The sequence below is a fragment of the Malaclemys terrapin genome, chromosome 3, assembly GCF_027887155.1.
Source record: "Malaclemys terrapin pileata isolate rMalTer1 chromosome 3, rMalTer1.hap1, whole genome shotgun sequence".
Taxonomy (NCBI): domain Eukaryota; kingdom Metazoa; phylum Chordata; order Testudines; family Emydidae; genus Malaclemys; species Malaclemys terrapin.
Genome location: NC_071507.1, coordinates 38799405 through 38943583, shown reverse-complemented (window position 1 = coordinate 38943583; position 144179 = coordinate 38799405). Strand labels below are relative to the sequence as shown.

The 144179-nt window shown below is 46.9% G+C and overlaps 2 protein-coding genes and 1 non-coding gene across 5 annotated transcripts; 1 reads left to right on the top strand and 2 right to left on the bottom strand.

Annotated features, from left to right (window-relative positions):
• Window positions 1-38602: 38602 nt before the first annotated feature.
• On the bottom strand, window positions 38603-123418 carry HAAO (3-hydroxyanthranilate 3,4-dioxygenase). Of its 3 annotated transcripts, none has more exons than XM_054022545.1 (11): window positions 123315-123418; window positions 106259-106337; window positions 79819-79902; window positions 78770-78876; window positions 74608-74697; window positions 73634-73677; window positions 51922-51960; window positions 46527-46672; window positions 45493-45561; window positions 42360-42442; window positions 38603-40162 (listed from the first exon to the last, which is right to left on the bottom strand). In XM_054022545.1, exons 2-11 carry the CDS (start codon window positions 106313-106315, stop codon window positions 40084-40086), a joined length of 798 nt encoding a protein of 265 aa, XP_053878520.1. In that variant the 5' UTR covers window positions 106316-106337; window positions 123315-123418; the 3' UTR covers window positions 38603-40083. The 3 variants fall into 3 exon arrangements, with proteins under 3 accessions (XP_053878520.1, XP_053878518.1, XP_053878519.1); XM_054022543.1 differs by lacking the exon at window positions 123315-123418 and adding an exon at window positions 110134-110291; XM_054022544.1 differs by lacking the exons at window positions 51922-51960; window positions 123315-123418 and adding an exon at window positions 110134-110289.
• On the bottom strand, window positions 87890-92100 carry LOC128834074 (uncharacterized). Its single transcript, XM_054022541.1, has 2 exons — window positions 90920-92100; window positions 87890-90620 (listed from the first exon to the last, which is right to left on the bottom strand). The coding sequence occupies exon 2, from the start codon at window positions 90534-90536 to the stop codon at window positions 89427-89429; it is 1110 nt and encodes a 369-aa protein (XP_053878516.1). The 5' UTR covers window positions 90537-90620; window positions 90920-92100; the 3' UTR covers window positions 87890-89426.
• A 12618-nt stretch (window positions 123419-136036) lies between the features above and the next one.
• Window positions 136037-136130, top strand: TRNAI-UAU (transfer RNA isoleucine (anticodon UAU)). The gene is made up of 2 exons: window positions 136037-136074; window positions 136095-136130. It is a non-coding gene; the product is annotated as a tRNA-Ile (tRNA).
• The last annotated feature ends 8049 nt before the right edge of the window (window positions 136131-144179 follow it).

The following is a 144179-nucleotide window of genomic DNA, read 5'->3' as shown; positions in this document are numbered from 1 at the left end:
AGTTGCCACTTCGGGCTCAATTCTGTCATCTCTTGAACTGACACCATTAAGGGAGCTGTGGCTCAGGGCAACACCGCCTTGCAGCATGGAACACTGCTTTCATTCTGTTAGAACATAGGCAGAGTCCTCATGCTGCACTGTGGAGCGAGGTGTGCTGATAACTTGCATCTGCACCTCTCTTGTGCATTATTCCTTGTGACCCTTACTACCCAACCAGAAGCATAAATCAGTCACTATCTAACCTACACAAACCAGAATGGGAAAATGTATCTTAGTGAGGATGAACCACCGTATGGCCACCCAGCTGCACATGCACAAGCTGAAGTGGGTGTCATGAACTATAAGTCTCTGATGGTGGATTATTGTGCCATATGGAAGAAGAAGCATAACAACATGACAACTGCTCCTAATTATATAATATAAATGTCAAGCAGACAGTCGTGTTCAAAATTCAAGGATTGCACCCTGCCAGAAGGAAAGCTGCCTTAATCTTTTCTGCAAATACTTCTTTGGAAACAAGATTTGGAGGAAGGAGGGTTTGCAGCTGATGATCTCATCGGCCCATTTTTTAAACTGCAGGGAGATGGTGGGATAAAGGCAGTTCCAAAACCTCTCTGCTTGGTGAATAAAGCACAAGGGGGTTGTCACAGGGTGGCACTGGACCTTTAAAGGGAAGAGACCAGTGTACCTGTGACTGGTCAGCTGACTCCCAGTTGGGCTTAAGAGCAGGAGGGCTCTAGAAAAGAGGGAGCCTGGGTGAGCCAGCTCTGAGAGTTGGTCAGGAAAGGGACAGGGAGAATAGATGTGGGGCTCACTGCCTGCCCCTGGGAATGGGGAGACAGATCAGGAACAAGAGGCAGGCCCAGGGGAGCACTCCTGTGGCCACTGTCCTATACAAAGGGTGGGCAGCTGGCAAAAGCCCAGGAGGGAAGTGAGATTTTTATGAATCTCAAGGCTGCTTATAACCATCAATAAAACCTTCATGGTTAGATGTTATAAGCATGGTACAGACATGAGAGGTGTGAATGTGGTAGATGGTTATATGCACATCAGTAGAAGGTTTCATAGCTGGTTAGAAGCAGCCTATTGACCTGTTGGACTCAAATAATGTATTACTCATTTCTTTAAAAACATATATTAATCATTTATTTACTCTTTATAAAAGTATTTAGAAATGGAACCTTAATATAAATTGTGGCCACAAAGATTTTGTAGATTTTAGATTATTAACTTGTATTACAGTAACATCTAGAAACCCCAATGAAAATTGAGGCCTGATTGTGCTAGGGACTGTACATACATTTAGTAAGAGACAGTCCCTGCCCCAAAAACCTTACAATCTAAATGGAAAAAACACACAAAGGGTGGGAGAAAGGAACTACCATTATCCCTATGATACAGCTGGAGAATTGTGGTAAAGAGTTTGTGACTTGCCAAGATCACACTGGATGTCTGTGGCAGAGCCAAGAAGAACTTTATCCAGAACTCCCAGGTCTCAGTGTGTGAACTACAAACCATTTTTCTTACAGGGGTGTTGGAACCATTTTCATAGTGCGATGGACGATGGAAACCGTGTATTTTGTGTTTGTTATTACTAATTCAAGCCAAGGGTGTGGCAGCACCCTAAGTTCCAGCACCACTGTCTTCTTATGAAGTATTGTAATATAGAAAGTCAATTATAGTTCTTATTTCAATTTGAATTAATTCAACAGAGTTTGTTTTGTTTTATTTTTATTCATAAGCCAGTTAATAGTTTTCAAAGTGAGTCTTTCACATAATGTGCCAAGTCACTTCTCTGTGTTAAAAGGTTTGTTGTATTTCATGTAATGGCAGTTAGAATAATGCACATTCATTTGCTTTCATTTTAAAGATGATATTTATATATTAGAGCTGAAGTTCATAAAAGCTATGGAGAAAACCTGATAAAACTGATTTAAAATGGTTTAAATTAGCTTTCCTTAATTGAATTATACAGTTCATTTTAAAACCTATAAAAATATTTATAAATTCCTGATGTGACAAGGTAACCAGGCATTTGTGATGTATTTAGAATCAGCCAGAGCTCAGGTTAGGGAAGAGAGCTCTAATTTAGTTTGACCAAAATAATCAGAAGAGTAAGTGAAAAATTATTATTACCTGTTCAGGAAGAATAAAACTTTAATGCACTGTTTAAAGATTGATGTATGGCTGAGAAACTGATTTGTAAAAGTCAGTAATACCACAGGGCACAGGTTTATTAAAAGCATGATGGCAGAATAAAAAATGAGGTCACACTTTAATCAATTGGAATAGGAAATCAACAGCTCCACACTAGTAGGTTTCTTTCAATAGCATTTCATCTCCCCTCAAAAACCGCAAGATTAAACCATTTAAAAACAGTTCCTCCACAATCTATTTGAGTGGTTAAAAAACAATTAATGATGGCAGATGGAGATGGTTGGCACATCATATATTTGTAATTAGCAGAGAGAAAATGCAAATAATAGATGGATAAAAACTATATATGTGATTGATTCCTTCTCCACCGACACTTTGCTTGTCACTTGTCTTTCTAATACCCTTATCCATAACAAGCAGTACCTACCTTACTCCATAGACTGCTGGTGGAGTAAGGTGCTACTCAGTGTAAGCACAGCCATGGGAATGTTGGCCGTAGACTGTAAGCTGTTGGGGGAAGGGATTGTATGTGTCTGCACAGCACCCAGAAAAATGGATCCCAATCCTGCTTAGAGCTTCTGGCACTCCTGTAACATAAATATTGAATAATAACTTCATCTGCTCAGAAAGAAACCAAAAGTCCAACTGTTATAGTAAAAATTATTGGCTGAAAGTCAGTGACCATCTGATGGCAGTTCCACTCTCACAGAAATTGCCATCACACTCTTGATGCTAATTGGATTTAGCACCCTTGTTGAAAAGTTTGACCAGAGAGACCAAGGATCTGATGGGCATAAAATGTGACATGTCGATGAGCTGATTCATGTGGACTGGAAGGTACAGACAGGCTTGCACTGCCATTTCCCATGCTGCACATATTTTGTGCCGTATGGAGCCTTTCTTTCTAAAAGTGTGTGTGTGAATTCAGTACTCGGGAAGCTGCCAAACTCGACAGTCTTGGAGACTTCCCAGCACAGGCAAAGGCAGTGAAAGTTTCCTATACACTCTAACCAATGTGCCTATAGTGAACCCTTATTCAAAAGGTCCACAATTAGGCCTAAGAAGGATGTTCAGTCTCCATGCCCATTTATGGCACAACCTTGCAAGATGCTGAGCATTCCTGTGAGATGCTGAGAGCCCTCAACTCCAATGGGCCTCCATGGGAGCTGAGAGTGCTCAGCACTTCCCAAGAGTGCTTGGCATCTTTCAGGGTCAAACCCAAAGTCCTTGGCCTCTCATCTGAGTCTGCCAACAAGGGTGCCATGGGTGTGGTGTATTTATTATGTGAAACATCCCTGGATTGGAAACTCACACAATCTACATATTTAACGGAGGATGTCAAATATTTAACAGTTGGTAACAGCTTTTGGTCTAGGGCCCCCATCCTGCAAACATTTAGGCCTGGTCTACACTTAAAATTTAGGTCAATTTAGTTGAGTTGCTCAGGGGTATGAAGAATCCACACTCCTGACTGGAGCAGCTATGGTGACCTAACCCCCAGTGTAGATGCAGCAAAGTCAACAGAAGAATGCTGCTATTGATCTAACTATCCTCATTTAGGGATGTAGTGTTCCTACACTAATGGAAAAACTCCTGTCTGTCACTGTAGACAGCTACTGTCTGTCAGTGTAGATAGCTATGGTGACATAGCTATGCCAGTATAATCTCTGTATAGTAAGCATACCCATACACATCTGAGAAGTGTTCCCAACTCAATTTGACTATTCCCATCAGTAAAGTTACTCATGTGCCTAAATGTTTGTGGGGTCTTGGCCATAGTCTGGATTTGAGCTAGAAACCTTGAGGTAAAAGGTTCTATATTGCAATTATCAATCTCCTGAGGCATCCAGCCCCCAACTAGAAAACTTTTAAATCATTAAGTTCAAGTTAAGAAAGAGGAAACAACCCAAAGTATATTATTAAAGAAACTGAATTTGAACAAATGACTTTAGGGGACACATTCTGAGACCTTTAATTTGAATATTACCAGGCCTGCTCATAGAATAAGACGCTATTAAATGTGGAAAAGCATACTAAAATCTGACCTAAAGATTTGACTTGAATCATTTGTAGAACCATTTCTTTTAACAATTCCCCTCCCCTCCCCCACAAAAAAAAACTACTTGGAAAATTAAATTAGAAAATTCATGAACTAACTTATATTTTTTCTCAAGAAAGAAAAAAAGAGAAATGGCCAATCATTCTAATAATTCTGTACCGTTTCAGACCTCCAGGCCATTTACAACACGGGGGGCTTCTAGGTTTAACATTATGGAACAGTTTGGCTTTTAAAAAAAAAGTAATTATATTCTGTACTCTCCAGAGTTTTTTCCAATCTGTAGAGAGTACACTCCTTCTATCAAGAGCTAAGTGCTCAAAAATTTGCAGACATATGGTAAATTTGTTGTATGGCTTGAAATTAAGAACAATCCAACAATGTTTTAAATGTACTGGTCAGCCAGTGAAGGGGATAGGTTAGGGATTAGAGGCCATAGCACCTTTCAGGAATGGTATTGTATACAATATTTTGATGTTATGGGACTCTGATAGTTTTAAGACTATAATACAAACAAAGATCAAGAATAAGGTTAGCAGTTGCAAATATCTGCTTGTACCAACAACTGTGAGTCAGCTTTCTCTGTCTGTAATATTCCAAACCCTACTCTTGTACCAGAATGAAAGCTAGTTACAGTATGAGTGCAAAGCTTATCAAAGATAATTTCACACTGTTAATTTGGGTCAACACCACACATGTGGCATATCAATGTTTATGGAGCTCTTTAGTCTGTTTTGTTTTGTATTTAATTAAGGGCATCGTTTATGGGATACTGCCAATGCTATCTTACTTCCTAGATAAATCTACAAAGGTTTGTTTAGAAAACCTTGCTTACAAGTAGGAGAAATGTCTCAAAGATGCCACATTTTGAAGCTCTTTGCAAATGAGAACAATTTTGCAAAATGTGGAGCACTCTCAACTCCGATCAGCTAATCTTTCTTAATTAGGTATCAGAGTAGCAGCCGTGTTAGTCTGTATCCGCAAAAAGAACAGGAGTACTTGTGGCACCTTAGATTTGTTAGTCTCTAAGGTGCCACAAGTACTCCTGTTCTTAATTAGGTAGGCATGCTGATCTGCCACTTGCTCTTCCCTCCCTAGGGAGTTTAAATTGCCTTCTAAGACAATACAGCACACCTTCTGCAGGATGTCTTGTATTTGCACTATTACTTAATTGCAGGGCCATCTCACTGACTAAGATTTCTCAGTTCTGTTTCACTTGAGTAAGCATGGAAAGTGATTGCTTTCATCCCCTTTCTTAACACTTTCCAAGTAGCTGTGGTCTCAGAAATCTCATTGCCCAGTTATATTATTATTTATTTGTATTGTGATAGCACTAAGCGGCCCCAATCGGGGATCAGGAACCCATTGTGCGAGGCACTGTACAAACATAACCAAAAGATGGTCCCTGGCCCATAGATCTTACAGTCTTGACATGGCAATCCAGTAACATCTCACCAGTAGAACTGATAGAACTTTTATGATGGATTTTTGACGTGTTATGACCTGGTATTTTATTAGCAGCAATGGGTGGGATTTTCAAAGGAGACTGACTTTCAATGGGAAGGGAATGCTTAACTCTGTTACAGCTACTTTTGTTTTATATTGATTTCACTATATAAGCCACTGGTGAGGAAAAGATGCTGAGGAATGACCATACACACAAACACATTAACGGTGTTCCATAGATTTTTGTGCCTAATACTGACCTCCACTCTCCAGCACACTTACACACTGAAATGCAGGTTAACTTGCTCCAACCCTCCTCCCACCCACCCCCGGCTGAGTCACTCTTAGTTGTGACTCTATTTAATACATTAGAATCTGTCCTGTTTAGATACCCCACTCTACGGCTGTGACCGGGCTCCTAGTGGGGAGCCAGCTATGGTCACCCAATTAGGGTGATCTGCAAAGAATGGAACAGGACTACTTGTGGCACCTTAGAGACTAACAAATTTATTAGAGCATAAGCTTTCGTGGACTACAGCCCACTTCTTCGGATGCATATAGAGTGGAATATATATTGAGGAGATATATATACACACATACAGAGAGCATGAACAGGTGGGAGTTGTCTTACCAACTCTGAGAGGCCAATTAAGTAAGAGGAAAAAAAAAAAACTTTTGAAGTGATAATCAAGATAGCCCAGTACAGACAGTTTGATAAGAAGTGTGAGAATACTTACAAGGGGAGATAGATTCAATGTTTGTAATGGCTCAGCCATTCCACTCTATATGCATCCGAAGAAGTGGGCTGTAGTCCACAAAAGCTTATGCTCTAATAAATTTGTTAGTCTCTAAGGTGCCACAAGTACTCCTGTTCTTTTTGCGGATATAGACTAACACGGCTGCTACTCTGAAACCTGCAAAGAATGGGGCAGACAATCCCCATAAAGCTGGTGGATATTCCAATACCAAATCAGCATAAAACAGCTTCTTTATTACCTTCTGGTTACTCAGAACTCCAAACAACACAGTTCCCTTAAAGTGATCCAGCCCCAGGCCTCCATCCAGGTACCCAAGTCAAATATGATGAAAAATTCTGTAAATCTTTTTTCATCATATAAGAGAAAAGGTTCTACCACTCCCAAAGGATCGGACACATTAGGTTAATGAATGTTTCAGATCTTACCCAAATACACGCTACAGCCAATTCTTAACTAAACTAAAATTTATTAAAAAACAAGAGCGAGAGTATGGGTAAAAGAACAATGTACATACAGACATGAATTCAATTCATTTAGGTGCAGATTCATAAAAGCTAAATGGGACCTAAGGATCTTTTATACAATTTAATGTCTTTTGACAAGTTGGAGTTCCTCGGGAAACAAAAAGTATTTAGGATGACTTTGAAGGAAGTCCATCACTGGTACTTAGCTATACAAATTAACATAAGGCCATTTGCTTGTTCCTCCACCCTTCACAGTACATTTCAAAGAGAGATGAATACCAAGATATCCCGTGTTTACAATACATTTAAATGCTAGGATGTTTTTTTGACCTCTGAATTATCAGAATACAGCACAGACAGGGGCTGTTGATAACATTGGCGACCCTACTCGAACATATATAAATACACAAAACCTCAAACATTATCTCCTCACATGTCTTTTGAGGGTTATTTATTTTGCGGATGTTTAACCCTTTCTGGTCATGTGTCACAAGGGCACATCTGATACTAGTTAGTTTCCTGTCCCTCCAGCCGAGAAGGCACTCAGAAGATTTCACCACTTCTAATTGTTTTGATGTTGTAATTATTCTTTTAAATGTGCTAACAGGTGTTTTTATTACTTTCATCTAAGGCCTTGGCTACACTGGCGCTGTACAGCGCTGCAACTTGCTGCGCTCAGGGGTGTGAAAACGCCCCCCTGCGAGCGCAGCGAGTGCAGCGCTGTAAAGCCCCAGTGTAATCAGCGCCTGCAGCGCTGCACGCTCGCTCGCAGCACTGCAAGCTACTCTCCTCGGAGAGGTGGAGTCCTTACAGCGCTGTGAGAGAGCTCTCGCAGCACTGGCGGCACGACTACACTTGCGCTTCACAGCGCTGCCACGGCAGCGCTGTGAATTGCCAAGTGTAGCCAAGGCCTGAATACCCTGAGCAGTTCTAGAATATGTTTCAGGAACAATAACTAAATGATGACGGTACAGCTTAGGAGTGCATCAGGTACATATTATGAGCTACAGTATTTCTCATCAGTAATTATCAGGTTTCAAGATACAGTAACTCCTCACTAACGCCATCCCGGTTAACGTTGTTTCAATTAGAGAACATGCTTGTTTAAAGTTGCGCAATGCTCCCTCATAACATTGTTTGGCAGCCACCTGCTTTGTCCACTGCTTAATGGAAGAGCAGTCCCTTGCAGCTAGCTGGTGGGGGCTTGAAACCAGGGTGGATCGGCAGCCCCCCTATCAGCTCCCCTAAGTTCCCTGTGCAGCAGTCTCTCAGCAGGCTATCAATTGCCGGGCAGTTCAGGTGTCCCTCCCCCCACTGCCATGTGCTGCTCCTGCTCTCTGCCTTGAATCTGCTCCCGGAAGCCTCCTGCTTGCTGGGGGCGGGGGAGAGGCGGAAAAGAGGGGTGCTAATGTCAGGGTGTCCCCTTCCCCCTGCTCCTGCCTGCTGCTCCTTAACCTCATCTCCATAGAGCAGGGTGAGGGACACAACAGGCCTCAGGATGGAGGGAGCTTGCTGGCAGCAGCTGCTGTCTCAACTTGCTGATCTACTTAAAAAGGCAGTGTACTTAGAGTGGGGTCAGAGTACTTAAAGGGGCAAAGCGCATCTCTCTCTCTCTCACACATGGTGTGTGTCTCTCACACACATGGTGTGATGTCTCTCACTCACACACACACATGGTGTGTGTCTCTGTCTCTCTCTGCCATGCTGTGTCTCCTCCCTCCATTGGTGTAGCCTTGTTGAGTGAGGCTACATTAACAACAATGTGTTAACCCTTGAGGGCTAAGCCAAGTGCTAGTTCATCATTTAGCAGTAAGGCATTCCCGGGGAAATATCCCACCCCCTTCTACTCTCTGACTCCACCACCTCAACCAAGCTTCACAATCATCATTGCTGTGTACAGTATTAAAATGTTTGTTTAAAACTTGTGCGTGTGTATATCTGTAGTCTTTTGTCTGGCGAAAAATTTTTCCTTGAAACCTAAGTCCCCTATTTACATTAATTCTTATGGGGAAATTGTATTCACTTAACATCATTTAGCTTAAAGTAGCATTTTTCAGGGACATAACTACAACATTAAGCGAGAAGTTACTGAACTTTTGAATTGTCATTTTCCTATCACTTTTACAGACTCAGGCCTTGTCTACACTGGCAAGTTTCTGCACAATAAAGCAGCAACTGTTGAGGTGTAGTATGCAGAAACTGCACAGTTGCACAGCTGTAAAAAAATCCCATCCCAACGAGAGGCGTACAGCTTTGTGCACCGGGGCTGCAGTGCCAGTGTAGACACTGTGGTGATTACAGCACTGCATTTGGCGTCCGGGAAGTGTCCCACAATGCCTGTTCTCGCCTCTCTGGTCATCGGTTTGAACTCTACTGCCCTGCTCTCAGGTGACCAACCGTGACCCTCACCCCTTAAATTTCTTGGGAATTTTGAAATTCCCCTTCCTGTTTGCTCGGTGACATGGGCAGTGGTATCAGCGCATCTTTCTAGGTGGCCATGCCTGCTCCACACACCAGGCGATCCCCCGCTTGGAGCAATGCTGAGCTGCTGGACCTCATCAGGTCCAGGGATTGGTCCTGCTTTGAGCAGGGGGTTGGACTAGATGACCTCCTGAGGTCCCTTCCAACCCTGATATTCTATGATTCTATGATTAGCATTTGGGGAGAGGAGGCTGTGCAATCCCAGCTGCGCTCCAGCCGTAGGAATTATGATACCTATGGACAGAGTTCACGATGCATGACAGAAAGGGGCTGTGACCGGGACACATTGCAGTGCATGGTCAAAGTGAAGGAGCTGCGGAATGCCTACCACAAGGCGCGGGAGGCAAACCGCCGCTCTGGTGCTGCGCCCACCAGGTACCGGTTCTACAAAGAGCTGGATGCGATACTCAGTGGCAACCCCACCTCCACTGCGAAGGCCACTGTGGATACTTCATTGGCTCACATGCCAGTCGAGAGTGGACTGAGCCAGGAGGAGGAAATCTGGGATGAGGATGTAGATGGGGAGGGAGACCCAGAGGCAGAGGATGACTTGGAGGTCAGGGATGCATGCAGCCAGGAGCTCTTGTTTAACCCGGAGGAGGCTAGCCAGTTGCAGCTGTCAGATGTTGGCAAAGCACAAACAGGAAAGGAGGCTCCTGGTAAGTGGCTTTTGATTTGGAAATTGCTGATGCGAGTTGTTGTGGGCAGGAGGGTTGCAGAAAGCAAGCTTGTGTCTGTATGAAGCTCATACTGACACATACCTCGTCTGAGCGGCAAAACAGGCTGTTGATTGACTCTCTCACTTCATGGGAATCTGCCTCAGAGATCTCCAGGAAACTCTCAAGGAGATATTGGGCAATCCGCTGCCGCAGGTCCTTTGGCAGAGCCGCTTTATTTCTTGCCCCATTAACAGTAACTTTCCTGCGCAACTCTGCCATCACGAGATGGGAGGGGGGGACCATTGCTGCACACAGACGAGCTGCATAAGGGCCAGGGTGGAAGCTGCAGTCTTGGAGAAGATCCTCCCTTGATTCCCTGCTCACCCTCAGCAGCGAGATATCTTCCATAATGAACATGGCCTGTGGAAAATGTGGGGACAGGAATGATTATAAGGCCCCCCCCCATACAGTGCTGGCTCTCCCCAAGAGCCATGTACCCAGTGTACAGTACAGTCATGGAACACTGACTTCTCCTGCCCCTGCAGTTACTTACCATTTTGGGGGTCTTGTGGCTCATGTGTGCTTGCCTGGGGTCAGACAGTTAGTGACAGGTATGTGCATAGTGGCTGTGTTTGAAATCACTGAATCAGTGTTCTGTATGTTGCAAACAATACTGCTTCTATAAAATGTTGCATTTTGGCTTCACAGAGATGACCTTGGGAGCCCAGCCTCCCTCTTTGTTATCATCGGCTGAACGGTTGCACAGAATTAGAAAGCGGCCACGAAGAATTAAAAGGGACTTTCTGCGTGATGTCGTGATACACGCCATGGCCAAAAAACAAGAATTGAAGGAGTGGCTGGACAGCGAGAAGAGGAACGCTGCACACCAGAATGAAGCCACGGAGCAGCTCTTAAACGTTATAAAGCACCAAGCAGACATGCTCCAGGTGATATTAGCACTGAAAACTGAGCAGCTCTGTGTCCACCCTCCCCTGCAGCCGCTGTTGCAAAACTCTTTCCCAGATGCCCGCAGACACCACCAACACACTCTTATCAACCTCCTGGCTCCAATCTCTGCTACAGTATTCCACTCCTCCCTCCTCACAGTCCAGCCCTGCAGACTCGACTCCCAATACCCACTGCACTCAACACCTATCCCTGTGCAGTTTAGCCCTGCTGAAGTACAGTACCAACTACACTGTACTCCAAAGGAGAAAGTTGGATATGATACCTGGACATACACAAATCTTTAACCGTCCCAGGAACCCACCTCCTCCTGGGACCCTCCCTTCCCTCATCCCCCTCAGTGCTGATGTGTTTTTTTTTGTTTGTCTCTCTTTGGTTGTTGTTTTTTAATAAAATAAGTGTGTCAGTTTGAAATCAAACTTTATTCCTTTAATTGAAAGCAAAGAGAGCCCTGCAGAGCAATAGGCAATTATCTTAAATCTTCATAATGCATCGTCTGCACCAATCACAATCACCTCTTAGCATTACCAGCACTGCACTCCCAAGCATAGCAAGAAATGTTAGTGGCTTTCAGCTTCAAATCACTGTCTCAAGGCATCCCTGATCCTTATGGCCCAGTGCTGCGCCCCTCTAATAGCCCTGGTCTCTGGCTGTTCAAATTCAGCCTCCAGGCGCTGAGCCTCAGTGGTCTAATCCTGAGAGAAGCTTTTACCCTTGTCTTCACAAAGATTATGGAGTGTACAGCATGTGGCTATAAGCATAGGAATATTGTGATCGGCCAGGTCCAGCCTCCTATATAGGCAGAGTCTGTGGACTTTCAAACGGCTGAAAGCACATTCAACAGTCATTCTGCACTTGCTCAGCCTGTTGTTGAACCGCTGCTTGCTGCTGTCAAGGTACCCCATGTATGGCTTCATAAGCCATGGCATTAAGGAGTAGGCAGGCATTTTGACTTCCCCTATGGTGATCTTGTGGTCTGGGAAGAAAGTCCCTGCTTGCAGCTTCCTGAACAGGCCAGTGTTCCAAAAGATGTGTGTGTCACGCACCTTTCCGGACAAGCCTGCGTTAATGTCCGTGAAACACCCATGGTGATCCACAAGCACCTGGAGAACCATTGAGAAATACCCCTTCCGATTAATGTACTCGTGACTAGGTGGTCTGGTGCCAGAATTGGAATATGCGTGCCATCTATTGCCCTTCCGCAGTTAGGGAAGCCCATTTGTGCAAACCATCCACAATGTCATGCATGTTGCCCAGAGTCATGGTCTTTCGGAGCAGGATGCGATTAATGGCCCTACACACTTCTGTCAACATGAGTCCAACAGTCGACTTTTTCACGCTGAACTGATTAGCGACCAGTCTGGAGTAGCCAGCTTCCACAGTACAATTGCCACGCACTTCTCAAGTGGTTGGGCAGCTCTCATTCTTGTGTCCTTGTGCCTCAGGGCTGGGGCGAACTCATCACACAGTCCCATGAATGTGGCTTTCCTCATCTGAAAGATCTGCAGCCACTGCTCGTCATCCCAGAGTGCATGACAATGTGATCCCACTACTCAGTGCTTGTTTCCTGAGCCCAAAAGCAGCGTTCCACTTGTAGGAGCAGGATTTTATATTTGTACTATCAGAATTAATGTACAATTTGATCATCCTGCCAGCCACCCTTTCTGGGACATTGGTAGAAACGCATCTGACAGACTACCAGTGTCTGTACTGATGTTAAGGCAGGGACAGACCAGAACAATCCTTATGACTGATTATGATCACCCTTTTGTTTTAGGATAAGTTATAATGTCTATTATGGTTTCCTATATGTATTATAAATTAGGCACTCTAGTTAAATATACTTTTCTTTGTTTTAGGGTTTAGTAAGTAAGAGACAGGATCTTGTATTGTGTCTATGTTAGAGGAATGTTGAAGGCCCGGGCCTCAATGTGAACTGTTTTGATTACAAGATTCAGTAAAGTTTAATTTACAATGCCTTTCTTGCTCAACATAAAAACTGCTGTATACCTTTGAAGGTTTCTGTAAAAGACAGTTTGTGTGAATGAGGAATGCATGCATCAGGAAAAGATAAAGTGTGAAGGCCATTGTTATAGCCAGATGGTCAAGGAACAAGGAGTGAAGAGATTTAACGACACCAGAGAACCATCAAAGTGCATCCATAATTAAGAAAGGGCAGATTGAGGACCCGAGGTGGAGGCTGGCACCCCTAAAGACAAGACAATTGATTAAATCGAAACCAGGACAGGATGATGCTCTCGGAGGTGTTTTGGAATGTTTACATCAAAAGATAACATCAATTAAGGAGTAACCGGTCACAAACTGACACAGCAAAATCCATAGACTTCAACAGAGAAAAAAGACTATAAGAACAGGGTGCTTGGTCATGGGTTCATCTTGCCACAACTCCAGGAGCATCGGATCATGACTGACAGTGCAGGATCCATTCCTGCAGACCAATGAGGCAGAGCAGAGCGCACAGTACACAAACCATTGAAAGATGGCGCCAAATGCGGACGGAAGCACAGGGGTTGCTGGGATGTGGACAAATGCATCACGGGGCATTGGAATAGGATGCCCTGTGACCCCCTCCACCGTCCCATAACTCTTAGCAGCAGAAGAGGAAGAGATGCTCTGTGGGATAGCTGCCCAGAGTGCACTGCTCCAAATACTGCTACAAGTGTGAACACGCTATTGCACAGGCAGGTGACGGTGTGAACACACAACAGTGGTTTCCCTTCAGTGCTCTCTGAGCGGCACTGTAACTGTCGGCACTGTAACTCCGCCAGTGTAGACATACCCTCAGAAGATGATGGGCCAGACTCTGCTTTGAGCCTGTGTAACCCCACTGACTTTACAAAGAACAGCCTCTAAGACGAGGAAGAGTGAATCCAAATGAAAAATTAAATAAATATCTATCATACAAACCGGGAAATGATAAATCCAGCTGTAGCAACTGGACCCTCTTTACAGGTCAGATCCAGCACCACTGAAGTTAATGAGTTTGCCATTTAATTCACTGGGCTAAGGGTCAGGCCCTATGCCTCTGTTCAGTAGCATGTTCTCTCTTGCACTTGCTGCTGCAGAACCCTGCATAGGCTCTTATAGAAAGAGGTTCATATTATTGTGAATTACAGGCTGTATTTCAGCTGTATTGTGGTGCCATTTTGATGCATTTACAGACCATGCGGTTTGCATGAACCAAACTCTCGGTGAGAGGAAAATGGTCTTCAGTTCACCAGTGGGATACACTTTTCTCTGTAGCTGTTTCCATTAATTTAATTAATTGACTCAATGACTCTAATTCAGGAGCGGATTAGAGTACATTAGATAATAGCAGGGCAAAGCATATAGACTGACGTGTAATTTTGTCTAATGAATTGAAAGCTGCTTTGCTTGTCAGTGCATTTGTGTACATACTGCACACGGCCCCTTCAAATTGCTCTGTGGCTTCTCTGTGGAGGAAGCTGCTGTCCCCTCCCAATCACTGCAGGATTGGGAAAATTCTGTTCTTTGTAGCTCTAAGTGAACAACAAGAAGCAGTGATAAAGCAGCAATCTTTGTGGCTTCATAGCATGTACAGAGCCTTCTCAGCATCTCCATGGGACAAAAGGTAGTGGCTAGGGTTGGGCAGCTGCCTCTTCCCCCTTAGGATTCCAGCTGTACTCTGTGGGTGTGGTGTTGGTCAGGGGTTGTGGAGCTCCGGCTGGCTTGATTGTTCCCTCATCTGGTGTAATCATTCTCTTCCCAGTAACTTGTATGAACTGCGCAATTATACTAGTGATTATGGCAGCACCCTTCTGGTAATGGGCTTCTGTCATCATGGACCCTGGGTACTTCTCCTACAGTGCCAGGCTTTTGTCTCCTTATTTAAAATGAGTTTGAGCAACATGGAGTTGAGCTGCTTTGCGTCTTACTTTCTATAGCTTACTGTTTCCAACACCAACACATCCCAAACCATCTCCAGATCTCCATGCTTATCATCTGGTTTCCTGTAAGGACTTTCCCTCAGCCAGTATAATGTTCTTTCTCCTCAGCATTGTCATTTTCTTTACCTTCCTTACCCGAGCCTCTATTTCCTCTGTCTCTTCTAGCTGTTCATCTTTTGCTGCTTTCCTCTTTTCAGCATCACGAGCAACTCCAGTGAAGAGGCTTCATGTTAACTTTCACATATTAGACATGAGAGCTAGCCTGAAAGTGCTAAGCACTTTTTGGTATCTCTTGTTTTATCAAGACATGGAAACAGAAAGGTCTCTATGCTGAGTTAAGGGCTGCAGTCACATCAAGATGAGAAAAAATGTAAATAATCCTCCAGATGACCCAAACAAACTCCCCCTACCATCCCCCCAGTGAAACTGTTCTAAGAGGGACTGTGTGACTTACAGAAGTACTCCACCCAAACCCATGCTGATCTTTGATTTCAAATGTTTGTGAAGAAAGATGGTGTTATGGATAAGACCTAGGACTGGGGCTCTGTCTTCTATTCCTTAGCTGGCCACAGACTTCCTGCTGGACCCTATGCAAGTTGCTTAAACTCTTAAGGTATATTTACACTGCAAAAAAACGTGTGTTCTTAATTCGGCAACTTGGGTTAGCAGCTTGAGATAAAGCCTATATGGAGCCTAAGTTTGAACTCAAGCTGCTAACTTGAGTTAAAAACCAAGTAGCTGGGTGTTCAATGCTATTTCAACCCAAATTAGCTACCCTGAGTTAAGAACATACCTATTTTTGCAGTATAGACATCTCTTTAATGTCTCAATTTCCCATCTGTAGAATGCGATGATAATTTTTACCAAGATTGAACAATTACAGTGATGGGGAATTATATAAGGCTTACTTCGTTGTTAGCAAAGTGCTTTAAGATCTTCTCAGAGAGAGTGACAATTAATTAATATTATATTCTTTTCCTTAGAAGGCACTTGCAAAGGTTCAGCCACTTAAATTGCTTGACCTGCCAAATTTTCCAATAGAGAAGGCTGCTTGTATAGTCCCTGTAAAAGATGTTTCATTATCACCATTGTTATGGAGCTTCTAGGATTTAACCTTTAAAATTCTAAATGTGAAAACATCTGTAAATGCCTTATAACTCATTAATGTCCTTTCCCTAAACTCTCTCTTGCCATTAGAGAATTGTGGGTATTCTGATTTTGATCTGACCAAAGTGAACACATCATGCTATTCATAGTTACTTCTCTGATACATCACAGCCATACAAAAATGTTGGGCCCAGTCCCATGGGGTTGTGATGTGGTGTATTCCCCACATTGGCACCTGAGAGGAAAATTAGGCCAGGTGAGCCTAACTGACCAATTAAGCAGCCAGTAGGGGGAGAGATATGGGTCACAAGGAGGCAGAGCAACTGGGCAGGAACAGGACGGGCCCGTAAAAAGCCGAGAAGCCGCAAGTAGCGAAGAGCAGGGAGGGAGCTGAAGGAAAGACAGGCTGCAGTTACTCCCTAAGAGGAGGGAGTTGGGATGCTGGTGTACCCAGTGAAGGTGGGAGCCAGTGTTGTAAGAAGAATCCCAGGGAAACAGCAGCAAGGACTAAGACAACACAGGCCTTGGCTGCATGTTATAGGGTCCCTGGGCTGGAACTTAGTGTAGAGGGCAAGCCTGGGTTTCCCTACCAGCCTCTGAATAGTGGTACAGGGCATTGGAGACACCAGCCGGACAGCTGGTCCGGAAGGACTGTGATTTCCCTGGAAAGGGAGGAACTTAATGACCTGGATGGAGAGCCAAACCACAAGCTGGAAGCTGCAGACAGAGAAGAAGATGAGTAGAGAGACCGCTAAGGAGGGCAAAGCACCAGGCAGAGCTGATCCCCAGGACACCCAGGAGGAGGTGCCGCAATCGGTGAGGGAACCCCATCATAGGGGTGCTAGGCTTTCTGAACTTCTATAAAAAGCCATGGAAGTGGAGAGCATTTAGCATGGTGCTAAGGCGCTCTGGATAAACTATGAATGGAAATGTCTAGGTGCTACATGGAGATTTGGGGTGAAATCCTGGCACTACTGCGGTCAATTGAGGTTTCACCTTTGACTTCAATTGGTGAAGGATTTCACCTTTGGCTTGTTTTTTGTTTGTTTGTTTTTCTTTTTGGTGTGAATCTGGACTTCTTAAGAAAGAAAATCACAAAACATTAATTTTAGAGTGTGAAAGAACAACAACAGAAACCCTGTTCCTGGAGCTCAGGACAAGATGAAATATTTTAAACTAGATGTTTTATGTCCACTATACATTTTGGAATTGTGGCAGAGATTTTTGCTAGATGCTTCCTCACCAGGGCAGGCTCTAGGCACCAGCAAAACAAACAGGTGCTTGGGGCAGCACATTTCTAGGGGCGGCATTCTGGCACCGGCCATCATAGGCGCCGACTCCCTGACATGGGGAAAAAGTGCCCCCGCCACCCCAGCTCACCTCCGCTCCACCTCCGCCTGCTCCCCTGAGCATGCTGCCGCCGCTCTGCTTCTCCCCCCTCCCTCCCAGGCTTGCCATGCACAAAACAGCTGTTTCGCGCAGCAAGGCTGGGAGGGACGAGAAGCCGAGCGGCGGGGTGCTTGGAGGAGGCACCGGTGGTGGAGCGGAGGTGAGCTGGAGTAGGGAGCGGTTCCTCTACCCCCCCGTTACTTCCTGTGCCCCCCAACCCTAGCTCACCTCCGCTCTGCCTGCTGCCCTGAATGCGCCGCTGCTCCGCTTCTCCGCCCTCCCTTGTCTGAGAGGGAGGGGGGAGAAGTGGAGTGGAGGCACGCCCAGGGGAGCAGGCGGAGCGGAGGTGAGCTAGGGCAGGAGGTCGCGGGGGGGCCTGAAGGAAGCAATGGGGGGGAATGCAGCACGCCCGGGGAGGAGGCGGGGCTGGGGATTTGGGGAAGGGGTTCAGAAGGGGTGGAGTTGGGGCGGGGCCGGGGGTAGGGGGGTAACGAAAAAAAGGGGGGGCCGCCAAAATTTTTTTTGCTTGGGGTGTCAAAAATCCTAGAGCTGGCCCTGTTCCTCACACATTTGAATGATGGTCCATGGGACATCTCTGGTTTATATGGCAAGTACTTGGAACTCATTGGTTTGGAGTGTGCAGTCCCATGGTTCTGTGCTTTTACCAATAGCAGAGCAGGTGGTAATAAGAAATATTGTAGAGTTGTGATTTTTTCTGCATGAGAGGGGAAATCACCTACAAATGGCCTGCAGAAGTCCTATGGAGCCTTTGAGAGCTGCTTAAGCATAATTTGGAGGACTTAAATCAAGCATAGGCCCTCTATGAAGCGATGAACTTCACCCAAGAAGTATATAGTTCCGTCACCCAAGCTAACTGCTAATGAAGAAAACATGGGTAAAGCTTAATAATGACATTTTTTAAATAAATGTTTCTTTTTTTTTTTCTTGCACTTAACCCAAGGCATCATAGTTGGCAGAATTTCCAGAGAATGCCTTCTGCTAGGGTCTGATTTACTGTGACCTGGGAAATCCTCCTGCTTTTCCTATTAAAATACTATGTAGGGGCCCAATCCTGCTGGAATGGGTTTCCCATCCTACACTAGCTGGGTTGCAGGTAAGTGTGGTCTGAGAGAGGCTGGGAGAATGGAAAATGATGGTGCTGCCTCTTGCCACCTTTGGGGAACAGGCACTGCTGGTTAGAGCTCTGGCTGCATTTCAGTGGGACAGCACACATGGTACTCTGGTACTATAAGTAATGATTTGTAAGACTGGGCCCTGTACTTCCTAAATCAGGCTCTGACCACCATTTGCAATTATATAAATCCACACTAGCTCCATTGACTTCAATGGGGATTACTCCAAATGTATGGAGTTGGTGGGATTGTAATCTGATCTCAGAAGTATTACAAGCTGTCAGTATCATTCTTAGAACATCACTAATAGGAACACTTCCAAATCCATGCAGTGTTAATAGGAGCAGAACAGCAAGATTCTGAAAAGTCCTAGCTAGGGTTAACAGTTTGTGTTTTTTAAAAGAAGATCAAATTTGAAAGAAGATCAAATTGCCCTTTGAGGAATGAAATATTGATATATGGCCTCTGGAGCTTCAGTGCTATATTTGGAATTACTTTACTGATGTCTGATTTATTCATTATAATTCAGCATTAACATGAATTATCCTTTAGCTACTTTTAGCTCATATTCATTTGGGAGTTTTTGTCTTTGCTAAATATCTCTTTAGCTGTCTCCTTGTCTGTTACGCCCTCACTGGTGTCAGTATCAGGAGATGAGTAGGCTGAACTCCCCCCCCCACCCCCCAAAAGTAATTTCTCTATGGATTCCTGATATTCCTCCATTTGGAATTTTTTTTTAAGTATAGAAACATTAAATAAAGATGCAGCTAGCCAGCCCCAAACATTTAAAAATAAGGAGTCAGGCCCTAGCATCATGAGATTGGCCTAAAGATCACAAAATGTTAAAAAGAACCCTGAATTTAATATTTTTAACTTTTGCCTGCTGGTTTTTAAGCCTTTTCAGTTCATTTCCAAAATTGTCTCTGAATCCCAGAGGACTAAAAACTCTTTTTTCATGAAAGAAAAACTCTTTTTACATGAGATTCTCATGTAATCACAGGATTCAAGAAGCTGAGACTCTGGGGAAAACACCAAATGCCACGAGAGTTATCAACACTGAGGATGCTTTTGGTTTTATAGATGCCACATCTAACAGAGCTTTACACGGGTATTTGAGAGAGGTGCCTCTCCCAATGTATTCAAAGAAAATGCACATGCTGTGCAGTGCAGAGTCAAAGCTAAAGTTTGGCTTTGTCAAAGAAATTGACAGTGAGATAACAAGAAGGTTCAGCTCAAACCTTCCCTTCAGAATTGGCTGCTCCTAGGGTTCCTACTTCAGCGCACTGTGTAGACTCCCATCTCTAGAGAGCCACCTCCTTTATATATGGAGGGAATAAAGAGCTACCTGCCTCATGGCTGGCAGAACCCAGATAATTCCCTTCCAACAGGATCAACACTTACTAAGAGGCTGGTATGATTGAGTCCAACGCTTGCAGCCTGTTATAGCACCATAACATGTTTTTGTTTTGTAAAACACTGAAAATCAAAAAGGCTTTTCTATTCCTGGGTAAAGGCAAGCTTGCTAATATGTGTGACATTCACTGAGAAAAACTGAGATCTTCCAGAAACCAGAATGCTATAGCTTGTGGGAAATGTATAGGGATTAAAACAAGAGAAGAGATGGACAGACACAGACAAGTTGAAGGTGGTTATTAATGATTTTTTACATTGGGAAGGTCTTGCTTAACAATTCTAATGAACTTCGCTGAAGAGGCAATGAGAGGTGACAAGCTGAGTAGCAGGGCCGCCTAGAGGATTCAGGGGGCCTGGGGCAAAGCAGGGGAGTGGACATAAAAAAAGGTGCCACCCGCTGCAGCGCTTGTACTCACCGGGTGGCGCTCTGAGTCTGCGGTGGCAGTGGGTCCTTCACTCGCGCCGCGTCTATGGCAGCACTGAAGGACCCGCTGCCGAAATGCTGCCGAAGACCCGGAGTGACTGAAGGGCCCGCTGCCGAAGTGCAGCCAAAGACCCACACCGCCGCCGGGTGAGTAGCCAGGGAAGGGATTCTTGGTCAGGGCTCACGGGCAGGGCATGTGCTTGGGGCGGCGCCTGGAGGGGGGCGGCGCGGCGGGGCGCTCTGGCCCAAGAGCGGGGCTGCGACTGGGCTCGCCGCCCTCCCCGCGGCGCTCTGGCCGCTGGGGAGAGTGGAGAGCCCCGGCGCTCTGGCCACCGGGGACAGCGGAGAGCCCCAGCTGGGCTCTCCGCCCTCCTCCTGGCGCTCTGGCCGCCGGGGGCTCTCCGCCCTGCTCCCGGCGCTCTGGCCGCTGGGGAGAGCGGAGAGCCCCAGCTGGGCTCTCCGCCCTGCTCCCGGCACTCTGGCCGCCGGGGAGAGCGGAGCCCCGGCCGGGCTCGGCGCCCTCCCCTGCTGCACTGGGGGGGAGGGTGGGGGTGGCGGCGGGTGGCTTTTCTGCCTAGGGCGGCAAAAAAGCCAGAGCCTGCCCTGCTCACGGGGCCCCACTTGCCCCTCTCTCCCCCCAGGCGGCCCTGTTGAGCAGTAGGGACTGAATGCTCAAAAGAGGTTAGGCTCCTAACTTCTATTTAGAATCCTAACTTTCACTGAAACTAACGGAAGTTAAGACACTGTATAGAAGTTAAGAGTCTAACACCTTCTGTGTACTCAGGCTTAGGGTATTGTCTGGGTACTGCAAGGAGTCTTTTAGTACTTTGAGGTCAGATTATAGACTCTAAGGCCAGAAGGGACCATCATGATAATCTAATCTAACTTCTTCCACATTGCAGGCCACAGAACTTCACCTACCCACTCCTGTAACAGACCCAGAACCTCTGGCTGAGTTACTGGAGTCCTGACATTATAATGTAAAGACTTCAGAGATGCAGTGATATAGTTTTGGAGGATATAGTTTAGGGGAATAGCTGCTGCAGTAAGTGTTCAGAGCAAGGAATGTAGTGAACTTCAGAGATCGGTGTAAGGCTGTCGTCATTAGACAGGAAGAGTGACCTAATGATTAGAGCAGGGGACTGGTAGTCTGGTTATCTGAGTTCTGCTCACGACTCTGCCGGTGTAACCTTGGGCAACTCATTTAACACAGTTACCATATGTAACTGTAGTCGGGTGGTTACCCTGCTCCTGCCTGGAGGGGTTAAAAACAGCCTGATTGGGAAAGCAGCCTCAGCTGGGGCCACATCCCAATCAGGGCCCAGCTGGTCCTTATAAGAAGGCAGTGGGCCAGGAGTAGAGAATTTCTCTCTGCCTCTAGAGAGGGAAGGGCCTGGCTGCTTAAGAGCTCACAGGGTACCTAGGGTGGAGCAGGGCTGGGGGAAGGCCAGAGGAGCTGGGGTGCTCTGGCCTGGAAACCCCACAGGCTGCAGGCCTTGTTAAAGGCCTAGAAGGGTACTGGGGCTACAGAGGGGCAGCCCAGGGATAGGCCAAGGCAGTAGGCCCAAACCCCCCTTGCCAATGATGAGTGGCCTTTACAGACTACAGACTGCAGTCTGCCCCAGTGAACGGAGAAGGTTTGGAATAAACTACTGAGCCTGAATAAGGACTGGTTCTTAGGGATGTTTAAGGTAAATACAATTACAATATCAAGTATACTCAATGTATGGATCAGACAACCACAGTGACAGTTGTGAAAACTGTGTTTTTAAAAAAAGATAAGTGCTGAGAGAGGGAAAAAAGACATCAGAAACACTTATGATGTAGAGGGAAGGATTTATATGAACCCTATGGCACTGTTCCATCTCAGAATATCAGTAATCAGACACTAGATATCAGCTGACAAGATCTTGATGGGAGAGCAATGAATGTGGCAGGAATGTCTTTGTTGCTCATTTTTTGGTATACTGAAAACATTTTCCCAAGTCAGATACTCAATTTCACAGTATCTAAAACAGAGAATCAAATTTGTAATACAAGATGAGACTCTTTTTTAACTCAGGAGGGCAAATAGTCACTGATATTCAAAATAGGATAAATGTTCAGAATAGGTATTACACATCCAGAACTAACCCTCCCCCCAACATCATTATCACAGACAAGCCACGCCCTTCCTGAAAGGAAAAACAAACACAGATACGATCTTCAAAAATGCACAACTGACATGACTTTTGTCATGCTTCCCTTTTTCTGTCTTGTCTATTTAGGCTGTAAGCTTCAGGGTGGGGCCTGTCTCTTATGATTGTACAGAGACCAGCACAATGGGGCTTTGCACCACAGAGCTGTTGGTTTTTATTTATAATTCAAATGAAGCAGGATGCTTTTCCTGTAAAGCTCTTTTCTTAATACTTGAGCCCCAAAGCCTGAGCACAAGGAGAGGACTAACTTTATATTTCTACAAGAACACAGAATCCTGATGCAAGAACCCTATGGGCATGCAGATATGCTGATATATACCTAACCTGCATGCTCTGTATGGTATGGAGTACAGAAAAGGCTATTCTTCTATAAGATGTTTAGGGACGTGGTCCTGTAGTCCTTATGCAGGCAATGCCTTCATTGAAGACAATGGGAACTATGTGAAGAGTACTGGAATATGCCCCATGGACAAATCCTGCCTCCAGTGCAAAGCCTGACAGGCAGAGGTGTTCCCTGTGGAAGCTAGGGGGAAGGACTACACCCTGGCAGTGGAGTTGTTCTCCAACTAATGATCCTGCTTTCTCTGCTCGTGGTGGGCAATGGCCAATACGTAGGCACAGATGTGGCTGCACATTGTGCAGTGCACAAGTTCTGACTTTGCTCCTCCCTAGATCAGCCCAATCTTCCCTTTGCCTTCCATGATAATGCCAAGAGAGCTCCCGTGGCTGCATGGAGAAGGCTGACATCCCCTGAGCAAGCCCCTACATCTTGTCCCCTCTTCCAGTGCAGCAGAGGAAAAATAGAGAGTTCCCCTCACTAAAAACACACAGGGTCAGCTCCTCAGCTGATGTAATTTGATATAGTGCCATTGAACTCAATACTTATGCTGATTTACCCCAGATGTGGTAGTGTCAGTTGCAGATGTCACTCATTCCAAGTTGGCCCCTTAAATTTTTGTGACTAGTTCCATATCCTTTGCATTATTTGTGCATCGTGCTTTGCCATTGTTTGAGCAAATAAGAAGGTGAGGGGATGTATTGTGAGCCCCACAGAGAATACTTGTTTCCAGGAGCTTTTTACTTTAACTGTAAAAATCTGCCTTTCCCTCTGCAAAGCTAACTTTGTTTGAATAATAACCCTTAGGAGAAAAAGGACATCTGTTCAGGCCTTCCACAAAATGACAGTAATGTCAACTTAATGGAGAGAACTTCTGGTAGGAGACTAGTATGCTTTCCTGAATACATTAATGCTATGCAGTTTTAATGGAGGCCTGAAATAGATGTGCGAATTAAAGGGAATATTAAAACCAAGTTACTCTGTAGAGCTTTACTTATTGCTATAAAATTCCCTCTCTCAGCAGTCTGTGTAAAGGTAAACTGCTTTTTTTTATGTCTATAATGATCCCTATAGAGTGCAATGTAAGACAGAGTTGTTTAACTGTGACTTCCTGTTGATGAATAAAGATATTGCATCTACCTGATCTGGGGGCCTGTTCTGTCAGTCCTGGCCCATTGTAAATTACAGCAGCCCTAGGTTGAATCTATGTCTGGCTATGTTCCCCAAGGGGCCATCTGCCAGGTGGGGATTGTGGTATGTAGGACTGTGCCTTTGAGGGCTAAATTTCCCAGACAGAGCCAGGGCAAAGTGTAGTGAAGTTCTTGTTTTGCACAGCCCAGTTAGAACCAGAATGAACCAGGTCTGTTGCAAGCACTGAGGGCTTGTCTATGCAGTATGTCAATGCATACTCCAGGAGTGTGATTTCTAAAGCTCACTAACATGTTGTGCATTAGTTGGTCTGTGTAGATCCTGGCGTGTACTAAAGGTTCCCTACTATGCTTTAATGTACTTCAAGTGCCCTAGGGAGCCTTTAGTGCAGGAGTTCTCAACCTTTTTCTTTCTGAGCCCCTTCCCCCCCCCAACATGCTATAAAAACTTCATAGCCCGCCTGTGCCACAATAACATATAAAAGCCAGGGGCTGCATTAGGGGGTAGCAAGCAGGACAGTTGCCTGGGGGCCCCACACCACAGGGGGTCCCACAAAGCTAAATTGCTCAGGCTTCGGCTTCAGCCCTGGAGGGCAAGGCCTGGGGCGGCAGGGCTTCGACTTTCTGCCCTGGGCCTCAGTAAGTCTAATGCCAGCCCTACTTGGTAAACCCCCTGAGACCTGCTCGCGGCCCCCCAGAGGGCCTCGGGCCCCTGGTTGAGAACTGCTGCTTTAGTGAATGCCAGCAGGGTCAAAGTGGAATGATTAATATGCAACACATTAGTGTGCTTTAGAAATACCCCCCCCCACCACCCATAGTGTGAATTATGTCACTACGCAGATAAGACCTTAATGACCACTGGACAACACAAGAATTGCTGTAGCATGCCTACTTCCCGTGTCCCCTGGCCCCCAAATCCCCACTACAATGGAGGCTGTGGTGGGAGATGATGTAGGGGCTGGCTACACTGGCTCTACATCCACTGGGGCAGGTGGTGAGGCATGCTGGCTTCTAGCCCAATATTTATAACTAATTTAGCCCCCTTTTAGTTAGCAAATTATTTCTGAACTGCTCCAGTTCCTGCTAATGTATTGGTGAGTATTTATTTGCCAGATACTTTGGACAAATAACTGTTTGAACTTACATGCACCTTAGTGGCTCTCTTGCACCCAAATTGCAATGGACTTAGGCCATGTCTACACTACCATTTATGTCGGCAAAACTTATGTCGCTCAGGGGTGTGAAAAACCACCCCCCTGAGCAACATAAGTTTCTCTGGCATACGTGGTAGTGTGCAAAGCACTGTGTCGGTGAGAGAACTTCTCCTGCTGACATAGCTACTGCCACTCGGCAGAGGTGGTTTAATTATGTCAAGGGAGAGCTCTTTCCCATCGGCATAGAGCGGTTACATGAGAGATCTTACAGCTGCATCTGTTTCTAGTGTAGACACAGCCTTGGAAGAAATGCTCCATAGCATTTGGCTCTCTGTCTCTTTCATGAGCGTGGCTCATGGACTATAACTAGAGAAGGTAGACAGTTATTTTTGCTATATAATGTTATCTCTTGAGAAGCATGATACATTTCCTATAATAAAACAGGACCTGGTTCTCCGCTCAGCCACTATAGAGGAGAGACACAACAGTTTATCCAGCCCCAGGGAATATCCCCAGTACCGGAGTGGTGTTTGTGGAGTTAGTGCTGTACCTAATCATCTCCATGGACTTTTCATTTAAGAACTGCACACTTACGTGACTTTCAGTAGTTGCCATAGAAATCCACACAGCATGAACCTGCTTGACTAAGACCTCATGTCAGATAATTTCAAACCGGATAATTTCTATTCTTTTCCCAAACACAAGGTCAGACACCCAAGTGGGGGCAGGTAAGAAATGAGATATGTAGGTGGAAGAGCTACTTGCCCCTTTCCCAACATCTTTTTCTAAGGACTTTGACGTAGGGTAAATGAAAGTCAGATCCTAGGGACTATGTTTATTTGAAGGCAACTCCATAAGTGAATTAAGGAAGCTAGTTTTAACTCCTAATTCCCTGAAACATTATTTTCTTGAGTTGTACTTTTACATTTCTGTTGGACTTCTATAAAAATGAACACGGGTCACATTATTGGTATCAAATTCCTTCCTTTTATATTGCCTCTTCTCTAACAAATCTGATCCAACTCCTACTGAAATCTGTGGCAAAACTCTTATTGACTTCAGTGGTGCAAGATAAATCTTAAAGGTGGAAAGTCCTCAAATTATCCTAAGTACCTATTTCAGACACAGAGGAATTCAAGAGAGTTAACCAAAGTAATTCCTTTGGACTTAATCATTCAAGTTTTAATTACAAAGCACTCAAACAGATTCCAAAAGGACAAGAATTAGTTTCTTAATTGTATTTTCACTGCTGTGCTAACTTGTGCTCTAGAGGGTGGAGCTAGGGTTCTCAGTGGTGGCAGATGACAGAACAAGGAACAGTGTGGGCGGTCTAGGTTGGATATTAGGAAAAACTATTTCACTAGGAGGGTGGTGAAGCACTGGAATGGGTTATCTAGGGAGGTGGTGCAATCGCCATTCTTAGAGGTTTTTAAGGCCCGGATTGACAAAGCCCTGGCTGGGATGATTTAGTTGGGGTTGGTCCTGCTTTGAGCAGGGGGTTGGACTAGATGACCACCTGAGGTCTCTTCCAACCCTAATCTTCTATGATTCTGTGTCCAGCCAGTCAGTCTCCTTAAGGTCTTACCATCCTGGAAGCTGTCACTTTTCCATTGAGCAAGGTTAATAGCTTCTAGTAGTGCTGCAAAGACAAATGTAGCTGTAACCAGAGATTTCATAATAGAGTAATACTTAGGCTGCTTTAGTTTTGTCTTGTATTGGACTTGCAATTAGAGTAAAGCTACAACTCACAGGACATTAGAAACAGCACATTTAATTTGATGTACCCTGTGTTTGTTTAATCTAATTCGTCTCCATGTGCTGAGCTTTTTCAACGATTATGTTGTTGTTTAGCTGTGTGTGTGTGTTGGGGGAGGCGGGGGTAAGAAGAAAGGGTTCAAGCCAAATTCTGCTCTGTTACTGTAGGGTAACACCATTATGACGGAACAGAATTTGGTCCAATATAGATACAAAAGAAAATGTTTCACATGGAAAATAAATAGTTTAATGAAACACTACAATGATGTGCAAATACTTGTAGAAAATGAACCAAGAAGCCCAGTTTCTCAAAATATTTTATTCCATTTCTGTATGTGTGTGGTTTTTGTTTGTTTGTTGGTGTTTTAAACTGAGTGAATCTTGATGCCTGTGAAAAATACCAGTTCTAGTGAGCAAGGAGAGCTGAAGATGGCTGTTCCCTGACCCATGTGAAATATAATTTGTTTATATCAGTCCAGTTCCCGGAGACAGTTGTCCACATAATGTCCGCTAATAGAAACCTGGCACACTTGTTGACAGTCTCAGCTGAGAGATCCATGATCAAATGAGCATGGGGACAGTACTAATGGTGGGTCCCTCATGGTCAGATGGAGGCCCATTGGTAGGTGTGGGGAAGCTTTCACTGCCACTTAGGGTATGTCTACACAGGGATAAAAACCTACAGCTGGCTCGGGTCAGTTGACTCGGGCTTGTGGGGCTCAGGCTAAAAATTGCTGTGCTGTTCAGGCTTGCACTGGAGCCCAAGCTCTGGGACCCTCCTCCCTCCCAGATCTCGGGCTCCAGTCTGACCCTGAGCAGCACAGCAATTTTTAGCCCTACAGCCCAAGCCACTCGAGCCCAAATCAGTTGACCTGGACCAGCCGCAGGTTTTTTATCCTGTGTAGATGCATCCTTAGAAGTCCTCACTGCCTGTTCTGTAGATTAAAAAAAAGGACTTCCCTCTCCAAGGCTGTCAGTCTGGCATCTTTCACCAGCACTGTATTCACTTTTAAAACTGTGTGTGCATAGGCTCCCATGCCAGGCTTTCTGAGCCTGCATCTTGCTTCCCTCTGAAGGAGTGGAAGCTTGCAGGGAGAATTAATGCTGCTGTGGAATACATTTTTTTGTTTGCCTTGTTGTAGCTTTGTTGCTCCCAGGATGTGGGAGAGACAAGGTAAGTAAGTTAATCTTTCACTGTAAATTTCTTATAGGTTAAACCACCTCCTGCCCCTCCATGGCATATTTCTGAGGTTCAGAGGTCCTTTAGGTGGAGCACCCTGCAGTCACCTTGCCAGGCTGCTCAGCAATGTTCCCTGCTTTTGCTCTTGTCTGGCAATGTGGATGGAATGCATCCAGCCCCCAGAGAACACATAGGTAACTGCTCCATCAAAGCACTTCAAAATACATCCCATGTCTGCCATAAATAAATATGGCCTTTGCTATCAATTCTTTCTATCTCTTATTATTAAATTATAATGTACCAAATGTGATTTGAGGAAAGAGCTTAAAAACATGTGCTCTTGTATAAAACTTACTGGTTCTTAGAGAAACTAATTATTAGCTGAAGATACTCAGAATGCCATATATACTCTGTAACACAAAGTATGGCACACACTGTGGCACCCAAACAGGAAAGAGAGGTAAAGGATTGTCACAGATCCAGAGGATCAGAGCTATGGCCCTATCTTTGGAGCAGTCTCTAGGAGGAACCTTCTCAATGTACCAGACCCTCAAGGGGTCTCACACTTCCTCCAGGGTAAGCCACATGGCTTCACCGTCTCCTTAGACTGGATCTGTGGGTCACCAGGGCCCCTGCTTCATACCATGAGGTCTGTTCAGTGAGTCCATTTGAGACAGACCCCTGATGGAGACTTGTACACTCTTCAGGGATGAATGCACCTCGCTAAGCATTTGCAGTAACATTTAGTGTTAAAACAGTAGTGTTTATTATTAATAGGGTTTATTACTGTGGTTTATAAATCATCTGCCACCAGCAGCCAACACTTATCCCCCCATCTCACACCTCCCCAGTCCTTTGATCTCAAATTGATGGAATAAAGTAATGTGAAGTCCAGATCTGTAATTTTATAGTCTTGATATAACAGTAAAGCTGGTCCAGTAGTACTCAGCAAACAATATGTTGAATTTTGGTCAATTTTTGGTTGTCTCCTTTGAAAATCAATACAAATTTTACCAAATGTATTTAGTATTTGAAAATGTTTGCTGCAGAGTAAATAATGAACAATAGGAATCTTCATGGGTTTTCTGCAAAATGTCTAGGCTTGTTTTTATTTTGTCGTTTCAAATTTTTCACCAAATCATGTGTGTTTTTCTGGTCACTGAATAGATGACCTATGCCCTCTAAACTGGAAACATACCTGAAAGAGACTCAGTCTCATAAGCAAACTAGGGAAATGTGGTCTAGATGAAATTACTATAAGGTGGGTGCATAAACGGTCGAAAGAACATTCTCAGAGGGTGATCAATGTTCACTGACAAACTGGGAGGATATATCTAGTGGGTGCCAATGTTCTGTCCTGGGTCTGGTGCTGTTCAATGTTTTCAGGAATGACTTGGATAGTGGGGTGGAGAGTATGCTTATGAAACCTGTGCATCACACCAAGTTGGGAGGTTTGCTAGCACTTTGGAGGACAGGACTAGAATTCAAAACTACCTTGACAAACTGGAGAACTGGTCTGAAATCAACAAGAGGAATTTCATTAAAGACAAATGTAAAGTACTGCACTTACGAATCAAAAACCAAACGCACTAATACAAAATGGGAATAACTGGATAGGTGGTAGTACCGCTGAAAAAGATCTGGGGGAATATTGTGGATCATAAATTGAATGAGTCAGCAATGTAATGCAGTTATCTAAAGGGCTAATATAATTCTGGGGTTCATCAATAAGGGTATTCTATGTAAAGCGTGGGAGGTAATTGTCCCATTCTACTCTGCATTAGTGAGGCCTCAGTACTGTGTCCAGTTCTGGGTGCCACAGTTGAAGAAGGATGTGGAAAAATTGGAGAGAGTCCAGAGGAGAGCAACAAAAACAACAAAAGGTTTAGAAAACCCCTGACCTGTGAGGAAAGGGTTAAAAAAACTGGGCATGTTTAACCTTGAGAAAAGACACTAGGGGAGAAGGGGCGGGGGACTAGATAACAGTATTCAAATACATCCAGGGCTGTTATAAAGAAGAGTGATCAATTGTTCTCCATAGCCACTGAAGGAAGGCTAAGAAGTAATCAGCTTAATTTGCAGCAAGGAAGATATAAGATAGGTATTAACAAATTCTTTCTAACTATAAAGATAGTTAAGCTATGGAATAGGCTTCCAAGGAAAGTTGTGGAATCTTTATCATTGTCTAACCCATTCTTTAAAATCGCCAATCACCTGTCAGGGATGGTCGAGGTTTATTTGGTTCTGCCTCTGCGCAGGGCTGTGGAGAAGATGAACTCTTGCGGTTTTTTCCAGCCCTATATTTCTGTCTTTCTATGACTGTGGCTTTGATTCTCTGCAAAAGAGGAAAAAGGATCAGTTCTCTTATTTCCTCTTATTGGCCTGATGCAAAACAATGATGTCAATGGCAGTGGATTTTGGATCACGCCCTTTGCGAATAGCACGGTGTTTTAATTTATCTTCACCTCTAGCACAACTTGTATCTCCCTATGTCACACCTTCAGTTTCCTGTTGTAGGTCCATGCTGGTTCATGGCTGCAAGTGATAACTGAAATCTCTGCTCATTTTCTATTTCCTACAGTTCCCTGCCCAACTGCTAGCAAGCTCTCCTCCTTTCCAGCCCACAGATGCATTGTTGAAAGACAAGGTCAGTAGAGCCAGCAGCACTGAAATGAGCACACGGAGTGTTTAATCGAACAGGTGTATTCACACTTCAAAGCTATTTGTTTTGAATGAGGTAGTTCACCTTCATAGCTTTGGGAATAAGCCAACACCTAAGGGTTTGAATTGAATCCAAGCCCTGTTTATGAAGCTTTTATTTTAGATACATTCAATTTCATTTAAGACTCACCAAATCCTTCCCAGACTGAATTGTAAGAATGACCTGGGGGAGGGCGACTGAACTCTGAAAACTCAGTTCAGACACTCACGCTGATGTTAAAATAGTGTTCATCACCCAATAATTGCCCGCTGGGTTTTTCCTGTTTGGACTTTCTTCTTCAGTACAGGAAAGGTCCCCAACAAGTGTAGTCATCCTGTGGTCTGGCAGTAAGTTTCCCAAGAGGTAGACAATCAGTGGTCCTACAGTCTCATAATAAACTTACCAAAGCAGGACTGTGTTTTGATTATTTCCACTGTATATTGTGTGTCTTGGCACACATACAGATGGCACTATTATAATTGATGGAACCTTTGCATCTGATGAAATGTATCCATTCTATTGTTCCTTTTGTGTTTTTTAACTTTTTATTATGGCAAAGTTACATGTTACATTACTTGTTCAGAATCAAGTTAATGGTCAAAGAACATGCCTAAAAATTCCGGTTTGCTGGCTAATGAGCTATCCTCCTCTGAGTACTTTAGAAAGGGTGACCAAATTTCTGAATACCTGTGCTCTTTTTGGCATTTCTCTTGTGTACGTACTTGGCATGGAAGCTGTTCCCTTACAAGAACAGTTCGTATTTTATTCTATCACAGTTCCATAGGAGGAGTGGGTCCAATTTTTCCACCAATGTGCAATACATATCTTAGCTGCTAACACTAAGAAAGGAATTAATTTTGTCATTCTGTTTAAAATGCCGATCCTTGACTGGAGCATTAAGTAAGCAGGTTGGGCATCTCTAGGAAGCTGACATTTTGTTATCAGATGAATCTCTTTAATATTTTCTGCCCCAAACCATCTAATTCCTGGACCCAACTACCACGTGTGCAAGTATGTTCCCCTTTCCCCTCAGCACCTCCAATAGAGCACCTCCCTAGTAGCAAAACTATGATGGCCCTTAACTGGAGTCAAATGCCATCTGTAAAGGAATTTGGAGCTTTTATTGAGTCTGCATTTCCTGATCAAAACTTATTTGCTATATCACCAGTTCCATTTTTCAATGTATTGCCATCTTTGGAATTCTTAGTATAAATAGTGTCAAGTCTATTAACTGCAAATGGTTTCGATTGTTTTGTGTGTGTGTGTTGTTTTTTCCCCCCCTTTTAACCTCTTGAAATTATAAATTGAATCTTCAAGCTTTATATTAACATCTGCCAATTTTTAAATTAAGTCTGGCATTACTGGAAACTTCAGATCTGTCCCCAAACTATAAAACCTAAAGTACAAGTATTGTACAAGAGCTCTCATCTACTGGAAGTGAAAGGCACAGGCTTTCTGTTACAAGCTTTATATTTTACATGGTAGGCTTTCTGTCTTTTAAATAAACTATTGTTCAATCCAGCAATCAAACAAAGACCTCTTCTGAATGAATGCATTATTGCTCTTGATGAGAAGTATACAATTACAATCATTCGGTTTTACTCTGATATACTGAGAATATCCTCAAATTTTTCATTGCAACTGCAAACCAGGTACTAGCTGTTTCTGAGTAATGGTGGTAATACTTTACATTAATAAAGCATCTTTCTGTAAGCAGGGACAGGAACCTGGGGGAATGGTGCTCCCACACTTTTGACCTCATGTGCACTGTACATTTGGGGTCACACTGCATAGTGGACAGAATTTTATTCAGAAATGCACCGGGGGCCACTCCAGTATGGGTGGAGTACCTGCACTTACAAAATGAAGGCTACACCCCTCAGTTGGTCACAAAAGGCTACACCCCTCAGTTGGTCACAAAATTGGAACAGAACCAAGATCTCCTGAGTCCTGACTCTCAGCCTTTTGCTGTAACCAAAGTACAACACTGCTTCCCCAACCAGTAAAACCATACCAAAAATCCACCCCTGCTACTTTTTGCCCCACCCACGAGTCACCTCAATGGTCAGGTACATGCACTTTTGACTAATTGTTAGAAAACAAAGAGAACATCAAACCCTTCAAGTTAACACTTTTGAAATCAGGTTGTGTGATATGCTATTTGATGTAGCTTATTATTGAACATAGATTACGTGGCTTCTGGTTTTTTTCGTGTGTGTGTGTGTGTGTGAGATAGCTCAGTGGTTTGAGCATTGGCCTGCTAAACCCAGGGTTGTGAGTTAAATCCTTGAGGGGGCCACGTGGGGATCTAGGGCAAATCAGTACTTGGTCCTGCTAGTGAAGGCAGGGGGCTGGACTCCATGACCTTTCAAGGTCCCTTCCAGTTCTAGGAGATGGGATATCTCCATTAATTATTATTATTTATTTATTTTTATCCAAATTACTAAATTTAAATGCAGAAACTAAGACTATTAAAGGTCATGGGATTGTAGTTAATGTTGACCAATACCAAGTCAAAAAACAAACTCTCACAGGACCTCCTTCTAGAGGTCATAAACCCAGAACTAGGGAGCTCTGAGGAAGGATATGAGATCAACAGTGTATTGACTTACTTTGTAATTTCAGTGCTTGATCCTGCAAAGGTGCTGAACATTCCTGTGAAGTGCTACATGTCCTCAACTCACATGGATGACAATGGAAGTTGAGGGTGCTTAGCACCTAGCAGGCTCAAGCACAATATATTGAATCCTTTTCTAACTTGTTTCCTTTTTCTAACTTTGCTGAATCAGGCCTCCATCAAAAACTCAGGCTAGGTCTACGCTGGGGGGGGGGGGGGGGGTTGATTTAAAATACGCAAATGCGTTCGACGTATCCAATCTGATTTACCCCACTGTGAGGACGGCAGCAAATCGACCGCCGCAGCTCCCCTGTCAACGGCGCTTACTCCTACCTGGGCTGGTGGAGTACGCGTATCGATTTGGGGATCAATTGTCGCGTCCCAACAAGACTCGATAATTCGATCCCCAAGAGATCGATTTCTACCTGGTGAAGATATGCCCTCAATGAAATCAGTGGGAGCCCTGCTATTGACATCTGTGGGTTTTGGAGTGTGCCTTTAGACTTGCTGAATGTCTTTGATTGGCTAGCTCAGTTTGTACTTCCACTAGCTAGCTTGTTTGCACCGTCTTTGCAGCCCTGTCTTTTTTTTTTTTTCTGAGATATCGTGTGAAATTTAACTTGCCCTTTAGTTACTCCTTTTAAGTCAATTCAGCTTATGCATCAACTCTGTTTTACTTGGAGTCTGACCAGCTCTTATTTTGAAAGTTCTGCTGTTAAGGAATAGTTCCACCACTGTTTGTGTCTTCAGTTAGAAATAAACAATGATTGACAATCTTAACAACTGGAACTAATTTGAATTTGTTCCTTCAAATGCAGTTTAGGTTGGTAGCCACAAAAAACCCTGAAAAAAATCCATGTAGGAAGCATAAGCTCTTATGAACACTGCGATGGTTTGTAGGAACCTCTTAAAATGCATAGATAAATCAATTTCTCTCTTTATGCGAATGGGAAAGTTGTTTTCTTTGCATCTGTTCCATAAAGTGAGTGTGGGTGGGGAGCTGAAAGCACTGTTCAATGAGCATTTTTAACTCTATAAAATAGGAGGCTACTTCTTCCACTATACAACATTTAGGCCATGTCTTCTCTAGCACTTATGTCGGTATAACTTATGTCGCTCAGGAGTGTGAAAAAACCCTCTCACACTCCCAAGCGACATAATTTACACTGACATAAGCACCACTGTGGACAGTGCTATGTTGAGGGGAGAGCTTCTGCCCACAAATCTGCTGCCACTTGTTGGGGGTGGTTTAATTATGTCATCGGGAGACATATCTCTCCTGGTGGCATAGAGCGGCTACACGAGAGATCTTACAGCAGTGCAGCCGCATCAGTACAGCTGTGCTGCTATAAGCTCTCTAGTGTAGACATAGCCTAAGAGTAAGACCTATTTACCATGTGTGAGTAAACCTACCACTCTTCGTGTGTAGGAGGACAAAGGTTCTGCTACAGTGCAGATTTTCTGAACACTGAGCCGACTGGTCTGATATCCTACTTCTGGTAGGGCCTTCAATCTGACACTTCAGAACCCAGGGATAGTAAATTATTTTTTTGTCAAGATCCAAATTTCTTGGTCAAGGTATAGTCAAGGTCCAGACTCCAGAGGAGGAGAAGAAAATTAAAAAATGACAAAACAAATAAAAGGAAGTTTTTCTTCACACAGCGCACAGTCAACTTGTGGAAATCCTTGCCTGAGGAGATTGTGAAGGCTAGGACTATAACAGCATCTAAAAGAGAACTGGATAAATTCATGGAGGTTAAGTCCATTAATGGATATTAGCCAGGATGGGTAAGGAAGGGTGTCCCTAGCCTCTATTTGTCAGAGGGTGGATATGGATGGCAGGAGAGAGATCACTTGATCATTGCCTGTTGGGTTCACTCCCTCTGGGGCACTTGGCATTGGCCACTGTCGGTAGACAGGATATTGGGCTAGATGGACCTTTGGTCTGATCCATTACGGCCATTCTTATGTCCTTATGATGATGATAAGTAGTAAATAAAAAGGTTTTGAGGCCCGTTCAAAGGCATCTGGCAGTCCAAATTTGGCCAACGGTCTACCTATTGACTACCCCTGCTTCAGAGGAAGCAGTAAAACTCACCAATGCTTGTATTGTTGTTCAAGGAGGAAGACTTCTTTCCTGATCCTTTACAAGTGATCAGTTTATGCACTGAAACATGAGGTTTGGTTACTCTTAACCCAGTGTGACAGACCCAGACCAGTGGGATACAGGAGTCTGGTAGAAGGCAAATATACTGGTCACTGGATGAGTAGTTTTCTGTTCCCTGAGTGACAAGAGCAGGGGCTGCACTAGAGTAATCAGGAACCTGCTAGAATCAGTTAAGGCAGGCAGGCCAATTAGGACACTTGGAGCAAATTAAGAAGAAGCTGCTAGAATCAATTAAGGCAGGCTAATCAGGGTATCTGGGTTTTAAAAGGAGCTCACTTCAGTTTGTGGTGTGAGTGTGAGGAGCTGGGAGCAAGAGGCACAAGGAGCTGAGAGGGTGTGCTGCTGGAGGACTGAGGAGCACAAGCGTTATCAGACACCAGTAGGGTTACCATTCGTCCGGATTTACCCGGACATGTCCTCCTTTTTGTGCTAAAAATAGCGTCCGGGGGGAATTTGTAAATCACTCACAATGTCCGGGATTTCCCCCCTCCCCTGGCAGAGCAGACCGAGCGGCCGGGAGGGCTGCAGGAAAGTCCCGGGCTGGACTCCGGAGCAGCTGTAGAGGAGCCGGATCCGCCCTGCATTCTGAGCAAGTGTCTCAGCACAAAGTGCAGCCCTCCCCTTTTGCAACTGGGAGCGGTTTCTGCCATGCAGCGTAGCAAAATGGGAGTGAGAGCACTTTGTGCTGATACAAGGGCAGCTCTCCCCTGCAGCCGGGTCCGGCAGCACTGTGCAGGGCCAGGGACCGGGTTTTGTTGTGCAGGGCCAGGGACCGGGTTTTGTTGTGCTGGGGAGCGCAGCCATGTGTCCGGCTCGCACAGAGCTGTTCTGAGCAGCAGGGTAAGGGGGCCAGGGGGCAGGAGAAGGGGCAGGGAGGTTCTGGTGGGGGCAGTCAAGAAACGGGGGGGGGGGCTTTTTGGGGGGAGTGGAGAAAGTTTTGGGCAGTCAGGGTACAGGTAGGGGGTAGGGTCCTGGGGGGCAGTTGGGGGGGGTCTTAGGAGGGGGCAGTTAGGGGACAAGGAACAGGGAGTCTTAGGTAGGGGGTGGGGTTCTGGAGGGCAGTTAAGAACAGGGGTCCCAGGAGGGGGCAGTCAGGGGACAAGGAGCGGGGGGGGGGGCTGGGAGTTCTGGGGGGGAGCTGTCAGGGGGCAGGAGTGCGGAGAGGGATCGGAGCAGTCAGGGGACAGGGAGCAGAGGGGTTTAGATGGGTTGGGAGTTCTGGGGGGGGGGCTGTCAGGGGGTGGGGAGTGGTTGGATGGGGCGTGGGAGTCCCAGGGGTCTGTCTGGGGGTAGGGGTGTGGATAAGGGTTGGGGCAGTCAGGGGACAAGAGGCAGGGAAGCTTAGATAGGGAGTGGAGTCCTGGGGGGCAGTTAGGGGCAGGGGTCCCAAGAGGGGGCAGTCAGGGGACAAGGAACGGGGGGAGGGTTGGGGGTTCTGGGGGGGCGGGAAGTGGGAGGGGCAGGGGCGGGGCTAGGGCGGGGCTCCTCCCGTCCTCTTTTTTGCTTGCTGAAATATGGTAACCCTAGACACCAGGAGGAAGGTCCTGTGGTGAGAATAAGGAAGGTGTTTGGAGGAGGCCATGGGGAAGTAGCCCAGGGAGTTGTAGCTGTCATGCAGCTGTTACAGGAAGTACTATAGACAGCTGCAGTCCACAGGGCCCTGGGCTGGAACCCGGAGTAGAGGGCGGGCCCGGGTTCCCCCCAAACCTCCCAATTGACCTGGACTGTGGGTTCTTCCAGAGGGGAAGGTCTCTGGGCTGTTCCCCAACCCACATGGTGAATCTCTGAGGCAAGAAAATCCGCCAATAAGTGCAGGACCCACCAAGATAGAGGAGGAACTTTGTCACACCAGTCATAGCTCAAGTAAAAATGTTCTTAATGATAAAATTATCCAGTGCTTTTTAAAATCAGGCTCCACTATTAATCAGTGAATTCTACATGTTGCATAGAGAATGATTTCTTTTTATTGGTTCAAACTGTTCTTCACTTTAATTTCACTGGGCCAAATGTATGCTTCTCCCACTGAAGATTTTCTCGCTGTGCCTGTTCCAATAGACTGGAAAACATTGGTGAGTACTTGTGACTTGCTTATTGTGCCTGGGATTACTCCTTTTTATCACAGTGGTTGCTTAGTGGGACCAAGCTGTTTGTTATGATCAGATGCTGATGTACAGTAGAATCTTGCCAATCCACACTCTTTCTAATTGTCCCCACATTTTAACATGTTTACTTATATAATTAAAACTTAATTGGACAACTGGTATAACTGGCATAACTCCACAGACTTCAATAAAGTTATACTAATTTGCATCAGTGGAGGATCTGGCTCCATTGTTGATATAAGAGGACAGAAATAAACTTCCGTATATACTTTTAAACACTATAATGAAAATAATTTAAAACATTACAATATCTAAAAAGGTACGTACAGGGCTTGATCTTTCTCCCAGGCTTGAGCAGGCTCAAGCATATTGTATTGATTATCTTGCTTTACTTGTTTGATCACTCAAGTCCTGATCCTGCCAGGTGCTGAGCACCCTCTGCTCCTGCTGACTACAGTGCTTAACGCCTTGCAGGTAAAACCCAAATCCTAATCCTGTTTGAAGATGTGCCAAAACTCCCATTGACCTCAGTGGGAGCAGGAGTTGTCTCTTACTCACTGAGGAGATGGTTAAGCGTCCGCAGGACTATGTGAATAACTTTAGTCACATGAGTAATTCCCATGAATTTAATGGGACTATTCATGTGGTTAAAGTTACTCACATGTCCAAGCACAGCAGGACTTGACCCTAATTAGCCAAATTCAATTATTCACAATGGGTCTCCCAGTTGTGAGTGGGAATTAGTTAGGTTCTGCTGTACTCTAAAGGAAAAGCTTCTAGAGTGAGCCTTTCATAGAAGTTAAGGATTAAAGTCATTCTGTCTGACATCTTCTCCCCAAAGGAATGGATAATAGCATAAAAGAGAGGTGACAGCTCAGTTTAATAAGCCCTGTAGGTGGTAGGCAGAAATACTGAAAATCTATAGGCAGGAACAGTCTGTTTTTAATTTACATTATTAGTATAATTGCAAAAATTCAAACTACAGTAATTTTAGACTTTAACAAACATACAAATGTTAAGATTTGGTAACACTACCTTTCTAACTAACTTGTTTTTCAATGTTTCAATAGTAAAAGGATCCAATATGCAGGCCCATGTAAAATCTTTGAGACCGCAGAGGAAACCAGTGAAAACCACTTGTCATGCCTGATATTTCCAAAGTTAAAATCAAGTGGGGAGTAGCGGGGGGTAACCCTTTCAGGTTTTCAAAGGAATAGCTGGTCACCTTAAAATGAGATTTTGGCACTTGGAGAACTACAACCAGACCTATCTGTGCGCTTTAGAGTCATATTGCCACAATATCAGTTGATATACATACAATACTATATGTTGTATGATGTATTACTTGATATGCATGATATGTTCCCTACCAGATTTGCATAGGCTCAGGTCAAACTGTACTGTTATCTTTATGATCTTTTAATTTACTTGAAAACATGAACATCAAGGGTCAGCTACAACTGCAGTCTCTGAAGGGGTGTTAAGGGAGCACAAGGACCAGCCCCTTCTTATGCCACAGAATGGCAAGTGGGGACTGGGTGACAGCCCCATTTCCACCCCACTGCAGTTGTCTGTACAGGACTGTGTATGTGACAGCTGCATATCTCTGACGTGCACCAGTGAGTTCACAAAATGATTGTAACTTAAAGGTATGGTCTAGCTCTAAATCCTTTAATGTAGTCACATTGTGCCACACCTATGGCTCACAGTGGGGAACCGTTACTCACATGAAGTCCTTGAGCTACTAGAAGAGACTTGTATTTGGAAAAGTCTTTAATTTGCTGTAATTGGAATTCATAGGTTCCAGGGCCGGAAGGGACCACTGTGATCATCTAGTCTGAGCTCCTGTATAACACAGGCCATAGAACTTCCCCCAAATTCCTAGCACCAATCTGTTAGAAAAACATCCACTCTTGATTTAAAAATTGCCAGTGATGGAGAATCCATCACAACCCTGGGTACATGTTCCAATGGTTCATTACTCTCACTGTTAAAAATTTACACCTTATTTCCAGGATGAATTTGTCTAGCTTCAGCTTTCAAGATAGAGTATATAAATCTGTATATTTGGCTGCATTACTTAAATCAGCTTCACCTTTCTTTTGGAATAATGAGTGTTCTGAGTTTTAACCAAATAGCTCATAGTTGTCAGTTTATCATGCAGCATGTAGTATGCATGCTTTACATTTAATTGGATCTATTGCTTGAAACCACAATTTCATTGTAACCTTTTTATTAGACAAGTAATTCATTTTCTGAGCAGCCCTGTCAGCAACATCAAAAACTTTATCCCACATAGATAATTTTAAAGATCATCCATGTTTAGTTTACGTTCCCAGAAATTAGGCATAGGGTCTTTTGCGTATTGGGTCTTGAGTAACGTAAAGAGCAATGCATCCTTCCGCTCTCTTCCAGTGGTACCTTCAAAAATAGAGAGAGATCATATATTGTAAATTAATGTATTTGTAACGCAGGGGAAAATAATGGGGCCTAGTTCTGATCACACTTATACTGGTCTCATGCTGGTGTAATTCCATCGACTTCAGTGGAGTTATTCTTCACAGACACTGCTATAAGAGAGGTCCAAAGTCAGTTTAGGAAACAAGACACAAATTAAACCAGATGAAATATTCAAGTAGGTAAAGGACTACATTCTGCTCTGTTACATGGGGGTAGCAGCAGAGTAACTCCACTGCGCACTGAATTTAGTTCAAAAAGTCCAAATCTGAACCAGGATTTCAAACACCTAAAAGTTCAGGAATGTTTGCATCTGGGATTGTGGTTCAGGGCCATCTCTCTTACTTATATACCTACTTATTTAATGTCTATTATAGTATTGACCAGAGCCACAGTCAAGATCATGGCCCAGTGTGCTAAATGCAGTCCATATGTCCAGAATCTCTGCCCCAAAGAGACTACAATTAAAGGTCCCAATCCAATATGATTTGCCTGGGTGGACCTTTTCGTCCAGGCTTAATTCCACTGACTTCAATTGGATTCTAAATGGACCCACTCTCATTGATCAGATCGCAGGATTAGGGGCTAATTTAAAACAAGTGGGTTCAAAAACCATAGGAGGGTACAGTAGAGGGAGGAGTGAGTGAGTGTACGAATCACATGTTTATAGAGAATAGTTTGGAGACAGCACTGTATTGTCAGGACAAAATTAAAAATTGTCACTTTAGATTTTGCTCTGCTTTAGTAGACAAACAAAATGAGGCCAACAACAGTCATGGGAAAACAGCATGTTATAGGGTCAAAGCAAAATGATTTCAAAACTAGAACAATCCTGAGTTTGTAAAGAGATGAAATAGAGGCTCTAATAACATTTTTATGCCTCACATTTCTATAAATCTAAGACATTCTAGTTACTATTTAAAAAAAAACTGCATGGCACTAAAATATTTTGTAGGTTACAATATAAAGACAACAGAACAAGCTCATACACTACTAGGAAAATATTTAATCAAATAGATGGCATATGCTGTGTAGCACTTGTTATAAAACAAGGTATAGAGGGTATGGGGCCCTCTGGCAGAGTATTTAGTGAAATACTTCTTAGTGTTTTGGGTGGAAGTGGCCGGCATGTTAATAGAATTATAAATTTTTGGCTTAACAAACGACATTGAATGTGATTTGTGTGTGTATACTCTGCTGTTATCTATTACAATGACTGTATTAAATCCTATTTAAAACATATTAAAAAGATCACTAAGCTCACTAGATAAGTGGCCTGACTTTATAGTTCTGTGCACAATTAGATGGTTTCAAGGCTTCAGACAAGGTTTTTAGTGTTATAGAATGTTAATATAGTAGATCCAAAATCAGAAATATTTTTCTTGGGCTGGTGTTCCTCCATAGGAAAGAAAAGAAGTCAGCACTAGCATCTTCCTGTACCCAGCTGTACTTACCAATGTGCCTGCATTATCCTTTATTTTTTGAGGGGTGCTTTCTCTGCTGGGTCCCTGTGTCACTTTTAACAAGAGTTGGCAGGAAAATGACATTCTTCCAGCTAAAATATGTTCCATTTTCCCCTGGAAAACTTTTCACCAACTCTCCTTTGCAAATGTCTTGTCTGTCAGCAGCCTACTTAAGGATGGCCGTGCCATGAGCCCCTTTCCTCACCAGGATAATGCACATGGGAGAAAGCTGTGTTCCTGAACTGGAATCTAGATAGGAGGTGCTCATATACACCAGTTAGATCTGGTATCATGCTCAGGAAGTCACCTTCTGAGGGATATGGGCTCTGGCTCCCCACCACCTTACCTGTACACAGTCTTTTCTGTATCCTGGTTTTTCCAATGCTTTTAGTGAGCTATTTTCTCTCCCTGACTCCTCAAGAGGGGATCTAGACTGATCTGTCAGTGCCACCACATTTCCTCCTCAACATCTCTTTGTTTGAGTAATATTGCCTATGCTGATACTGTATTCATTGGGGCTATATTTTGATGTGCCAGTTGACACACACCCTAGCAGGTAGTGAATGAGTCTATTTGCCAGAAGTTTTGTGCAGCTGCCTTGCTCAAACAGGCATGCTCACAGGTCTCCTGTGTATCCCAGTATGGAATTGGGGCTTCTGTTGCCAAAACCATGCATCGAACCATTGTTCTCCACTCACCTAGACAGGGCAGGGATGAGCAGGCTGTCATCAGCAGCTAGACTCAGTATTTTACCATCCATAGTAACAACAGATGTGCCTTCCTGAAAGACAAGAAGAAGTAGTTGGCTTTTAATTCTTCATGTGCTGTCCCCGGCAGAAAGAAAAAGGAAGCACTCAGTAAGAGAGCCTACCAGGAAAATCTAACATTTCCACAGAAATAAAGCTTGAAAACGGCTCCGTCCTATGTGGCCTTTGTTTAAACTTTAGTAGATCTTCCCTGCCTGACAGTTAGCAACAATAAAAACAAGGCTTCACACTTCATAGTCCCTCCGGTTCCCCATAGCTGATTCATTGCAGTTAACCTAACAGCCTGCTGATCGATATGCCTCCCTGAAAATCACAGGGCTAGATTCCTGGAGTATTTTTCAAGCTTCTTTTTTGAGATTTGAAAAGCAGTTCACAAGTCAATGGAGAGCTAACAGAAATTACTGATAGGACCTCATTTATACTGAAATGGACTCATTACTATCCTGTCAGACAGCGATACTTTGAGATGCCAGATTCTTGCCAGCATTAACAGGGTCTTGCCTGCTGTATCTTCTACCAGCAGGACACACAAGTCCCTGTTGAGGTGTTTTTTTTTTTTTTGTTTGTTTAAAATAAGCATCTGATGGTCAATCCCTGCAAATTTTAACAGAATAGGAACTAGTGGGACTATCTGGCAGCCTGCCTGATTTATGTAAATGGGAACTTTTTCTTCTGTTCTCTTTTCTGCTGGGCTGCAAATCTTCTCTGCTTTGTTTTTTGGGATCCTTTAGGTTAGTTCCTGTCCAAGGATCCCTGCTCTAAATTAAGGACTGTTGAGTAGGGTGACCAGATGACAAAGGTGAAATAGCAGGACATGGGGATGGGGGGAGAAAAGCTGCCGGAGACGCGCCCGCCCCCGCACCAGCTTGCCTCGGGACCCCTTGGAAAACTGAGGCATAGTCTGTGGGCCCCCGGGGACAGCCCTATCTCCACCCGACTCTATGGTGGCCACAACAGCTGAGCGCACTCCGGCCCAGAGCTGCCAAGCCTAGGGTTACCATTCGTCCGGATTCCCCCGGACATGTCCGGCTTTTAGAGTTAAAAATAGCGTCCGGGGGGGAATTTGTAAATTTCCGGACCCCCCCCCCCATGCAGAGCGCGTGCGGCTAACAGGGCAGCCGGCCGGATGGTGCCATTTACATGGGGCTCCGATAGCCAGAGAGAGCCCCCTCCTCTCCCCTGCAGCTGAGAGCACTCCCTCCCTCCCTCCCTCCCTGCATTCGCAGATCACCAGCCGGCCGTTCACACCGGCAGTCTGGAGCTCCTCCCCCGCTCCTCCTCCCCTGCACGCTGGTCTGAGCGGCAGGGTAAGGGGGCCAGGGGGTCGGAGAAGGGGCAGGGAGGTTTTGGAGCGGGCAGTCAAGAGACAGGGAGTGGGGGGGCGGGGTTGGGAGTTCGGGGGAGGGCTTTCTGGGGGGGGATAAGGTTTTGGGCAGTCAGGGTACAGGTAGGGGGTAGGGTCCGGGGGGGCAGTTAGGGTGGGGGGGGTCTCAGGAGGGGGCAGTTAGGGGACAAGGAGCGAGGGGGGTGCTGGGAGTTGTGGGGGGGCTGTCAGGGGGCAGGAGTGGGGAGAGGGATCGGAGCAGTCAATGGGACAGGGAGCAGAGGGGTTTAGATGGGTCGGGAGTTCTGGGGGGTGCTGTCAGGGGGTGGGGAGTGGTTGGATGGGGCGTGGGAGTCCCGGGGGTCTGTCTGGAGGTGTGGATAAGGGTTGGGGCAGTCAAGGGACAGGTAGGGGGTAGGGTCCTAGGGGGCCAGTTAGGATGGGGGGAGGGTCTCAGGAGGGGGCAGTCAGGGGACAAGAGGCAGGGAGGCTTAGGTAGAGGGTGGAGTCCTGGGGGGCAGTTAGGGGCAGGGGTCCCAGGAGGGGTCAGTCAGGGAACAAGGAGTGGGGGGGAGGGTTGGGGGTTCTGAGGGGGGGTGGGAAGTGGGAGGGGCAGGGGTGGGGCTAGGGCAGGACGGGGGTGGGGCTAGGGCAGGGCTCCCCCTGTCCTCTTTTTTGCTTGCTGAAATATGGTAACCCTAGCCAAGCCCACGTGCTGCGCTAGATCCCTGGGGCAGCCTGGCTTGCTTCCCGGCTGCCCTCCCCACCTGGGCCGGGCATGGGCGCGGCGCAGGAGGCCCAGGCCTGCCTCAGCTTGTACCGGGGACTTGGGCGGAGGGAGCCGCTGTGGGATCTCTGCCGGGCCGTGCTGGCCTTCCTGGAGAAGCTGGAGCAGTTCGCAGGGTGAGTGCTGGGCGCCACCCCCCCCCTCCAGCACTTGCGCCACCATACAGCTGATCAGTGCAAGCCTGGGAGGGAGGAGGAATGCAGTGTGCTTGGGGAAGAGGTGGGGCCAGGGCGGGGATTTGGGGAGGGATCCAATGGGGGAAAGATGGGGTGGAGTCGGGGCGGGGAGCGGGGGGGGGGGGGAGAGGCGCGAGCCCCTCCGGGCTCTGCCTGTGCACTGGAGCAGAGGGCAAAATTGCTTGTTTGTCCAGTGTCCCGACCGAACATCGGTCGGGACACGGACAAAAAGCAAATATCGGGACAGTCCCGATAAAATTGGGATGTCTAGTCACCCGACTGCTGAGCCATACTGCTGCTACTATTTCACTTTCAAGTAGACAAGTTGTTACGCAATCACGCAAATCTACTTTAGAGCCCTACCTGATTTCTCCATGGGAAGGACAGCAGTCCATGTGTATAATTAGGTCAAGTGCTCTGTAGGGCCAGGGGAGGGACAGCAGAGGAGAGATTCCTGCAGCCCATGGTACATCCTCGTGGATCTGGGGGAGGGACGCTGGAAGGAATCTAACCCCTATCCAGGATGTGGTGAGGGATGCTAGTGACCCCCAACCACTCCACCATGGGAGAGGAGGAAGAAGAGTTACTTTTCAAGCACTGATGAGTGACTGGTGGTTTGAAATTGATTCACAGGTGGTTCCTGGGCTAAGGAGTCGTCTTAGAGAAGGAATCAAAAATATTTTTTTTTCTTGCCCATGGCTAGAAAGCTTTCTCACAGCGTGAACTGTTCCAGATCTAAATACAAACCCACACTTAGTCCGTAAGCATGTCACTTACCAGCTGCCATATCCAGATATCGGTATTCTTTTTGCTTCCTTCACTTACTCCTTGTCCATAAACTACAGCCTAAAACATAAAATGGAGGAATTTTATCCCAGGGACTGAAGTATATGTGAATCTTCCTACAGTATGTAAAACATTTTATTTTTAAGGGAAGTGTTTGTAAAATGCAAGATTTTATGTACACTGTTAGAATTCACATTACATTTGCTAATCTCTTAAAGATACCTACTGATAAAAGGAGAACTGATCACACCTGCCACTCCTTATGCTCCTCCATATCTTCACTTATCTGTTTCTTTTTCCTCCTCCCTCTCTCAGCTTTGCATCTTTATTCTTGCCACCTCCTACTCTTGGAACAAACACCCTCTCTTCCTGCCACATGGGGCCTGATCCAAAGCCTGTTGAAGTCAATAGGATTTTTCCCATTGACTTCAAAGGGCTGCAGATCAGGCCCTGTGTGTCCTCCTTTTCCTTCTTCAAAGCCCTATTATTCCTTCTGTCTGCATTGATCTCTCTGACAGCATTTCCATGCCTTCTGTCACTGGAACTGTCTCATATCTCTGAGTGAGATTCTAACTAATCCAGGGAAGACCTGTTACTTTCTACATGCTTTGTAGAGGACTGTGTATGTTCAACAGATACCAGATGCTAACGACTTTACTCTCAAGTGGGACTGCATTTGAACTGGTGATCGAGACATGAAAGGCTCTTCCACTGCTGATCCCCTGAATCAACCAGTCCCTTTTCTCTCTTTAATCATAAAATAGGAGAGGATATCACATGATTAACAAATCAAAGTTGGCCTTGGTGCCAAGAATGTTATCTGAAATGAAGGGGGTATAACTAACAATTTTTATAGCATTTTGCTACTTATTAATTTTACGTAGGAAAAAAGTGGGGGCGATTATCAAAACAGACATGGAAATGGTTGCCTAATTCCCGGTGATGTCCCATGGGAGGTGGGTACCTGACTGCCATTTGTGGCTTTGAACACTTTCCCATGTCTCTTAAACAATAAAAGCTTCTACCTCTGTCTCAAAATTGTCTCCAAACATGGTCAAGGATTTCTTCTGATTTATTTCTCCACGATGATCATTTAGCCAGATTTGGAAGGAAAATGGATCCATGACTCCAGTGGCATTTAGTGGGAAAGGGGTGTCTTTCAGAAGATCATCTACAACCAAAGCACAAGGTTAATAGTAGTGAAGCTCTCTTCTACTTGGTCCTTGCTGATCATTCTCGATGCCTAAGCCAGTTGTAAACACAGATGTCGGCTAATGAGGATGCCAATGACAAGTAATGTGTGCTGTTATAGAATCTTAATTTTGTATTTGACGTTATGGATAATATGCATGTTTCTGTGCACTGACGGAATGGCACTTTCCATAATATGGCTGGCGAATTACGTTTTCCATATGCTAATAAGACCTGGCGCATAGGTTTTATCCAAATCAGGGCTCGTAGCCGCCTTTCAATCTCTTTTCAAAAGTGGTTTGCATGAACACATGACACAGTTAGGGTATTACAATTATATTCAGAAATTATGCTATAGATATACAAAAGTGCACAGCTTGTTGCATATTTTCTGGTAGCAGGTTATTCATTCCCTTTCCACACTGGTCCCTAAAACGGGTAAAATCATGCTAATAGGCTGATTCTCATCTCTCTGACTTCAGTATGATCTCTGTGTAAATAAGGCCTGTTTTTCACATATTCAGCAATGGAATTCTCTTCATTTCCTCTCCACCATGTGTTCTGAGGCATTATGAAGGTTGAGTTGACAAGAGTGAAACAAATCAATTATCACAGTCTTAAATTTAATAAAGAATTTTTCTCATGATGTTCATGCAGTTGTAGTTGGAATTAATTTCCAGTAATTCTCCTTCATAAGTGGTCTATTTTAAAACAGCTAGAGGGCTGAATGCAGCTTCAGTTTTGCTAATGAGGTTCAAGGTTTGTCTTGTGTTGCTGTTATTTGAAATTAACTTCAATCATCTAAAATTATTGGAGGGCTGGAAAAAAAAACTGCTGTACAGCGAAACTTTAAAAGCTCAAACTGTTTATCTTATCAAAAAAAATATTGGACTTGATCATGATGTAGAAGTACCTTCATGGGGACACAGTAGCAGGTAATAAAAGGCTTTTTAATCTAGCAGAGAAAGGCATAACAAGAACCTATGATTGGAAGTTAAAGATGGACACATTCAAATTAGACATTAGGCACAAATTTTTAACAGAGAAGGTGAATATTCATTGGTACAAACTACCAAAGGAGTTGGTGGATTCTCCATTTCTTGATGTCTTCTGATCAAGATTGGCTGCCTTTCTAGAAGACGTGCTTTAGCCAAACACAAGTTACTGGGCTACATACAGGGGTAACTGGGTGAAATTTAATGGCCTATGTATTGCAGGATGTCAGACTAGATGATCTAATTGTTTCTTCTGCCCTTAAACACTATGAATCCATCAACCCCCAGTAAAGTGCAGAGATAATGCAGTTATCTCCGGCTATGCCTATACTGGCAATTGAATGACAACAGCGCTCTCCTGCTAACAAAGCTAACCCCGCTCATTGGGGGTGGAAGTTTTTGTTGGCAGTAGACGAACAGCGGGTACACTGTACGACTTTTAGGCTATGTCTACACTACACCGCTTTTAGCAACATGGCTGTGTCACTACAGCCATGCCTCTAAGGCTATGTCTACACTCTGGCAATTGAACAACAATTTTGTCTTTCAAAGGTGTTAATTTTCCCCCCCGCCCCACACACACCTGAAAGACAAAAGTTTTGCCGGGACAAGTGCCAGTGTGAACAGCACTTTGTCGGCAGGAGCTGCTAGGTAGAATGTTCTGAGGAGGAGTAGAAAATGTTTCTGGGGTGCTTTTTCAAGTAATAATCCCACACAAGTAGACGCAGGGAAAAAAGTCACTGACTCCCAAAGGCATCAAGGTAATCAGCACGCAACTGAATCTTAGGCTTTGTCTACACTACCAAGTTTTGTCACCTAAAACTGCCTTTTGGCGACAAAACAGTGAGTTTGTGATGATGCGATCCCACCATTCAGTGCTAGCCCAAAAGTGATGGTCTACGAAACATCTTCTTCTGTCATATAAATTAAAATCTCTACTATATCAATGCATGTTAAAGTAAACAGGTTAACAAAGCTCCATTTATAAGCAAACCATTTATTTTTGTAATGCTTCTCTCCATTATATAAAGTGTTAACACCAAAAGAAGGAATCTTTTGGTTAAGCCTCTCATTACTTAACGTTTATTATAGCAAAAGTCATCTTATTCTGTCTTATCCAGCTCAATTGCTGAACAATTTTGTTTTTGTAAAACAAAACAAAGCAGAAAAAAACCCTAGAAATGGAGTGACACCATGAGGAAAAAATATGGCAGTAAATCATTTACTTTAAGGTGGGACCGCAAACACTAATAAGAATAAATTCTATTTGTATGATTATTGCATGGTGTCACTACAGGGCAGAGTAAAGATTGTCTGGGTGCCTTAACTGTCCATTTTCATAGCTGAATATGTTTGGATTTCTTTTAGGTTTAACTTTAACTCTGAATTTCCTAGGTTCATAATGCTCGTTTTTGGGATAATTACCACATGCATATAATGTTCTTCATCCTTTAAATTATAGATATGGATTCTCAACTTCAGCTACATCCTAACATAATTTTTTTGCCTGGGAATGTATGTAAAATATTTGTATAAGTCATATCTACACATAACAGCAGAGAGAAATTGAAGACATTCCACCATGGTACTTAGTGCAATTTAGTGTTCTAATTGATTTTTAAATGCTTCGTTTGGTTAACAGTAATAGTCTGCTTTATTGAGCGCTATTTAGATAGCTGAGTTATTTCCAATGTCACAGAACATATGGCACTGTTTAACTGAAAAAAACTTTCTGGAGCCCAACAAGTGGCTTAGTCTTAGTGCTCCCTATCATGTGAGAGACCTGAACGTGGGGGCAGTGTTTCTCAATCCAGGCTGATATGGGAGGAGAACAGTGAGGTGTATCAGCAAGTTCAGCTCCTCTTGGGACATTACTTGGCAGTGAGACACTTGGTTTCCAGTTGTTAAGGTTCCCAGTGAGAGGCTTAAAAGGGAGAACAGTGGTCTTGGCCTGGCGGAATAGTAGTAATAGTTTGGGAATTTGAGGGTGAGCATAGAGATATTTAAGCAAGGGAAACTGGGGGTCTTTGTGGGTTCAAATGAGATGTGAAGAACCCCGCAAGGAGAAACCCCCTACCTTGTTTGCTTTTCTAAGCAAGAAGTGGAAAGTGATCAAAAATGGAAAGAGTCAGTCTAAGTATGGGCCCAGGAACCGATTATAACCCAGGATCTACTGCTCACTCATTGTGGGGCCCGTTTTGCCAGCCTTACTCATGCTAGTGTCTCACTGATGGACTCCAAGGTGGCGGCCAACAAGGTGTTGTAATTTATGGGTGGTATAGGCCTGCAGCAAAATCACTACCCCCCACCCTCTGCCAAGGCAATTGCAATGCAGGGAAGGGACTGTGGTTCTGAGGGGGTGTCTTAGGCCCAAAGAGGCTCAGTCTGGGCTGTTGCACCTTACATGCCCCTCCTGTCCCCCTTGCTTGCAGCTGTGCCAAAAGGCACACTGTAGCCCTTAACCAATGGTTTCAGTTAAATCCCATATGAGATGGAGGATAACGTTACTTTCAGGCAGGGAAGCTTATGTAAGCGGGGGAATGGTCCCGCTATTGTGGGGAACTTTCCTGGCTTCTGCACTACCCCGGTGAAGTGGGCTAGCGAAAGGATCTGAGTCCTTGCTCCCACTTCCTTTACCCAGAGGCCTCCCCGCCCTTGAGGACTCCCCTTCCACTCTCCTGTCTGGCAGAGTCCTCGTAAACCCCGACAAGGCTCGGCCCAGGATTCCTGGGGGGCTCGACCCCCAACCCTGCTGTGGTCACACAGGACAGGGGCTAGGGTGTCCCCACTCCGGGGTACTCTCTCTGCACTGGGCACCTCCCTGACCCACTGATCATTTCATACAATTTAAAGCAAATACAAGTTGTTTAATTAACAATTAATTTTAAAAAAGAATAAGGAAAAATGGGAAAGGTTAAAGGAAAACACATCACCCCGCTCTGTGGCAGGGAACATCACAAACAGTGTCTCTGGAACGTCAGGGCAGTTCACAGTCTGTTCCTTGTAGGTCCCAGGCTTCTTCTCAGGCCCTGGCTGTGCTGCAGAGATGCTGCGGGTTGGACACTTGCTCTGGTGGTGGCCACAGGCTCTCAGGCTCTAGGTGGCAGGACCGTTCTTCCTAGCGTCGCCCCCGCCCGGTCGGGGTTACGATCCCCCTCCAAGTCTGGCCTGCAGAGCCTCTTGGCTGAGGCGTCTCCCTGCGCTGGGCCCACTGCCCAGGGTCCCCCTCACTCTCCTGAGCTGCTCACCGCACCCAGCTCCGGACTGCTCTGGCTCCAGCTCCACTCTGCCTCAGCACTGCTGCTGCTGCTCTGCCTCCAGCTCCCTGGGCTGCTTCTCTGGCCCCTCTGGCTCTGGTGGCTACAGCTCTGCCCCCAGGACAGGTCGGCTCTGCAGGCTGCTTCTGTGACTCTGCTCCCAGCTCTGACCTGCTTCCTGGCTGCTTGTCTGGCCCCTCTGGCTCCGGTTGCTGCAGCTCTCCTCCCAGGGCAGCTCTGCTCTCTCTAGGCTGTGCTCTGGCTTTGGGGCTGCAGCTCTGCTTCCAGCAGCTCAGCTCGGGCCCCTGCTCTCTCCTTAGCTCGGCCCCATTCTGTCTGACTCAGGCCATTCCAGTTCACACGGAGGACGGGACCCCCCCGGCCTCCTGACTCTCTGATTAGCTGCCCGCCCTGTCAATCAGGCTGATCTGGAGCATTGATCTCTCCCCATTGTTCCTGGGGACTGTCAGTCTCAGGCTCCTGATTTGCCATCGACCCCTCCCCTTTTAGTGCTGGGAGCTAGCCAACCAAAACACCCCCACTGAGTGTTACTAAGGGGGCAACAGTCCCCTTACACTTAGATTCACAAAGTACTTAAGTGCCTAAGTCTGGGTCTAGGCTCCACTGTGATTCACAAAACTCCTGCTGAACTCTGTAGATACCTAAACTTATTTGGCACCTATGTTTTTGCAGTAAATAGTTCCTTAGGCACCTGGGCTTCTGTCTCTGGGCATGCACTCTAGGCATCGCTCTAGGCATTGGTCGCCTGTCCCCGCCTAAGCCCACAGTGATTCACAAACCAGGGGAAGATGGGCGTTCAGCCACCGAACTCACGGGATTGGATAGGCCTGCTCCGAGGCCGCCTTCTGGATCTGGCCCCTCAGGTGAGTTCAGACAAAACAGTGGAGGAAAGGGAGGGAAGTAGAGGAGGAGGATGACCTCTTTTGTAACTTTTAGCCAATGTCTAGGGTACTCACCTGGGATATGGAGACACCTGGTTAAAGTTCCCCCTATAGCTGATGAGGAGAAGAGAGTTGAACTGTGATCTACCTTTCCAGGGCATTCTGATGAGATATTCTGATGGGGGGGAGGACGGGGGCGGCTCCCTCAGTCTCTGTTGAAGCTGTTGAATTGTGGATAAATACTTAGGGGCATTTGGGCCAGAGAGAGAGTGCACAAACATGAGAATGACTCTATAGCATGGTGGCGAGAGCACTCATCCAGGATGTGGGAGACCCAGCCTCCAGTTCCCCTGCTCCAATGACTTTTAATTAGTTATCCACAGTGGAACAGCTTCAACAGGAGAGATTGAGAGAGCCCCACATTGCAGGCAAGGTAAACAGGCATTTCATTACAACCTAACAACCAACTGAGTGTCTCTCATCCCCGAATGGCTTTTGTTTTGATAGGACTGATTATGGATGGTTTGTTCTCTTGCTTTAACTCCTCTCTAAGCAAATGGGTCTCTTGATAGTTCCTTAACATTTGATGTGCTAATGGGACTATGAGACAAGTAGCAAACACAAATTAATTTATTGGGGGCAATGGAACACACAGGCAAAATGTAAAAAGACATTACTTTCAAACTAGACAGCCAAAAGCATTAGTATATTTATCCCCCAAATGCCATATCATTAAGTGGAACATCAACTCTAATATTTTCATAAATGTCCTAATATTGAAGAGCTTCGTTTAAAGAATTTAATAGTTAGGTCCATTTTTATAGTTCATTACTATTAAATATTCATACTGTGAAAATTCAGTGTGAAACCATTAGTGTTAAACTCGCTGTGCTTTTTACAGCTTTGGCTGATAGTGTGACGATATGCTAAATTGACAAAAACATCAGGTTTACTGAATGAATTTATAAAAGAAAATGACATTTTTTGGAGCAGGTCAGTTTCAGATAAACAATGAAGACTAGGTCTATGTGGCTCTGCAAAAGGGACTTAGTGGAAGGGAGGGGATTGGTTTCAAGAAACTTCCATAACTTCAAACCGTTGCATACGAGTAGTTCCAGTCTGTCCTTCCTTCCAGCTTGCACTTCAAAGGAGACAGGGCAGGGCAGCCTCTCTTTCTCCATTGAATGGTGCAATGTGTGTGCATGCTTCAAATTGTAAAAGGCTTCAGCAGGGATGACTGGCCTACAGTGTCCCAACACTCCGGCAGGCATTGAGTCTGTGGCCTGGTCTACACTACGCAGTTAGGTCGACATAAGGCAGCTTATGTCTATCTCATCATGTTAGTGTCTACACTTGTCCCACCGATGCAAGTGCCCTACTACACTGACATAATAATTCCACTTCCACAAAAGGCATAGGGCTTATGTTGGTGTAGTTAGGGTGATAGTGTTTGTGTAGATCAGGAGTCTCAAACATGCGGCCCGCAGGGTGATTTTCTGCGGCCCCCGAGCCCCTCGCAGCCCCCCTGCCCTCCCCCAGTGTTTACTAGAGCGGCGGCCGGACATGCACTGGGAGCAGGGCAGGCTCCCTGCCTGCCCTGCCCTGCGCCGCTCCGGGAAGAGGCTGGAACGTGGGGAAGGGGGGGTGGAGGGGCCGTGTCTTTCTGTTGCTTTAGGCAGTGCCCCCAGTAGCTCCCATTAGTCGGGAACGGGGAACCACGGCCAATGGGAGCTGCTGGAGGCAGTGCCTCAAGCAACAGAAACACACAGCCCCTCCGCCCCTCCTTCCCCATGTTCCAGCCTCTTGCGGGGGCAGGGCAGACAGGCATGCAGGCAGGGAGCCTGCCCTGCCCCCAGTACGCGCCGGGCCAGATCCTGCCCCCCGAACTCCTCCTATAGCCGAACCCCCTGCCCTGAGCCCCCTGTCGTACCCTGCACCCTGACCCCCTGCCCTGAGCCCCCTGCTGCACCCTGACCTCTTGCTGTACCCCTCACCCCTCCTGCACCCCACACCCCAACTCCCTGCCCTGAGCCCCCACCACACTCCACACCCCTCCTGCACCACCTGGGGGCAGGAAGGGGGCAGAGTTGGGGTGGGAATTTTGGGGAAGAGGTTGGAATGGGGGCAGGGAAGGGGCGGGGCCTCATGGAAGGGGTGGGGTGGGGGCGGGGCCGAGGGCAGCGGGGTGTGGGGGTGTCAGTAATGCGGCCCTCGGGCCAATGTACTAGTCCTCATGTGGCGCTCATGGTCATTTGAGTTTGAGACCCCTGGTGTAGATACTGTTACTTACATACGCAGTTGGCACTCTTGTCAACAAGAAAGCTGGGCAGCTAGAGCCCAGCTGTCCTCTGCTCCCCTGGAGAGCTGGGCGGCTGGACCCCGCTCCTGGCTGGGAACTGGGGCAAGAATGAACCCCACTCCTGGCTGGGAGCTGTGAAATTGACAAGGCTGCCCAGCTCCTAGTGAGGAGCTGATAGAGTGGAGAGGGGGGCGAGAAGCTGGGGCAGCTGGACCCCACTCCCCGGGGGGCCAGAAGCCCCAGGAGGATTTTCCCCCTGGCATGGAACGGGGAGGTTAGAAGCCTTGGGTGGCTTCCCCCCACTCCTGGGTGGGGGGAGGAACAGGGAGCTGAGTAGGGGGCAGCCCACTGGGAGCCCATGAGCCTGTGGGGCAGCAGGGCTCCCGGCAGGAAGCTACCAAAGGAGCTGAGAGCCCAGGCTCTCAGCTCCCTATACTGCCCCTCTTACTGCTCCTGATGAGGACATGTACCACCAACTCAAGGAGGGTAGTGTGGACATGCAGCACTGCAGTAATTACTGCGGTGGCTGTAAGTCGACTTAATATAGGTCGACTTACATTTTTAGTGTAGCCGTACCCTGACTGAGACACGTTGACTCTGGGAGCTTTCACTGCTGCCCTCTGCATGCTCACCACTTTATGGAGATACCTATCTCATAGAACTGGAAGGCTATCCGAAGGGTCATCGAGTCCAGCCCCCTGCCTTCACTAGCAGGACCAAGTAGTGATTTTTGCCCCAGATCCCTAAGTGGCCCCCTCAAGGATTGAACTCACAACCCTGGGTTTAGCAGGCCAATGCTCTTTCACCGGGTTTACATGCCTCAACTTTGTCATTATTTGCATTAATAAGTTGCTGTTTTTCTGGTTTTATTGAGCTTCTTTAGCTATTTGTACAGCAACAATAGTGTTTAAAAATAAATATCACAGCACTTCAGTAATAGCATTGTTAATGCAGGCCATTTATGTTACTTCAAAATCAACATCACTCTGACTGGATGGGAGGGATTAGTCTACAGATAGAAGAGCATTGATCAAACTGCATCCAAATTTCTAACACCTCAAATTTCAAGGGAGGATGGTCTGGGTCTGGGTTTTTGTTCGGTCCATTATAAAAATATACATCATTTGCAAAGATTAGTGATTTTTGGCTGCCCATCTTCAGACACCTGAAAGGAGCCTGATTTTCAGAAGACAGATGCTCAACAGGTCACTTTAAGGTATGTCAAGTTAGGCATCCAAAAACTGCAACACTTTATATTAAAAAAAAAAAAAAAAAAGGCAGGCCCAAAATGTGGATTCGAATGGGTTTGGCTCTGGGTCACATCCAGAGTTTGAAATTTAGATCTGGAATTTTACTTCAAGCCTTTCTCTAGTTCATCTGAACCTTGTTTTGGTTTCTGAGAGTTCAGATCCCCTTGACCTCAACCCAAAACTTTAAATAAAAATATTGATGAAAACAGCACATTTTGCCCTATTTTGGGATTTAAATTATGCCAAACCACCAAGTCTCTCATGGCTTTCATCTACCACTAGCCTGGGAGTACCTACAACTCAGGCTAGGCTTGGGCCGTTTGGATTCTGTAACCTGGCAAAACCTCGCCTCGTTATGGGTTTCATTACAAAAAGCTCTGCATGCAGCTGACTCAGAGTCCAATTCAGCCCTGGCACAATGGGTGCATGTTCTAGAGTCTTCAGTGGGAACTGCATTTGTGTACACCAGAGCTGAATTTGGTTCATACTCTCCACTGGCCCTAGAAGCAAGACTTGAAAATTCACTCTTGCACCCAAGTGTTCTGTATGGCCAAGTAAATCTGAAACTACATCTCAAAACTAGCTTATGCTTTAAGAGACACTGGAAAAAACTCTGCTTATAATTCAAATGGCAGGAGTAATATTGCTTTCACACTCTTTGTATAATACTTCTACGTTGGCCACAAATGACTATATCGCTTATATCGCTTCTGTTTCATTCTGTTACAGGCAACAAAACAAGTACATTTTCAGCAACCCTCTCTGAGATGTTACTAAGGAAAGGAACAGTCAAGTATATAAAATTTGATAAACTATGTTATGGAAAACTTCATAAACTGTGAAACCAGCTACATGCACAAACTCCCATGGTATCTTACAAAAAGGGCTTATGAGAGAGAATACTGTTTAGGTGAGATTCTGTGCTGTTGCTTTAGGAGGCGCAGCCTAGCAGGCATAGCTTTAAGCCATCTTTGCACACTCCTGTCTAATAGGGTTGCCAATTTTCTATGCACACAAAGCCGAACACCCTTGCCCTGCCCCCCCTCACCCCTTCTCCAAGGCCCTGCCCCCCACTCACTCCATCCACCCTCCCTCTGTCACTTGCTCTCCCCACCCTCGTTCACTCAGTCATTTGGGAGTGGTGGAGGGCTTTGTCTGGGGATGAAGGCTCTGGTGTGGGGCCACAGATGAGGGACTTGGGGTACAGGAGGGGACTCCGGGCTGGGGCGGGGGTTGGGTGGGAGGGGGTGGGAGGGCTCTGGCTGGGGGTGCAGACTCTGGGGTGGGGCTGGGGATGAGAGGCTTGGAGTGTAGGAGGGTGCTGGGCTGGGACCAAGGGGTTTGGAGCGGGTGAGGGGATCAGGACTGGGGCAGGGGGTTGGATTGTGGGAGGGTGCAGGCTCTGGGCGGCGCTTACCTTAGGCAGCTCCCAGAAGCAGCAGCATGTCCCCCCTCCAGCTCCTATGCGGAGGTGCAGTCAGGCGGCTCTGCATGCTGCCCCATCTGCAGACACTGCCCCTACAGCTGCAGAGCCAGCACTTGGGGTGGGGCAGTGTGCGGAGCCCCCTGGCTGCCCCTACACATATGAGTCAGAGAGAGGACATGCTGCCTCTTCCGGGAACCGCATGGAGCCACACAGGGCCACCCGGCGGAGGGGAGGGGGCAAGTGAGGCAATTTGCCCCAGGCCCAGGGCCCCACAGGGGCCCCCACGAGAGTTTTCAGCGGGTCTTCGGCAGCAGGTCCTTCAGTGCCGCCGAACACACCCGGAGCGAAGACCCGGAGCTTCTTCCGCTCCAGGTCTTTGGCGGCAATTCGGCAGCGAGGATTCCTTCCACTCTGGGTCTTCGGCGGCAGTTCGGTGGTGAGTCCTTCACTCGCTCCGGGACCCGCCGCCGAAGTGCCCTGAAGACCCGGAGTGGAAGGACCCCCGCCACCGAAGACCCCAGGCCCCCTGAATCCTCTGGGTAGCCCTGGAGCCACAGCAGGCAGGGAGCCTTAGCCCCACTGCGCTGCTGACCAGACTTTTAATGGACTGGTTAGCGGTGCTGACCGGAGCTGTCAGGGTCCCTTTTCGACTGGGCGTTCCAGTCGAAAACCAGACACCTGGCAACCTTACTGTCTAAGTGAGAGCGGGCTTTGGGCCATAATGCTCTCCAGAAACTCCACATATCTGTGTGCTGTGCCCCCCACAAACCATACCCCCTGTCCCAGGGCTTGAGCAGGGAGGTTAGGAGACACGAGTGAGCGTATTTTAGTGAATCTGTTTAGGTGACAGCTATAATTCCATAACTTGGCATATGTTAAGATTTAATTGTTCCTGCTAACAATGAGTTATATCCAAAGATTCTCTACCCAGATATGTAAACCAACTCCCCATGCACATATCTCCCATAAACACTAATCTTTAAATAATGTATATAACTCCAGACAGCTGCATGGTAATTGATGCAATCAAACGCTATTCTAGACAGATTATTTTACTGACAATGTCAATTAAATATCTAGGCTAATGTTTTCAAAGTGGGGTGACAACTAAAATAACTGTTCTGATGATCCAAGGTGCTTGAGTGTTCAGTTCTCAAAACCTCAATTAAAAAAAAACAAACCACCTGTTCTCAGGACAGCACTTGAGCACATGTTTAACTTTAAATCAGTGCAATGGGTTTTAAGCACATGTCTAACTGCTTTCCTGAATTGGGATGGACTTAAACATGTGTTTAGTGATTTCCTGAATCAGAGCCTAAGTGAAGTCAGTGGGAGTTGTAGGTGTACAATACCTCTGGAAATCAAACCACTTCATCAAGTGCCTGAATATGGACTCAGGTGTCTAACTTTAGCCACCCAAGCTTGGAGTATATTAGCCTTATTTCACCTTGTCTTTCTTATTTCATTAAAATCTCTCACACACACTTACACACGCCCATCACAGTACAGTATCTAGGCACAGGCCTAAGTGTTCTAAAGTGATTAGTAATTTAAAAGGGATCTGATTTTCAGCGGCTGGATGTTCAGCACTTTCCGAAAATCAGGCCAACTATCTCACATTGAGCACCCAAAAACCGAGGCACCTAAAATCACTAGTCGATTAGAAAACTTAGGCCAGGGTATTTATGCCCATCTCACTGATGTCAAGTACAGCTGCTGAACCATCCATCTGAAAATACAGCACTTTGGCATATGTTTTTCTGTGTAATTATACGTGTTTTTGTGGCATGCCTCAAGGATTATCATGGGTAATAATTTATTAGTGTTCATATAACAATGTCTTTGCACATTTTTTTTCATGTTACTACATCTATGCTGCAAAACCTTTTCTCTTGTGTTTTTCTGATTCAGACAAAGAGGTTGATGAAGAGAACTTACAAAAATAAATTTAAAATACATTTTATTTAAAATTAAAAAAAAATATATTTAAAATAAAAATAAAATAGGCCCAGGTTTTCTCCTCTGCATAAGGGGGGTGTAGCCAGCTAGATGAGGGGATAAGTGAGAACGGGAACTGTATGTGCTTTCTTCCTTTGCTCAGGTAACAAGGAATTAGGCCAGGTTTTGCTATGGCCCATTGTAAACTCTTCAGGGCATGGTGGGTCTGTATCACTGTGGTCAGGAATGCCAGGTAATGCATATAGAAACTGTGGTCTAGTGTTCTGGGTGCAGGCCTAGAAATTGAAACTCATGGGTTCTATTTCTGAGTCTGCTATTGACTTGCTGTATGACCTTGCTCAATTACCTCACCCGCCTTGTCTCTCTAATATCCTAGGACCAACGTGGCGACAACAACATTGCATATGACCTTGGGCAAGTCCTTTTGTGACTTGGTTTCGACCTTCTGTAAAACGTGGATAATAATACCTACCTCACAAGGGTGATGGGAGGCTTAAATAATTTCTCTAAAGCCCTTTAGATCTCTGTAAGGGAGGGGCTTGCGAGGTGCAAATTATTATTATTACTCTTAAATAGCCCTGGGTGTGGGCAAGGCAAAAGACAGCAGATTGATTCTCTTGGTGCATAGTCTGTTCTAGATGTTGCTGTCTGGGGAGCATTTGAAAAGAGAAGAAGGAAATTAACCAGTAAGTTCATGTCCTCTAATAAGGTGACTGATCTAAGCTTTGGTTCTGGTGACCAAAGATTGAACAAAAAAAGGAAGAGCATTTTGACACAGCATTTTTGTGATTTCTCTGATGGTTTCATTAAATACATATGTGCAAAAAGGCAGCAATGGCTCAGTTCCCATGGTAAAGCATTAGGAGAGCTCTTTAAGATTATGGCTTGTGCTCTGCCTCACTTGGTGGAGTCTGAGCTGAGAGTATTACAGAACAGAAGAGATCTTTGTCTTGGGATTTTTTTTTGGCGTGGGTTTGGTTGTCGTTCGAGTGCACTGTGTTCAAAGAACTCCTCTGGGAACCCATGGTTCAGAATCCTGAGATCTGTAGGAAATTTAGAGATTTGGGATTAAAGGTTTTGTGAAAGTTTTTATATGGCAAATTATGTAAATCAATGTGTAACTCAGTGTTTTCCCCAGGAATTGAAATTAGGGTGTGTGTGTTTGAATTTACGGGGGGCGGGAGGTCAGGACTGATGAGAGGTGAGACGGTGAGGGTGAAGGTGAGCTGTATGGCACCATAGTAAAAACTTAAAGTTGGCTACTCAAGCCTTCTATGAAGCACTACATCTACATCAGTCTTGGTTTCTTGTTCTAATTTTGCACAACTCCGTTAATAAACTTCTTGAATGCAATGCATTCATCTTTGGTGGCTTCTCGTGTGTCCAGTACTTCCATTCCTTCAATCGATATGCTCATTAGTTCATTCACATGATCAGGCAGAAGGCGACTTCTTTCAGAACACAAAATTCTATTCAATGATGAAAAAGAACGCTCAACTGTAGCTGTTGTGACTGGGAGTAGCAAGAGATGAATTTCTACTTCTTTCATCCCAGGAAACAAGCATAAATATCGGTCGAGCCACTAGTGATGAGAAAAAAGAAGTTGAAGTCAAATCTTCATTCATTTGTCGTATGATATTCCACTCTGTGTTCAAATTCTCTATTCTGTCCTGAGCACATGGCAGCCCCATTGCTGGTAGTGTCTCACTCCACTCAATTGTCAGTGTTTTATAGGACAGGCAGCTGTAAAAGCTACGTACAGGTTGAGTAGAATCCAGGAGTGCCACCAACTTTTTTGCCGCCCTAGGCGGCGGAAGGTCCCGCCCCCGACAGAGGCGGCGGAAGGGCTGGCTGCCGCGGTCGCCGCCCCCCAAATGTTAGCGCCCTAGGCAAATGTAGCTTCTATTGCTGGACAAAGATCTACTACTCTTGTAGCAGATGCCTGGATGGCATTGTTTAATGACCCAAGTGGTTTCAACAGTAGACTTACAAGACAGAGAATGAATGTAGTAGCAAAAGTAATCCACCAGCCTCACTACTTGGATCCATCCCATCTTGGTAGATACTTTCCAAAGCCAGTAATAACGGCTAGAGTAATTTTAAGACAACAGCCAAGGATCGCTCATGAGAAAGCCAGCGGGTTTTCCCAGGTTGGACTAATTTGAACTTCAGTCCCAGGGTATCTTCTATATTTTCCAAGATATTCAGTCTTTTTGGACTCTTGCTGAAAAACAAATATAATGAAGACATTAACTTTATAGCTTTTTTAATGTCTTTTGAAGAGTCTGCATCATGTACTAGTGCTAGTTGGAGTAGATGGCCATTGCAGTGTGTATAGGAGAGATTAGGGTTACACTTTTCTCTGAGCAAAGCTTGTACTCCACCATGTCTTCCAGGGAAGTTTGCAGCTCCATCAAATGCACAAGCAGCCATCTGTTTGCGGTCCAATTGACAAACGTTTAACTCTTCTAAGATGTGGGTTGTCGCTGATGTGTCTTTAACTTGAACATCTAGAAATGCATCTACTGGCCTATCACTGACATCAAGATAATGTACACAGTGACTTAATATTTGATGCTCATTTGCATCGGTGCATTTATAAGCCATGTATGCAAATTTTTTGAATGTGGTCTGAGAATTCTTCACTTTTTCAACTGTTGAGTCTTTCACAGTTGCACCACATGCTTCTAGCCAGTCAGTTGAGTTTCTTGCAGAAAGATAGTGAGCATTTGCTGGTCTTGTTCGGAACCAGTGTTCAACTTCAGGATGAACAAGTGACAATGCACTTAACATTGGCCTCCAGTTTGTAGTGCGTGGTATCTCTTGCTTATATAGAAAGTATGATGCCACTGCCATGTTTGTTCGCATGAACTGTGTTGTGTCTCACATTGTTAATAGCCGCAACACTCACCGGTGTTGTCCTTGATCAGTGGAGACTCAGAGTTCAGAGGTGCTTTCACATGAGTTCACCTGCCAGGTGGGGGGCAAGAAGGCACCTTGCTTGTTCCTCCAGCTGCTCACTGTTTGCTTTGGCCACTGTTGTTCGTTGTGCCACTGTTCACTCCATCGCTCTGTTGCCAATGGCCCTGCACCGTCACCTTCTGCTGCCACCTGCCACTGTGACCTTTGTGAGTTGGTTTCTTGAGGTTTCACCCAGCTCTCAGTGATTTCTGCTGAGCCCTCAGTGAGGGAACCTCGCTACTAGTGCAGATTGGGCTGTTTCTTCCACAGAAACAGTCCTACAGCAGGTCTAAGCACTTAGACCTGGTCCACACTAACCCCCCATTTCGAACTAAGGTTAATAACGTAGCTGAATTCGAAGTACCTTAGTTCACACTTACTGCGGGTCCAGACGTGGCAGGCAGGCTCCCCCGTCGATGCCGCATACTCCTCTCGCCGAGCTGGAGTACCGGCGTCGATGGCGAGCACTTCCAGGATCGATTTATTGCGTCTAGACAAGAGGCGATAAATCAATCCCAGAAGATCGATTGCTTACCGTGGGACCCGGAGGTAAGTGTAGACCTACCCTTAGACCTGATTATCAGGATTTCAGCTGTAGTGATCACTTAACAAAACAAAAGGCTATCTATGGAGCCTAATCAGCTCTGTCTTTAAACAGTGGAGAGGGGCAAGTCAAATAGTACTTGTGACTCAGGCAGACCATCAAGCAAAACATTTTTCCCCACCCTCTCTCTTGATGCCCTCAATCTGCACAGGGTAAGTACAGTTCTACTGCCCTTTACTCATACAATAAGAATAATATTTCATTACTGCCCGCCCCCCCCTCCACCTTCCCTCCCTTGCATTCAAGTGATTTGTAACCCAGTCAAAATCTATCACTTGGGCAACACAGCTGGGTTTGCTGGATACCTAGGTAGATTAGGTGTGAATGTAAATACAATCTGGTCCTGAAGCCTTTCCCCCACCCCCAGCTCATCACTAGCTGTCAGGGAGAACTCATTTAGACTTCGCTTACAAATCATCATTTGAAATTATTAGGTTGGCCAACATCACTGAAATGAATGCACTGACATTGTCATAAAAACAACTGCTGTTTAAGGAAGCTAGTCTATGTTCATACTTTTCAAATCTATTATACTTTCCCAGATACATGTATTTTCATACACTTTATATGCTTTTAAAGTGTGTATTAATGTTTCAATTTCAATTCAGATTTCCAAACAATCACTAAATTGACAACACTGCATGTAACTAGTTCACAAAACTGGGAGGGGGGCTGTTGGGGAAATTCGGGGCAGGAAGGGTGTAGGGAAATCCCTGGTGTAACTCGATTTAAAAAATTACTCTCCTATGTCCTTAATTTAGGACAATCATGGCCCATCCTTTGGGTCTATGCAGGAGAATATGACCATTTATTCCCATATGTTGGCTGCACATATTGTGGGTAGCTTCATGGTGGGGAGAGCAGGCTCCATAGAGCTTCTACATCCCCGCCACCATATGGGGTGTGGAGTGAAGCGGTGGAGCCTTGGTCCCTCCCTCCTCCCCTATGCACTAATCAGCTCTGCTACACTGACATGCTCCGGGACTATACAGTGCCAGGTATAGGCCTAGCACATGGCTGGAGGCGGGGAAAACTGGGAGGCAGACTGTGAATCAATGAGTCACAATCTGCTTCCTAGGACAGTGCAACAACATGCTGCTCCTTGTCTGGGGACCGTGACAAAGCCACCATTTAGCTCTTAATTAAAAATTGCACTCTACTGAACTTCTTGATGTGTAAATAAGTGTTTTTTTTTTTTAAATCAACAAACTACACACAGGCTTGTTTTGATAGAAATATTTTGCATTTTGATAGCACCTGCCAAGTGCTCTACATACAGCAATGAATTTCACCCTCCCAGATGCCTGGGGCTAAGGTAAGCATGATCCTTACTTTACAGATAGGAAACCTATTCATCAGCCCTGATCCGTGGACAGTCTCCCACTCGTCTCAAAGGCTCAGAAAGATTCCAACCTTTACATTATTAATTATGGATGCCACCATTTTGGGTACCCAGTTTGTCACCTAGATTTTTAAAACTGGGCATCCGAAATTGGTGGCCCACTATTGAATGATTAAATGGCTTGCCCCCGCCATACATACAGTCAGTTGATGAGCCACCAGGTCACATGACTCCCAGTTTTATGACATACCTAAAAAGAAGGGGTGACTGGGGTTAATTTACATTCTGTCTTTTAAACTGTGCTTCTGTTAGCTCTTGCAGCCAGAATGCTACAGGTAGACTGACATCTGGCACTCCATTCAAACACCTTGTCTTCTCATGCTCATATCTTTGTGAAAAGAATTTCCTCTAGGACTCAGACTCTGTTCAGTCTCAGCTCTTTTTAGAACTGAACTTTAGACTTACTGTTTTTTTAATGTGAAGTGAATCCTTTTAGCCATTTTTGAACAATGGGAAAGTGGAAGCAAAATACATTCTTGACGTTTAAAAATTAGATTTTTTTTTTGCTTACCAATAACTGAACAAACCTGCAAACGTGGCATGAGGCCAAGCCTCCATGAAGAAGTGTCTGTTTGCTTAGCAGCAGATTGTCTGTCTCTTCTAGAGCTGCTCAGTTTGCATGCTGCGCTATTACTGTGAATGGTGCAGCCTGCCCCCACAGGTGCAGCCAGATGGAGGGGTAGGATAAGGGGTTTGGTATGGTCACATATTTCATGCCCCCTGTAGGGCATTAGGAGGGACAGTGCACTAGCACTAGCATTATGTCTGCCCGCCTTATTGGAAAAGTCCTATAGAATTTAGTAGAAAAATCTATCGTATCTATAGACACTTTGACTCTTCCTATAGGATTTCTTATTTAGACATTTATTATTTTTCCAAGTGCCCAGAAGTGTGCTAGTTACAAAACAGTTCCTGCCCAGAAAAGCAAAGTCCTGGTTGCACATGCCGCTACTAGTAAGGGACAGATACACACCAGGGCAGGAGAAAGGGGAGGGGAAGGAAAGGACAAGGGGGACAGCAAGATCACATGATTACTTGGTAAAGCATGTACATATTTAGAGGGTCCAGTTCATTCCTTCTACTTATTGTTGACTGTGCAGCATTCATGAGTTTTAGGAGGGACTGAATGTGGCTAGGGGAGCTGGCATGGCAAACAGGTTTGGGGGAGAGTTCCAAGAAGAAGGGGCAGTGTAGATGAAGGGGTGTGTGTGTGTGTGGGGGGGGACTATGGACAAAAGAGGTGAAAGGGGTACTGAGGCTAGTATCTTTGCCAGAGCGGAGAGAGTGGGGGAAGATGCGAAAAGAGACCAGGTCTGAATTATAGGCAGGGGTTGAATAGATAATATCTCACAGAATTCTGAAGTTTTCATGGCCCCAACTAGTTTTAATCCACCCCAGAAAAGTGATTACTGGTGTGAGTTTAACTAGCCCAACTTGAGTGCTGCTTGGCTGGGACTTGCACAATATGCAGAGACGTGGGTGTTCCCAGCAGCAAAGCCACTTTTTAAACATCTGCACACTTCAGTCACTGTTTTGAGCTCATATATTAGACAATGAGAGAGGATTAACTGGTCACAGAAGAGAATTGAGTAATCCAGCCCAATGTGTTGGTGGCCTTTTAACTCCCCTCTCCTTCCTCCATTAGTGTAATAGCCAAGCAATCATTATCTTAAACTGCTTCAGAGCCAAAAGATTGTCAGGATTAATGTTTTCAACATCTGGATCATTTTAAATTTTTTTAAGTGTTTATATGGGATTAAAGTGGGGTTATTTTAGGGTGCGGAAAAGGAAAATGTAGGATATTGGTACAAGCTGTTTTTAATATTACTTTATAGTTTTTTTTGCATATACAGTATGAGCATAACACTGGAAAATACAATTTCCATAGGAAAACTTGTTTTTGTATATTTCAGTTGGCTCAACTATGATCTTTAACATATTTTCCTGAGTTACACAAGTGCAAATCTGATGAACTTGAACAGAGTTACTCTAGATTTATTTGATGTAACACAGCAGAATTCTTCCCTTTGGAGTTTGATTTTTTTTTTAAAGTTGTACAGTTTTCATTTAATTGAACCAATAAACTGTCCACTGGCCAGTTATCTTTCTTATTTAGCTCTCTTTATTTATTTTTTATTTTCAATTAACTGATAATTGCACTTAAATTTATGTGTGCTAAGTCTTAATGTTTCTAAGGATGATGTCCTGGAAATAGTCCTTGCTGTAAATCAGGCGGCCTGTTGCATAACATATAACCGGGCTGTGCCTGCTGAGAACAGGATTGCACCCCTCTTGACTTGTTTGATTTCATGCTCTACTGGCGCAAGATTCACTCCAAGGTATTAGCGCTTGTCTAAGCACAAAAATTGCACCAGATTAACAAAAGGTATGATGTTAAACAAATGCAGCTTTGTAATGTGGACACTCATGTTGGTTTAAATCTGTCTTACATTGGTTTAGCTCACATCTATAATTTATATAATACTTTTAGTTAAACCAGTGCAAATTTGTGTGTAGACCAGGCCTTAGACTACATTATATCTTATCCACCCTAACTTGATGAGTAAAGCACACAACATTTCATACTCGTTAATATATTTTTTTGTTTTGTTTTCGCTATGCTGAGTGATTACCAAGAGCAAAGATTTGGTTATGTACTAACCAGGCTTTGAAGCCAATACTGCAGTTGTTCCATGCACTGGAACAATGGAAGTTGTGTATGTGATGTGACAGCAGAACCAGGCTCTTTGTACTATATTCTTCTATAGCAGGGGTAGGCAACCTCTGGCACGCATGCCAAAGGCGGCACGTGAGCTGATTTTCAGTGGCACTCACACTGCCTGGGTTCTGGCCACCGGTCCGGTGGGCTCTGCATTTTAATTTAATTTTAAACAAAGCTTCTTAAACATTTTAAAAACCTTATTTGCTTTACATACAATAGTTTAGTTATAGATTATAGACTTATAGAAAGAGACCTTCTAAAAACGTTCAAATGTATTCCTGGCACACGAAACCTTAAATTAGAGTGAATAAATGAAGACTTGGCACACCACATCTGAAAGGTTGCCGACCCCTGTTCTGTAGCCATGATGATGTCCTCATAAAGCCCTTTAGTGAAGTTCATTAAACTTTAGGGGGTTTCTCCCCTTTCTGGAAATGGAAGCACCTAAATTCTCTGAGGAAATTCTGACAAAATTTCCATCCCACCTGGAAACAGGTACCAGATGTCTTAGAGAGTCGGTTGGCATAAATTTTTGAGCCCAGATTTTAAGTGTGGATCATTTCAGGGAACACTAGATAAGCTTCTGAACCTTTGTTTACTTTTGTAAACCAAATCTCTGAAGCTTTTCAGGCACAACCATTGCTGGCCATTACTAGTGATTAGCAAACACCAAATGCCTGTCTACACAGTACATTGGTCTACACCAGAGGAGTGTAAATTCTAGTGTACATTAACATGTCACACACTAAGTAGCCCATGTGGAATCTGCTGGTGCACACTAAAAGTTCCCAAGTGCATGTTAATATGATATTGTTTGAAACAGGACTACATTACCGTGCACTAGGGAATTTTAGTGCAGGCCAGCAGGGTTTACATGGGCCAGTTAGTGTGCGACATGCTAGTGCGCACTAGAATTTACAGCCCTCTGGTGCAGACAAATGCACTATGTAGACATGCCCTTCATTTGGGTTTGGTTCAAATAGGTATCCGAGGTCTCGGATGATTATCTGAAGCTTATTGAACAGATCTGAACTTTCTGAGTTTGCAAAACTGGGATAGCACTGTCACATGATCAGGTTTTTTGATGAGATTTCTGGCACTTTGGCTTCCAGCTGGAAATCCCAAGTGCATAAACTCCCATGGTTATTTTGGCACTTACAGTTCCACATATCATGACTGTGATAATAAAACAAATGTATTTGAAACCTTTCCTTGACCCCAAATCATGGGTTTTTTAAAAACATGTTTAATTCTAGATGTAACCCCTTTGGGGTTTAGAGAACAAACATGGCCCCTTTAAATCCTTTTCCTACGGGGGCAGGAGGAGCAGTGAGAGAAAGGAGGGAAACTCCAGGGTGGCTCTGGAGCTCCGGAGAGAGAAGGGCTGCAGCCCACAGGCCCTCACAAAGTGAAGCAGCAGAGAACCTGCCTGAAGCCTGGGAAGGACAGGGCGGCCGATCAGGGTAGGGTGACCAGATGTCCCAATTTTATCGGGACTGTCCCGATATTTGCTTGTTTGTCCCGCATCCTGACCGATGTGCGGTCAGGACACTGGACAAACAAGCAATTTTGCCCTCCCGGAAGGGCTCTCGCACCCCCCCCACCGACTCCGCCCCTTCCTTCCCCCATTGGCTCCCTCCCCAAATCCCCGCCCTGGCCCCGCCTCTTCCCCATGCATGTGGCATTCCTCCTCCCTCCCAGGCTTGCTGCTGTAATGGCGGCGTAAGCCTGGAGGGAGGGGGTGGTGGCTGGCTTCCAGTTCCTGGAGCTGGTGTGTAGGGGCACCGGGCGGGCAGGGGGGACTGGCAAAGGAGCTGCTCCCCCAGGAGGGAGACGGGGGGTTAGCTCTGGACCCCAGCAGCGGCGGGGGAGAGCGGCTTGGGGCCGCATGAGTGGCCATGTAAAGTTTATTGGCTTGGGAGGGACCCTGGCCGGCTCCTCACCCCTGTAGGGGGGTAGCGTCCCCGCCCCGCGCCAGCATGTTGCGCCGGCCGCTGCAGGCCAGGTAAGGAGCCGAGTCCCCCCCCCTTCATCCTGGCTCCTCAGCTGAGCCCCCCCGTCGCCCTCCTGGGGGAGCAGCCCCCCTTGCCCGCCCGGTGCCCGTACTCACCAGCTCCAGGAACTGGAAGCCAGCCACCACCCCCTCCCTCCAGGCTTGCGCCACATTACAGCTGCAAGCCTGGGAGGGAGGAGGAATGCCGCTCAGCTGAGGAGCCAGGACGAGGAGGGAGGGAGGGATTCGGCTCCTTACCTGGCCTGCGGCGGCCGGCGAAACATGCTGGCGCGGGGCAGGGACGCTACCCCCCTACAGGGCAGGGCGAGGAGCCAGCCGGGGCTCCCCCCCAGCCGATAAACTTTACGTGCCCACTCGCGCAGCCCTGAGCCGCTCTCCCCTGCCGCTGCTGGGGTCCGGAGCCCCGCGCCTCTCGCTCCAGCGGCTCCTTCCCCGCGGGGTGGCGGGACGTTCCGCATGTGCCCGGGACCTTGGGGGGGGGCCCAGCGGCTGCGATGCGGCCGGGGCCTGCTAATTCCCCCGGCACCTGCAAAATGACTTTTTTTTTTTTTTTGCCCTCTCCCCCCCCCCCCCCCCCCCCCCCTGCCCACGTCCTGATATTTCCTGTCAGTGATCTGGTCACCCTAGATCAGGGACATCCCAGGACAGGAGCCAGGAGCACTGTGCCAGGGCGGAATCGCCCGAGAAGGACAGGCCAGAGCTGGACCCAGTATCACGGCTGCCCAGAGCTGCCATGGGTCTGAGTACTGGGGCGTGACTGCATTGGGAACAAGGAGGGAAGCTGCTAGCTAGTTAAGTGGGGAAGTGGTTGCTCTGTGTGGCTTTGCAGAGAGCGGCAGAAGAGGGCACCGGAGGGGTTTGTTGGGGAAAGTTTACTGGTGCCGAGGGTGACCAGGAGCACCCAAGACTCACCACTGGACTGGAACTTTGCTCAGGCCTCCTGAACTCTGTGTGCAGACACATTGCTCGGTGTCTGCTCCTTTCTCACTGTGCTACCACGGGGCCTTGGTTTGGATGCAACCCTCTTTTACTGCTCCCCCTATATTTCCCCTTGTTGATTTTCTCCTCTCATCCCTCTGTAAATAAATATTTCCCTTTCTTATATCCATTGTACTTTTCTGGTGGGTGGGTGTGTTCACTCTGGGGGGTTTGAAACAGGTGCCCCTGGGGCGGAAGGGATTTTTCCTGCTGCATTCCTGCACGCGCATTCTCTTGGCCAGAGCTGCCTGCAGAACAGACTCCATCTTGGTCATGAGGGCTCTAAAGTTATGTAACGCTAACAGACCCCGGTCGTTGGCGGACGGGATTGAACCGGGGATCTCTGGAGCTTAGTGCATGAGCTCGACTGCCTGAGCTAAAAGCCAACTGCCTATTAGCTACGGCAGACTCATTTCTCTCTCTCTCTCTCTCACACACACTCACTCACTCACTCACACACTCTCTCTCTCTCTCTCTCTCTCACTCTTTCTCTCTCTCAGTGGTCTCAGTGCCACGAGAGGGGACAGAACACCACACCCAGGAGGAGTGTGGGTTACAGGTACATAGAAATAAGAGGAGGGGTTCTTGTTTACATAAGGGGTGGGCAACCCAGCTTTTATCACCATATGGAAAAACTTTAGGTTAGTGTAAAGCAATGTAACAAGTGGTTTCACGGAAGGAGGCCTGAGGTCTGCATGCAAAAATGTGTGAGCCATTTTCAAGGCCAATTTAGACAGGCACCTGCACAGTTTCTTGCGTGCATAATTTTGCTCACTTACTGCACACACAGATGTAGACATTCTTTTAAAATTTATCCCAAAGGGTTATTTTTACCCTTGCATGTACCTTTGTAAATCCTGATTTCAGTAGGATTGCCTTAGTGTAACTGAGGCCAAAAATTGGCCCAAAATACATAAATAACCTAGAGAAAACTTATCTCAAGACAAAAATAGTTATGGAGTGATTGACTCCATTCATAGCTTTCCTGTATGAGAGAGCTGCTATCAGGACTTTCTCTGATGATTTTTTTCTTGCTGCTTTTACCTTTTCTATTTCTCTGTCTCTCTGCAGAGGTTCTGGAACAGCTGGGACTCGTGGAGATGAGGCTGAGAGAGCTTTTGCTGAAGCCTTATTGCTGCTGACTTAGAAACAGACTGCTCGCCTTGCTTGAAATACACCCCTTTGCCCAGGACCAGCGCAAGATTTGTGGACCACTTAAGTACCTGGGGCTTAAATTGGCTTTGCATACTGCACGCATCTTATGCTGATCCTTGAATTGCACCACGGAGAGAAAATTATAGATCCCAGAGAAAATCACAGCTCTGGGAGGAAGAACAGGAGTACTTGTGGCACCTTAGAGACTAACAAATTTATTAGAGCATAAGCTTTCGTGGACTACAGCCCACTTCCTCTGGGAGGGTACATTCTCCATCAGCGGACTTTTTGTTACTAGCTTACCCAACCCTCAGTATGGCTTTGTGCAGAGTTTAATGGGAGTTCAGTGGTATGTGTGGCTTTTTTTGCACAACAGAAGCTGTTTCTGGAAGCTTCTGTTTATTACTGTCTCTGAGAATCGCAGATCAGGAGCACTGAGCTGTTTACCAGGCTGAAATTCTGCACAGACTTTTTCTGATTGCCTTTTACTTGGGGCAAGAGCAAAGCCAAAAAACAGTGAAAATATTTGTATTCTGGATTCAGTTGCTAAATCCAAGTGGGAAACCATTCAGGGGAAAAAAGATGTAATGAGCTCAGAACAAATGTAATACGCTTAAGTGCTTAATTTTTTTTTTCTTGAAAATATCTCCTTTGGCTCTAATTAAACTCTCCCTAGACTCCTGGGCTTTGGAGGACTTTTGAACAGCAACAGAAGAAAGATCTTCCTTGCTAGATTTAAGTAACAATTTCTTGCAGTTCTACGTGCAAACCTTCAAGAAATATTATGGCATGTGACAGTCTAGCCTGTGGTTCTTACTTTCTGTGAAAATACTGCCAATGTTAATATTTAGTATTCTACATTTTTTTTTTCCTGATCAATATAATTCACTTGTTCCTGAGCTACAACCTCCCAGTTCTGATGGGGAAGGGATTTGCTCAAATATATCTTACTTGTGTTTATTGGGAATCATTACAATTACCAAGAATGGACGGTGTGTGAGATTGGGGATATTATTTTATTACAATATCACCTAGAGGTCCCAATTGAAATTAGGCCCCCGTTGTGATAGGCACTATACAAGTATAAATTGAGAGAGAGTCTCTGCCTTAAAGAGATTACTGTCTAAATAGACAAACAGGCAAAGAATGGGAGAAAAACAATCCTCGTTTTACTGATTGGGAAGCGAGACACAGAGATTAAGTGATTTGCCCAAAATCACACAGGAATCCTGTGACAGATCTGGAATTGCGCACACATCTTCTAAATCCTAATCCAGTGCTTTAACCACAAGGCCAGACTACCCTAGATCCCAGCTCTACAGTCTGTACCTGTTGGGGACTGGGAGACACCTGTGTTAGAATAAACTGGTTTGTTTATACTATGAGGTAAGTAGCTCATGAGCTTTTGGGAAGACAAAATTTGCTTCCCATGAAAGCATGGAGCCCTCCTCTGTCAGAAACCCACTTGCCAGGAGTACATGAGAACACAATACTGATGCTGGGTCTGTCATGTAGCTCTTGTACATGGTAAGTTTCAGGTCAGGCCCTTGTATCACATAGGTCTACAGAGCTTCCTTCTCCGGGAAACACCAGAGATGTGTTCATTATAAGATCTTTCAATGCTGTGCTTATTCTAGCTATTACTACCTCAGATAAGGTATGTTACATGTGACACCACCTAATGGCTGAATGGTAGAATACAGTTTAGCATTCCATTACAGGGTCAGACTTGCATCTGAAGAAGTGAGGTTCTTACCCACGAAAGCTTATGCTCCCAATACTTCTGTTCGTCTTAAAGGTGCCACAGGACCCTCTGTTACTTTTTTCAGGGTCAGATACAATACTCTTTATGCAAAGTTTTCATACTCTCTAAGCCTATGTCTATAGTTAAAATGCTACAGCGGCACAGGGGTAGCACTACAGCTGTAGCAGTTTTCCTGTCACTGTATTTAATCCACCTCCCTGAGAGGCAGTAGCTTGGCAATGGAAGTATTCATCCCTCAACCTAGCACTGAATACATTGGGAGTTAGGTCTGCATAGCTACCTCTCTCTGGGTTGCTGGGGGGCCTCAAAGAGAAGTGATTTGCACTCCAACCCGAGGGCTGACTTGAACAGATTAGTGACTTAAGTACCCACTCTAGGGCAACACAACTGCAATCAGCACTGGGGCTTGATCTAAGGCCTAGTGAAGCCACTGTACTTCAATGGGATTTGGATCAGGCCCTGAGTGACCAGAGAGTAAGTGCCCTTTCTCTCAGACAGGCTTGCCAGGTGTCTGTTTTTCAACAAAAAGGGACCCTCGTGGCTACAGTCAGCTCTGCTGACCAGCCCATTAAAAATACGGTCAGCAGGGCTAAGGCAGGCTCGATCCCAACCCACTGCCTCAGCCTGGAGCCCCTTCCTGCACCCTGAACTCCTCCTTTCTGGCTCCACCCCAGAACCCGCACCCCTTTCCACACCCCAATCCCATGAGCCAGTCCGGTGAAAATGAGCGAGTGCATGAGGGTCGGGAGAGCGAGTGACAGAGGGAGGAGGGATGGAGTGAGAAGGGGGGGCAGGGCAAGGGTGTTCGGTTTTGTGCAAGTAGAAAGTTGGCAACCCTACTCTGAGTGTGGATAAAATACACAATCCTGTGTAAAGGAGGAGAAATAACAGTGCAGTGTGGTGATTTGATTTACTAAAACTCACTCTGGCTTGCATGGTGCTCAAACAGTGTGGAAGCATAACAGAGTTTCTTAGATCTTGCACTATATAATTCTCTACATCATTCATTCTGATGTCCTCGCATGAGCAGACTAGGTACTTATGCCGCTCATACATATGCATTTTTCTTGTCTCTGGTGCAGGGAAAGAGAATTGCTATTTTTCCTTCCAAAGTAACTTTCATTTACAGAAGCAGCGAGAAAGGAAAAACAGAACTTCCTTTTAGTAAAATAATTTTAATTCAGTTAAAATCATTGCTGCTTAATTAATCAGATGTAAATTAATTTTGTAATTGGGACAGTCATTTCATTACCTGGATTTGGTTTTCCAGTGTGATATTGTGTTGAGCTGAAAAACCTGCAATAATAAACATTAAACATTACTAAAACCTAATGTTCACATTTTGAAGGCTGAGATTATGTAGCAACATAGCCTATGAAGTTGTGTACTACCATAAGCAATCTGCAAAATAGATAAGGTCAGATCCTCAGTTGGTGTAACTAAACATAGCTTCATTGACTTCAATTGTGCTATGCCAATTTCACCAGTAGAGGATTTGGCCCTAAGGCACTTTACAACCCAAAGTCATTCATACAATAGTCACTAAACATTTTGCTGACTTCATGTTCTGCAGCTCTAGGCGACTGCCTTGCCATCCTAATACAAAGCTTGCCCTGCTAGTTGTTCACCCTTTACGAGAAGACAGCAACTCACTTACATCAATGGACAAGTTTACATGTTGCCTGGAGACATTTGCTTTCACATGCTCGAGCAAGTTTAGCAAAACACTGATTATCCATTAATAATACCCCAGTGGAAGTGAGCAGGCCTTTTTAGTCTTACCTGCAATTCCAAAGAATTAGTTTCAGGAAGGAACTGTGGTGGGTTTTTTTTGTTTTTGTATTTTTAAGGTTTCTCTCTGTATTTTAAAAGTTCAGGCAAACAAAAACAGTCAAACAAGCAGAGCTAGAAAGTCAAAGTAGCCAAGCCCCCAGGCTCGTTCTACATCCCCAAAAGGTTATTAGGCACAGCGCTAACATCAATTCAGTGTTACAATGAAACTTAATTTCTGTTACATTAAACATCTCCCCATGCTCTATCTTGGTCCAGTGCTCTGCACAAGGTATAATTCTGTAAGGTGTGGTACACACACGACTCTGATCCACTTCAGTGGCAATTGTGCATGCTCACTACCGTGCCAGAGGTTCTCTTTGTAGGATGGTGACTAATATTACAGTTAACACTATTCAAAATGCAGCATAAACAGAAAAGTAAATACAGACTTACTCTTGGATTATCGGTATAAGTTGTGTGCCAAGATCCTCACAATGAAACCATCTTTCAAACAGGACGTTGGTTGATTCTCCAACATAATATCTGACAAAGTAACAACATTAGTAAATCATTCCATTGCATAATGGTTATTTTCTAAAAAAAAAAAAAATAGCATCTTTAGAGTTAATGCAATGAACTATATTTTATTAATAAGTACAGTGCATTAGAGGGACAGTGTTTTCTAGTGGCTAGCATGGAGAGTCAGGACTCTTCGGTCCTATTTTCGGCTCTAACAGTCTTGCGGAGCAACCTTGGATAAGTCACGGAGAGTGGGCGCCACAAAGGGACTGAGGTATTGCAGCACTGAGTGTCATGGTGGCTAACTTCTAGGCACCTAAAAAAAATCACAGGAACAACACTGGGATCCACAAAGCAGTTAGGTGTCTGGCTTCCCTATACAGTGAACGGTGAGAGAGAGGCACCTAAGAAAGCAATTCACAAAAAGCCAACATGCTAGGTGGGCAGCTGTCTAAGATAGCTGAGGGAGATGCTGAGGAGACGGGTGTGTGGTAAGCCCTGCCCCTCTCACAGAGATAGGCTCCTTCCAGTAGCCTGGATTTAAGTGCCTATCTCTGCTTAGTGATCCATGAATGGGAAACTGCCCTGGAGTCAGGTTGTTTAGGTTCCTCGGGTGTTTCTTGTGGGAATGAGTTAGGGCATGGCTACACTTGCAGATGTAGAGCACTGTGAGTTAAACCAGCCTTCATAGAGCGCAGTAGGGAAAGCGGTTCAATCTGTCCACGCTGCCAGCGCACTGGTGTGGCCACATTAGCAGCTCTTGCAATGGCCACAGAGAGCAGTGCATTGTGGTAGCTATTCCAGCATGCAAGTGGCTGCAACATACTTTTCAAATGGGGGTGGGGTGGAGTGGAGTGTGACAGGGAGTGTGTTGTGTGTATGTGGGGGGAGTGAGAGAGTGGGTTGGGGGGGGGGCTAAGAGCATGTCAGCATGCTGTCTTGTAAGTTCAGACAGCAGCAGAGCTCCCCTTCCCCCCGACCTCTCTCTCTCTCTCACACAGCATTCCACAGTAATGGGTTGCTCTGTCTCGGAGCAGATAAGCAGCCGGCTGTCAAATGGAGCTTTCAAAGGCCATATCCAAAACAGTGACAAGAGTGGCCACTTGACTTAAGGGGATTATGGGACGTTTCTGGAGGCTGATCAGAGCGCAGTAATGTAACACCTCATTCACACTGACGCTGGGGTGCTCCAGCAGGGCGCATCAAACATTATTCTATTCGCCGAGATGGAGTACCAGGAGTGCTCTAGCCATGGAGTCAGAGTGCTCTACGTGCCTTGTCAGTGTGGACGGGTAGTGAGTTAGTGCGCATGGGGCTCTTTTAATGCGCTGTAACTCGCAAGTGTAGCCAAGCTCTCTGGCTCCCATATTTGAAGGCCCGTTTGAAGAGAATTAAATTAACGCAAACTAGGAACCTTTCAATTCACACCCACAGCAGCCGCATGGGGGTGTTACAGAACACCACTTTGGTGCACGCTGCTATTCACACCCCTGTAGTCTGAGCTGTGGGGCAGGGTAGACAAGCCCTTTATGGATAGTGCTGTGCCTAATAAACTTAACAGGGATTTAGAAATAGCCTGGGGGGTTGGCTACTTTGAATTTCTAGCTTTGCTTGATTGTTTCTTTGCCAGAACACTTTTAATTTATATAAAAACCTTGTGAAAAAATTCGGTGTTACGATTAAACTTAATTCCAGTGCAGCCTCAAAAGTGAGATCTGGTGCCTGGGAATATTAGACTAGTGAAAGTGAGATCCATGTTAAACGCATCAAATACTGGACTGTAAATTCCTACTCTTGATTTCTGTCACTGGTTGGCAGTGACAATGACCACTTTCTTATAATTAAGGTTTTACTGATTACCCATACAGGCACTAAACATGCAATCTGCATTATTTGTTAGAGTAGCTATTTACTGAAAAGTGTACTTCAATACAATTTAGTTTGCCAATTGCAAACAAGATGCTGGTTTTTTATTCCTTTTATTTCTCCACTGGTTATGAAAGCAAGAATATATCAGAATCAACAACTCTACATGAGCTTCTTAGAAACCATATGCCCCCTCTCTAACATTTACAGATTACATCTGGGAAGCAGAAATTTTAACCAGGAAAGGTGATTCTATTTAATGTTGGTGAAGAACTTCAGTTTTAAAGTACAAATATACAAGGTTTCCTCAAGTATTAGTCTATTGTGTTTCCAGTTCAATATATCTTTGGTTTCTGGAAATAAACCAAGTGACTTTTTTTATAAATGCATATGACTCTGAGCTGTTTTGAAAGGAAGATACAGTGCTGTAGCTGAACAGTATTTCAAGTATATTGGGTGTGCCCGTAACTCAGAATCCATTCAGGTGACTTTCTGAAAGCTGCTATTCTCAGTTCTTTTTTCTTTCTCTAGACTTCCCATTTGAACAAATTTATTCCTCTGGCTCAGCATATCTACTATAGGGAGTTATTTTGGCTACTGTGACATGCCCCAATAGAAAGATCACAGCTCTTCAATGTCATGTTTTCCTGAATGTAGCTAATGAAAAAAACGGATAACTCTGTTACTGCTATTGTTTAAGTCTTCTGTAAATCACATGAATAGCTGAAAACTCAGCTTGGTCAGTCTTCAGGGGCGGCAGGTTTGTATAATTTTTGGTGGTGCCCAGAACGGGTCCAAGTCTCCCCCTCCCCCCCATGCACACACACCTGCCTCAAGCTCTGGGAGGGAGTTTAGGTGCAGGGGGGTTTGGGCTCTGGAAGGGAGTTTGGGTGCAGGAGGGGGTAAGGGATGCAGGCTCTGGGAGGGAGTTTAGGTGCATGGTGAGGGCTCTGGGCTGGGGCAGGGAGTTGGGGTGCAGGTGGGAGTGCGGGGGTGGGCTGTGGGAGGGAGTTTGGGTCTGTGCGAGGGTGAGGGGTCGGGCTCTGGGAGGGAGTTTGGGTGCAGGGTGCGGGCTCTGGGCTGGGGCAGGAGGTTAGGGTGCGGGAGGGGGTGAGGGATGCTGTGCTTACCTTGGACGGCTCCCGAAAGTGACCCTAACACCCCTGTGGCAGCGGCTCCTAGCTGGGGGGTCTGGGGGTCTCCGTGCACTCCTGCTCGCAGGCACCACCCCCACAGCTCCCATTTGCTGCCGTTCCAATGGCAAAGTTGGCGCTCGGGGCGGGGGCAGCGCACAGAGATACCCCGCCCCCAGGGGCCGCAGGGACGTACTGGCCACTTCCTGGAGTGGCACACCGTGCGGAGTGAGGGCGGGCAGGAAGCCGCTTTAGCCCCGCTGCGCTGCTGGTGGTGGCGGCGGGGGCCCCCGGGCCCTTTTAAATTGCCCAGGGGTGGTAGATGGGGACGGGAGATGCTCTGGGGGAGGCATGCAAGGGCGGCAGGCTGGGCCGAGGCAGAGACCCAGCCCTGAACTTTGGTGGAGCCGGGTGACCGTGCTCTGAATATTCCTGGCGCACGGGCATCATGGCCCATACAACTGACCGCCCCTGTCAGTCTTATGCAGACAGTAACAGCAATCCCCTTCTAAATTGGCCCAAGTCACTGCTATGACTTGCATTGTTAAACACCTAATAAATTCATCAGGGCTAAAAACCAAAGCTTGATCCTGTTCCCAGTGATGTCAACAGTAACACGTCTACTGATTTCAATGGGAAATCAATGAGCAACACTGAAAAACACAGAGCCATTCTGAGCTACCGTTGACGTAGAGATTTTTGTCTAGTAGTTAGAGGTGTAGACATATGTTCTGTTCCTGACTCCGCCACTCCTCCACCTCTCTATCTTTTGGTTTTTAAATGAAATTAACGATACAGTGTCCCAGTAATCTTGTAAACCTTGCTTGTTTCATGGTTTTAAAGTATTCTGAGATCCTTAGATGAAAGTTAGTATGTAAGTGCAAACATATAATATATTTATATAAGACATTTCAAAGAAGAACACATTAGCTAAACCATTTACTAAATTGTGTGTGGGTAATAAATACATGCAATTTCCATTGGTAATTTATCAGGAAAGAAATAGAATACAATACTGTAGTGAAACAATAACTGATTCTCATATTTTGAAATTTAACAGATTAACTATATGTCCAAAATAGAAAACCATATTTCACCTAAGTCCATCTGTTTCTGTGTTTAGCCTTTTTCTTTCAATCACGAGTCCCACAGTATTTGCATATCTCTGAGGAGAATGTGGTATCCTGGCAGGTAGGAGAAACATCTGCCCAGACAAAGATATTGGAAACAATAAATATAACAGTGTCATGTAGGTTTATTTTCTTTTTTGCAGGCCTTGGTTCACCCTCTTGCTTATTCTCTATTGCTGTTGATATGATGTTTCTTGGCAACTGAGCGCACATTGATACCAGCAGCAAAACAGATGCTGTTGCTAGCTTTCTCAGGCTGGTGTCCTGTTAATGACAAGCTTTCATTCAGTTGCAGGCATTGCCTTCTCGGATATTGAGCTGCTCTCTTGCCAGCTGTATCATTCGTGGCTGTTAGACAATCAAAATGAAGAACCAACTGGTCACCCTACCTGAGATCTAGAAAGTTACTATAATTTCTGAGCTGTGGTAAGTGAAATTAAAGGAAAGCTTGTTGTTAGCACAACAGGATTCCTAAATTAATTCTCCATTACTATTTCTCCAACATGGCAAGTGCTTATTGTTGACTGATAGGGCATGTGGTTCTCTCCAGACCCAACTGACTAATAGGAGGTACTTGATCTGACAGAAAAAAGACAAACTGTGTGTGGGTCTGCGACTGCAGTTTGGAAATAAACTTGTTTTCCAGCAGCTACCTGCCTAAGTAGGCTAGTGCTGTGGTTAAACCCTGAGACTTTGTAAATAAGTGAACAAGGATTTGCCCCATTGTCCTTGGACAAAATGTTCCCTCCTCCTCCACACTATTTCCAGTGTTGTGTCTGGCTGCCATTTTATATCCCAGTTGTTGCTGCTTTTCACTGAAATTTTACATGCAATATATCGTTTGTGTAGCGGTTTGGTACCTTTTAGAATGGCATTTATTATATTGAATTCAAAACATTATTAATCATTAATTGATCATTATTTTATCTTGCACTGCAGTGGAAGGTTGATTTGAAATACTTGTTATGAGAGTCATTTAACACGTGCAATAATGACGAAAACAAACCCCAGTTTACCTCCCCTTCTCTGATGTGGATATCTCTGCGGTTTCCATTTTCAATTATCTTCAAGCACATGTCTCCTTCCACTTGGTAAAATAACTGTGTAGAAAAAATGACATTAAAGCATGTGAGTTTACTAAGGAGGCTCTAGCCTGCAATCCTTTGATCCCTAAGCCCTTAAGGATCTCTTGACAAGGGGGCGGGGCTAACTCAGGGAGGACAGAGGTTTAAAAAGCCAGCTCCTAAGCAACCAGAGGAGGTGGCAAAGCAATCAGGGGAATTTTGTGAGAGTGTAGAGCGGGAGCATGAGAGCCAGAAACACTTAACAAATAGACTCCATAGTTAGACCGATAGCCCTCTCCCCCACCCAAAACAAAGAACAAACAAATAATCCCCACCTTTAAAGAGTACAAATATTGCAGGCAGAATTCCATCAGCAGGGTGGGGAGCTATCCGGTTTATTGCACTGAATGCAGCATGTGTGATTACCTGCCTTGTGGAGGGGAGGGATATGTGTGCATTTGATACAAGCAACTCATGCCCCTCCAGGACTGAGTACGGTCTCCAGAGGACAGAGTGGCTGAACTAGAGGAGCTAAGGGAGGCACAGAGGTATATAGCTGAGACTATCAGGAACACAGTAAAGCGGTCCCATTCTGAGTTTTGACCTCCTATGTGCCGTTGAGGAGGATGAAAGTCTTGGGGAAGGAGAAATCAAGCTGGAGAGGAAGGGAACTATCCCATAGTTGGGACCTTTCTTCCAGATGATGTCATGGTATCCTCCTGCACAGACCCCAGTTATTAGGAAGAGACAGGTAATAGTAATGAGGAATTCAATTATTAGAAATATAGATGGTTGGGTTTGTGGTGACTAGGAGAACCGCATGGTGAACTGCCTGCTGGGTGCGTAGGTTATGCATCTAGATAGACCAGTGGTCACCAACCCGTAAATCCTGGAGACTCTCCCAGTCAATCATGATCTCTGTCCGCAGCGGTGCTGCCTGATGCTAAGACAGGCTCCCTGCCTGCCGCGGCCCCATGCCACTCCCAGCATGCCCCCCCGCGACCCCGCCGGTGGTGGGAGGGGCCAGGGGTCCCCGCGCACTGGTCCTGCCTGGAAGGGAAGTGTGGCCAATGTGAGCTGCTGGGGTGGTGCCTGCAGAGAGGGGCAGCATGTGGAGCCAGGTGCCTCCCCCAGGGGCCGCAGAGGCACGTTGGACCCTTCCGGGAGCGGCATGGCCACATGGTGCACTACTGGCTGGCAGGGTACGGGGGTGGCCCAGCTCATGATGGGGAGGAGGTGCCAATGTGCCTGAGTGGGGCCAAGCCCCACTTACCCACCGCCTGGGAGCCACCTGAGGTAAGCGCCCCCCTCCCAGAACCAGCACCCTGAACCCCAGCCCTGACCCCCCGCTCCCAGAGCCAGCGCCCCATGCCCCCTCCTGCACTACAACACTCTGCCCCAGCCCAGAGCCCCCTCCTACATCCAAACTCTCTTCCAGAGCCAGTACCCCATGCCCCCTCCTGCACCCCAACTCTCTGCCCCAGGCTCAGCCTGGAGCCTCCTACCACACTGTGAACCCCTCAGCCCCAGCCCAGAACCCCAAACCCCTCCCAGCCCAGTTAAAGTGAGTGATGGTGGGGGAGAGTGAGCAACGGAGAGAGGGGGGTTGGAGTGAGTGGGGCAGGGCCTCGGGAAGGGGTGGGGTAGATCCTGGGCTGCCCTTAAATTCAAAAAGTGATCTTGGACGTAAAAAAAGGTTGGAGACCACTGATAATGAGGTGGGCCAAAAAAAGAATTGAAGAGCAACTAGCAAAAGACACAATAACAAACAGCAATTTTTTTGGTACATCAGAAGTAGGAAGCCTGCCAAACAATCAGTGGGGCCACGGATAATCAAGGTGCCAAAGAAACACTCAAGGAATACAAGGCCATTGAGGAGAAGCTAAATGAATTCTTTGCATCGGTCTTCACTGCAGAGGATGTGAGGGAGATTCCCACACCTGAGCCATTCTTTTTAGGTGACAAAACTGGGGAACTGTCTCAGATTGAGGTGTCACTAGAGGAGGTTTTGGAACAAACTGATAAAATTAAACAGTAATAAATCACCAGGACCAGATAGTGTCCTGAAGGAACTCAAATGCAAAATTGCGGAACTAGTAACTATAGTATGTAAAGTCTCATTTTAATTCAGACTCTGTACCACATGACTGGAGGATAGCTAATGTAATGCCTATTTTTGAAAACGGCATTCCTTGCAATTACATGCTGGTAATCCTAACTTCAATACTGGGAAGTTGGTTGAACTATAGTAAAGTACAGAATTATCAGACACATAGATGAACATGATATGTTGGGGAAGAGTCAACATGGTTTTTGTAAAGGGAAGTCATGCCTCGTCAAGATATTAGAATTCTTTGAGGATGTCCAGTTGAAATAGTGTACAGTAACTCCTCACTTAACATTGTAGTTATGTTCCTGCAAAATGCAACTTTAAGTGAAACAATGTTAAACAAATCCAATTTTCCCATAAGATTTAATGTAAATGCACGGGGTTAGGTTCCAAGGAAATTTTTGGGGGGCAGACAAAAGGCATTATATACTGTACAGTATTGTACTGTGGTTGGGAAGTGCCCCTGGCTTACCCCACACAGGCACAGCCCGCTGCAGGCAAGGATGCTAGGAAGCACCTTGCGCAGCAGCAGCAGCAGCTTCCCCCGAGAAGAACAGGCGCTGACTTTGCCAGGGGATGCTCCAGGCATGCCTCTTCCCGTCCCCGCTCCACTCCAGGCCCACCTCTTCCCACCCTCACTCCACCTCCTCTCCGGAGCACGCCGTGTCTCCGCTCCACCCCCACCCCCCATTTGGTGGCACTTAGGACTTTCTTAGGGAGGGAGGGGAAGGAGCGGAGACGTGGCATTTCCCCACTCCTCCCCCTCCCTCCCAGAAAGTCCTAAGTACCACCAAACAGTTTGGCGGTGAGGGAAGCGCTGGGAGGGAGGGGGAGGAGGAGGAGGCGGAGAAGAGGAACTTGTGCCATGCTGCGTTGTAAAGTTGCTGCTTTTCCACAGAATCTTACAAGCAGTGGACAGAGCAGGCAGCCAAATGACGACATAAGGGAGCTGTGACAATGCGGTTCTGGCGGAACCCCACTGAGAGTGCCAACTCAGGACAAATTGCTAAAACAGGGCAGTTACAGCCCAAGGCTGGGGTTTTTCCACCTCTAAGGCAAACCAAACCAGCCAGACTAGGAGGACTTCGGTCTCATCCCACTGGCTAACCGCAAGTCTCACAAGCAATCTCCTTAGACACTCCAGTTTCCCAGTATTACCACCAGTGCCACACGTTATGGGGACAAATGGTTATGAAAACCAATACCCCAGTAACAGAAAAAAAGGTTCTCCTGATCCCAAAGGACCAAGCCCCAGACCCAGGTCAATATACAAATCAGATCTTACCCACAAATCACGCTGCTGCCAATCCTTTAGAATCTAAAATCTAAAGGTTTATTCATAAAAGGAAAAAGATAGAGATGAGAGTTAGAATTGGTTAAATGGAATCAATTACATACAGTAATGGCAAAGTTCTTGGTTCAGGCTTGCAGCAGCGATGGAATAAACTGCAGGTTCAAATCAAGTCTCTGGAATACATCCCCAGCTGGGATGGGTCATACAGTCCTTTGTTCAGAGCTTCAGTTTGTAGCAAAGTTCCTCCAGAGGTAAGAAGCAGGATTGAAGACCAGATGGAGATGAGGCATCAGCCTTATATAGTCTTTTCCAGGTGTAAGAACACCTCTTTGTTCTTACTGTGGAAAATTACAGCAAAATGGAGTCTGGAGTCACATGGGCCAGTCCCTGCATACTTTGCTGAGTTACAAGGCATACCTGCCTTCTCTCAATGGGTCCATTGTATAGCTGATGGTCCTTAATGGGCCATCAAGCAGGCTAGGCAGAGCTAATCTCAGCTTGTCTGGGATGTCACCCAGAAGCATAGCATAAGTTTGCCATACAAACAGTATAGAGCCAATATTCATAACTTCAACTACAAAACTGATACACACATATAGACAGCATAATCATAACCAGTAAACCATAACCTTGTCCTAGACACCCCATTTGACCCCCTTTACACAAGATTTGGGTGCCACTACAGGACCTTGGTTGCAACAATGATCTATACGGTCCCAGTTTATGTCAATAACGTCACAGGAGCATTGTACAACTTTAAACGAGCATGTTCCCTAATTGAGCAGCGACATAACTTTGAAACAACGTTAAGCGGGAGGACGTTAAGTGAGGAGTTACTGTACTTGGACTTTCAGAAAGCCTTTGAGAAGATCCCGCATCAAAGGCTCTTAAGCAAAGTAAGCAGTCATGGGATAAGAGGAAAGGTCCTCTCATGGATCAGTAACTGATTAAAAGTTGGACTGGATGACAGGGGATGGATCACTCGATAATTGCCCTGTTCTGTTCATTCCTGCTGAAACATCTGGTACTGGCCACTGTTGGAAGAGAGGATAGTGGGCTAGATGGACTATTGGTCTGAACCAGTAAGACCATTTTTATGTATCAGTAGATTCAATATAGCCACTTCAACTGCTGTATACCTAGACATAAGATCCAATAAAATTACTTTTTGACTGTAACTCTACAGTGTCAGATTTTCATTCAACCCAATGGGAGTTAGGCACCTAACCCGCTTAGTGCTCTTGAAAATGCCACTGAGTACCCATCTGCATCTTTAGGCATCTAAATTCCTTTGAAAATCATGGGACTTCGTGTATGTCTGGAGATAACCCTTTGCGTGATTGTGGCCATATTTGGTGTCGCGTGCATGTCAGTTTAGGAGTGAGTGACACTCTACTTGTTCTCCATTAGTACTATTGTATTTGACTTCTCCTTATGCCATATTTCAGTTCAACTGAAACGTGCTTCTCTTTTAAGTTTAAAATCTTTTTCAACTAGTCAGTGAAATTAAATGCCAGATTTTCAGAGGCCCTCAAGATAGCCTCCAACTATTCATGCCCACTCTTTCACAACTACTCATGCCTGCTCTTTTACAGATGTTTGTTTGAGCTTTCCAAAATGGGAGCAAAACCCCACTTGTACACTAATGCACTTAATTTCTGTCACTGCTACTGCACCTCTTCCCACTGTGTATGTGAAGGGATTGGCCACTGAATTCGGGTAGCTGCAGATCTAACAAACCCAGCCCTCTCCTCCAATGGCCCTCCCACAGCCCTCCCCCCCGTCCCTCTCTTCATGACTGTAAGGTACTATCTGCCTGGAGCTCTGGACTCTGCAATGCACTGGAGTCACATCTGTTCTCGACACAATTAAACTTCTGTAAAGCAGGGCTCTGTGTGGCCTGGATTAGGGGCACAATTTCCCTCATTCTATGTAAACCAGAGCAAAAATAAAGAAACTTTAAGGCTCTCACTGTGCTGCCCACCACCTGACTTAACCAACAGTCCCTCCCCACCACTGTAACTGCTTCCATATGGCTTACATTTACTCTAGGACTCTCAAACCAGATAGGTATCTAAATGGATGCAATTGCTGGGGCTGTTAATTTTACTGATAATACCTGCGGCATGTTTAAGGCCCAGTTAAAAATCATGGCTATGATGAGACTAACTTTCTTTGCAGTGTTTTGGTATTTCTGTTTCTAATCCTGGCAAAAATCAGGACGTGTGTGAACATTCAGAACAAAACAAAACCAAAAAAACAACTTTGTTCTTATTCCAGAAAATAGTCTTACTTGATTTTTCCTGTTCTTACCTGATTCCAAACCAGTTCACATGTTTCTAGAAAATGGAATGGTAAAGGAGGAGACCCCCATCCCCATTGCTCACTTCATGTCAGGGGGTATTAATATGGACAGGGGTGCCAGAACTGGGGGGAGAGGAGGGACTGGGGCCATGCTCCCCCCACCCCCATTTTTACATGCAGTAAGAGTGAGCAACAGGGGGAGGGAGGTGGAGAGGAGCGGGGGGATAGGGTCATGGGAGAAGAGGCAGCACAGGAGTGGGGCCTTGGGGGAAGGGTGGCGTGGGTGGGGCAAGGCCACAGTTTGGTCACCTGTGGGGCCCCCCACACACACAGTTAGAAACTTTCTGCCACTCTTGAATGTGGATAAATTGAAGCACTGACTTCATAGGTAGCACATAATGGAGGCTAGGGAAGGATAGACCTCCCCAGACCTCATGCTGTTGGGGGCTGGTGGGGCAGTGGTGGATTATCACATGAGCCTATGGGTTCCATGCTCAGGGGCCCAGCCAATTTGGGATCCCCTGAAAAATCTTCCTGTGCCATGGCCCTGGCACGAGGAGATCTTGCTCCCCGCTGCGGAGCTTTTCTGATCTCGGGGTCACAGAGGAGGGCAGAGGGGGCCCGAAAGGAGTGAGTGGGGGGGTGGGGCCTCGGGGGGAAGAGGTAGCGTTGAGGCAGAATGGGGAACAGGGCAGAATGGGAACGGGGCCCTGGGCGGAATGGGGGCAGACTGTGGGGGAAGGGGTGGGGTCATGGGCGGGGCCGTAGGCAGAAGGGGGGAGGGGCTTCAGGCTCGGAACTCCAGCAAGGGCCCAGAGCTCCGCCGTTGTCCCAGCCAGGGCTGAGAGCTCAACCCCGGCCCGTGGCCCTCAGACCCAGCCAGAGCCATGGGGAGGAGGGGCCAAGCTCTTACCCCCCCCCCGCCCACCCCAGCTGAGGCCACAGGGGGGCTGAGAGCAGTGAGCGGGGGCGTGGCCTTGATCGGAAGAGGCAGGGCAGGGGGCTAGCCTTCCCTGGGAGGAAGCTTCACCCACTGCCCATGTCTGAATTGTTCACCTAACCATGGTCTGAATCCCTTTATTGTCCCTGTATTCCATTTAACTTCCCCTATCTCTCTCCCTCCCCTCCCCCCCCTGCCTTGTCATTTTTCTTTGGTCTGATGTCAGTGAGTGATTGTGTAAAATGCCACAATAGGCTTCATTGACAAGGCTGATGGCTCATTTTACAGCATAAAGTGACTCGAGTGGAAGATTGCTCTATAACCCATCCCTTTTGGGGGAATTTTAAGACCGACAGTGACTATCACAAAGGCCTGTTCATTGGCCATGTTGGTAATTGAAAAGTAGTTTCTGAAGTGCTCTCTTTGGTAGCCATATTTTGCTGATATCTGCTGCTCAGGGTTCTGCTGCAGAACATTACCATGGAAACATAGACTAGGAAGACAGAAAGGGCCAAGGTCTGCTAATGTCCAGCCCCAGGAAATCACTCAGGCACAGTTACATCCTCTCTTCCTAATGGCTAACTCCCAACTTTATTGCTGTGACTAAAAATAAAAATCTCAAAGTGCCCTGATTGTAAAATTCCTCCCTGATCCCAAAGTTGTTCTGTTTATACCTCTATGGGTGAATTTCACCCTTGTGCAGAGGTAAAGTTGTCAACTTTCTAATTGCACAAAACCAAACACCCTTGCCACACTCCTGCCATGCCCCTGTCCCGAGGTCATGTCCCTCCTCCAGCCCTGCTCTGAGGCCCCACCCCCCCACTAACTCCATCCCCCATCATCCATCGCTCGCTCTCCCCCACCCTCACTCACTTTAACTTAGCTGGGGCAGGGGGTTGGGGTGCGGGTGAGGGTGAGGGCTCCAGCTGGAGGTGCAAGCTCCGGGGTGGGGCTGGAAATGAGGGGTTAAGGGTGTTGGAGGGGGTGTGACAGGTTGGATCACAGAACCCCCCTTGGGACCTGCCAACTGATGTGTCAAGACTACTTCTGCCCCTGCTTTCCTGCCCTGGCAGCTTGGGACTTCAGTGCCCAGCTTTGTTTGAGCCAGACCTGCTAGCCTGCTGCAAACCCAGACCCAGGTCTGAACCACATCCCTGAACAGCTGTAGACTTAATTGAAAGCAACGTAAGAAGGGTTCCTGTCTTTAACAGTCAGATGCCCAACGCCCAATGGGGTCCAAACCCCAAATAAATCTGTTTTACCCTGTATAAAGCTTATACAGGGTAAACTCATAAATTGTTCGCCCGCTATAACACTGATAGAGAGATATGCACAGCTGTTTGGGCCCCCTCCAGGTATTAATACATACCCTGGGTTAATTAATAAGTAAAAAGTGATTTTATTAAATACAGAAAGTAGGATTTAAGTGGTTCCAAGTAGTAACAGACAGAACAAAATGAAATCATAGAATATCAGGGTTGGCAGGGACCCCAGGAGGTCATCTAGTCCAACCCCCTGCTCAAAGCAGGACCAATCCCCAGACAGATTTTTGCCCCAGATCCCTAAATGGCCCCCTCAAGGATTGAACTCACAACCCTGGGTTTAGCAGGTCAATGCTCAAAGCACTGAGCTACTCCTCCCCCCATAATAAAACATGGAAGTCTAAGCCTAATACAGTAAGAAAACTGAATACAGATAAAGCCTCACCCTCAGAGGTGTTCCAGCAAGCTTCCTTTTACAGACTAGTCTCCTTCTAGTCTGGGTCCAGCAATCACTTCCCCCCTGCTCCATAGTTACTGTCCTTTGTTCCAGTTTCTCTCAGGCATCCTTGGGGATGATGAGGCTATCTCTTGAGCCAGCTGAAGACAAAATGGTGGGGTCTCCCAGGGGTTTAAATAGAGTTTCTCTTGTGGGTGGATACCCCTCCCCCCCCCCCCGTGTAGAATTCCCTCCGATTAGTCAGTTGGGTCTGGAATAACAACAATATCTGTTAAAGTGCAGGTGTCTTGGCATTTAGCCACCAATGCCATGAGGTGGTGTGCCTCAGTTTCCCCTTCTACACAGCAGCATGGGCCTGTTATGCTTTTGCTGCTGTGCCAAGCTTCCAGCCTGTTTACAGAGCTAAGCTGCAGGGTAACATGCTTGCGGGACTGTCTTGTCACCATCCCTAGCATGTACAACAATTTCTTCCACAAATCAGGTATGTCCCACACCTTTAAAGGGTTTACCACTAGCATTAACACCTTTGTTTTAACCCATATATGAATTAGCAAAAGACACAAGATTAACAGCAAATCTACGGTGGACAGGCTTTGTTCACGTGATTTAGCTTGTGTCTACTGCATTTTCCCATTTCTTTGTATCCCCTGGTAGGCACTCTGATGCAGATTCTTCTGCCTCTTTGGAGAAGGCTTTTAATTCAGGCATGTGTTTGAGGCTTTGGCAAGGAAAGGGTGTACTGCAACCATGCCTGCCCTTGGCCCCTCCCTCTGGAATTTCTCTGGGCTGGAACCCACTCCCATGTGAAGCTTCACCCATGCAGAGATTTTTTCCTCCTGCCTTGAAGAGACAGTTTTATCTCTTACAAGCATAGCAAGAACATCTTTCAATGGGGTGCTTTGGATTGGTAAGATCCCCTTGGATACCCCTCTTTCTTTTAGTTGGGGGGGGTGCCCCCTTCCAGTAGATATGACCCCCACTTTCTCCTTAAACCCTGATTCTCAGGAGAGGGATCTGGCATTTTAAATGCAGATTCTTCACCCTCCTCCTGGGAAAGATCCTCCCTACAAAAGGTGGGCGGACTCTCCACCCTGCCCTCACCTTCCATCTGGGCTTCCCTCTCTGAGTCAGACACTCCTGTGTCCCCCAAAAGGGAAGGTGACCCTGGTCCAGCTGTGGGCTACAGGAACTGGCTACAACCATCCCTGCCCCCGGAGCTGCATTCTTTGCTGCTGTAAGAGACACCTTTCTGTTCCCCCAGCAGTCCATGTGACTTCACCCTCCCCTCCGGGACTTTTAGCACAAGATCCCTTCTCACTGCTAACCAACCTTGGCACAGATTCTGCCACATTAAAAAAATCATTCCCTAGTAGAAAAGGTGCAAAGTTGTGTGCCACTGTTGCAACAGTCAGCTCAGCCTGCAAAGGACTAGTTTGCATTTGTACTTTAGCTAAAGGTGCAAGGACTTTGTAACCTCCCACCAGTTCTAATTCTGCCATTTTCCCTGGCAACAAATCCTTCTCCTGGATCAGGTCCCTCCTGACCACAGAAATTTCAGCCCCCGGATCTCTCAATCCAACGAGTAATTCGCCATTCAGTTTAATGGCATGCATATGCTCACTGCTTGGTGGTGCAGAAGCAAGCTTTACAAATCCTGTGTGGAAAGAGGCCGCAGCCTGGCTCTGAGAAGTAGCAGCTTCATGTGTTACTTGCTGCCTGTTTCCACTCAGCAAGGGACACTTATTCCTCAGGTGCTCAGTGGACTTACAATGATACCTCTTAGGCTCCTCTGCTTGAACAGGAAATTTGGGACAAGTAACAGGGGAATGGGGAGGTGAACGCCCAGCTCCTTTTCCCCCAGGGGTAAAATGATGATTTTGTTTTCGCCCAACCCTGTACCCCTCTGCTAATGGTTTATGTTTAATTGCAGCTTGTGCTTGCTCAGAAGAGTCTGCAAACCCAGCTAATTCACCCACTGCATTTACCTTTTTGTCCCACAAATACTGTTTTACATCATCACTGCACATATTCAGGAATTGTTCCTGAGTAACCAAATCACACATTCCTTCAAAGCTTGTAATGCCTTTCCCCCTCACCCACTTATCTATCAAATTTCTCATTTCATTTACATAAGCCACATTACTCAATCCAGATCCCCTCTTAAAACTCCTGAATTTAACCCTGTAGGTTTCAGGGGTAACCTGAAACTGTTTCAAAACCAGTTCCTTAAATTTACCATAGTTTGAAGCATCAATAGGCATCTTATTGAATATGTCCAGAGCTCTGCCAGTCAGTGTGATCATCTTTTGATCTTCAGGGATTACATGGAGGGTGCACAGTCTCTCAAAGGTGATGAAATGTTTGGCAATATTGCTGGATTCATCATACTGTGGACATAGTTTGGATATGGGAGGGGGTCAGGGCTGGGGTAGGGGTTTGGGGTGTGGGAGGGGTTGTGTGGTGTGGGCTTTGGGAGGGAGCTCAAGGCAAGGGTAAGGGATTGGGGGTGGGCTGTGGGCTCTGGGAGGGAGTTTGGGTGTGGGAGGGGGGTTCCTACCTGGGGCAGGGGGCTGGGGTGTAGTAGGGGGTGCAGGGTATGGGCTCTGGTAGGGAATTAGGGTGCTGGAGGGGGCTCCAACCTGGGGCAGGGGATGTGGGGTGTGGGTTCCGGCCAGGCAGTGCTCACCTCAGGCGGCTCCTGCTCGGTGGTGCAGCAAGGCTAAGGCAGGCTGCCTGCCTGCTCTGGCTCCGTGCTACTCTCGGAAGCAGCTGGCATGTCCGGCTCCTAGATGGAGAAGCAGCTAGTTGGCTTTGCATGGTGTGCATGGAAAAAAGCCCATTGAATTCTATGGTACAGGGCCCTAATGGAATACCAAGGAACCCTAACTCTGAATTCATTGCTGTGTTGTTAAGAGTTGTTTTGCAAATAGTGGTGTGTGATGTTGGTGGGGGTTTCTTTGTTTTTTTTCATTATACCCAATTCAAGTATTTCAAGCATCTATATTATAACGCCTTTCACAGCAAGTTGAGGTTTAGTCTTTGAAATGGTTTTCAGGAAAATAATGTCTTTTTAAAGAAAAATATGAGCTTTTCATTCACCTAAAAAAATCATTTGATATTTTGAGGAGCACATGTGGCAGTAATTATCCAGTTCATTACTGTGCTAATTATATCTTCTGAACTTTATCAAGACAACTGTCATCTGTTTAATGGCTCATTGAGTTACGGCCCATGACCCTTCCATTTCAACAGTCATAGGAATAGCTAGTAATAAATATAGGACTATTGTCCTTTGCTGAAACACTGTCATCCATATGCTGGTAGAACCTCTCCATACTTTGGGGCAAATCCAACCCTTCCTACACAGCCACAGAAAATCCTTTGGCATGGTAAGCAGTTTGGTTCCAGTAGGTGGGTGTGGTTGCAGTGAGCACGTGGACAGAGCATCTGTTCAGTGCCCAGCCTTAGAACATAGCATCTGCTTCTTTGTCTGTTTTGAGAGAGAATCCGATGTCCAGTGTCAGTAACATGCAGGAGACAAAGGAAATCAGACTATTCTGTTTACTCTGGTAGCTTTTCTTTTCATTTTTTAATCAGTTATATTGTTTCCCCCCAAAGTGCTATGGGCCCTAGACAGATCCCTGCTCCAAAGAACCTATGGTCTAAAACGTACAGGCAAGAGGCGAGAAGGAAACAAGGGTAGGCTTGGGTTGTTTAAGGTCTTCTAATTTTAGTACTCTTCTTTAATTTGTTTTTCGGTAGTCTCCCAAAGTTTACACATCTTCTTCCCCCAGCCTTCTCTCTGTGTTTTTTTATTTGAGCCCTTTCTTATTTACTATCTGACATGCTCCCATTCCTGTTATTGCAAAACTTCCCTGCTTTCTTATTAATCCTTAACTATTACCTCCCCCCTCCCAGCCACCCTCCCAGAGTTATCATGAATTCAGAAGTGGCCTTTTATCTTAATCATATGGCTTTATATTGCAGAAGTGTTAAATACCCAATGTCTCTATTGAGAGCTGCAGGTGCAAAGCATTTCTGAAAATTAATCAATAACCCTTGAGACTGGCAGTTTGGTTTTGGTCTAGTTCCCTTGAGCTTTCTGGAGTATCCAAGACTTACCTCCTCTCCTTAACTCTGCTCCACCCTCATCCATCGTGGTCCAAAGGTAGGTGATATCACCAGATACTAAAGTCATTAGAGTACAATGAAAAGCAGTACGGTTGATACTGAGTCACTGTTGAGGCAGTGATGGATGCCTGCTGCCACTGTAGTCTTGCCCAGCTGCACAATCTCTCACCTCACAGGGACAAGGGTTTGATTGGCTCTTCCAAAGGAAATAGGTGGCACTTCAGTTCCAAATAGGAGGGGGGCTGAGGCTTTGCAGAGAGCCTACTGCTCTGTGCAGTACTGCTGCTTTTTTTTTTGGCTGGGCCCTGTTTCACTGGGGGAGGCAAGGGAGAGAGCTTGTCATCCTCGCTATCACCTGGGGCCCTAGGCCCAGGAAGTGTGCACCCAAGCAGTGATATAGAATAAAGCAGGTAGCAGAGATTCAGAATTCTGCATCACTGATTTGAGCGTGAAAATTAACTGAGTAGGGCCTGTGTGCTGCCGGATTAGAAATTGGGGTTGCTCAGCACCTTGCAGGATTGGGCCCTGAATTGGCATGTACTGTGTGTCAGATTATCAAGAACTAAATGAATTTGCAGAGCAAATCACATTCTGCTGTGGTGCTGTCCAGGCTTCACAGGTGACTGATATACATGAGCACAGAACAACAATTTTCTCTCCCTTTCTCATCCCAAGGTTTTCAACCATCAGAAATCTGGAAAAGCAATTGGATGACAAAGAGAGATAATTATGTTTTTCTTTGCTCATGTGCATCAGTCACCAGTGAAACCTGGACACTAGCCAAGTGTAAGGGGACTGTTGCCCCCTTACTAACATTCAGTGGGGGTGTTTGGTTGCTAGCTCCCAGCACTAAAAGGGGAGGGGTCGATGGGAAATCAGGACCCTGAGACTGACAGTCCCCAGGAACAATGGCGAGAGGCCAATGCTCCAGGTAAGCCTGATTGACAGGGCGGGCAGGCTAATCAGCATGACAGGAGGCCAGGGTGGGTCCCGTCCTCCGTGTGAGTTGGAATTGCCTGGGTCAGACAGAGTGGGGCCGAGCTAAGGAGAGAGCAGGGGCCCAAGCTGAGCTGGAGAGCAGAACCGGGCCAGAGCCAGAGACGCAGCCCAGGGGGAGCAGATCCTGTGCTGGGAGCAGAGCTGCAGCCACAGAGCCAGAGACGCAGCCCAGGAGGAGCAGATCCTGTGCTGGGAGCAGAGCTGCAGCCACAGAGCCAGAGACGCAGCCCAGGGGGAGCAGATCCTGTGCTGGGAGCAGAGCTGCAGCCACAGAGCCAGAGACGCAGCCCAGGGGGAGCAGATCCTGTGCTGGGAGCAGAGCTGCAGCCACAGAGCCAGGTGTGGTGAGCAAGTGGGGCCAGCCAAGGGGGAGCCTGGGCAAAGGGCCCAGCACAGAAAGACACCCCCAGACAAGGGCCCTTGCAGGCCAGACCGGGAGGGGGACCTTAACCCTACGGAGGGCTGACGCAGGGAAGAAGGGTCCCACCACTCAAAGCCCGGAGGTGTGTGGCCACCACCATTGCAAGTGTCCAACCCGCAGCGTCTCTGCAGCACGGCCAGGGCCTGAGAAGGAGCCTGGGACCTACAAGGAGCAGACTGTGACCTGCCCTGACGTTCCAGAGACACTGTTTGTGATGTTCCCTGCCACAGAGCGGGGTGATGTGTTTTCCTTTAACCTTTCACATTTTTCCTTGTTCTTTTCTTTAGATTAATTGTTAATTAAATAACTTGTGTTTGCTTTAAATTGTACGGAATAATCAGTGGGTTAGGGAGGTGCCCAGTGCAGAGAGAGTACCCCGGAGTGGGGACACCCTAGCCCCTGCCCTAGGTGACCACAGCAGGGTTGGGGGTCGAGCCCCCCCAGGAATCCTGGGCCCAGCCTTGTTGGGGTTACGAGGACTCAGACAGACGGGAGAGTGGAAGGGCAGGGAGGCCTCTGGGTAAAGGAAGTGGGAGCGGGGACTCAGATCCTTTCGCTAGCCCACCTCACCGGGGTAGTGCAGAAGTCAGGAAAGTTCCCCACAATAGCGGGACCATACCCCCGCTTACATAATTGGCGTCACGAACAGGATCCTATCCACAGGGTCCATCCCATTGGTTTTCTGGTTAAGTTCTAGTAGCATGGTCCGGGCCTAGTTGAGCACCCTACCATGGCTGGAATTGAGGAACTACGGGCCCAGTTTGCTGAACTTCAGCGCAGATTATCAGACCAAGCTGAGGCATTACAGCAAGCTAGAACAGAACAGAGAGAAGCCTTATCACTGGCTAAGGCAGTAATAGACCAACAGGCAGCAGAAGCTAAGAAACCCCCTACTATTTATGTCCCACGGGAGCAGAAGGTCACAGAGTTTGGTGGCTTCCCGACAAGACCAGGAGACATTACGGTAGAAGAGTGGGTCAAGTCTGTGAAGGCGGCTCTGCGTGTGCTAAGAGTACCTGAAGAAGATCATGTAGACTTCATAGAGGAACACCTCAAGGGCCAGGCCAAGGCCACAGTAAAGTTCATGGCAGTGGCGGACAAAAAAAATGTGGAAAAAGTATTTGAACTCCTCCTAGAAGTGTATGGGGACAAGGTACCTATTGGAACCCGACTAAAGGAGTTCTTTGAGAGAAAGCAGGAGCCCGGTGAAACTATCCGGGCATATGCATATGACCTCCAGGAGAAAATGAGCAGAGTGGAGCGGCGAGACCCTCAGCGGGTTCCAGACCCAGATACGGTTCTGAAAGAGCAGTTAGTGCTGGGGCTCCAGGATGATTCCCTCCGCCGTGAAATGAAAAGGAGGTTTAAGGAAGAGCCCAGTAAGAAGTTCCATGAACTCATGCAGGCTGCTATTATGTGGTCAGAAGAAGAGGAAGTTCCTGTGGCAGAGACAGCCAAGACTAACCCCCGTACACGAAGTGGCGGCCTTGTGAATGCAGCTGCTGGGGAAAAGGTCCTGCCCCAAACAGAGCTAACATTGGAAAGCTTAAGTGAAGCTGTCCAAAAACTGGCGGTCCAACAGGGGGAGATGCTGAAAGTGATGACCGAGTTGATGAAAGAAAAGAATCCCATTAGTATGCCAAAGTATCCAAGGGCACCGGGATCCCGAAGAGCCCCACTGAAGGATGAGCTGGGAAGATACATTTGTTACACTTGTGAAAGGCCAGGACATACTAGCCGAGAATGTCCACTGAGAAGGAGAACAGAGTCCCAGGCAATCGAAACCAATGGGGCACCAGGAGCAAGTGGTCCCTCTACAGTAGAAGGCCAAGCAGTGGCAGAAGGATTCCTAGGCCTGTCCTTTGTGGAAAATCCCTCTGCATACAGTGTTGAGAGGAACATGGGCAGTGCCAGCATATCTAGCGATTTCTGTAAGCGAGCATTTGGAGATTGTCTAACTGCTGAAGTATGTATAGCAGGGGTGAAGACCAGATGTTTGTTAGATACTGGCTCAGAAGTCACCACCATTACTGAGTCGCATTTTCAAAAATATCTGAAGGACAAGGACCTGACCATGCACAGCACACGGTTTGTACGTCTAACAGCTGTTAATGGACTGGCAATCCCAGTGGTGGGGTGCCTTGAAGCAGACATAGAGTATATGGGCCAGACACTGCCAGGAAAATGCATCTTCATCCTGAAAGACAAAGCCTCAAAAGGGAGCCATATAGGAGAAGGAGTCCCAGGGATTCTAGGGATGAACATCATTAGTGAGCTGAAGGAGCTACTGCTGCCAGGAGAAGGAACCAGGAAGATGAACTGTCATGAGCACTCTATGAAGAATGCTGTGCTGAGTAAAGTACTGGCTCGAGAGGAGAGGCAGAGTCTTTCCCTGGGCCCCACAAGGCATATGGGAAATGGTAAAGTGGGCAGAGAACGGAAGACCATTATTCCTCCTTGGAGAGGGAAGATCCTTGACGAACACAGCTGTGTACCAGGAAATGAGCTGCAGGTGACGAAGGAGAAGGGAGGACGAGTTACCTTTCTTCAAGAAAGATGTGATGGGAGACTGCAAGTTCCAGTTCAAGCGGCACGTCAAGGGCTGATTCCTGCACATGTGGCTAACATAAGGGCGTTGCCAGAGAAGCATCAAGAAGTCTTTTCTAAGAATGAGATGACCAATTATGATGACCAGGTCAAAGGTCACCATGACAGGCTGAAGATAGCCTGTGACGTTGCTCTCAATACAACTAAAGACACAGCCCGAAGTAGGAAAAGGACTTATGATCGCAAGTCCAGTGGGGCTCTCATCAGGCCTGGTGACCGTGTACTAGTTCGTAACCATAGACACCGGGGGCGTAATAAAATACAGGACAAATGGGAGTCAAATCCCCACATTGTAGTCGCTCACAACAATCCCGAGCTACCAGTTTACACCATCCGGCCTGAACGAGGAGGTCCTGAGAGAGTAGTACATAGGGACCAGTTGAAACATTGCACCCTTAGTCCAGACAGGGACCATAGGAGGCGTAGATCAGTACACCCTGAGGAGGCTGAAACCAATTGGGAAATGGTTCTAGTCCCACAAACCGAATACAGAGGGGGACAGAGTGGGGCAAACCCAAACCCTAACGAGAATGGCCAGATCCTTCAAACTGACCCAGTATTACCCGAGGATAGGGAAATAGAAAATATGGGTAACGAACCACCAGTCTTAAGAAGGTCCCAGAGGGCTAATAAGGGTGTACTTCCTGTTAGACTTAGAGATAATTATATTATTGGTTCTATGTAGTGTTTTAATGAATATTGTTATGTATGGTATTAAGAAGTAGATGTGGAATGTTAGGTATGTTAAATGTTCTTTTGATAATTGTTAATGGGTTTTTAATATAATATGATGTGGGTATATGTTGTTATTATGGGGCCCGGATGTACTGGTGTGAATATTGTAGCTGTGGCAGAATTTTAGCAAGGGGGAATGTAAGGGGACTGTTGCCCCCTTACTAACATTCAGTGGGGGTGTTTGGTTGCTAGCTCCCAGCACTAAAAGGGGAGGGGTCGATGGGAAATCAGGACCCTGAGACTGACAGTCCCCAGGAACAATGGCGAGAGGCCAATGCTCCAGGTAAGCCTGATTGACAGGGCGGGCAGGCTAATCAGCATGACAGGAGGCCAGGGTGGGTCCCGTCCTCCGTGTGAGTTGGAATTGCCTGGGTCAGACAGAGTGGGGCCGAGCTAAGGAGAGAGCAGGGGCCCAAGCTGAGCTGGAGAGCAGAACCGGGCCAGAGCCAGAGACGCAGCCCAGGGGGAGCAGATCCTGTGCTGGGAGCAGAGCTGCAGCCACAGAGCCAGAGACGCAGCCCAGGAGGAGCAGATCCTGTGCTGGGAGCAGAGCTGCAGCCACAGAGCCAGAGACGCAGCCCAGGGGGAGCAGATCCTGTGCTGGGAGCAGAGCTGCAGCCACAGAGCCAGAGACGCAGCCCAGGGGGAGCAGATCCTGTGCTGGGAGCAGAGCTGCAGCCACAGAGCCAGGTGTGGTGAGCAAGTGGGGCCAGCCAAGGGGGAGCCTGGGCAAAGGGCCCAGCACAGAAAGACACCCCCAGACAAGGGCCCTTGCAGGCCAGACCGGGAGGGGGACCTTAACCCTACGGAGGGCTGACGCAGGGAAGAAGGGTCCCACCACTCAAAGCCCGGAGGTGTGTGGCCACCACCATTGCAAGTGTCCAACCCGCAGCGTCTCTGCAGCACGGCCAGGGCCTGAGAAGGAGCCTGGGACCTACAAGGAGCAGACTGTGACCTGCCCTGACGTTCCAGAGACACTGTTTGTGATGTTCCCTGCCACAGAGCGGGGTGATGTGTTTTCCTTTAACCTTTCACATTTTTCCTTGTTCTTTTCTTTAGATTAATTGTTAATTAAATAACTTGTGTTTGCTTTAAATTGTACGGAATAATCAGTGGGTTAGGGAGGTGCCCAGTGCAGAGAGAGTACCCCGGAGTGGGGACACCCTAGCCCCTGCCCTAGGTGACCACAGCAGGGTTGGGGGTCGAGCCCCCCCAGGAATCCTGGGCCCAGCCTTGTTGGGGTTACGAGGACTCAGACAGACGGGAGAGTGGAAGGGCAGGGAGGCCTCTGGGTAAAGGAAGTGGGAGCGGGGACTCAGATCCTTTCGCTAGCCCACCTCACCGGGGTAGTGCAGAAGTCAGGAAAGTTCCCCACAATAGCGGGACCATACCCCCGCTTACACAAGCCTTATCCCACCAATCTTAGGCGGCAAAACTATTTCTGAAGATGAAGGCTGCTTCTGATGTGAATGGAACCTCTCTCCCACTGATTGCAAGAGGAGCTTTTTTCCCTTCTCATTTAAAAACAAACAACCCTTTATTTAAAGTATTTTCACAGCTAGATAGATCAGGTGTTAAAATATTACAAGTTACCAAAAGGCCTTTTTCTACTTTGCTGACTAAACTGTCTGCATAACAAACAAAACACACACAATGTAGTAAAAATCTGAAACCAGGGAAAAACTATTTCGGATTATCATTAACTATCCATCCACACTCAAGCTTCACCATGGGCATGGTCTTCATCTCCCACTGACTTCCCCTGAAACAAACCAGTCTCTTCACTTTGCACATGCCACATCTCATCCCTGAGTAGAATTTTTTTCTGGGAACTCTGGAAAATATCACAGGAGGAAGAATTTAAAAGATACGCTGCTAGATCTTTGCTCCCATTCAGGCAGCACAAAGCAGCCAGGATGCCAGTAAATCCAGTCCCTGAAGATGCCCACGCACAGGGAAGTCTGTGGGGTGTGAAGAGCTGTCACCACAACTCCTATGCAACCCCTCTCCCAACCCCACCTTCAGTGTAGGGGGAAATGTCCAGGAGAAAGGGATGTGGCCAGGGTGCCCCTGCAGTTGGCTGATCCCTAGCTCCAAGTATTGCCCCTTGTAGCCATAGATAGCTGGGTATAAGGCCAGGTTTACACTAGAAGCTTTTGTAACTATAGCAATGTTAGCTAAAAGTGGGATGGATTTATTTATTTTGAGTGACATTTCTGTGCTGGCAAAAGCCCTAGTGTAGATGCAGTTGTACTGATACAAAGGACATGTCTAAATTAGGAGGTTATAGCTATATCAGCAAAACTTTTAAGTGTAGGTTAAGTCCAAGTTAGAGTAGCTCTAAGTCTACTCTAGTGCTAGCCCTGAACTTGCCTAGACCTGGGGGTTGTGGTCATTCTGCTCCTGTGCCAAGTGTGGCTTGGTTTGATCAAAGTGATAAAGATTTCCAAAATTTCCTTGTCCTTCTCTTGGGAGTGAGTGTGGTTTTGAGGTCAATGGAACTGCATATGAGTAAAAGTTTGCAGGATGGAGCCCCACATATCTATGCTTCTATGGAGAGAGATCAAAGGGAACTTGGTATGTACATATTAGAGAAAAAAAATGAGTATGCTGCAGTGGTGGGCTCAAGCCACACAGTTTAGAGCCAAATTTGTCTAAAGTCTGAGTGGTAGTTCAGGCCCATCTCTGATAAACTGGATATTCTAACTCCAGTATCTATAAAAATGATCAGAGGGGGAACAGAATACAAGATGAGGGATGCTACTGAGTGTGATTGAAGATGATGCAACAAGTAATGGCTAAGAGTGTCAGTTCCAAGAATTGGAGCATGCTCACAAACCTGACATGCTGGTAATCCCTTGGGGGATGTGACCTGCAGGCCGAGAAGAACTGGGCTAGAGAAGCACAGAAGATCCTTTCTAATATTATCAACTAATTGTGTATGTGTATGTAGTTCTGTACATGGAAAAGTGAACTTAACAGATTTAAACTATTCTAAAATTAACTTCCTTCCCAAAACAAACGTGTCTGCCTGGAATTTCCTCCAACCTGGTAAGTGTCAGTGGCTGAAGTTTTCAAATCACTGAGACATTAAACCCTTATAACTAGAGTGGCTTATAATAGGCTACCACCATACATTATTTTTAAATATACAATAGTGCTGTTAAACTGGCATTAAGATTGTGAGCCCAGCTTTTAAACATGAGCTCCTTAATAGGATATGCACATTTTGGGTCTCAACTTATCACTTACTTGTGTCAATGAGCATTTTCCTCCCCCTAAATTCTGAGTTGCACATCTATATATGGCATTTAGATGTCCTATTAAATAGCCCATGTTTGAAAATTGGGCTGCCTATGTTAAAATGTGTTGGTATTTATTGTATAAAGAGATTCGTAACCATCTGATTCACTGCAATAAAAGTTTAAAAAAATAAGTCTCTTTAGGAAAAGCTAGTTTAATATTGAATAAGTGAAAGAACATTAAGGCTATGTTCTTTGGAGCGGATTCCCAATTTGAGTAGACGTATTTGTGCTAGTTTGATAACAGCTAGCATTCTGTAGCCATGGTAGCACAGCAAGCCCATGTGCCTATAGCCACTGCCTGTGCTAAGTACAAACCCACCCGATCCCGCGGGTATGTACTCATGGTGGCTAGCTTTGGCTGCCACTTGCCACTGCCTGTGCTACTGTGGCTACACTACTAATTTTCGTTGGCTAGCTCAATGAGAGCTAGTTGCAAGTATAACTACTCCTGTGAATCTCACACCCAGCTCAAGTGTAGATGTAGTCTAAAACAATATTTAATAGGCAGCTGCTGTAAGAGAGATTTGATTGCTTTTTATCTGCGTTATCATAATGTGTACAGTTAGGGAATGAAAAAATATTTGCTATTTTTCAAGGAACTTCATGTTAATTACCATAGGAACCTTTTCAGGTAACTAGTCTCGGAACTTGAAAAGTGCATTCAGTGCAAAAAGATGGGATTCTACATTAAGACTGGAAAGGTTTGAGACAGAGCAGTTCATGCATGAAAAGGCTAAACCTCTTACTGCCTTTCTCAGCTTTATTTGTTGTCCTCTTGAATTTCCTGGCGGAAATTAATTCCTGTCATTTCTATTTCAGCAATTTGTAAAAGCCAAGTCCATCATATGCAGCTTGAGAATACAGACAGATGGGTACGAAGATGGGAAAGATGGGCTTAGAGTGACAACTAGTGTTCAATTTTCTTTTTTTTCCAGCTTAATAGAAAAAACAGAAAACAAGAGACAAGGTGGGTGAGGTAGTATCTTTTATTGAACCATGTTCTTTTAGTGAGAAAGACAAGATTGCGAGCTTACACAGAGCTCTTCAGGGCTTGGAAACTTACTTAGGTTGACATAATTTTGTAGTGTAGACATACCCTAAGTTACGTTGACATACAGCCACCTCAGTAATTAAATTGCTTTTGCACGTCCACACTATGCTCCTTGTGCTGGCATTGCACATCCTCACCAGGAGCACTTGCACCAATTGAACTGTCAGTGTGGGGCATAGTGGGATGGCTTCAGAAAGCCAACAACAGTCGATGTAAGCAATGCAGTGTCTACACTGGCACTGCATCAAACGAAATACATTGACCTAAGCACTACACCTCTCACGGAGGTGGAGTTATTAAGTCGGCATAGGGCGAGTTACATCGGTGGGAGTGACATTTTAGTGCTTAAAGAGTTAGGTCAATGCAAGGCAGCTTACGTCTGTGATGGGTTGGATCACAGAAACCCCCTTGGGAGCGGCCACCTGATGTGCAAAAGACTATCTCTGCTCCTGTTTTCCCTGCCAGCTCAGGACTCCAGCACCCTGTCTTGCTGAGCCAGCCACTCCCATCTGCTGCAACACAGACCCAGGGTTTGAATCACTTGTCCCAAAGCTGCAAGTTTACCTGAAAACAGCTCCAGAAGTGTGCTTGTCTTTAGCACTCAGATGCCCAACTCCCAATGGGGTCTAAACCCAAATAAATCTGTTTTACCCTGCATAAAGCTTATGCAGGGCAAACTCATAAATTGTTCGCCCTCTATAACACTGATAGAGAGATATGCACAGTTGTTTGCTCCCCCAGGTATTAATACATACTCTGAGTAAATTACTAAATAAAAAGTGATTTTATTAAATACAGAAAATAGGATTTAAGTGGTTCCAAGTAGTAACAGACAGAACAAAGTAAGTCACCAAGTAAAATAAAATGAAATGCGCAAATCTATGTCTAATCAAACTAAATACAGATAAGTTCTTCACCAATTCCAGAATGCTCCCTTTTACAGGCTAATCTCCTTTTAGCTTGGGTTCAGCAATCACTCACAACCCCTGTAGTTACTGTCTTTTGTTCCAGTTTCCTTCAAGTATCCTAGGGGGGTGGAGAGGCTCCTTCTTTAGCCAGCTGAAGACCAAATGGAGGGGTCTCCCACGGGTTTAGATAGACTCTCTCTCGTGGGTGGAGACCCCCTTTCTTCCTCATATGCAAAGTCCAGCTCCAAGATGGAGTTCTGGAGTCACTTGGGCAAGTCACATGTCCCTGCATGACTCAGTCTTTACAGGCCGAAGTCATTGTCCACATTAGGGTTACCATACGTCCGGCTTTTCCCGGACATGTCCGGCTTTTTGGGCTCCAAATCCCCGTCCGGGGGGAAAGCCCAAAAAGCTGGACATGTCCAGGAAAATCGGGGGGGCCGGGACGGGCCGGGGGCTCCGGGGCCAGGCCGGGGGCTCCGGGGCCGGCCGGCGGTGCGGTGCCTGGCCGGGGACTCCAGGGCCGGGCCCGGGGGCTCCGGCGGGGGCTCCGGCGGGGCCGGGCCCGGGGGCTCGGGGACTCCGACGGGGGCTCGGGGACTCCGGCGGGGGCTCCGGCAGTGCCAGGCCGGGCGATGGGCTGGCGGGGCCGGGGGACGGGCTGGGGACCGGCGGTGCGGTGCCGGGGGCCTGGGGGATGGGCCGGGGACCGCAGTGCTGGGCGGGCCGGGGGTGGTCGGCCGGGGGCCGGGCCAGCCTGGGCCGCGCCTCCTCCCCCCACACTCCCCCTTACCTGCTTTAGGCTTCCCGCGACTCAAATGTTCGCGGGAAGCAGGGGAGGGGGCGGAGACTTTGGGGAGGAGGCGGAGTTGGGGTGGGGGCGGGGGCGGGCCCGTGGAGTGTCCTCCTTTGGGAGGCACAAAATATGGTAACCCTAGTCCACATGGTATCTTGCATGTCTCCAGGAAGACTTCTTATGTGGATTGGAGCATTCCAAGATGCATTGTTCTCCAAGTGTTTCCTGATCAGGTACTTAACCTGGCGAATTCCTTCCTAAAGAAGCTGACCAAATGCCTCCCAAAGCTTACTTAGAAACCAAGCAAGCATACAGCCCATATTCTTAACCTCAAGTAGAAAATGATATATATGTACAAATAGGATGAATAGATATAGTAGATCATAACCTTTATGGAGATATATTCCATGGCACAGGCAGCACAAAATATATTCCAGTTATGTCATACATACATTTATAAGCACCCCCTCCCCATAAAGCCTTATGGGATACACTGTCACAACGCCGACCTAACTCTGTGGTGTAGACCAGGGCTCAGAGTGTCACAGCTAAATACAAGGTGAACAAAGTGTTTTGCATAAGTAGATAACACATTTCCAGGGACCATTCAAGATAAAGTGGATCATTAACACCCCTCTAGTCATAGGGGGAAATGCAAGGGAGGGGGGGTTATTAGTGGGTTATAGATTGTTGTAATAAGCCATAAATCCAGTGTCTCTGTTCTGTCCATGACTTTTAGTGTCTAGCAAAGTTATTAATTTAAGCTCCTAGGGTCATTTTTTTGTGTGGGTTTCCTTTGAGGATGAGGACTGATAGGTCAGATATGGAGTGATCACTTTGTGAAAAGTGTTCACCCACAGGTGATGTGGTGGTTTTGTTTTTTATCATTTCCTGTGTGAGTTCATTCAAAAGCATAGTGATTATCTGCTTTTACCCACATAGCTGTTATTGGGGCATTAGTGCACTAGATGAGGTACACCACATGTTGTGATAGGCATGTGTAGGATCCATGGATCTTGAAAGATGTGCTGATCACTGTAGTAGTGGAGATATGTCTGCAGGTTTTGCATTTGTTGTTCTGGAAGGGTCTGGTGCCGCTTTGAGTTGGTGTGTTCTGGTCTGTGGGGAGCTTGCTTCTCAGTGAGCTTGGAGAGGTTGGGTGGTTGTTTGAAGGCCAGAAGAGGGGGTTCAAGAAAGATTTCTTTCAGGATGGGATCCCCACTGAGTATGGGTTATAGTTGTTGGAGGATACCTCATATGGGTTCCAGTGTGGGGTGGTAGGTGACAACTAGGGGTATGAATTTCCACCATAGCTTCAACAACCACCACCTTCCATTAAACTATCTGGAACACTCCCACACTAGCATCAACTTCCTGGACACCAGAATCAACTTCAACAACGGAACACTACAGACAGCTATATACAAGAAACAAATGAATCACCACACCTATCTTCATAGATCCAGTAACCTCTCCAAACATACCCAGAAATCTGTTATCTAAACCCAGCACTCAGATACCACAGAACATGCTCTGAGGAGGAAGTCCAGGATATAGACCTGAACACACTTCAAACCACCATCACCAAACAAGGACACTCCACAAGAGAAGTAGATTGCATCATGGAATGAGTCACCCAAATACACCAAAAGAACCTGCTTCAAAACAGAAATAACCCCCCCCCCCCACAGCACACCCCTAGTTGTCACCTATTCCGGTGGTTTGGGGTCATTAGTTTTAATTTTGCAACACCATCACCAGGGATGCTGGAACAATTTGTATAGTGGAGGTACTGACAGCCATTGAACCAAACTGTAAACACTGTATATGATGGAAACCACTTCCAGCAAGGGGGTGCAGTAGCACCCCCACCATCCCTAGTTCCAGCACCTGTGCCCACTACAATCACTCCAGTGCTTTGCCAAACCTTAACTCCTTTAGCTTCACCCAACCCTATCAATAATATGTAATAATAATGTAGTATAACAGCAGAATAGTGATTGGAGGTTCCTTCAAATGTTTTGTAACCTGACATCCTATAGTTGTGATTATCTCTTTCACCAGGATCTTATCTCTTATAGACAAAAATGCACTCAGTTTTCCTAACAGTATTTGCTTATAAATATATAACAGGTGCTTTTCATCTCAGGTACAATTAAGTTATATTACTATTACAATATAAAATCACCTAAGGTATGATTCTATTAATTGTTTCCATGGTAAGTATATAAATCCCCACAAAGTCTTTTAAAAATGCTAGGCCTAATTCTGTACTGCCTTGTATTTGTGAAGTCATTTAGGCTGACATTTTCAAATTTTCATTATACTATGGGAATTAGATGGTCAAATTCCATTGAAATGTAATGGGAGTTTTGTATCTAGCTCATTTGTGTTTAGTTGAAAATCCCAGGCTTACAGCAGTGCAAGTTTGGGTGTAAGATGTTGCCATTTTGATTTGGTCTATTTGCACTCCACACATGGGCAAATGACTATTCAAGGTGCAAAGCATGCTTTCTGTCAGTAGAAGGCAGAACCCAATTACATAAATACTAGAGTCGTGCAAAGGATGGAAATTCCATTTCATGAAGGAATTCCAGATGTTGAATTTTTTTCATTCTGACTCGGAATGCAAACCAAAAATTTTAAATTCTCCACAATGGGAAATTGAGGGGGAAATTCCATTTACGTTGATCAAAATGTTTCATTTAGATTTTGATATTAAAAAAAAGTGTTGTATTATATTATAATCCAGAACACAAAATACAAAATTCAAAACAAAACATCATTTAAACATGAAAAACCAAAAAGTTTCATTCTGAAAATATTGCAATGGGACATTCTGACATTGTTAGAACATTTTTTCCATTCTTTTCCTAATGAAAATTCTGATGAAATTGACCCAATTTCATAAAGTATTCTGATGGAACTGCTTATTCTGTCAATTTTGTCTGCCGACATCTAATCAGTTTAATAGAATTAATCAGGACATTAGTAATTTGCAGGTGTCACAGGTAAATTTCTTAATCTTAGAGATCTATAAAAGGAGTAAAACAGAAATGTCCTATATGTTACCTCTTCTCCTTCTTCAATATGATAATCCTTTCTTTGGTTTGGTCCTCCAACAAACATCACATTCAGCTTCTGACAATGCCTGGAAAAAATATTTTAAAGAGATTAGTAAGAATATCTTGCATTTCTATATTTCATCTGAGGATTTAGAAGTATTTTACAGCCAATAACTAATTTATTAAATAGTTTAGGCAATATGACCCAGTGATTAGGCCCCTGGACTGGAATTCAGGAGACCTGGGTTTTGTAACACGTTTGAGATCTAAAGATGAAACGTGCTATCTGAGAGCTAGGTATAATTATCATTGCAATATCATCTGATAAGACTAGAAGTTTGTAAGTAAAATGTAATGCTTCACAGCTAGTAAAGTTACTGAAAGCTATTGATACGAATGTTGGGCCTGAATCCTCTCACTTACACCACTCTTACAATGGTGTCACAGGAATGAGTTCACCAAAGTTGCACCTGATTTTAAAGTGGTGGAAGTGAGAGGAGAATCAGGCCCTCTGTCTAATTCTGCCATGCTTGTGAATTCTGATGAGCACTTTTTCTCTCAGTTCGACTACTCTGAATGCCAAAATTAGCCTTCAGGTAGCTCCCTTCAGGCTAGACTGTACCTCCAAGTTCCATGTGCAGAAGGGACCCCCTTATGTGTGGATCTCACCCTTCAGGCAGCTTCCTTCAGGCCAGACTGTACCTCCAAGTTCCATGTGCAGAAGGGACCCCCTTATGTGTGGATCTCACCCTTCCCTCAAGTCAGCAGCCAGAGGTATTACCTGTCCCAGATAGTATCTTACACAACAGAGACCCCTAATGACAGGGATGCTGGGTAATCCTTGGTAGTCCAGTAGCAATGGAGCAACACTACCATGGAATGCAACTCCGGGATGAGAGCAGGGGCACACAGAGCTACCATTGAGATAGAGAAGCAATATCTTCACACTGAATCTGGGCCTCAATGCTTAGTGTGTTGCAACGATGCCTATACACTCAGCCATCTTCAACAGAGTCATGTTGGGAGAGTTTCTGAGATGTTGGAACATGCACGTTTTGTTTCGTGGTTTTGTTTTCGCCACCTTCGTTTTGTTTACTGCAAGGAGCATTTTGGTGATATGAAACATAGGGCCCTAATATACTACAATGCTAAACAACAATAACTGCCTTGACCTTTGTTTAAGTAAAAGCTACACAAATTAAATGATAAAAGTACAATATTCAAATCAACTATTTCCACACCAGGAGGCTGTACACGCTATAATACTCAGCTTATGCCAGCATCACAAAATAAGGATCTGAAATCATAAGCACTCGCATCATGCAGATTTAATGTTCATTTCCAAGGTGTGTGTGGTTTTTTTTTTTTTTTTTTGGCACACTGGTGAACTTATAGTAACATTCTGCTTGTTGCAGGGCACAAAGGACTGCAGCACTGACAGAGCTGTAAGTAGCATAGCTGACAACTCATGAAATATTAAGACAAAGCATGGGCTGGGCTATAAAATAAAAGGTGGAAGAATATTGTTAGCATGTGAGAGCATCATGACTGAATTCTGAGGTAGTTAGTCTTCATAGAAATCAAGGTATTTCATTTCATTGCAAAGCACCAATGATTTAAAGAGCACTGAGGAGGTCCTTAAACTCCACCTACATTTCTGCAAAGCCACCTAAGTCCAGATGCCACTAAGCTGCTTAAGCCCTGGTGGCATTTAGCCTATTTCAACTGCAGAACCTGATCTAGTAGGCATATTTGCATTCCTAACACCACAAAAAGTACAGCTGGAGCAACCCTTATATTTAAATGGTCAGAGCCTGACACAGGATGTATAAGATGCAGGTTCAAATCCCTTCACTGCCTAATTTGGATCAGGGAGTTGAACCCAGTACTCCCACTTTCTAGCAGAGGGACCTAATCCCTGGGCTATAAGGTATTGTTGGGTGGGCATAGGCAGTGCGTAATTGAGGCTGGGGGAGGCTAAGCCTCCCCAAATCTCACCACCGGGTGACGGACAGTGGCAGATTTGGGGACCCCAGGAAAAAAAAAATCTCTCCCCACCATGGACTTGGGTAATACCCCTGTGGCCGAGGCAGGGGTACAGAGCTTTTCCAGTCTTGGGGCCGCAGTGGAGGTGGGGAAGGAGCGAGCAGGGGGCAGGGTCTCGGGGAGAAGAGGTGGGGTGGGGGCGGAGCCACAGGGGAAGGGGCAGAATGGGGGAAGGGCTCTGGGCTTGGAGCTTCAGCCAGGGCTGAGAGCTTGACCCTGGCCAGGGCCGAGCTCTCAACCTCCCTGCACCCCGTGGCCCTAACCAAGTTCTCAGACCCCCCCCCCCCCGCATCCCACGCCAGCCGAGGCCATGGGCGGGGGGGCTGAGAGCAGCGAACAGGGGCGTGGCCTTGGACAGAAGAGGCGTGTCAGGGGGCTAGACTGAGCCTCCACAAGAGGAAGCTTCATCCGCCACCCAGCAAAGTATATATCTCTTCTTGATGAACAGAAAAGAGGAATATTCAAAATGCTTCAACACAGCACAGGTGCAATTGTTAAGCTTAGAAATGAAGACACCTTGCAAAAGTATAGCAGAATTCATTCTGAAATATTTATTTTAAACTAGTCATCAAATGAAAGCAATCACAAACAGAAGACACTTTCTTGTCCTCTTTCATTCAATGAGATCTACTCAGGCCTAGCATTTTTGTCTTTCTTTCTGTCTACAATAGAACATAGAACGGTACTTTCAATAGATGGGGGAATGTGCATAGTGATCCTCAGTGAAATCTATATCTTGGAATAGTTACTCAGAAAAGCAAACATTTACACACAGTCATGAAAAGCATTAACATTCCTTAACTTTCAATTACAGGGAATCCTTTGGGGTAGGAAAAAAAAAAAGAAGTGGGTTCCTGGAAGTTTTTTTTTTTTTTACAATTTCCTTTTGATTGATTAAAACAAATATCACAGAAAATAAAAGGAACATAATATAATGTGAAAACTGGATTATAATATAAAAACATCATGAAGAGGAATAGGAAAGAAACTTTTTAAGGAAGCCCTTCTTTTCTTATTCATGTACTGTAGGTTTTGAAGCAAACACATTATGCCTTATTCCACTGACAAAAGAAATAATTGTTACTGTGATTGGAAGAAGGTGCCAAATTCTGGACCCTGGCACAGCCACACTGCAAGCGTCCACACCGGTGCTTTTGTCAGTGAAACTTATGTCGCTCAGAGAGGTGTTTTTTCACACCCCTGAGTGACATAATTTGTACTGACAAAAGTGCTAGTGTAGACATAGCCTGAGTCACAGACAGGAAACTGATCAGGCCAGAGCAGCTTGCAGAACCCCCAACTGACAGCTGTGATAAGCATCCCTCTTCTTCCCTGCCCCCTTGTCTCATAGATTACTCCTTCAGCTCCAGAAGTGAAGGATGACCCCATTATTACAATAAAAAAATAGTAGGAGTAGCCCCTCTCTCACAGCTGGGATGGCTTTCACCACCAAGTCTGGAAACACAAAGTGTGGGGGAAGTAGTGGCAATTTATTAGGTGAATCTCATAATTCACAAGTGTGATCCTATGAGATTTTTTTTCTCCCATAAGGCTTAATCCATAGCCCACTGAAGTCAGTAGAAAGACTGCTGTAGACTTCAATGAATTTTGGATCAGGGCCATAGACTGCAATGTGCTTAACACAGCAGTCCATCTATTTTAAATCATTGAACAGTTTTCAAGCACTTTCTGTCTTTAAAAATAAAAAGTTTGTGGCCAGACCTGAAGAACAATTTTATCCATACTTATTAACCTTTGCTAGTTGCATGACATTTACAGCAGTTTCCTTTTATCCCTGAGACTATGCAAGGTAAAACAAGATCTTCATTTACTTACATAAGCTTATTGCACACTGGGGGCAAAAAAGCAGCTTTGTTTTCTTCTATCCATTTTCTTACATTTACAAGCAGCTCCATGATTCACCAGTAATGAGACTTTTGAGGAAGCTACTGAGTTGGCAGAGAAGTATGCAGCATGCACTCTCGGTATGTTACTCCCACCACAAAGCTCTGGTGATTGGTTGATAAAATAGAGTTCTTCAGGCTTGGGTGACAAAGGGAACTACTTTGTTTGATCAGTCAAAGGTTATTTTGTAGAGCAAACTATAAGCTTAGCCAATAATCAACTCATGCATTTCAAAAACATCTAGATCTTTGCTTAGCTCGGTTTAAATATATAAATTGTGTGCGTGTGTGTGTTAGCAGGGCTAGAAAGAAGACAATCATTCAATTTTTATTCATTGTATTGTTGAAAGTACAGGTTAAATGTCAGTAAATAGCATTATCATAAAAACAATATACTAACTAGATGATTGTATTCTAAACAATCACACAGAAGAAAGGCAGAAGGAAGGCTACATAAAGATATATATATATTGTAACAAAGTTCCTCCTCTGCCTTGGTGGGTCCTGCACTTATTGGCAGATTTGCTCATCTCAGAGATTCATGGCAGCCCTCAGTTTGGCTACTTTCATAGCTCAAATCTGCTGTTCACTCAGTTAACCTCATCACATAGGCCAGCATAGGGAAAAGAACAATCCCCGCAGTCCCTGGTAATCCACCTAATGGGTCGGGGAACAGACCAGAGACCTTCCTCTTTGGTGGAACCCACAGTCCAGGTCAACTCCTCCTGTGTTAGATCAGGAGTTGGGAGGTTTGAGGGGAACCCAAGCCTGCCCTCTACTCGGAGTTCCAGCCCAGGGCCTTGTGGATTGCAGCTGTCTAAAATGTATCCTGTAACAGCTGCATGACAGCTACAATTCCCTAAGCTACTTCCCCACAGCCTTCTCCCAACACCTTCTTTATCCCCACCACAAGACCTTCCTGCTGGTGTCTGATAATGCTTGTACTTCTCAGTCCTACTCTCAGTTCCTAATACCTCTTGCTCCTTGCACATATACCTCACTGACTGAGATGAGGTCCTTTTTAAACCCAGGTGCCCTGATTAGCCAGCCTGTCCTAATTGAGTCTAGGAGCTTCTTAATTGGCTCCTGGTGTCCTAATTAGCCTGCCTGCCTTAACTGATTCCTGCAAGTTCCTGCTTGTTCTGGAACTACTCCTATTACCTTACCCAGGGAAAGGTTGTCTGAGGTTACTGTCTCTCCTGCTGCCCTCTGGCCTGGAGAGAGGAAGGAGGGAGAGGGCTGCTGTTTCTACTGCTGTTAGGCTCTCGCTGCTGCTACTCTAGCTGCTCCCTTGGCTGGGCCAGACACCCTCCTCTTTCTCTGCTATGTGCTAGCTTGCTGGCTGGCTGGTGAACCCTCTTCCCCCAACCCTCACTTGCTGCTCCTGCTGTAGCCCTGGAGGGGGGGCCTGGCCTGCTTCCCAGAGGAGGGGTGTGAGGGACCCCAACCCCATCTGTTGCTGCTACTGTGGATACCACCACCTCAGAGCGGTCCTTCCTGCTGACCATGGGACTGGTGCCTGGAGCTGCTGCTGTGTTTGCTGCCTAGGAGCTGCTGGAGCACCAGGGAGGAGAAGAAGAGGACCATCTACCAGTGGGGGAGCACGTAGAAATTCTATAGACCACCGTGGAGGGGGCCCTCAAGGACTAAATCACTTTTGAACTGTGCTCTTGTGGTGGGGGTCTAGACTGTGTTTGTGGGGACATGGGGTGTGCTTGCCCTCTGGTCTAGGGTTACCATATTTCAGCAAGCAAAAAAGAGGATGGTAGGATCCCCGCCCTAGCCCTGCCCCTGCCACTTCCTGCCCCCCTCAGAACCCCCAACCCTCCCCCCGTTCCTTGTCCCCTGACTGCCCCCTCCTGAGACCCTCCCCCCATCCTAACTGGCCCCCTAGGATCCTACCCCCTACCTGTACCCTGATTGCCCCAACCCTTATCCACACCCCCACCCCCAGACAGACCCCTGGGACTCCCATGCCCCATCCAACCACTCCCCACCCCCTGACAGCCCCCCCAAAACTCCCGACCCATCTAAACCCCTCTTCTCCCTGTCCCCTGACTGCTCCGATCCCTCTCCCCACTCCTGCCCCCTGACAGCCCCCCCCAGAACTCCCAACCCCCCCTTGCTCCTTGTCCCCTGACTGCCCCCTCCTGGGACCTCTGCTCCTAACTGCCCCCCAGAACCCCACCCCCTACCTAAGCCTCCCTGTTCCTTGTCCCCTGACTGCCCCCTCCTAAGACCCCCCCCAAGACCCTACCCCCTACCTGTACCCTGACTGCCCAAAACCTCTGCCCCCCCCAAAAGCCCCCCGTCTCTTGACTGCCCCCTCCAAAATCTCCCTGCCCCTTCTCCTACCCCCTGGCCCCCTTACCCTGTCGCTCAGAACATGGTGTTGGGCTCTGTGCGGAGCCGGACACGTGGCTGCGCTCCCCAGCGCAACACACAACCCGGTCCCACCCCACCCAGTGCTGCCGGAGCGGGGCGCTGGGCTGCAGGGGAGGAGGAGCTGCCGAGGCCTGATGCAAATGGCCCGGCAGGCCAGCCGGCTCAGAATGCGGGGGGGGGGGGGGGAAGGGAGGAGGAGCTCTACAGCTGCTCCAGAGTCCAGCCCGGCAAGCTGCGGGGGAAGAGCCCCATGCGAGTGGCTGAATTTCCTGCAGCCCTCCCAGCCGCGCCTCGCTCTGCATGGGGGGGGGGGGGGGCGGGAAATCCCGGACATTTTTAGTGATTTACAAATTCCCCCCTGGACGCTATTTTTAACACAAAAAGCAGGACATGTTCGGGTAAATCTGGACGAATGGTAACCCTACTCTGGTCCATCTGTGTCCTTCCCCCTTCAATCCCCATCACCGTCATCGCTGCCCCCTCCACAACCCCCACTGGCTGCTCCCCTGGCTTGCCTCGCCCTTTCACCACCTTTTGGGCCAAAAGCAGCAGCCAGTCCATATTGACTCTTTGTACAAGCATACATAGGCGCATGTACCCCACCCCCCTTTGACTGCCCCCTCCTCCCCAGCTTTGCCCCTTGCTACCTGCCCCATTTGCCCCTTACAGCCTTTTGTCCCTCCCTTTGCCCCAGCCCCCCTAGCTAGCTTCAGTTTGTTTGTCTGCCTTGCCTGTTTCCCTCTATAGCTTTTGTTTGTTTGCCCCACCCCAGCCCTGAAGCTAGCCCCTTGGTTCCTCTGCCCCACTCCTAGCCTGGTTGTTCCCCTCCCCCTGCGGCCCCCCTTGCCCTGATTAGCACCTCCCCTCATACACCCATGTCCCCTTCTGTGTGCTTGTGCCCATCCCATTTGGTCCCTGTTTCACTGCACCCCCCTCCCCCCATGCTGTTTCATCCCCCATTCCCCTAGTGAAACTAGAGGAGCTGGAATTCCATCCTGAGTTGCCCCCCCACACACACCCCAATTACCCCCCCCCCCGATTCAGCCCTCACCATCCGACCCCTCCTCCCCTGCCTGCAGCCTAGCGGGGAGGAGTGGTTGCCCCCATTCCCCTCCTCCCTCTGGTGTTTGTCCTCCCCCCGCTCTCATTATGGCAGGGGATGAGGCGGATGGGACCCCTCAGGCAGACCTCTCCACCCCTCCTCCGCCTGCCCCCCATCAACCCCTCCGGCTTCCACCTCAACCGCTGCTACCAAACCACCTGCTACCGCCCCCACTGGGGCGCTGACAACAGCAGGCACCAGGGTGACCTCCGCTGCTGCGACGTCCCTTGCCCCCTCTAAGGGTACATCTACACTACAGGGGGGAGTCGATTTAAGATACGCAAATTCAGCTATGTGAATAGCGTAGCTGAATTCGGCGTATCGCAACCTACTTACCCCGTTGTGAGGACGGCGGCAAAATCGACTTCTGCCGCTTTCTGTCGGCGGCGCTTACTACCACCTCCGCTGGTGGAGTAAGAGCGCCGATTCGGGGATCGATTGTTGCGTCCCAACGGGACGCAATAAATCGATCCCCGAGAGGTCGATTTCTACTCGCCGATTCAGGCAGGTAGTATAGACCTAGCCTGACTCTGGGGGAGCCCCCCCCCCCCCCCAGCCGGCAGGAAGGGCCAGGGCAAAAAGAAGGGTAAGAGCCCTGCCAAAAAGACCGGGCCCTCTATGGCAAGGGCTGCCCCACCACCAACCGCAGCATCCCTCCCCGCTGCTCCCTCCACTAGCTCTACAGGTGCCCTCCCGCCTGCCGCTACATCATCTCTTCCGACCATCGCCTCCACTACCATCTATAGTGTCCGGGGTCCCTTCCCCACCTTCACCAGGAAGCATGGTGTCCGTTGCCTCCTGGTGCCCGCCTCGCCCCACGTAGAAACCTATGTGCGGGTGTTGGAGAGGGTGGTGGGGCCCATGGCCATCATAGCGGCCTCCAAAATGTATGGAAAGGTCGTCTTCTTCCTAGTGTCGGAGGCCACTGCCCAGAAGGCGGTGGAGAAGGCCCTGCTGGTGGTGGTGGGGGTTTGTCCCCCAGGAGCCGCTAGAGGACCTGGGTGTCCTGATAGTTCTGACCTCTGTCCCTCCCTTCCTTCCTTCCCAATGCCGCCCTGTCCCTCCCTCCCTCCCTTCCTAGTGCCCACCCTCTCTACCCTGGGGAAACCCATCTCCGTTGTTAGCCCTCTCCCGCTGGGCTGCAAAGACCCCGCCCTCCGTCATGCCGTCTCATTACCCCGGCAGGTGCAGCTTCAACTGCCGCCGGCGGCATGTGATGGAGAGGTGCTCACAGGGTCCTTCCTGGTCCTTACCGGGGGCCTGCTACCGGGTGCATTATTCCACGGGGGAGGCCCGGTGCTACCTCTGCCGGGCGATGGGGCACGTCCGGAGGGACTGCCCCTTGGCCCAGAACAGGGAGGTACATCCAGGACCCCCCAACCCTGGCAGGGCACCAGTGCTGCTGGTTGCCCGGCACCCAGAGCTGCCTCTCCTCCTCGAGCCCAAGGGGTACCTTCCCCCAGTGCGCCCAGATGAGCGGGAGAGCCCCGCCTCTGCTGCTTGCAATCTGGCAGTGCCTGTGGAGGTGGGTGGGTGGGGGTACCGCCGGGTGTGGGAGGGGGCCCGTCCCAGGGGGAATCTTCCCTCCCTCATGCCACCCCACCGCTCTCCTTGAGCCATTGCCCCTGCCCCCAACCCGACCCCTGCTAACTAGCCCCCAGATGACACCATGCAAGGTTGGGCCCTATTGCACGGGAAGTGGGGCAAGCAGAAGGCTCAAGTTTCGCTCCTTCCATCCGATGCGAAGGCCATCCAGAAGACCAGGAAGGGGGGCAACAAGGCCGAGCCTTCCACCTTGCCCATGGGTGTATTCCATCCACCGGTGCTGGCTGGGGAGGACATGGCAGCACTGGAGAGAAGCGCCGCCCCTCCACTGGAGTGCCTTCCTGCGGAGGCTACCGATGGAGCCTCTCCTGCCCCCTTACCATCTGACATCCCTGTGAGCCCCAAGGTGAGCATCGCTTTTGGCCCTGGCGAGGAGAACCTCGGGGTGAGGGAAGGTGATCTCCCTTCCATCTACGAGGAGATCGAGGCCCTAGGTCTGACCCCAGTCACCCAGGGGGAGGATGACCCTCTGCCAGCTGGCCTCGATCTAGGCGACCTTACCCTGACTCCCCTTTCCCTGTGCTCCATCCCCCAGTGCTTCCGCTCCCACCTCCAAGGAGCCCCTGGACTCTCCCACCAACCCTGCCACAGATGGCACCCCACCAGAAGCCATAGAGCCTCTTGAGGCGACGGTCAGTGCCATGCGGCCGGGACCCGAGTCACCAGGGGAATCCCTTGTAGCTGCGGGGCAGCCGACCCCCTTCCTGGGTGGGGGGGCCCATCGCTGATTCTCCACCTACGGATGCCATGGCCACAGCACCTGCCTTCGAACACGAGCCCAGCATCACTGAGGGGTCCCCCTCCCACCCAAAAGACCCCTGAGCCCAACCGTGGGGTGACACCCCCCAGTGGCCTGGCTGCTGGGGCCCCCAGTCCCACTATCGCCCCTTTCCCTGCCCCTATTCCTGACCCCGGCCCTGTGCCTGCTCTTGATCTTTGTCCTGCCCTGATGCCAACCCCATCCTTCTCCTCTCCACCTCCCGTGATGCCATTGCCACCCCTGGGGCTGACTCCTTAAGTTTCTCAGAGGATGACCCCCCAGGGACCGGCCTTTGTATAACCCCGTTCCCACCAGGAGCTGCTCTCTTCCCTTCCCTATTAAGCTGGGATTTAAGAGGCGGGCCTCGTGGTGCCAGCCCATCAGGCGCCGCGTTGGGGGTCAGCCCCTTGCCTGCCTGTCTTAGTGGGCCACGAGGCTGTGTCAGGGGCCCCTCCAGAGGATAGTCGGTGGCCAGTGACCCCAACCCCCCCATACGCTGCGAGAAGAACTGCGGGAGTTCCTTGAAGATGTCCGTGGCTCCCGTAACAAGGTGCAGCTCGCTCTCCAGCAATTGGGGGGGGGGGGGGGGGGGGAGGAGACTTTCAACAAATCCTCCAGGCCGCGAGGGCCCTCATGGGGGAGGGTAAGAGGACCGGGAAGCAGGCCGCTGCGGCCTACCAGCGGGTCTGCCTCTTCCGTGACTCCTTACTCACCTACGGGGTAGGTCACGGTTTGTTGCGTGGCCCGACAGGGCCATGAGCATCCCTGCTGGTGAGGATCCCCCCCCAGCCCTCCTCATGGCACCTATCACCTTCGCAACATTGAACGCCCAGGGCTGTAGGATGGGTCTCCGCAGGAACCAGATACTCTCCTTCCTTCAGAAGGGGGGGTACTCTATGGTTTTCCTGCAGGAGACCCATACGGATCCAGCCGCCAAAGACAGCTGGCGGCTGGAATGGGGGGACAGGGTCTACTTTAGCCATCTCACAGCTTATACGGCTGGAGTGGCAACCCTGTTCTCCCCCGACCTATGGCCCAAGGTGCTGGGGGTCACCGAGGCTGTGCTGGGCCGCCTGCTACACCTCCGGGTCCGTGTGGAGGGGCTCATGGTCAACCTTGTTAACGTCTATGTCCCGACATCGGGCCCAGAGTGGCTGCGTTTCTATCAGCAGGCGTCCGCCTTCCTCAGCACCTTTGGATCCTCGTGAGTACCTAGTCCTGGGTGGGGACTTTAACGCCACCCTCGAGGAGCGGGACTGCTTGGGGCCGAGCAGAGACCGGCCGCCACGGATGTCCTCCAGAAGATAGTCGACCATCACTCCCTGGTGGACATCTGACATGACCACCACCTGGACGACGTTTCAACTTTCGCTTTTGTCCGGTTGGCGGCCCATTGGTTGCGCCACTCCCGGTTGGACAGCATCTACTTATCGCATTTCCACCTTTCACAGGCCCACTCCTCCAGCTTCTGGTCAGCCCCATTCTCTGATCATCATTTGGCCGCCATGACAGACTCTCTTAGCGCGGAGAGGCTGGGGCCAACCTATTGGCATTTTAACAACAGCTTGTTGGAGGATGTGGGCATTGTGACATCCTTCCGGGAGTTCTGGCTGGCCGGGCGAGGGCAGCAGTGTGCCTTTCCCTCAGCGCAGCGGTGGTGGGACCTGGGGAAGGTGCGCACCCAGTTCTTTTGCCGCGACTACACCTGGGGCAGCAGCCGATGGAGGGATGCGGCAATAGAGCAATTGAAACGGGGGGGTCTTAGAGCTGGAGAGGTGTATGGCCACCAGCCCCGAGGATCCATCCCTCTGCGGAGTGTGCCGGGAGAAGCGGGAGGAGCTCTGGGCTCTCGAGGACCATCGGGCCCGGGGCGCCTTTGTTCAATCCCGCATCCGCCTCCTTCAGGAGATGGATTAAGGCTTCCGCTTCTTCTACACCCTGGAGAAAGAGGGGGGCCAAGAAGCACTTCACTTGCTTCCTGGCGGAGGATGGCACCCCCCTCACGGATCCGGCGGAGATGTGCGGGAGGGCCAGGGCCTTCTACGCAGGCCTTTTCTCCCCAGATGCGACTGATCCTAACACTTGCAAAATGCTCTGGGGCAGACTCCCAACAGTAAGCGCGAGCAACCGAGACCGGCTAGAGCTGCCTCTCACTCTGACTGAGCTCTTGGAAGCCCTCCGCCGCATGCCCACCAATAAATCTCTGGACATGGACGGGCTGATCGTGGAGTTCTATCGCGTGTTCTGGGATGTCCTCGGCCCAGAACTACTCACCGTCTGGGCCGAGTCCTTGCTTGCCTTATTGCCGAAGAAGGGGGACCTCCGTGACTTACGGAATTGGCATCCCGTCTCACTCCTCAGGACGGACTACAAAGTCGTAGTGAAGGCCATTTCGTTGCGGCTAGGTTCCGTGCTGGTGGACGTGGTCCACCTAGACCTACACCATCCCAGGCCACACCACATTTGATAACTTGTATCTGGTCTAGAACCTCCTGGAGCTTGGGTCTAGGGATGGTCTGCCATTCACCCTCCTGTCCCTGGATCAGGAGAAGGCGTTCGACAGGATGGGCCACCGGTATCTCCTGAGCACTCTGCGAACGTTTGGCTTCGGACCCCAGTTTGTGGGCTTTCTCCAGGTGCTGTACGCCTCTGCGGAGTGTCTGGTCAGGCTCAACTGGACCCTGCCCGAGCCAGTCAGTTTCGGGCGAGGAGTACAGCGGGGGTGCCCCTTCTCGGGCCAGCTGTACACTCTGGCGATCGAGCCCTTCCTCTGTCTCCTCCATTGGAGGCTGACGGGGTTGGTACTGTGAGAGCTGGAGCTGCAGTTGGTTCTGTTGGCATACACCGCCGACGTGCTCCTGGTGGTCCAGGACCCGGGCGAATTGGCGTGGGTAGAGGCTTGCCAGGCCGTCTACTCGGCAGCCTCCTCCGCCTGGGTCAAGAGCTCTGGCCTGGTGGTCAGGGACTGGTGGCAGGTGAGCTCCCTTCCACCTGCGCTTCAGGCCACCCGGTGGAGGGCGGATCCGCTGCTCTATATTGGCGTTTACCTTTCTGCCATGCATCCGTCTCTGCCGGAGAACTGGTACGGTTTAGAGGGCAGGGTGACTGAGCAGCTCTGGAAGTGGACAGGACTACTCCAATGCCTCTCCCTCTACTTGCACTTGTGACAAGTTATAAGAACTAAATGTCATGAAGTGCAAGTAGAGAATTTAGGTTAGATGTCAACAGGTTAGTATTGTAAGAAATCCACAGCTCCCTGGGAACTACACAGTTGTTACTATGTCAACTCAAAATGTTAGGAACCTCCTGCTACCAAAGCACAGAGCTGAAGGAGAATCTCCATTAACTGTTCTACAGTATCAGGGCCCTGTACTGTTATCAGTCCTGAATCCACACAGGAGAAGACATTGCTACATATTGCAGTATTGCCTTTGAAACCTAAAACATCAGGAATGGGGATGTACATTTTTGAACTCTCAGATGGTGCATGACTAAGTAAAATGGGGGTAATTTTTTCTTGGAGTCAAATTTTCAGAATGTGATATCTATTGCTGAATTATCCAAAGTCAGTAATACAGGTATTTGTCTTGGGCACTATCATTAGCTTGTGTATTTACTAGAATTTATATACACCTCTACCCCAATATATAATGTGATCCGATATAACACAAATTCGGACATAAGGCGGTAAAACAGTGCTCCGGGGGGGGGGGGGGCTGCGCACTCTGGCAGATCAAAGCAAGTTCAATATAATACGTTTTCACCTATAAACGGTAAGATTTTTTTTTTTTGCTCCCAAGGACAGGGTTATATGGGGTAGAGGTGTATATGAATAGGCAGATTCTGATTGGGGTATATCAGTGTAAATCTGGAGTAACTCAATTGAATCCTCCCTACAAATTCCATTTGTGCATGTAAACAGAGTTCATACTGAGTACAAGGGTTTTTTGTGTGTATGAGCGCTATCATTTGTGCACACAAGTATCAGTGTGTTAAACTGTGTGTCCGTAGAATTTCATGTGCACAAATGGAGGCTGGGCTGAGGCCTTTGAAAATATAACCCTTAAAGGAGAACTGTGAAAAGTGGGAGCAGTCATACTTGCAAAACATCCTCTCTTGAAGCAGGAATGTCCTTCCCTAGATGGGCAGACCTAGTGGACTTCACTATGTTATGTGTACATTAGAGTTCTTTTTACAAAAAATTCCCACAGTTGCTAATGCTGATGCAAGCTCCACCAGTGGCAGCAATACATGGGTCCTTAGCATTTTAGCCTCCATGTAGACTCACTTCTGAATTTACCATCTTCTGTTTATGATTCTACATAAATTTGATGGCAGAATGTGGGGCCGTGACTGGACTATCATGAAATTCTTATGGGGGAGTGCAATCTGTTATCAGCTTGTTGGGCAAACAAGAAGTGACAAACTGGTTGTGAATTATTAGGCATTGCTGTGGTCTCTTTAGTAAGTACAGATCTGTTTGTCATTCTCTGAACACCTGGGGTAGTTTCTGTTCTGTTTTCACTCTCAGTTCCTGGGGGATTTCCCATTGACTCTTATAAAGAAACAAACATATAGATGTTTTTTACCAATTTAAAAAAAATATTTTTGCATTGATGACAAAAATAACAGTACAAAATTTACAAGGACTTGTTACTTGTCATAGCTTAGTCTTCCTAATATTTTATATAATATGTATATGAATTAAGGGGGTGGCAACATGGTTTCTGCTTAAAGCTGAATTTTACATCCTCACTAAAGTGCACATATGTGGCCAGATTCAATTGAAAATTGATATGTTAAAGAGTAAAGTGCAAATCTGAGGTAATTTGATCCAGGTGTTCCTTAGGGCTTGTCTACACAGGAAAGCTATACTGACTTTAAACCAATACAGTTACACCAGAATAACTCCCTGTGTGGACACTCTTATTCCACTATAAGGCTGGGTCTACACTACCCGCCTGAATCGGCGGGTAGAAATCGACCTCTCGGGGATTGATTTATCGCGTCCGGTCGGGACGCAACAATCGATCCCCAAATTGACGCTCTTACTCCACCAGCGGAGATGGGAGTAAGCGCCGTCGACGGGAAGCCGCAGAGGTCAATTTTGCCGCCGTTCTCACAGTGGGGTAAGTCGGCTGCGATACGTCGAATTCAGCTACGCTATTCACGTAGCTGAATTTGCGTATCTTAAATCGACACCCTCCCCCCCCCCCGTAATGTAGATGTAGCCTAAGAGTGTCTTTTTCCAGTTTAGCTTATGTTCTTTAAGTGGTTTAGTCTATACTGAAACAAAAAAAAAAAAAGGCCATCCAAAATAAAGAGTGTCCGCACAAGGAGTTATACTGGTACACTATCCGTTTAATTATACTGGTATAGCTGGTAAAACTTTCACTTTTTTTTTTTTTTTTAAGTTGACCAATTTTTCACATGAAACGTCTGTCGCTGGAATGCCCCTAGAGAGGTGTCGTGCATGGGACCAAAAAAGAAGGTTGAGCATTTGAAACAGTAAAACTTATTAGATCTTGCAGTACTATGTTCTGCTGCAAACTGCTGGCATGTTGTACGACGAGAAAGAGACAGATCTTCCATTCAACTACACTTTAACTCAGGGAAAGTGCACTGGGCTAGGAAATAGGACAGCATTTTTACAGTAATCTCTTCTGTGATAATGTTTTTTGTGTACTTTGTAACCTTATTATTGGCCAAAATCTAATCCCTCTCCTTTAGGGCAGGCAACTATCATTCCTTCTACTTTCAGGTAAGAAAACTGAGAGGTTGCACAAGGTCACTTTCAACACAGCTGGAATCAGAACCTAGGTGTCTAATGTGACAGAGCCAAATCTCTTCCAATTAGCCACATATCTTTTCAAAATAAATAGCCTAGATCGATGTGTGATGGGTTAGATCACAGAAACCCCCTTGGGAGCTGCCAACTGATGTGCCAAGACTACTTCTGCCCCTGCTTTCCTGCCCTGTCAGCTTAGGATTTCAGTGACCTGCCTGGTTTGAGCCAGACTCGCTAGCCTGCTGCAAACCCAGACCTAGGTCTGAATCACGTCCCCTAACAGCTGTAGGATTGACTGAAAGCAGCTTACAGAAGTGTTCTTATCTAACGCTCAAATGTCCAACTCCCAGTGGGGTCTAAACGCCCATAAATCCATTTTACCCTGTATAATGCTTATACAGGGTAAACTCATAAATTGTTCTCCCTCTATAATGCCGATAGAGAGAGATGCACAGCTGTTTGCCCCCTCACCCAGGTATTAATACATACTCTGGGTTAATTAATAAGTAAAAAGTGATTTTATTAAATACGGAAAGTAAGATTTAAGTGATTCCAAGTAATAACAGACAGAACAAAGTAAATTACCAAGTAAAATGAAATAAAACCCACAAATCTAAGTCTAATACAGTAATACAACTGAGTACAGATAAAAACCTCACCAGTAAGCTTCCTTTTACAGACTAGTCTCCTTCTAGTCTGGGTCCAGCAATCACTCACATGCCCTGTGGTTATTGTCCTTTGTTCCAGTTTCTTTCAGATAACCGCACCACCCCTAAGGATATCTCTTTAGCCAGCTGAAGACAAAATGGAGGGGTCTCCCATGGATTTAAATAGACTTTTTCTTATGTGTGGAGACTCTCTCCTATGCAAAGTCCAGCTCCAAGAGGGAGTTTTGGAGTCACATGGGCAAGCCACATGTCCATGCATGATTCAGAACTACAGGCAGCAGCCATTAAATTAAATGCTACCTTGAACGTCCTCAAGTAGACTTCTTATGTGGATTGGAGCATTCCAAGATCCATTGTTCCTTAAGTGCTTCTTGAGTGGGCACTTAACTTCGCAAATTCCTTTCTAAAGAAGCTGACCAAATGCCTTACAAAGCTTACTTAGAAATCAAGCAAGTATACAGCCAATGTTCATAACTTCAAGTACAAAAATAATATGTGTACAAACAGGATGAACAGATTCATTAGACCATAACCTTTACAGAGATATGTTACATGGCACAGGTAGCATAAAACATATTCCAGTTACATCATATTCCCATAAAGCATTATGGGATATATTGTCACACTATGATTTTGGCTATGCTACCTGTAGCTATTGTTCTAATCACACTAGTCCACATTTCTTTCACTGAGCCAGGATACCCTAGCTACAAGAGAATATACCCATCTTTTTGTGAGAGCTATCAGAAGCCTCAACAACCTTACTCATTCAAATGTTTATAGAAAAAAGAGGACATTTACTTACCAAAATCTTCATTGACAAGGACTCAGTTAAGGTCTCCTCACATATTCCTGAAATGAATGTTCGCATTATAAGAAAAAACAAATCACAAACTTAGGAAAACCAGGAAATGCAGTTAAGGTGCTGCTTTACACACCTATTAACGGGCTCTAGGCACCAGCAAACCAAGCATGTACTAGGGGTGGCACAATTCCAGGGGCGGCACTCGGAGAGGGTTTTTTTTTTTGCTTTGGCATTGCTTGGAGCATCAAAAAACCTAGAGCCGGCCCTGCCTATTAAGAACTGGGAACATCACAGTACCTAACACTTCCTGACAAGAAGTGCCATTTTTCCTGTGTCCAACATAACTCCAATCCAGGACTCCCTGATGGGTATGTCTAGACTAGAGTTTGGGGGCCTGCTTTAGTTTGAGTTAATTGATTGCCAATTAACTTGATAAGTAGTAGTACCACATGTGTAAAGTCTACTCTAGATGCTCCGCAAACATGTGGTCCAGGCCACAATGCTATGTCAACATTGTGAATAGGTGTAATCACTGATCAGCACAGTTGTACAGGAAAAGCCCCTACTGGAGATGCAGTTATACTGGCAAAGCTGTGCTTTTGCTGGTATCGTGTGTTTCTCCTGGGGGTGGGAGGAGGGGAGAGAAGGTGGTAAGGGTGAAAGAGTAGCGTGGAGGGGGCTGAAATAAGCTATACTGGCAAAAGCAGTTTTGCCAGTATTAGCTGCATCTGTACTAGACATGCTTTGCTAGTATAGTACAGTGGTATAGCTATACCAGCAAAGCACTCCTATTGTAGACATGGCCTAGGACTCAGCCTAGGGTAAGCCAACAGTCTTAGTATCCTGGAACAAATGTTTGTTATACCCCTGCATACATGTTGATGTCATGGCAACCAACAAACATTTCATTCAACCTGAAGTAACACACCAACAAATATTTGTGGAGTGTTTGGACTAGCATTTACAATTACTAACTAACTAACTCAGGTTAATTTGGTATCAGTTAACATGGGTTAAACTCTAGTCTAGACAGCCCCGCTGTGGCCTGTTACCGGCTTTAATATAAGGAGTAATTGCAACAGAGATGATACTGAATGCATGGAACTGCCTCTCTGCCTATTTTCCAGCTGCACAATAACAATTAAAGAGGTTAAGAATGCCTTAGGGAATTTCCAACAATTAGTTTCCTGCAGTTCAGGCAAATATTCCCCAATCCCAGAAGAATGATAGAAGAAGGCTCTAGCTTTCCAAAACCACTTTTAGTGGAAATTAGTTAGTCATCAGTGGCCACTTAGAAAAGCAATGCTCATCTTTAAGAGGATTTAAATTTGTCAGGAAAATTTTCTGCTCAATCTACTGTACTACAAAGAGGAATGGAAAAACTGGCTACTTATCAACAGCAAATGAATATTACTATCTTTATAGTATAAATATTACTAATTTAATGATGTGGGCTTTTCCCCCTTAAATTTTGAAATATAACAGCAGTCACTTTACCGCTGTCCGTGATATATCCATGTGGGAGGCACTGAAACCATCAAAGTGCACCTAGAAGTCGGCCACATAAAATAATGATTTTATGGCTGCTATATAAGAGCAACAAGCACCAAAAGGTCCTGTTTTTATGCTTTGATGTAATTCATCATGTCCTCACCTTATCAAGAGTACAAAGTCTTCAGCATAAGGTGTTCAGAGTATTGGACATACAAAAATGGATTAAATTAACTACTTGCTATAATAGCTTCCATTTTTGGCTTCTCATTCTGTAAAACTCAATAGTGGAAAGGGGCACTGATATGAAATGGTTAATAACTTTGTAAATTAAGTCACATATAATAATTAGCCAAAGGGGGAGAAATAGAAACAATATCAAGGAACAAAATGGACACCATGTAGAATAAAGCACATGGGTTTATTATGCACTGTGCTGGCGGAGTGGCACTTTGCTTATTAAGCTCAGAGACACTGCCAAATAATTAACTACAATGAATTATATGGAATTTTTATGGGCGGAGGGAAATGACAGGGTAGGAGGTCCCGAGCGCCTGGATAGGTCTAGCAGCGAGACAAGATAAGCACAGTAGCCAATAGTCTAAAAATTACATAATGTCTCTGCCCATAGTTTCAAGTTAACATATGACATATTGTTAGTACACAGGTGTTTTCCTTTAAACAGTGTATAAAGTGTATTAGTATAAAATATGTATGTTGAATTCCAATTTGGGATCCATAGGAATGAGGTAGCCCTTCTGATTGTCCAACAGGTACATTCCTGGGGGTTAAAGCAAAAAGACATTAAAAAGTAAATGGCAATAGAAATTGTCTTTCAAGTTGCCCATTATGTTTCTAAAGGCAGACACTGGTATCTGGGAGGGAAAAGGAAGGATGTCATATTTTATACTGACATGCTTGAACCTCTTCCATGAACCGAAGGTTGGTATGCGGGGAGGGCATGGCTCTCTTTTCTTGCAGCGGAGTGGACACAGACAGACACAGGGCCCCTTTCAATCTTTTGGTCTGTTTGCAGCTTCAAATAAGAGTGCCAATTATTGCTCCCCATCTGGCATTTTGCTGACCATGCTTATCTTAGTAAAAAGCAAGGTTGTCTCTTGTTTGTTCTGCTTCTCTGAGGTAATACTGTTCACTGTTTGCTAAGCCTCTTGGCCTCTTGACCAAACTCTGGACTTCAGGCCTGTAAAAAGTTGCTGACATAGCCTGTTTCAGGATTTTACATACACAGCTCATGGATTTTGGCCCTTCAAATAGATGCTGACATGTTGCTTTATTTACTTGTTTGGAAACATGGGTATTTAAAAAGAGCAACACACAACCTTCTGCACACCCGTTTCTTGTTACAGAAGACTGCTAACATCATACTGAGGCATGTGAAATTATTCAAAAATCAATTGCTCAGCAGCCATGAAAATGTCAGTTTCATGATCTTTATATGGCAGACATAGGCTAAGTTTAATTGGCCTCAGCAGATATTTGCATGTTAGTGATGCTCCATTACTGTTATAGGACGAGACACATAAGAATAGTTCACTTTTTTCATCAACAATTAAACATTGTCAGATTACTGCTCTGTTAGAGCTGAGACAGTTCTATTGGCTTTGCCAGTTATATTATTAGAAAGTGCCTTCCTCATTACTGCTGTTGATGGGGGGGCGGGCGGAGAGAGAAATGAAGAATTTTGACATGTCACACTAGCCACTATTGCTACCACTAAAGAACAACAAACAGGCAGAGCTCCATTTGCCTGGGAACCAATGAAGCATTTACACCTTAGCAAGTGGCAGACGTCAATTTAAAAGAAAATAAAAAAGCAGATCTCCAGCCACTTTGACATACTGACTCAGAGTGACAGTTTCATATGAATTTGTTAGTCTCTACGGTGCCACAAGTACGGCGAACAGCAGAGACTAACAGCGGGAGTTTGCCTGGGAGTTCGCTTGGGGAGAGCGCACTGAGGTTTTCATCTGCAGGTTTCTCTGAGTAGTTCCTGCAACAGTTGAGGAAGTTCTTAAGAGGACGGTGATATGGAAGGTGAGCGATCAGCTGTTGTAACCTGCACAGGTTGTGCCATGTTTGTCTTTCTTCCACAGGACAGAAGCAACTTTGTCTGTACAAAGTGCAAGCTGGTCTCCATATTGGAAGAGAAGGTTCGAGGGCTGGAGAAACGAGTATCGACTCTGCGTTGCATAAGGGAAAATGAAGATTTCCTGGACAGACGTCAGGAGATGCTTCTACGGCCACAATGTTCTGAAGATTCAGAGCAGGCGCAGCAGGGACAGAAGGATTGTGAAGAGGTTTGGCAGCATGTGACCTCCAGAAGGAGAAAGAGGAGCATCCATGCACCAGCAATGGAGATACAGGTGAGCAATCGTTTCCATGTTCTCTCTACAGGTACTAATGCGGAGAGTGGACTAGATGACCCATCTGAGGGAAGGGAGCAGAAGGAGACTCCACCGATTGGAAGGCAAAAGATGCACTGTCCTAGGGATGGGGGTTCCACGACCACCACTCCCAAGAGGAGGAGGAGGGTGGTGGTGGTTGGGGACTCCCTCCTCAGGGGGACTGAGTCATCTATCTGCCGCCCCGACCGGGAAAACCGAGAGGTCTGCTGCTTGCCAGGAGCTAGGATACACGATGTGATGGAGAGACTGCTGAGACTCATCAAGCCCTCGGATCGCTACCCCTTCCTGCTTCTCCACGTGGGCACCAATGATACTGCCAAGAATGACCTTGAGCGGATCACTGCAGACTACGTGGCTCTGGGAAGAAGGATAAAGGAGTTTGAGGCACAAGTGGTGTTCTCATCCATCCTCCCTGTGCAAGGAAAAGGCCGGGGTAGAGACCGTCGAATCGTGGAAGTCAACGAATGGCTACGCAGGTGGTGTCGAAGAGAAGGCTTTGGATTCTTCGACCATGGGATGGTGTTCCAAGAAGGAGGAGTGCTAGGCAGAGACGGGCTCCACCTAACGAAGAGAGGGAAGAGCATCTTCGCCAGCAGGCTGGCTAACCTAGTGAGGAGGGCTTTAAACTAGGTTCACTGGGGGAAGGAGACCAAAGCCCTGAGGTAAGTGGGGAAACGGGATCCTGGGAGGAAGCACAAGCAGGAGAGCGCAAGAGGGGAGGACTCCTGGCTCATGCTGAGAAAGAGGGATGATCGATGAGTTATCTTAAGTGCCTATACACAAATGCAAGAAGCCTGGGAAACAAGCAGGGAGACCTGGAAGTCCTGGCACAGTCAGGGAACTATGATGCGATTGGAATAACAGAGACTTGGTGGGATAACTCACATGACTGGAGTACTGTCATGGATGGATATAAACTGTTCAGGAAGGACAGGCAGGGCAGAAAAGGTGGGGGAGTTGCGTTGTATGTAAGAGAGCAGTATGACTGCTCAGAGCTCCGGTATGAAACTGCAGAAAAACCTGAGAGTCTCTGGATAAAATTGAGAAGTGTGAGCAACAAGGGTGATGTCGTGGTTGGAGTCTGCTATAGACCACCAGACCAGGGGGATGAGGTGGACGAGGCTTTCTTCTGGCAACTAGCAGAAGTTGCTAGATCGCAGGCCCTGGTTCTCATGGGAGACTTTAATCACCCTGATATCTGCTGGGAGAGCAATATAGCGGTGCACAGACAATCCAGGAAGTTTTTGGAACATGTAGGGGACAATTTCCTGGTGCAAGTGCTGGAGGAACCAACTAGGGGCAGAGCTTTTCTTGACCTGCTGCTCACAAACAGGGAAGAATTAGTAGGGGAAGCAAAAGTGGATGGGAACCTGGGAGGCAGTGACCATGAGATGGTCGAGTTCAGGATCCTTACACAAGGAAGAAAGGAGAGCAGCAGAATACGGACCCTGGACTTTAGAAAAGCAGACTTTGACTCCCTCAGGGAACAGATGGGCAGGATCCCCTGGGAGAATAACATGAAGGGCAAAGGGGTCCAGGAGAGCTGGCTGTATTTTAAAGAATCCTTATTGCGGTTGCAGGAACAAACCATCCCGATGTGTAGAAAGAATAGTAAATATGGTAGGCGACCAGCTTGGCTAAACAGTGAAATCCTTGCAGATCTTAAACGCAAAAAAGAAGCTTACAAGAAGTGGAAGATTGGACAAATGACCAGGGAGGAGTATAAAAATATTGCTCCGGCATGCAGGAGTGAAATCAGGAAGGCCAAATCACACTTGGAGTTGCAGTTAGCAAGAGATGTTAAGAGTAACAAGAAGGGTTTCTTCAGGTATGTTAGCAACAAGAAAAAAATCAAGGAAAGTGTGGGCCCCTTACTGAATGAGGGAGGCAACCTAGTGACCGAGGATGTGGAAAAAGCTAATGTACTCAATGATTTTTTTGCCTCTGTCTTCACGAACAAGGTCAGATTGCTGCACTGGGCAGTACAGTATGGGGAGAAGGTGTCCAGCCCTCTGTGGAGAAAGAAGTGGTTCAGGACTATTTAGAAAAACTGGACATGCACAAGTCCATGGGGCCAGATGCGCTGCATCCGAGGGTGCTAAAGGAGTTGGTGGGTGAGATTGCAGAGCCATTAGCCATTATTTTTGAAAACTCATGGCGATCGGGGGAGGTCCCAGATGACTGGAAAAAGGCTAATGTAGTGCCCATCTTTAAAAAAGGGAAGAAGGAGGATCCGGGGAACTACAGGCCAGTCAGCCTCACCTCAGTCCCTGGAAAAATCATGGAGCAGGTCCTCAAGGAATCAATTATGAAACATTTAGAGGAGAGGAAAGTGATCAGGAACAGTCAGCATGGATTCACGAAGGGGAAGTCGTGCCTGACTAACCTAATTGCCTTCTATGATGAGATAACTGGCTCTGTGGATGAGGGGAAAGCAGTGGATGTGTTATTCCTTGACTTTAGCAAAGCTTTTGATAGGGTCTCCCACAGTATTCTTGCCGCCAAGTTAAAGAAGTATGGGCTGGATGAATGGACTGTAAGGTGGATAGAAAACTGGCTAGATCGTCGGGCTCAACGGGTAGTGATTGATGGCTCCATGTCTAGTTGGCAGCCAGTTTCAAGCGGAGTGCCCCAAGGGTCGGTCCTGGGGTCGGTTTTGTTTAATATCTTTATTAATGATCTGGAGGATGGTGTGGACTGCACTCTCAGCAAGTTTGCAGATGACACTAAACTAGGAGATGTGGTAGATATACTAGGGGGTAGGGATCGGATACAGAGGGACCTAGACAAATTAGAGGATTGGGCCAAAAAAAACCTGATGAGGTTCAACAAGGACAAGTGCAGAGTCCTGCACTTAGGACGGAAGAATCCCATGCACTGCTACAGACTAGGGACCGAATGGCTAGGTAGCAGTTCTGCAGAAAAGGACCTAGGGGTCACAGTGGACGAGAAGCTGGATATGAGTCAACAGTGTGCTCTTGTTGCCAAGAAGGCTAACGGCATTTTGGGCTGTATAAGTAGGGGCATTGCCAGCAGATCGAGGAATGTGATCGTTCCCCTTTATTCGACATTGGTGAGGCCTCATCTGGAATACTGTGTCCAGTTTTGGGCCCCACACTACAAGAAGGATGTGGAAAAATTGGAAAGAGTCCAACGGAGGGCAACAAAAATGATTAGGGGTCTGGAGCACATGACTTATGAGGAGAGGCTGAGGGAAATGGGATTGTTTAGTCTCCAGAAGAGAAGAATGAGGGGGGATTTGATAGCAGCCTTCAACTACCTGAAGGGGGGTTCCAAAGAGGATGGAGCTTGGCTGTTCTCAGTGGTGGCAGATGACAGAACAAGGAGCAATGGTCTCAAGTTGCAGTGGGGGAGGTCCAGGTTGGATATTAGGAAAAACTATTTCACTAGGAGAGTGGTGAAACACTGGAATGCGTTACCTAGGGAGGTGGTGCAGTCTCCTTCCTTGGAGGTTTTTAAGGCCCGGCTTGACAAAGCCCTGGCTGGGATGATTTAGTTGGGACTTGGTCCTGCTTTGAGCAGGGGGTTGGACTAGATGACCTCTTGAGGTCCCTTCCAACCCTGATATTCTATGATTCTATGATACTCCTGTTCTTTTTGCGGATACAGACTAACACGGCTGCTACTCTGAAAAAAGTTTCATATGACTTTCTCTAAGCAGTTGCCTCCTCTGCAACTTCTGATTCATTAGAGAGCTGAGGCCTTTTGAGCAGCGGCGTATTATCGCCTAGGCCGACAAGGCCTAGGACTAGGGCGGCAAATTTATAATAGCAGCATTTTTGTAATGGTGGCATCAGTGACGCTGCGATTCCAACAATCATCGCGTGTATTGAAACCACCAATGATGGCACGACGCCATTTAGTAAACATACTCATGAGAATCCTAAACGTTAATAATATGACCGGAAGGAAGAAATGAAGCAGTTCTCAGTTTTGGATCCATGCGCGGTCCCGCGCTACAAGCGAAATTGCGCTATACAGACATGCATTCAAGCAAAGGTCGGCTGTACTTGTAATTTTATTTATAATAAAACTTGTAAATGTTCAATTATTTTAATGATATTTAGATTAATTTTAGTTCAAATGAATTTGTAAAAAAACTAAAACAATTCATATGGGGCCCAGGGCGGCAATTATTTCAGGGCCTAGGGGCAGCAAAATCATTAATGCGCCACTGCTTTTGAGACTCGTTTTCATGTAGGCAAGGTGCTTCTAATTTGCACACGATACAGCTATTTTGCTGTCAATAATGTCATAAGCATTATTAAAAATATATTCCAACTGTGTACTCCAGTGTTCCCTCTAATTTTTTATGTCCATGTGCGGAATTAAATTTGTTATGTGCACCAATATGGAGGTGATGTGTGGCAGGGGAGGGGCCCAGGGGTTCGAAGTGTGGGAGGGGGCTTCAGGCTGGGGCAGAAGATTGGAGTGCAGGGGGGTTGAGGGCTCTGGCTGGGGGTGCAGGCTCTGGGGTGGGGCTGGGGATGAGGGGCTTGGGGTGCAGGCTGCCCTGGGGCTGTGGCGGGGAGAGAGGACTCTCCCCAGCCCTCTCTTGCCGCAGCCGGTCAAGGCTGGGTGAGAGGCACCTCTCCCTGGTGGTGGCAGTTCTGGCGGCAGGGCTGTGCTGGCCCGGGGAGGAGCGCCTCTCCCCACCTGTGTGGCCCTTGATAGCCTGCTGCACACCTGCGCAGCTTAGAGGGAATTTAGGTGTACTCTATTGCAACAGAGAAAACAAGCAATTACTGCAACTGACCTCTCACTGGTGGTGGGTGGGAATAGGATACAGAGCTTTTTGGCAAAGTTGTGATCAATATATCTTAGGCCAGGTTTACACTACCAACTGACATCAGTATAATTACATTGCTCAGGGGTGTGAGAAGTCCACACCTCTGAGTGACACAATTATACCAATCAAATCCCCGATATAAACAGTGCTATGTTAATGGTCGACACGGGTATCGCCTTTCACAAAGGTGGATTAAGTGAGCTAACGGGAGAAGCTCTCCTGTCAGTGTAGTAGCGTCTTCACTGCACAGCTGCAGCCTTTTAAGTGTAGCCTAGGGATGTAAATAATGTGTAAAAACAGTAACCGTGTAACCAATTAAAATTCTATCGGTTACACGGTTAAATGTTTACCCTGGGAACTAGTGGCATGGGGGGTGCTGCAGCACCCCCACGTTTTATGTGGGGTTCTGCTATCCCTGCACCTGGGGATCCCCGCTGCCGCCGTCTGCGCCAACATCCTGGCTTCCAGCCCCATGCCCGGGGCTCTGCTGCTGCCTGGCATCTTGCCGCCGGGGTCCCAGGTGCTAGGATGGACCCCGGGTGCAGGGCCGATAACCTGGAGGAACTCCGGGTGCGCTGGGTGCCAGGCAGCAGTAGGGTGGCAGCCGGGACCCTGAGCACGGGGCCGACAACCAGGATGGACCCTGGCAGCTGGGACAGACCCCAGCCAAGGGGTTGGCAGCCAGGAGGGACCTCGGCCATGGGAGCAGGATTCGGGCAGCAGTAGAGCCCCAGCATGGTGTCACAGCTGGGATGCCAGGTGCGCAGGGATGCCAGGAGGCAGCAGAGCCCTGGGCATGGGGGCTGGGAGGGACCCCGAGCAAGCGGGGTGGCAGCTAGGATCCTGGGTGCAGGGTGGCAGCCGGGACCCTGGGTGGAGTTTAACTGTTAACAGAAACAGATAAATATCAAGCTTATCAGTTAAACTCTTACATCCCTAGTGTAGACTTGTCCTTAGTCTCAGCCAACAGGAGATGCTCAGAAATAGTTATTTATCTTACAATTTTATTCTGCCAACCATCACTGCCACATATTTGAGTGCCTTCCCCATAAAATCATTAGCAGCAGTGAAGTACCTAATGGACTTCTCGGTGTTTCTGGCCCTTTTGGGGTAAAAACTCTGCTTGGGGTATTTTGTTTTTGTTGGTTGTTCCTTTCGTATATCACCTGCTTTCTCAAAGACTAAGGGTGGGTAGAATTTAGCTCAATGGGCTTTAAACTATTGGCATGTATTCTGGGGGATGTAATTTAAGAGCCTACTCAAGCTCCCACTGTAGTCAAGAAGAGCTCTTTGTAGCTCAAAAGATTGGTTCTTTCACCAAGTGGGTCCAATAACATATATTCACCCATCCTGTCTCTCTCACACCCTGGGGCCAACATGACTACATCAATACTGCAAAAAACAATGGAAGTCTGTCATTAACTTGAATTGGGCAGGATTAGGCTTTTAAATATTTTCTTATTTTATACAACTCCAGCAACTTCTGAGCATCTGTCTTGGAAGTTATTTGAAAATGTTTTCTTTTTTCCCAAAAAGGTGAAGTATCTAATTATTTCTGGTCACCCAAAGGTTTTTGGGGGACAGAAAAGGAACATGAAATGGCAAGGGGTGTAAATGGGCATGATGAACTAGTTAATTGTATCCTTCTCATCCTCTGCCTTTCCTCACCCCACAAACAAGAGAAGCATAAATTAAAGTTGCCTTTGGGGAGTTGGAAGGTTCACCTGATAACAGAGACTTCTTCATAAATGACAATTTTTGTAGAGAGTCCAAGAATCCACTGAACAAGACAACTGGATTACTTTCTCACCCTCTGAGACTTTGTCTACACACATACATTCTTACACCTAGTGGCAGTGTAGCTTTGGCAATTCTAACAATGGTGGATGTGCTAATGTAGACAAGTTAGAGTCTCTGAGGTGGTTTAGATGACACGAAACAGTGATAAAAATGCCAAAGGCTACTTCATCCCAGTGACAGAGCAATAATGGGAGAATTTCCTCAAATCCTTGGTGTAGATGAATCTCATTAGCACTGAATTCACTAAAAATGTTAACTTGCTCTAGGAGTGCCTCAGACTACAAAGATTCTTCTAATTCTCAGTGTAATGCATGCTTTCAGGACTCTAATAGGCAGAGCAAAGCAGGAAGTGATTATGGAGAGAACCACTATCTTTGGTTTTGAGGTTTGTTTTGTTTTTAAAATAAGGTTGCTCTGGACTGTGTGGTTAATTTAGCCTGTTTCATCATTTGTTTTGGTAGGAAAAACTAAATTCAGAATTAAGGAGAATAATGTCCAGATACATAGGCCACTTCAATGCTGCCCAAATGTTGGGCCAATAAACCTTAAACCAGCAATGAAATATTTTATTTGCATATATAACAAAAAAATTCTTTGTTCAGAGTCCAATTCTTCTCTCTTCTAGTTAATGGGAGCAGTAGCAGTTCCTTAGTCCCTTATGGTGTTAAAAGACTGTGCAAAGAGAAAATAAAGTTAAAACACCAACCAACAGCCCCCCTAAATATCCCTCCCCACGCAAAAAAAAAAAAAAAAAAAAATCCACAACCAACCACAAACCAAGCAAACAGCAAGGCTATGGAAAGGACACGGGTGTCCAGGAGTAGGCCTCAGAAGTAATGCCTAACTCACAGTGCCTACCTGCACCACGACACAAGTTTGCAAAGTTGTTTAAGGCGAAGAATGATGTGGGGGAACCGCGCAAAATATAAAACGTGATTCTCTCTGACTGGGCCTGGGATGTATTTCGCTCCCTGCCCTATGTGGCTTCTGCTGGAGGGAGATGTGGGAAATTTCAGAAGATTTCCTCTCCGGAAAAGAAACTCACCCAAAGCCTGGTCTGCAAAAGCAGACATCAGTGACACTGCAGGCTGCCGGCAGGGGAAATAGCTGAGAGGAATGGGGCCGCTGCAGAGCACAGCGAGCTGCCCAGGGGAGCGGGGCCACTAGCGGGATCTAGGTCCCGGCTCGTTCCCCAGTGGAGCCGGAACTATGTCACAGCGGGCTCGCTGCTCTGCACCACTCTAGGCCCCGCACGGCACGGGAGCTTAGCCAGGGGCGCTACAGCGGAGTGCAGAGCTGCCAGGTGCCCGACACCCCGCGGCTAAAGGGGACAGTCGAGCACCGCGCTGCCCCAGCCCCCTTGCACCGCCCCGCAGCCGAGCACCGCGCCGCCCCGCAGCCGAGCACTGCGCTGCCCCAGCCCCCTTGTACCGCCCCGCCCCGCAGCCGAGCACCGCCCCGCAGCTGAGCACCGCGCTGCCCCAGCCCCCTTGCACCGCCCCGCAGCCGAGCACCGCGCTGCCCCTGCCCCCTTGCACCGCCCCGCCCCGCAGCCGAGCACCGCGCTGCCCCAGCCCCCTTGCAGCGCCCCGCAGCCGAGCACCGCGCTGCCCCAGCCCCCTTGCACCGCCCCGCAGCAGAGCACCGCGCTGCCCCAGCCCCCTTGCACCGCCCCGCAGCCGAGCACCGCCCCGCCCCGCAGCCGAGCACCGCGCTGCCCCAGCCCCCTTGCACCGCCCCGCCCCAGCCCCCTTGCACCGCCCCGCAGCCGAGCACCGTGGTGCAGCAGCCCCCTTGCAGCGCCCCGCAGCCGAGCACCGCTCTGCACCAGCCCCCTTGCACCACCCCGCAGCAGAGCACCGTGGTGCAGCAGCACCCTTGCAGCGCCCCCCAGTGCACCAGCCCGCCTTGCAGCACCCCACAGCCAGGCACCACGCTGCAAAGTCCCCCCTTGTAGCGCCCCGCAGCCGTGCACCGGGGGGAACCGACACTGTTACACTGAGCCCATTGTTTGGCTCAGCCACCAGGCGCTGCTGCGCTCCCCCCAGCACAGGGCCGGGCCCGCCTCTGCACCGCGCCTCCTCCCCCCCCAGCAGTGTCCGCGCGGCGGCTCGGAGCAGGAGGCTGACGCCTCACGCCGCTCCCCGCCCCCGGGTGCACCATTGATAAAGCGTTCGGAAAGACATGGTGTCAGGGCTCCAGTGGCGCAATCGGTTAGCGCGCGGTACTTATACAGCAGTACACAGCAGAGCAATGCCGAGGTTGTGAGTTCGAGCCTCACCTGGAGCACATGTTCTTTTGGGACACGCACCACACATTTTTCGTGTTTGGTGTTAAAGAGTGTTTGCAGCTTTCGACTACTGCTTGCACTAGGAATCACAGCTGAGCCAGGCCACGGCTAAATTGTGCAGCCATTTTCTGTGTGTGTAACACGGCATAATAGCATTAATCTGTATACTGCATTATATAATAAACAAGTATAAACACACGGCATGATAAAACTGCCTTTCTCTCTGTATATATTTATATAAATATACAATGTTGTGTGTGTATCTATAGAGATACACACACTTTTCTATGTATTATATGTATGTGTATACATATATATACCAGCAGGTGATTTTTGTATGTGTCTGTGAATATTTCATGTATTCTTCTGCTTTTATTGATACATCCAAACTAGTTTTTGGAATGATGTAATTCAGACATTTTCCTGGGAACAGATGCATATATGATCTTTGTGGGAAACCATTTTTTAAAAACATTCATATGATTTAATGTATATATTATGATATATGTAAAATATGGATTATTGTTTAATTTATAGTATAAAGATGAGTTCATGCAAACTAGTTCTCTGAGGCTGCAAACTGATAAATTGTCTTTTTCCTCATTTTGAATTAGATGTATATTCTGTAGCCTGACAATACAATAATTGGCTTTTAAAGTCTGGGCTATTAGGGTTGCCAGGCGTCCGGTTTTTGACCGGCATGTCCAGTTGAAAAGGGACCCTGGCGCCTCCGGTCAGCACTGCCAATTAGGCCGTTAAAAGTCCAGTTGACGGTGCTGCAGGTCTAAGGCAGGCTAGTCCCTACCTGTCTGGGCACAGCACTGTGCCCCAGAAGTGACCAGCAGCTCTGGCTCTTAAGCAGGGGGGCTATGGGGCTCCACGTGCTGCCTGCACCCTGAGCACTGGTTCCGCACTCCCATTGGGCTGGGAACTGCAGCCAATGGGAGCTGGAGGGGGGCAGTTTCTGCGGGCAAGAGTAGCGCGCGGAGCCTCCTGGCCCCCCGCCCAGGAGCCAGAGCTGCTGGCCGCTTCCGGGGCGCAGCGCAGAGCCAGGACAGGCAGGGTGCCCACCTTAGCCCCACTGCGCCGCTGACTGGGAGCCCCCCCAACCCAGAGCCCTCTCCTGCACCCCAAACCCCTCATCCCCAGCCCCACCTCAGCACCCGCACGCCCAGCCCAGAGCCCACACCCCCACCTCCTGCCGCCCTCTCCCGCACTCTGAATCCCTCGGCCACACCCCCCAGCCTGAGCCCCCTCCTCCAGCCAAACCTCTCGTCCTGAGCCCCACCTGAGAGCCCGCACCCCCAGCTGGAGCCCTCACCCCCTCCCTCACCCCAACCCCCTGCCTCAATCCGCAGCCCCCTGCCACATTCCGAATGTAGTGACTTCAGAGTTCTGTGTTGTTAGTGCCATGTCAAAAAGGGAAATAGCAAAATGCTTGATAAAGATTGATATGGTGGTGACTGGATTATCGATGCTTACATAATATAATGAACAAATAAAAAATAATACATGAATAGCTCTTTGTTTGCATGCAGTGTCACCTTATATTTCTTCATGCACTAGCCCAGTGCCACAATAGTCGAGTTTAAACTGAAACTTAAAAAAAATTGAAAACATAAAAATCATTCATAAAAATTATTGCTTGCATTGAAGTCAATGTCAAAACCCCTGTTGGCATCAATGGGAAGAAGATCAGATCCTAGGTTTGGGATTAAACTAGTTTACAATAATCTTTTATAAAATGTCCTTATCATTTCCCTGTTCGATGCTATGAGATGGGGCCAATCGAGCTGGATGTTCCCAGAGTTTGAAGGTTTCATATATGGGATTTTGGTCTAGTCTACTAGAGACTGGGGACAGCTATGAAATTCTCATCTGATTCTGAACTTACCCAAAATATAGGGATGTTTGAATCCACGCTTTTTGATTCAGACCTTTCGCTGATTATCGTCTTTTCTATCATGCACACGTCCGCTGCACAACAGAATACAGGGTAGAAAGGACTTCCTTCTATAATAGTGTATACTTTGCACAGGTGTCTAGCTGAACTTCCTCTTTGTTCTAATGAGCACTTGGTTTTCTAATCTGAATTTAAAATGGCAAGGGAAAAAAAGGAATTATAGGGTGGATTTAGAATTAGTTAGCTGTGCGCAGCTTCATTTTCGCTCCCTGCCCTGCTCCCCTCGGGACCCAGCCAAGGAAAAGAACATTCTCTTATCTCCCCCCTCGTTTTTCATTCTTTTTTTCTTCATCTACCTCCTATATTATAAGTAATAGGAAGTAAATGAAAATAAAGTGAGGTACTTTGATTGGGGCAGGAGGTAGGAGTGCAGGAGAGGATGTGGGGGTTGGGCTCTGGGAAGAAGTTAGGGTGCGGGATGCGGACTCTGGGCTGGGGCAGGGAGTTGGGGTGCGGGAAGGGTCAGGGGGGCAGCGCTTACCTTGGGTGGCACAGCTCCCAAAGCGACTGGCATACCTCTCCGTCAGCGGGTCCTAGGTGGGAGGGGGGTAGGGAATCTCTGTGCGCCACTCCCACAGGTGCCACCCCCGCAACTCCCTTTGGCCGCAATTCCCAGCCAATGGGAGCTGCGGAGTCGGCAAGGTGTGGAGACACTCCCCTCCAGGGGCCACAGGGACATGCTGGCCACTTCTGGAAGCAGCACGGAGGGAGGGACTCAGCATGGCAGGGAGCTGCCTTAGCCCTGCTGTGCTGCTGCCGGTATGTCTGTGCATGCCCCTTGGGGGAGGGGTCCAGCGGGTCTCCCTGCAAAGACATGCCAGAAGCCGGCCGCTTCCGGAAGCGGCGTGGGGCCACCAGCCACGGAATGCAGGCAGCCAGCCTGCCTGAGCCCTGCTGCGCCGCCAGCCGGGACTCAGGGGCAGGTTGTCAAATGAGATTTGTCTTGCATTTTGGTGGCCCCCCTGCAGAGGTGAAAGCAAGCCAGTATGAACAGGTACGGTGTACCGGTAAGAGCCAGTACAGCGTGCCGGACCGCACTGGCTTCTGCGGCGGGGATTTAAAGGGCTCTGGGCTCCCCGCCACTGCCCTTTACAGAGCCCTTTACATCCCGCCCGCAGCTCTGGCGGTCAGGCTGGGGCTGGGATTTAAAGGGCTAAGAGCTCCCCGCAGCAGCAGGAGCTCCGGGTCCTTTAAAACTTGGCCCCAGCCCGGCAAGGCTCGGGGCTCCCTGCAGCCGCGGGAGCTCTGGGCTCTTTAAATCCTGGCCCCAGCCCAGCAGCCAGGCTCGGGCAGGGATTCAAAAGGCCCGGAGCTCCCGTGGCTGCAGGGAGCCCCGAGCCCTTTAAATCCCCCCCTGCAGCTCTGGCAGCCGGGCTGGGGCCGGGATTTAAAGGACCTGGAGCTCTGCGGTGGCTGGAGCCCCGTGCCCTTTAATTTGTCCCTGAGCCCAGGAGGCTCCCAGCCACCTCTGCAGCTGGGAGCCCTGGGTTGATTTAAAGGCCCTGGGGCTCCCAGCCACAGCCGGTGCCCCAGGGCCTTTAAATCTTGAGGGGCCCCGCCTCTTCCAGATGAGGCCATGCCCCCCTCAGGACTCCGGCAGTACCGGTAAGTCCTGTAAGTTACTTTCATCCCTGGCCCCCTGTCATTGGGGGTCCTGTGCCACCACACTGTTTGTTTCATGGTAAATCAGCCTCTGGGGTATGTCTATACTTATAGAGTGCAGCGGCCCCATACAGATGCACCGCTGCAGCGCATCTGGTGAAGATTCTCTATGCTGATGGGAGAGAGCTCCCAAAAAACCCACCTCTGCAAGTGGCATAAGCTATGTTGGTGGGAGAAGCTCTCTCACCGATATAGCGCTATGTGCACAGACGCTTATGTGGAATATTCACACCCCTGAGTGACATAAGTTTTGCTGACATAGGCTGCAATGTAGACAAAGGCTAAATCTGTTTCTGAGATGCTGAAATTATCTTTGTTTTGCATTTGAACAAGGCTACTCAGCATTGTTGCATCATGTCATTCTTGTGGCAGAGCTGACTTTATGGATGAAACCTAAGGCCCCGATCTTGCAAACACTTATGCAGGTGTCAACATAGTAAGGAAATTAAGCACATGCATGCAGATTTGCAGGATAGGGGGATTTATAATGGAAATAACGCTAAATCATAGCAACGATTGGTGATGCAATAGGACATTAATCCACATTAATGTATAAATGTCTACTCACTAAATAAAGTGAATGAACTTACTACAGATTTAATTAATAATTTGAATAGATTTGTGACTATATTCTGTTGTGAGCAGGGCTGTTTAAAACCCTGCCTGGCCATTGTTTTTGATCTTGTGTAGTCATTTGCACCTGTGCACAGTGGTAGCAGTTTACACTCAATTTGCACAGGTGTAAATGACTAGATGAGGTGCAAGGTAGTGAAAAAAGCAGTCTATGGTTTAGCTGGGTTTCAAAAATATAAATAGCAGAGAAGCAGCCTAATGGTAGAGTATTGTGAGTTTTGTTTTCTTTCCTTTTTCCTCCACGGAGTGCTTCTTTCATTGGGTAGCAATGCAGGTCTCTCGGCTAATGCCTCTCAATGAGTGTAGGAATTTGGGGCCAGTAAAACACTGCACTACTCCCCAGAAGACTCATTAAGGTAAGGAGTGTTTTGGGGCTTGTGGTGAGGTAGTAAAGGGGATCGTGAGCCTTATTCAATAGCATGTGATGGAAAAATGTGTGTGTCAGAATGAAGTACGTTGGAGAAGGGGAACAGTGGGGTTTACCTTAAATGTGAGAGTCAGGTTATCTCTATTTTATGGAAACTGTAGTGGCCCAGCTCTGGTGCTGTGGTTATGCCAGCATAACGTGATACTATAGATGCATTTTACAATGACAGAAGAGGGCTTTCTGTTGCTATAAGAATGTCACCTACCTCTGTGATGGTAGCTAGTTGTGTCTACCCCAAGGGTTAGGTCAGCATAGCTACTGTGCTCCAGAGTGTGGTTTTTTCACACCCTGGTGTGCTGTAACTGAGCTGATAGCAACCTTTAATGCAGACCAGGCTTTGTTTGCACCATCACTCTTTTTTTATAGCACTAGTATAGTTGCACTGGTGCAAATCCTTAACCTGCTGCTAAATCACCAATCCGGAGAGGATCTTGGGGCTATATAGCATCCCTCTATATAGGACAGGCCATGTTGTAGTTGAAGTTTGTGGGAGGAATATTGGCAGCACACACTACTATGGCAGCTGCACCATTCTTGTTAAGGGTGTGGAGAATGTATCTTCCTTTGTCTGGCTAGCTTCAAGACATCGGGAACAAAACAAAGTTGTATTCTATTTATATCTATACTAATTACTATTTCTATTGACACAGGTGTCAGTCATTTGTGTTGATAAAGTAAAAGCTCAGCTCTGAGGGATGTGTGTATGACTTGATTTAAATAATAGTTATCCCTACCACACCCCTCCCCCACAAAATAGATGCTAAGTCTTGCATATGTACGGTCATCTTGTTCTAAGAAAGCTTGAACATGAATTCTTATATGGTTTTAATGTAACATGCAAAACATTAGTAGCAATCTATTAATATTCTCTAAATGGATTAATAGGCTCTCAACTTTCCCTAGCTGAAAGGAAGAGGAAATGACTAAGTGCATTGTCACCTCCATTTTATATGGAAGTGTATGATGAAGTCAATTAATTTCTACGAGGAAGACTATTGTTACTAGAAACTGACATTGGTAGTGATTAAAGTACTTTGAAAAAGGCAGATTGGAGAAGACTTTTGCAAATCACTTAAACTGAGTTAGGCTGGGACTAGTAACAGTGACTTGAGTGCACAAGATTTACTGAAAGTCAGAATTTGTGCTCCTTAAATCACTTGGGCATGCTTGAAAAATCTTACCCCTAGTTCTTGTCAGTGATTACTTACATTTGTAACTCTTTCTAAAGCACACATGAATATCTTATTTTGTAGACTTTGAGAACTTCAGTATCTTTAAAGGGTTCACAGGTTGGAAACTGCTGTCCTATTAGGTGTAGGAAATATTTTAGCTCAATAATCAAAAGAGGAAAACAATACAGCAGAAATGGGCTTGATAGATCAGCACGTGAGGAGTGCAAGTCAGGAATATCTATTCCTGGCTGTAGCATTAGACTATTTTTATGACCTTGAGAAAATGTCTTTGGGGCTCTGTTTTCTCCTCTGTAAAATGAGAATAAATGGGATAAACTCTTACATCCAGGCAGCCCAACCTCCTATTGAGAGTTTTGGGTATCACTTCAGTAATATTTGTATTATTGTAGGGCCTAGGATGGACCAAGGCCCCATTGTGCTAAGTGCTGTACAAACACAACAAAGAGCTCACAGTCTAAACTCACCCTTCCAAAGCACTCTGGGCTCATTTGCTGAAAGGTACCGTATAAGGGGCGGAGGAGTTTAAAAAGCAATTTTAAGCTTGTCTAGCAATAGAGTTGCATGAAGAAACATAACTAATTAAAAACAAGCTTGCCAAAATGTTCACACTTAAGTTCCTGAAATGTTTGGTGTCTAAGGCCAGGACTACGTTACAAATGTACATGGGTATAACTGCATCGCTCAGGGCTGTGAAATCCACACCCCGAGTGACCATTATACCAACATAACCCTGGTTCAGACAGTCCTCTGTTGACAGGAGGGGACACCTGCAGCTCCTGTTGCAATAAACACCCTGACTTTCAGTGAACAGGTATCAAGCACTTAAAGCAATGGTGTAAGGCAGCTAGACATATGTTGCATTAACTTTAACTGTTGATAATGGTCAAAAGTAGCTCTGGATAGGTTGGACTAGTAAAATGTATTTTATCACTCATAAAGACATGGACCACTATGCAATAACTTCTCTCAGATATGGACCTTGCCAAATACCCATACTAGATAACCACTGCTCTAGTAAATTCTTGTCATGAGTTTTGGAGAAGGACATTAAATTTGCTTTAAATTGAAATACAAGTTAGTAATTGCCGTTGCTTTGTAAACTACGTAATTCAATTAACACAGTTGTACTGAGGCATCTTTCTAGGGCAGGATTATTTGGAGGGCAGGGCAAGGACCTTAATCAGAAACCTTTCTAGATGAGTGGCTAAATAATCCAACCTCCCCTCTTCCCCCAAACAAACCTCAACTTCTGCTGAAGTGAAGGCTGGCACGGTTGTCAAAGCTGACCTGATGTAAGGCTTTGAGTGCTTAGGAGAGATGGACTGAGTCAGTTTAAATAACAGTATGGCATGCCCCAAGTACTCCAATCATAGATCAGGCCCCAAAAATCCAGAGACTAAAATATAAACTCTGATTTATTTGTCTTCTGGGTTTTGAGCCTTTAGGGGTACTCTTTCAAGCTTTGACTTTCCATCATGAAGAAACATATAATTAAACCTGATATTCTGTATGTAATTCAGACTGATACAGCAAATACCAGAGCTGTTGAGAGAGTGCCTGGCAAGTTTGTCATCTTCAACATTTAAAAGTGAAGTTTTCTGAAGACATCAGGGGTTGCTGGTTCTTCCAATTGCTTTGAAACTCTTCCTGTTTGGCTGTTCTTAAGGGGATCTCAACCTCCACAAGGAGTTTTGTGACATCTTGTCATCTAAAATGGCCTCTCCTGTTACTGCCAATAAGACTGAAACCACAGGGGCTGAAGCCATACTGCCCTCAAGGAAGATAGTGATCCCTTGGGCAGAGGAAGGAATAGATGGAGGTGCTGAAAATTGGACTGTCAGGGGCATGTGACAGGGAAACTACAAAGTTAGAAGAATACTGGGGGGTAGGATAGGGTTACCATATTTTTAAAACAACAAAAAGAGGACACTCCACAGGGCCCCAGCCCCGCCCCAACTCCGTCCTGGCCCTGCCCCGGCCCTGCCCCAGCCCTGCTGCAACTCCGCCCCCTCCCCTAAATGCTCTGCCCCCCTGCTCCTCCCTCTCCCCTGCTTCCCGCGAATGAAATGTTCGCGGGAAGCCTGAAATAGTCAGGCAGCAGGTAAGCTGGGGTGGTGGCGGGGGCGAGGCCCAGTCCGGCCCTTCTGGTGGCCGGCCCCGGCCAAGAGGC

Bases quoted from the DNA above. Each gene is read 5' to 3' on its own strand.
- LOC128834074 (XM_054022541.1), bottom strand. From the start codon at position 90,536: ATGATCACACTGACTGGCAGAGCTCTGGACATATTCAATAAGATGCCT.
- HAAO (XM_054022543.1), bottom strand. From the start codon at position 110,213: ATGGAGCTGCTTGTAAATGTAAGAAAATGGATAGAAGAAAACAAAGCT. The intron at 51,961-73,633 runs GTAATGAAATGA...TCTCCTCATCAG, and splicing joins CACTGGAAAACCAAATCCAG to CTATAGGGGGAACTTTAACC. The intron at 42,443-45,492 runs GTAAGTGACATG...CTTGTCTTTCAG, and splicing joins ATATCTGGATATGGCAGCTG to GAAGGCACATCTGTTGTTAC.